The sequence below is a fragment of the Sus scrofa genome, chromosome 7, assembly GCF_000003025.6.
Source record: "Sus scrofa isolate TJ Tabasco breed Duroc chromosome 7, Sscrofa11.1, whole genome shotgun sequence".
NCBI lineage: Eukaryota > Metazoa > Chordata > Mammalia > Artiodactyla > Suidae > Sus > Sus scrofa.
In genome coordinates, this window is record NC_010449.5 from 96,818,078 (window position 1) to 96,962,256 (window position 144,179).

Sequence of the window (144,179 nt, forward strand, 5' to 3'; positions counted from 1 at the left end):
GTAAACAGCAATCAACATTTAGGAAAGAAAGCTGGGGAGTTCCCATTGTGGCTCAGTGGTAACTATGAGGACTGGTAACCATGAGGACTTAGGTTTGATCCCTGGCCTCACTCAGTGGGTTAAGGATCCAGCGTTGGCACAAATTGCGGCTCAGATCTGGCATTGCTGTGGCTGTGGCACAGGCCAGCAGCTGCAGCTCCAATTCAACCCCTAGCCTGAGAACTTCCATATCCTGCAAGTGTGGCCATACAAAGACAAAGAAAGAAAGAGAGAGAGAGAGAGAGAGAGAGGAAGGAAGGAAGGAAGGAAGGAAGGAAGGAAGGAAGGAAGGAAGAAAATCTGGATTCGCACAACAATTGATACTTAGGAAAGAAAGGTGGATTCACACTAGTTTTAATTCTGGATTTTTCCTCTTCCATGACAAGTTTTTGGGTATTGTGTGCTCTTACAGAATCTGAGCTTAGGATATGGATACAGTTCGCAACTTTTCCATGATGCCTAAATCTTGTAAGCATTAAGTACACCGAGAACTGCTAATCAGCCTTGTAAAACTGCAGCAATGCTTCCCAGGGATCTAAAAGTGTTCACGCACCATCCACGCAATTCTTACTTGCTCAAAATATAGGAAAATATTGCTCAGTTTTCTTGTAACTGTCCTGTGACATGGCTTCTTCATAGCCTTGTGAGCTGCAGTTAAAGAACCTGTTCTAGAACAAGACTAGACTTGTGGATAAAAAACTTGACTAAGATTTCCTTTCCTAGACAAACAGGATTTTAGTTTAGGTTTCAAAGGTCTTTCCATAAAGCTTGTATAAGATTCTGGGGCTTAGAATATTTTTTTCTTTTTCTTTTGTCTTTTTGCCTTTTTCTAGGGCCGCTCCCACAGCATTTGGAGGTTCCCAGGCTAGGGGTCGAATTGGAGCTGCAGCTGACAGTCTACACCAAAGCCACAGCTAAGCCAGATCCGAGCCACATCTTCGACCTACACCACAGCTCATGGCAACACTGGATCCTTAACCCACTGAGTGAAGTCAGGGATGGAACCCGCAACTTCACTGTTCATAGTCGGATTCGTTAACCACTGAGCCATGAGGGGAACTCCAGAATATTTCTATTCTAGCGGAATTTGGAGTTTTGACCTATATTTAGTATATGACTTCTCTGTTATGTAAAAACATGGACTATCTCCTAATGCGATATCAATTTTTATTAACCCTCTGTGTAAGCGGTGCACATTAAAAAGCCAGGTATACTGTTAAATAGGTTTTTCTTTACAAACATAGTGACCAAGAGATTACACAATTAAAGAGACAGAATGTGACTAGGTCCACTGCTGCCTGTGTCTTGGACCAAGAGAAAGGCTCATCCTAAAAAATAATCACCTTTCCTTCCGGGGGGGGCGGTGGGAAGGACATAACCCTGGGAAAAACTTTTCAGTTTTTACTCAGCTGAAGATCTTTGCTGTCAGATCCAAAGGGTCCCATTGCAATCCTTTTCTCCCGGGCAGTGCGTAGATCTTTGACAAGTAGTGAGCGATTTCTGCTTCTTGTGTTTAGGCCCAGGACTGGACTCTGTGACCAGGGATTTGGTGTGCAGGGCCTCACAGGCTGCAGAGAAATATTAAAATGTGAGTGCATATGCCAAACTTGACATCGTATGACTAGTAGATCCAAAGAGAAAGACCTTCCCGTCATGGTTTATCAGAATAGGTCTATGAACTACTACAATACATAAGAAAATAGAATCTATGAGTTTAAGACCTGCCTCTTTTGATTCCAGTCAAAAGCCTATTCTGGAGAACATGCCTGAACTGTCCACCTAAAGCTTGGACAGATACATGGGATCTTGGGGGTTAGCCCATGTTTTCTATGTCTTTATTATTAGTAGCAATGACTATAGAGCTTTATTCCTCATATGTGCTGAGGTGGATTCACACACGGTGAACAGCCCCTAGGGACACAGCACTGCTCTATTTTCAACTTATAAATCAATGTAGTGATGGCCAGTGTTGAGTTGTACCTCGGGTAAAGCATTCCCATGAGTCTAGGTAGTTCTAATATTAATCTAGTTTTCTGTATTACTCTCTGGAACTTGGAATTTTTACATTCTTTGAAGTTCCTTACCAGAATGTGATGGTGCAGGAAAACTGCATTACAAATAAATATACCATATATTTTTCTTTTCTGATAGGAATGAAGCAAAATAGAATACATCAGAATTGTGTATTTTCAGGGAGCAAACCTGTAGTGGTATTACAAATGGTGAACTTGTTTTTGTGTATCTATATATCTTCCTCTTTTATTAAATAGGAAAAATTTTATTATGTCTAATGAATTCAATGGGATTAATTCTGATTTTTATATATTTGACTATTCTTTGATTAATCTCAAAGGCCTAACCCCAGAGTTTGATACATGCCCACTTACATGTCTGCAGAAAGAACAGCATACTTTGCATGTTTCTTATTTCTCAAATAACTTCTAATTTCAGTTACACATTATATTGTATTATTACAATTATGTAATAATAACCAACACATTATTCATTACTTTGTTTTTCATTTCTTAAAAAAATTAGATAAATTGGTTATGATGGGATGTATCATTTTAATTTTGATTTTCAAGATGTCAATTATTTTATTATATTATTTGAATATTATGCTTGAAATAGAAAATGAAGTCATGATAAAAAAGTCTCACCTGCACATGAGTATTTGTAGCACTTTATTCATAATTACTAAAAACTAGAATCAACCGTCAATAGGTGAATGGAAAAACAAACTGTCGTACATCTGTACAATGAAATATTTATGCACAGATAAGAAACAAGCTATTAACACATCACGACACATACTAATCAAACTGAAAAAAATTATATACAAAGAAAAATATTAAAAGCCACAAGGGAAAAGCAACAAACAACATACGAAGGGACGCCCATAAGGTTAACTTGCAGCAGAGACTCTGCAAGGTAGAAGGGAGTGGCAAGATATATTTAAGGTGATAAAGGTAGGAACCTAGAACCAAGAACACTATACCCAGCAAAGCTCTCATTCAGATTCAATGGAGAGATCAAAAGCTTTTCAGACAAACAAAAGCTAAAAGAATTCAACACCTTCAAACCAGTTCTACAACTACTAAAGGAACTTCTCTAAGCAGAAAAGAAAAAGCCACAATTAGAAACAAGAAAATTGCAAATGAGAAAACTCATTGGTAAAGACAAAGATAATATACAGGTAGAAAATCACCCATTGACAAATATTATATCAAAACTAGCATGCAGGAAAAGAGAAAACAAGTGCAGAACACTGAAAATGCATTTGAAAATAAGAGAACTGCAATCCCAAACAATTCTGTACACACATAGATGGTCATATCCAAATCTAATGGGAAACACAAACCCAAAACTATAGTAAACACACACATTAAAAAGAAAAAGCAACCCATACAACACTGAAGATAATCAGCAAGTCACAAGAGAAAAACAGCAAAAGAACGGGGAGGGGAGCCCAAAGCAAAAATTCAAAACAACTAACAAAATGGCAATAAACACACACTTCCATAATTACACTGAATGTAAATGGATTAAATGCTCCAACCAAAAGACACAGACTGGCTGAGTGGATACAAAAAACAAGACCTGGGGCACATGGATGGGTTTTGAGTAGGGTGATGGTAGGTTTGGGGCCAAAGCTTGAGAAAACTAATTTCTTTTCTTTTTTGTCGACACCCATGGCATGTGGAAGTTTCCCAACCAGGGATGGAACCTGAGCTGCAGCCGTCACCTATGTCACAGCTGTGGCAATGCCAGATCTTTAATCTGCTGCTCCACACCAGGAACTTTGAAAAAACTAATTTTGTCCTTACTTGTGTTATAAATTAGCACAGGGGGCAATTAAAGTTAAAAAGAGACTTGTTGGGAGGCCACTTGTAATAGACCAGGGTTTCTCAGCCTCAGCATTATTAACATTTCAGGTTGGATAATTATTTGTTGGGGGTGGAGTGTTGTCTTTTGCATTGTGGCTGTTCAGCAGCATCTCTGGCTTTTACTCATGAGATGCTATAGCATCAACCCTCCTCCCCCAAAGTGTTTCTTGGGGAGGCAAAATCCACCCCAAGTAGCAGACCATTGTAATAGACCATAAGAGAAATAAAACGGGTAAATGTAACACCTAAGAGGAGTAAAATCTAAAAGCTTTTAGACTCCAAGTGTTTGGATTGAAATGTGAGTGAGAAAGAGGATTGAAAGATCAAATGGAACCACAGAAAAGGCCCTAGAGACCATGTAGTCTAACATGCTTATAATTGCTTGTAAGGTTGTGAACTCTTTCTGAGAGAGTTCGGTAAAACCTATAATAATGACAAAAATTATCCTGTTCGTAGCAATTCCATTCCTGGGAATTTATAATAAATGATTCAAATGAACACAAGTCATCTTTATGTATAAAGCAACAATAGTTTCATGGAGACAGTGACGATGTTCTCAGCAATTGCACTCTCATGCCTACCACAGTGCCCACATATAATAAGGCTCAGATATAATAATAAGTCGACATAAAGTTCAGAGGAGAAGAGATTCTGGGGATAGAAGTTGTAGTTAATGAAACAAAATTCCAGAGGGAGTGGGAAAGGCAGATATCAAGAACAAGAGTAGAAAAGCCCATACCTTCTTTTTTGTGGTGGGAGCACAATGACTTAAAATTTGTGATGCAGCTGGGGAACATGCTATTCAGAAACGAGGAAGACCCGGGGAACACTGCAAAGTGCAGATACTAGAACGAAAGAGGAGTGAAGCAGCCAACTTTTTTCTCCTGGAGTCCCTGGCAACTTGATTTTTAAACTGCCCACAAAACAGAGACACCAGGTTAATCACGCAAGGACTCAGGTGCTCTAGCTGGGGAAGCCAGGCATTTAATTAAGTTAACATTTTCTAACCCGGCGCGCGGGAGGCGCCAGGGGGAAGAATGGTGGGCGTGGACAACCCAGTGCGGCTGGAGGCCCGCCCCCTTCCCAGAGTACACGGCGGCCGCGGCCTGCAAGAGCCGGTTTGTCGCTGTCTGCTCCGGAGAGGGTCGGACCATGGACGGGCTCCGGGCTAGCGCAGGGCTGCTGAGGCGCGGGCGGCTGAGGCGCCGGCGCCAGCCTCAGCCACACAGCGGGTCGGTCCTGGCCCTGCCCCTGAGGCCCAGGAAGATCCGAAGGCAGCTGCGGAGAAGTGTCGCGTCCCGCATGGCCGCGCTGAGGGCCCAGACGCTGCCAAGCGAGGACTCGGAGGACTCGAGGGTGGAGTCGACGGTCGACGGTCCCGTGGACCCGCTGGCTGGCGGGGTGGTGGGCCTTCCGGATGCCGCCCGGCGGGAGCCATATGGCCACCTCGGGCCCGCGGAGCTGCTGGAGGCCTCACCCGCGTCCCGCTCCCTGCAGACTCCTCGAGCCCTGGTGGAGTCGCAGACCCCGGCAGCGCGCTTGGTGGAGGCGCAGACGCCGCCGGCGCGGCTGATGGAGGGGCCCGCCCTGCCCGCGCGCCTAGTGCCGGGTTCGGCGCCGCCCGCGCGCCTGGTGGAGGTGGCCGCTGCGCCGGCCCGCGGGGTGGAGAACTCTACCCTGTTGTGCTCTGCCCAGCACTTGGCGGGCGCCCCGCCGTCCATGGCTCCTGCGACGCTGTCGGGGCCTCAGGGGGAAAGCATGAACGGGGAGCTGCCCTGGGACTCTCCTCTGCAGCGCGTCTTGGCCGAGCTGAACCGCATCCCCAGCAGCCGGCGGCGGGCGGCGCGCCTCTTTGAATGGCTCATCTCGCCCATGCCGCCAGACCACTTCTACCGGCGCCTGTGGGAGCGTGAGGCGGTGCTGGTGCGGCGGCAGGACCACACCTACTACCAGGGTCTCTTCTCTACCGCAGACCTGGACTCCATGCTGCGGAACGAGGAGGTCCAGTTCGGGCAGCACCTGGACGCCGCGCGCTACATCAACGGGCGGCGCGAGACTCTGAACCCTCCCGGCCGCGCCCTGCCCGCCGCCGCGTGGTCCCTGTACCAGGCCGGCTGCTCCCTGCGCCTCCTCTGTCCGCAGGCTTTCTCCACCACCGTGTGGCAGTTTTTGGCTGTGCTTCAAGAGCAGTTTGGAAGCATGGCAGGCTCCAACGTTTACCTCACGCCCCCCAACTCGCAGGGCTTTGCCCCCCACTACGACGACATTGAGGCTTTCGTGCTGCAGCTGGAAGGTAGGAAACTCTGGCGGGTCTACCGACCGCGGGTCCCGACTGAGGAACTAGCCCTGACATCCAGTCCCAACTTCAGCCAGGACGACCTCGGTGAGCCGGTGCTGCAGACGGTGCTGGAACCTGGAGATTTGCTTTATTTTCCCCGAGGCTTCATTCACCAAGCCGAATGCCAGGACGGAGTGCACTCTCTGCATCTGACCTTGTCCACATACCAGCGCAATACCTGGGGCGACTTCCTGGAGGCTGTACTGCCTCTGGCAGTGCAGGCTGCAATGGAAGAAAACGTGGAGTTCCGTAGGGGACTGCCCCGAGACTTCATGGATTACATGGGGGCCCAGCATTCAGACTCTAAGGATCCGCGGAGAACTGCTTTCATGGAGAAGGTGCGGGTGTTGGTTGCCCGCTTGGGACACTTTGCGCCTGTCGATGCTGTGGCCGACCAGCGAGCCAAAGATTTCATTCACGATTCTCTGCCCCCTGTGTTGACTGACAGGGAGAGGGCACTAAGCGTTTATGGACTCCCAATTCGCTGGGAGGCTGGAGAACCTGTGAACGTGGGGGCCCAGCTGACAACAGAAACAGAAGTGCACATGCTTCAAGATGGTATAGCTCGGCTGGTAGGTGAAGGTGGCCATTTGTTTCTCTATTACACAGTGGAAAACTCCCGAGTTTATCATCTGGAAGAGCCCAAATGCTTGGAGATATACCCGCAGCAAGCTGATGCCATGGAACTCTTGCTTCGCTCCTACCCAGAGTTTGTGAGAGTAGGGGACTTGCCCTGTGACAGTGTGGAGGACCAGCTTTCTTTGGCAACCATGTTATATGATAAGGGGCTGCTACTCACCAAGATGCCTCTAACCTGAACTAGTTTCTCTGTTGATTGCTGGAAACAGGACAGTAGTGATTTTCTTACCACTACCACCTTTTTGGAAGGAAAAAAAACTCATGCTCTTACCTTGATCACCATCAGTGTGCTTACATTTACCTTTATGACTGCTTCAATGTCACAGAACTCAGATGGTCTTCTAGAAACCACCACCTCATCTAGGCACAAAAGTAAAAGCAGAAGTTGGAGGTGGAAAAAGGAGCTATTTCTGCAGCAGTAAACTCGATTCCTGATCATTTCAGAGTACCGAATTCATCATCACCCTCAGGCTTAAGCGTACTACGTAGCATTTGCTGTGTTATTCTGCTTGAGACATTATTAGTTTTTATTTGGAATTTGCATCCTTCATTTGAGTTCTCTTAGTTTGGGGGGAGGGTTGGGGTCAGCATCCTTTTCGTAACTGTAAGTTTGTGTGAATGTTAGAAAAGTTATTAAAGTGCCAAAGAATGTTTTCCTTTTCTAAAGGTAGATTATTACATGACTTGGTTTGAAGGAATGTGGGAGGAGGGAGGTAGAGAAAATGTACAGTGGCTGAGATGAAAGGTAACTTAGAGTGGTTGTAGGATTGGGACCAATTTTGCAACTTTGGGGGTAATTCATTTTAATCATGCTTCTTGAACCTCAAACAGCACAATTTGAAAAGTTCTAAGTATATTGTGTTTTTGCTCAGTGCTTGGTTGCATCAGTGGCTGGCACTGTTCATGGAAGAGGCAGAATGTCAACCTAATTATGCTAGCTTAAGTCTTAGTCAGCTACCTTGTAGCAAGCTGGCCATGAGGAAAGGCTGGTGTTCAAGTTACTTTCCACTCTCATTTTTTTCTGGCAGTTGGAAGACACTTTCCCAAATCTGGCAAGTGAATATTCTCATGGTTGGTGGAAAAGAGCCTGGTGTACCAGAAAGAGCACTGGACTTGGAACCAGAAGACCTGGGTTTGGGGTGGTGGCTGGTGGGCAGCTGGCTGAATGACCTGAGGCTGCTGCTACTCCTGGGCACACTGATTTTGTAAGTATGTTTTGGTACAGCTTGATGTCTGCACCTCCTCATTTAGGTTGGAACTTTTAAGATCCTTTTACCATAATGATAGGTTTCAGTTATGTAAGTTTGAGAACTTTATGAAGTCTTTTTTTAAAAGTTGGAAAAGCATAGATGTATATAAAGTGAAAATTATAGCTCTTCCTCTAATCTCACTTTCCAAAGGTAACACCACTATTCAAGGTTAAGCTATAAGGCTTTTTTTTTTTTTTTTTGAGTGCGTAACCAGATATAGACATAGCAGTTTTGTTTTGTTTTTTTACTCATGTTTTTCTAAGATGTTCTTTTTTTTATCTGACTTTCAAATTGGTTCATTTAGAACCATGTCCCTCATTTTTTTAAGGGACAGATAGCAAATAAAAGACTGGAGGGCAAGGAAAAGATAATGAAGTACTGAGAGGATGGTTGCCAAGAAGAAAAGGAAGTATCCTTTTCTGGCTCTCATCCTACAGGGCTCACAGCTAAGTCCCAAAACATCCAATCCTGGAAGAGGCTTGTTAAAGGAGTCAGGGTATAGGACTCACACATAGAAGACCTACCTTGAAAAGTTTCTTGGAGAAAAGTATGTAGGTCCAGTGGTTTCTGCCCTTCTTTGGGTTGCAAATAAACACGTTTTGCTTCCTCTTTCATTTTTCCTATGACTTTCTCAATCTTGAATATTTTCTGTATCAACAATTCCTTTTGGGTTAATGTTTGAATCTAGATCAGAACAAAAGATGTTGGAAAAAAAAAAAAACAACTGTACTAGGCTGCAGATCATCAAAAAGCATTAATAAAGTAACATCATGCATCATGCTTATTAACACTAGGTGGCACATAAATGCCTAAGAACACTTCTCTTGTGATATTTGGACATTATTTTTTAGACCTGATAATGAAAAATTCACTTGAGATTTTTGGGCATGATAAAAAGAACTTGCAAAGAAATGCTTGACGTGAAATTGGTTTTGTGAGTTATATGGAGAAGGAATCTTCGCATTTTTAAAGTCCCCTTCCTTCTATTCCTTCATCTCCTCTAACAGCACTGAACAATGAGAACCACCTGCTCAGCTAGAGTGCCTCTGATGAAAAAGCTCAGATTAGGAGTTCCTTTCGTGGCTCAGTGGAAACAAATCTGACTAGCATCCATGAGGATGTAGGTTCGATCTCTGGCCTTGCTCAGTGGGTTAAGGATCCAGCATTACCATGAGCTGTGGCATAGGTTGCAGACATGGCTCAGATCTGGCGTTGCGGTGGCTGTAGTGTAGGCTGGCAGCTACGGCTCCAATTAGACCTTTAGCTTGGGAACCTCATATGCCGAGGGTGTGGCCCTACAAAAAAGACCAAAAAACTCCCAAAGAAAGAAAGAAAAAGAAAAAGCTCAGATTAGGAATTAAGGGAAGTTTAGAAGGAAAAAGAAAATGTAGTAGTTGGGGGGCAACTCCAGTCCCTCATTCCTTCTTTATGCATATCTGCAAAAAAAAAAGAAAAGAAAAAGGAGCAAATTGGGTTTAGATGATGATGGGGAAAAAAAAAAAAAAAACAGGAAGGGAAGGAAGCAGTACTTCAGAAACAACAAACTCTGATTTTGAGCACTTCTTGATAGGACTAATAAGAGGTCTGGGGTTTTTTTTGTCTCTTTACTAATAGGATTTTTTTTTTTTTTTTTGTCTTTTTAGCTATTTCTTGGGCCGCTCCCGCGGCATATGGAGGTTCCCAGGCCAGGGGTCCAATCGGAGCTGCAGCCACTGGCCTACGCCAGAGCCACAGCAACGCGGGATCCGAGCCACGTCTGCAACCTACACCACAGCTCATGGCAATGCCGGATCCCTAACCCACTGAGCAAGGGCAGGGACCGAACCCGCAACCTCATGGTTCCTAGTTGGATTCTTTAACCACTGCGCCACGATGGGAACTCCCTACTAATAGGATTTTTATAATCCTGTCTCGCACAGATGTGTTTTTATGTCTTTTCTTTTTTTTTTTTTTTTTTTTTTTGTCTTCAGGGTCGCACCCACGGCATATGGAGGTTCCCAGGCTAGGGGTTGAATGGGAGCTGCAGCTGCTGGCCTATGCCACAGCCACAGCCACGCCAGATCCAAGCCTCGTATGCGGCCTACACCACAGCTCATGGCAACACCGGATCCTTAACCCACTGAGTGAAGCTAGGGATTGAACCTGCATCTTCATGGACACTACATGGATACTAGTCAGATTCGTTTCCGCTGAGCCACAACAGGAACTCCTGTTTTTGTATCTTCAAGTGATATTTTATCTGTGGGGTTGTAGAAAGTATTTCTGTGATGGAGAGAAGCATACATACATGCTTAGGGAGAAAAAGGTATGAGGAACTCTTGGGGAGCCCTGCATTTTTTCTTGAAAACATAGCTTGTACTTATCTACCCTGTTCTTGATCTCCTGAAGCATTTCTTGGTTTCCTTCATTTTCTAAGTTGAGTTTCTTCATTGCATGGTGAATTTCTCTGAAAGGAAAGAAGGACTTCTTAGATTGTTCTTCCTATCCTTAAAGCATGGAGGTGGAAAATATGGGGCTTGGACTCAGACAAGAATCCTAAGTTTCCAAAACTAAATGCAGTTCTGAGGAGTTCCCGTCGTGGCACAGTGGAAATGAATCTGACTAGGAACCATGAGGTTGTGGGTTTGATCGCTGGCCTTGCTCAGTGGGTTAAGGATCCAGCGGCACTGCCATGAGCTGTGGTGTAGGTCGCAGAGCAGCTCGGATCTTGCATGGCTGTGGCTGTGGTCAGCAGCTGCAGCTCCAATTAGACCCCTAGCCTGGGAACCTCCATATGCCATGGGTGCGGCCCTAGAAAAGACAAAAAATTTTAAAAAATGAAGTTTTGCTGGGCTTTTGTGTGTGTGTGTGTGTGTGTCTTTTTAGGGCCTTACCCACGCATAGGGAGGTTCCCAGGCTAGGGGCTGAACCAGAGCTGTAGCCTCAGGCCTACACCACAGCCACAGCAAACTGGGATCCAAGCTGTGTCTATGATCTACTTCACAGCTCATGGCAACACTGGATCCTTAACCCCCTGAGCGAGGCCAGGTATTGAACCTGCATCCTTGTGGATACTAGTTGGGTTCCTTAATCGCTAAGCCATGATAGGAACTCCTTGCTGAGCTTTATTTGCAAAATGCTATATGATCTTAGCCAACAGAGGTATTGTGTAATTTTTAAGATGATATATATGAAGGTACTAATAGATAGTATTTATTGAATACCTTTATAGCGGGTACTAACATTGTCTTTAATCATTACCACAGACCAATAAGGCAGACTATCATCTGCATTTGACATGTGAGAAAAATAGGCTCAGAAAATATAAGTAACTTACACAGACTCACATAGCCCATTTCTGAGCTGGGATTCAAACCCTGGTCTTTTTGACTTGAAAACCTGTTGTCACTAAGTAGGCACTTGGTAAGTGTTAGTTGAATGAAAAAACCCATCTAGGCTGGTGAACAAGTATATAAACTACATGAGCTTGATTTTGAGTCTAATTTAGGCTGTTACCCACTTGGGTAAGTAGATGAATGATACAGGTGAAGCTGTGCCATTAAGCAGCCTGGAAAGGCAGGAACATACTGTTAACAGGGTTGGAGGAACTAGCATTATAAAAGGTCACGGTGGGAACCAGAGGGTTCGTGCTTACTTTAGAACAGCATCATGGTTCTCTAGGAGCAGCACATCTAGGAAGGTGTCCCTGACACGGTCTCCTTGAAGTTTGAGGGCTAGGATGCTACGGCAAGCCTCTAGTCGTACACCTGGTGATTTTTCATAGTGGACAGCCCAGAGCAGGAGGTCTGTCACCTGAGGACTCACTTGGCCAATTTGTCCTAAAGCTGCAGAGGTAAGAGGGCAGCATGTTTTACTGTCACTTAAGACTGAGTTGGCTGTATCCTAGCATCTAGCAATGGCCTTATTAATAAATCATGTTAATAAAGTGTAGACATCCACTTGTTAAATATTGCAAATGCTAAACTAAGTATTTTGTCTGTACCATCTCTTTTAGATGACAATCACCATTAGACTTTTAAGAATGGGTTAGAGTAGAACATTATCTCTGAAGGACCCCTGGGATGGGGTGTTCATCCCATCCTTGTACGTTAGGATGTGAGAATACACTACCTATTTATCCATTAGGATGTAAGAATACACCGCCTTTTTATCTAGGGATGAGATGTGGGATAGATAAACTCAGAAGATCAGGCTAGTCAAGGCAGGATGGTGGGGAAAGAAGGCAGAATTACTCTGCAGGTTTACCCAAGCCTGATTCTTTTTCTTTCTTTCTTTCTTTTTTTTTGCTTCTTTTTAGGGCTGCACATGTGGCATATGGAAGTTCCCAGGCTAAGGGGTTGAATCAGAGCTGCAGCTGCCAGCCTCCACCATGGCCACAGCAGCTCAGGACTCAAGCCACATCTGCGACCTACACCACAGCTCATGGCAACACTGGATACTTAACCCACTGAGCGAGGCCAGGGATTGAACCTTCATCCTCATGGTTACTAGTCAGGTTCGTTACCACTGAGCCACAGCCGGAACTCCCCAAGGCTAATTCTTATAGAGATCTGCCAGATTGTCAGAAGCAAGGCCAGAGATCTCAAAAAATAAACTCTAGGGAGTTCCCGTCGTGGCGCAGTGGTTAACGAATCCGACTAGGAACCATGAGGTTGCGGGTTTGATCCCTGCCCTTGCTCAGTGGGTTAACGATCCGGCGTTGCCGTGAGCTGTGGTGTAGGTTGCAGACACGGCTCGGATCCCGCGTTGCTGTGGCTCTGGCGTAGGCCGGTGGCTACAGCTCCAATTCAACCCCTAGCCTGGGAACCTCCATATGCCGCGGGAGCGGCCCAAGAAATAGCAACAACAACAACAACAAAAAATAAATAAATAAATAAATAAACTCTAGGAAAATTTGAGGGCGAGATTTTAGGTTTTTAATGGTCTTAAATCTGGTCTTTGTAATTACAGAGTCCTGTGGTTGAAACCTCCAGAGAAAGCAAGTATTTCCAAGAGTGGATATCTACTTGCAGTTCATACCCAATTCTGTTGGCAGGGACTGTCTTTTTGACTGCGCCTTCGGCATATGGAAGTTCCAGATCGGAATTGCAGCTATGACATACACCCAGCTGTGGCAACACCGGATCTTTAACCCACTGCACCTGGCCGGGGTCTGAACCCATGCCTCGGCAGTGACCCGAGCTGCTGCAGAGACAGTGCTGTATCCTTAACCTGCTGTGCCACAGCAGAAACTCCTGGCAGGGGCTGTCTTGACGGTTCTTTGCCTTAACAAGTTTGACTTAGACCCAGACTCAGGATCCTTAACTAAAAATTAAAAAGTCAACTATATGCCAATAAAATTTATTTTAAAAAATTAAAAAGAAGAAAATAATCCTTAGTTTCTCAAGCAAGGAACTTCTGAGAAGCTGTGATCATCCCCTCCCCTACACCCTACCCTTTCCTCAAGAGATTCTGGGGATCTATACTAACACGTGGGGAGGTATTAGAGGTTGAGGAGCTGGTGGGGGGATACCTCGGATGGCAAAGGCCTTGATTTTCCAGAAGGGATCTCTCTGTATCAGATTCAGAAGGCATTCAAGGACCTGGGGTGGATAAAAGGCAGTGTTGAGTGGGCAGAATTAGAGCAAGAATGAAACAGACAGGGACCCCTCTTGTCTTAAAACGTGCTTTAACTGAAAAAGTGGCCTTCTATCAAATCTAGTGACAAATGAGCTGGAGCCTAAAGTACTAGCCTACACACATACTATTATTATCTTGTATCGGTAGATTGGTTTTTCTCAGTTCACAGATCTATGATCATAGAGCCTTCTTTTGAACACCTCCATCAGGTTTTCCACTAATAACTAGAAATTACAACTCCATTCACTGGAGTTGATCCAAGAGCCTCTGGGCACCCATGTAATGAGACATTAGTTAACTGAGGTGAGAACAGGATTCAGAGGTGTGCTCCAGAGTGAAGTCTAGGCTGACTTGGAGCTAAATGTGGTCCTAATTGTTGGTGTGGCCTCTTTCCCTCACCCTCCTGGTTCTGATCTGTGTTTCTTCAGAATGGTAAGTGTACTGTGTACAAGGGCAGCACAGGGCAATGCCCTCTTGGATTAATCAGATGGGTACATGTTCTGTGACTCACCATCTCATCACGAATCTGCAAGGCACCAGCTGCCAAACAAGCTGCCCGCCGAACTGCCATGAAGTCATCAGAGAAGCAGTTCAGAAAGCTTGGGAGAAGCTTGGCAGTCATGAGCTTGAGCTCACGAATCAGGATGAGGGCTTCCACACGCTCCTGGGAATTTCCTTGACCCAGTTTGACTCTGTAAGGCACAGGCACTTTTATTTTTCCCTCCTTAAAACTTTCAGTCCTGCATCCCCAACCCCTCACGGTGCTCTCAGAATAAAATTCAACTTCTGTAGGTTCCCCATTCCCATCCTTTCCTAGTCAGCCTTACGCCCATTAATTTCAGTTTCACCGGGTAAAGACCTCGACTGTTTTCTTTACTCGAATCCCTATTACCTGGAGTATGCTAAGTGCGAAACTATGTTGAAAGACTGAATAAGCCCGAAACATGGCACCTCTTGCTACAGTCAAGTTCTCTTCCCCACTGCCCTCCTATGTGCCATGCTCATTTCTGTATTTGGCTCTCAGGGTGGAATGTCTTTCCTTTCTGCCTTTGTAGTCTTAACCCATCTTTCATGAAACAACCTTACTGGGCATTTGTGTATCTTGCCTGTATAATTAGAATCATGGCATGCGACTGAATTCTCTCAAACATCTAAAGCAGTGCCTAACAGCTAGCAGGCATTCAATTAATTCCTTAGCTACATTGTTAGTGTCTGTAGAAACTGTTAACTTTTTATATAAAAAAATAATAATCTTGCTCTGGGGTGGGATCCAGTACAATGCTGAGCATAGGAGCAGCTCAGCAAATGCTGGCTGCCCAGGCCCCCTGAACACTTCAAGCATAGGAGCATGTCAATATTGACAAGGTCTTACCTGACAGTGTCATGCACCTCCTTCCCAAGGTTCATCTGCCCCAGAGCTTGGGCAACTGCTTGTCTCACTTTCTTATTCCAGTCACTCAACATCAGCTGGATCAACTTATGTCTCATATCCTATAAACAGGTGGTAGTGATTAGCCACCATTTCTTGAACATCAAATTTGTATTTGGCACCGTGCTGAGTATTTTTGCCCATCACCTAGTCCTCCCAAAGAATCCCATAAGACATATTACAATTGATATGTCACAAAATGGAGGCTTAAACTTCTTGCCCAAGGTCAACCTGTTGAATGCTGGAGTCAGGACTTGGACCTTGGCCTGTTTTTTGTTGTTTTGCTTTTTAGGGCGGCACCCACAGTACATGGAAGAGTCCAGGCTAGGAGCTGAACCGGAGCAGCAGGTGCCAGTCTGCAGCACAGCCACAGCAATGCCAGATCCAAGCCACATCTGTGACCTACACCACAGCTCACCGCAATGCCAGATCCTTAACACCGAGCTAGGCCAGGGATCAAACCTGTATCCTCATGGGTCTTAGTCGGGCTCATTAACCTGCTGAGCCACAAAGGGAACTCCCTGGCCTGTTTTTGAAGCTCATGCTTTACTACATCGAAGCCAATGTAGTCTGTACTTGAGACTTACAATTTGGAGGTGATAATAATAGTAGGTCATGGGGGTGACCACCTCATCCCGATTTGCCTGGGACATTCCTGGATTTAGTTCTCAAAGTCCTACGTACTGGACGAGGTAGGAGAGTTGACCCTCCTGTGTACTCTCAAAGGGGAAGAGATGAAGACTTCTAGTTGAGGATAATGTAATGCAACCAAAGCCATCCTCCCTGCCTGAAACATGCACCTTTTCCACCCCATCTGATCCTGATGTTTTCCTTTTGTTTTAGGATTGTGCTCTAAAAGCATCTCAGTGAATTCTCTGCTTTCTGTAAGCAATTGTAAACCCCATACTTTACAGCTAATTCTGTTATAGCTACTCCTGTGTAACATTTACCAACAGAAGACCTGTCATTGCCGCATCCCCAATGCTGGCATGCTGCCTTGCATGTAGGATGTGGTCAGAGCTGCTTGCTGAACCCCAGCAGTCTGACATGAAGTTCTCATGTTTCCCCTGCCCTCTGCTTGCTCTGCATGGCTTTTTACTCTCAATTGGCCATCCTGAGGGACACGTGCTGAGGAAGTGAAAGAGCAAATGAATCAGATGCTGTTAAAATGACATTGTTAAATGCAGGTTCTGACTGAATTGACCTGAGGTGAGATTTTGCACTTCCAGGTGACACCTTGTGCTGCTGATCCAGGACTTCAGCAGCAGGGTACTACTATAGCAGTTGAGGCAGAATTAACCCAGACTAGAGTGTCTTCAGATGACTACACCAAATGGCTGGATTTTTTTGCTTTCCATGTCAAAGTGTGAAGGTCAAAATGGAGGTCGCTCACTTCTCAGGATGACAGTGTTCTGGGCTGTTTTGGAGGAACTCAGTGTTATAAGGAAAAGGTAGTGGCACCTTGGAGGAAAGGAAAAATCCCATTTGAACAGCTGAAGTTCATTTTGAAACAATGGCAATGGCAAGGCGAAGGTCATGTGAAAGCCTAAATGATGGTCAGAGTTTTCCATGCCTGCTGGGAAGTCTTTTTTTCAGTTCTGTCCAAGCCTTGCTCAGCTGTCTCAGGTGGCTTCAGAGAACTTTAACTGATAACTTCAGCCCACACTAATTTCTCTCTCTCTGAAAGTTTTAAGGGAGTACCTTCTATGTGTCCCTTTTTCTTGAATCACTTGTATATGTTAGTCTTGTAATCCAACTCTGATGTCAAGTTTTTGAAAGTAGGGACAGTCTTGACTGATACTTATAAAAGACCTTGATGTTGAGGCAATGTCAACTTACTATAAAGGTCTCTAAGTGTTTCTCTCTCTGTTTCTTTTTGCTTATTTCATTGTGGTAGGTTACAGTTTGTGGACTGCCACCATGCTGGGAAGCAGTGGCTCAAGTAAGAACAGTATGTTGGCATTTAAAGATAATTCTGGGGTAGGAGTAAGAGGTAGCAGTGTCGGGACAGAGATCCATTTGGTAAGAATGGGATCCTAGATAGCAGCAAAAAAGTAGAAGAGCTCCCTAGCCCAGTTTTGGTTAGACTTTCTGTCCTGGAAACACAGGAAGAGAAGCTTACCAAACTGACATGTCCACCAATCTGGGAGAGAGCCCGGCAGGCCACAATCCGGTCTTTCCATTGATGGCTATTCAGCTCCACAGCAAGCATGCTGTGTACCAGGGTCTGAGGAAATGGAAGAGTTGTATTGATATTTGATGCTGGAACCTTGAAGTTACATCCTAACCTGGCATCCAGCATAACTAATGTTACAAACACAGGAGATGCCATCCCTAGCAAAGGAAAACGTGGGTTTGCAATGGGATGTGCTTCTATCCAAGCCAGCTGACCTCTACGATCGTAAATCAGGGAGCAAAATGTAGATTTAGTAATCTCAACAGAAAATTCCTGACCTCCTCTTCTTCTAGTTTTTTTTTAATGGCGACACTTGTGGCATATGGAAGTTCCCAGGCAAGGGGTCAAATAGGAACTGCAGCTGCAGGCCTACACCACAGCCACAGCAACAGTGGATCCTTAATCCACTAAGCAAGGCTGGAGATCCAACTTGCATCCTCACAGAGGCAACGCTGGGTCCTTAACCTGCTAAGCCATAATGGGAACTCCCTGACCTCTTCTTGGTGTAACTGTCTCTCCCCCTAAAATGATTTGTATATGCTTCAATCTGTGGATGCTACATTTCTGCTGAAAGAAAACACAGTGGCAGCTCTGTGTGGTTTTCGTGCTAAACAAAACCAAACAAAAGCAAATTCCATATATCACAACTCTTATACATACACAGTGAAAAACCATCTGCAGTCTACCTTTCTCAGCTAGTTGTTGTCACTTTTCCCTGTATACACTCCAGTTCATGCACTTGGTCCAGTTTTACCTGTGCTTAAGATCATCCTACCCAATCATGTGCATTTTTAATTCCTTATATGCACTGACCTCAAAGACCCAGTCATTCCCCCAAAACCTGGGTTTCTTTCTCTGACTCTATAATGGACACATACTGTCTTCCTACTGAGATGGCTCAGGAGCATACAAGACCGGTGCTCCGTGTCTTCATTCTTCTTGTCAAACAGCTGTTGGAGGATCCTCTTAATCACGGGGTAAGTGGCAGCACCTTCCAAAGCCAAGCACTGAGCTGCAGCCCAGCTGTCTGCGCTATTACCTGCCAAAGTGGGGTGAAAAAGGAGTCCAGAATGGCGATCTGTTCTCCCTACAGAGAGACCAGCCTTTGGGTTAGTACCCTAGGCTGCTATCTGCCTGGTATCTCGCTTCTCTGTTTCCCCTCAGTCTCAAAATTCAGCGTCTTATTTAAACCACATTTGAATGGACCATATCAGGGTTCTAAATAATAGACTGAAAATTTTAACCTGAAAAGTAAAATCCTAAAATGTTTTTGTTAGGTAACAGAGCAGTAAGACATCTCCGGCCTGGGTGAGAGAAATAGTTGTTTCCTCCTGTTAGAGACTAGGAAATCTGAAGTGGAGACTTTCTTAAGACAGATGAATTAAGTTGTTGCGTGTCTGCAGAAGGCCAAATCAGTCGGCCAGTTGTCCTGCACCCTTGCCACCAGGCAAGGAACAGGTACGTTTTTCAGACACAGCAGTAAAGCACCTTTTGCTTGTATTACTCTGACGATGCATGTAGACAGTGCCGGTAAGTTAATGTGCAAAATGGAAGCATGATGTGTTTAAGTAGTGATTTTTAAATTTTTAGAAAGGTATTCTTTAATATTGTTATATTATCTTTTCAATTGAAAAGCTAGTTGTGTGGGAGGGGGGCATAGTTTCGAATAGAATGAACCTATAAAACATTTAGCCCAGGTACCACTAGGTGGCAGAGTACCTATTTTGTAAAAGTACCGAAGAAGAACAAATCCTTGAATAACGTAAACCCAGAGCATGATGGTAGAGAGGAAAGGATTAGGAAAAGCTGATGGTGAGATGTCTTCTCACTACCCCATATTTCTAGGTGAGACGTAACAAGGGGTTACTCACTCTTCAAAAGGGCAGCGTGCAAGATGTCTTGGGCAAGAGGATTATGTGACTGTATAGCATACTGGCATAATGCTGCTGCCATCTGTACACTGGCATTCTTGTCACAAAGGGCAGCCTTCAGGGCAGGCTGTAGAACCTCCGGCAAGTCCTGGATAGATGGGTCTTTCCCAGTTTCCTTGTCTGTGATTAAGAGAGAGTCAGTAAGAGGGTGCTAGCTAGCTCCTTTGCTTTTTTCTGAAACACAGCTCTTCCCCGTAGCCACATGGTGACCAACCTCAGTCTCAGCTGCAAGTGCTTACTGCTACTTAATATAATTAGAGTTTAGCTGTGCCCTTGCAATGGGCAGGGGGCTATGGCTCACTTTTATGCTGGCTATGCCTGTTCCTAGGCCTTTAATGATCTGGCCTCTACAGAACTGTATTCAAGCCAGAGGGAAATATTGCCAGTTAGGCTATGGTATGACCTTCACCATTAGTTTTAGTGATGAAAATCAACCTATTTATTCTATATATTTTTGTATTTTTAATAATAGAAAATATATTTAGATAGTGCTTTGCCATTTATATAGTGTTTCATGTTTATTATCTCCTTCAGTCTTCTAACCCCCATTGAAATATGCAAGAATTACTACAGAGATCCCCTGAAATGTGTGTATTTCAGGAGTCCTTTTAGCTTTAACTAAACAGACTCACGAGACCATCATAGGCCACACAAGGCACTAGACTTTGGAAGGAAATAGGATGGGAGAGTAGCTTGCCAACGGGGCAGCATCAGGTGTTCCTTTTTATCAGAGTTTTGTTTTTCTTCTTTTTACAGCCGCACCTTCTGCATATGGAAGTTTCCAGGCTAAGGGTTGAATTGGAGCTGCCAGCCTACACCACAGCCACAGCCACAACAAATCCAAGCTGCACCTGTGACCTACGCAGCAGCTTGGGGCAACGCCAGCTCCGTAACTCACTGAGTGAGGCCAGGGATTGAACCCATATCCTAACAGACACTATTTGGGTTCTCAACCTGCTGAGCCACAACACGAGTTCTTGGCTAGAGTTCTTGAGGTGGTTTGTCTAGCGTTTCATGGAGCCTTCTGGGGACAGCTCAGGAGTATGGAATATACTCTGGGTACAAGTCTTATGTTCCACTAGAGTTATGTTATATGATAACTCTGTAGATGTAATTCCAGGGTGCTCAAAGGGCATGCCCTGGTAAGTCACACCATTCATGGGGGGGGGCAAGGATGGTGCCTCCTTCAGGCATGTGTATTTATTTAATTTATAGTTCTTCCCAGTCCAAATATGGTATCAGTCAGGGTTCATTTTTATCATAAGCAATGTTGCCTACAAAGATAGTTCTTCTCCTAGGGAAGTGATCCCGTTTACCATCACATCCAAAAGAATAAAATACCTAGGAGTAAGCCTACCTAAAGAGACAAAAGACCTGTACTCTGAAAACTATAAGACACTGATGAAAGAAATCAAAGATGACACAAACAGATGGAAAGACATACCAGGCTCTTGGATTGGAAGAGTTAATATGATCAAAATGACTATACTACCTAAGGCAACCTACAGATTCAATGCAATCCCTACCAAATTACCAAGGACATTTTACACAGAACTTGAAGAAACTATTTTAAACTTTGTTTGGAAGCACAAAAGACCCGGAATAGCCAAAGATATCCCGAAAAAGAAAAATGGAGCTGGAGGAATCAGGCTCCCTGACTTCAGACTCTACTACAAAGCAACAACCATCAAAACCATATGGTACTGGCACAAAGACAGACATATAGATCAGTGGAACAGGATAGAAAGCCCGGAATTAAACCCACACACCTACAGCCAACTAATCTATGACGAAGGAGGCAAGAATACACAATGGAGACAAGACAGTCCTTCAATAAGTGGTGCTGCAAAAACTGGACGGCCACATGGAAAAGAATGAAATTAGAACACTGCTAACACCATACACAAAAATAAACTCAAATGGATTAAAGACCTAGATATAAGACCAGACACTATAAAACTCTTAGAGGAAAACATAGGCCAAACACTCTCTGACATAAACAAAGGAACATCTTCTCAGATCCACCACTTAGAGTAACGACGGTAAAAACAAAAATAAACAAATGGGACTTAATTAAAAGTTTCTGCACAGCAAAGTATACCCTAAACAAAACAAAAAGACAACACACAGAATGGGAGAAAATCTTTGCAAGTGAATCCACTGACAAGGGATTAATCTCCAAAATTTATAAACGCCTCCTACAGCTCAATCCCAAAAAAAAAAAACCAAACAACCCCATCAAAAAATGGGCAGAAGATCCAAACAGACAATTCTCAAAGAAGACAGACAGATGGCCAAAAAAACACATGAAAAGATGTTCAACCTCACTCATCATTAGAGAAATGCAAATCAAAACCACAATGAGGGACCACCTTACACCAGCCAGAATGGCCATCATCAAAGTCTACAAACAATAAGTGCTGGAGGGGGTGTGGAGAAAAAGGAACCCTCTTAGCTTGTTGGTGGGATTTTCAATTGGTGCAACCACTGTGGAAAGCAGTATGGAGATTCCTCAGAAAACGAAACATAGAACTAACATTTGATCCAGCAATCCCACTCCTGGGCATCTATCTAGAGAAAACCATGACTTGCAAAGACATGTACTCCAAGGTTCATTGCAGCACCACTTTCAATAGCCAAGACATGGAAACAACCCAAATGTCCATCGACAGAGGAGTGGCTCAAGAAGACGTGGTACATATACACAATGGAATATTACTCAGCCATTAAAAGGAATGAAATAACAGCATTTTTAGCAACATGGATGGACCTAGAAATTGTCATGCCAAGTGAAGTCAGTCAGACAATGAGACACCAACATCAAATGCTTTCACTGACATGTGGAATCTTAAAAAAGGACACGATGAACTTCTTTGCAGAACAAATGCTGACTCACAGACTTTGAAAAACTTATGGTTTCCAAAGGAGACAGTTTGGGGGGTAGGGGGATGCACTGGGGTTGTGGGATGGAAATCGTATAAAATTGGATTGTGATGATCATTGTACAACTACAAATGTAATAAATTCATTGAGTAATAAAAAGATAATAAAGATTAAAGAAACACTTTAATCTTTAGTAGGTTATCAGGGCAACAGGTAGCTTATTTCTCACGTAGAAGGAGAATGTTTTGTTAGCCTTTTATCCACAACTGTCTTCATTTTATAGATTAAGGCGTCTGAAACTTGGAGAGGTTAACTGACTTTCCAAGACATGGCAGAGCTAGACCTGTAACTGAGATTTTGTATTTTCTTTTTTTTTTTTTTTTTGTCTTTTTGCCATTTCTTGGGCCGCTCCCGCGGCATATGGAGGTTCCCAGGCTAGGGGTCGAATCGGAGCTGTGGCTGCCAGCCTACGCCAGAGCCACAGCAACGCAGGATCCGAGCCGCGTCTGCGACCTACACCACAGCTCATGGCAACGCCGGATCGTTAACCCACTGAGCAAGGGCAGGGATCGAACCTGCAACCTCATGGTTCCTAGTGGGATTCGTTAACCACTGCGCCATGACAGGAACTCCAGATTTTGTATTTTCTAATCTGTCCTTTTTACTACTGCTGTGGGCCACTACATCATCTGTTAAGAATGGGCTAGATGGAAATATGTGCATTTCAGAGGAATAGATAGAAATCAATTGAGTTTTTCAAGAAAATGAGTAAGGTAATTTTCTTTGGGAAGGTTTGGGGAGAAACAAGACAAATCAAAATCTAGACACCCAGGAAATGGATCACATGAAAAGTACAATTCTTCTCGGGGAAGACAAAGGCATTCTTTGGATGTGTGTAGAAGATTTGGTGATAAGATAATATCTGTGGCCACCTACTGAAGGTTTTTTCTATGTGCCAGGCACTAACAGACATCATTGCATTTAATACCCAAGAAAATAAGAAGTTAAAATAAAAAATGTGACTGGGTCACTTTGCTGTACAGCAGATATTGGCACGACATTATAAATTAACTATACTTTAATTAAAAATACATAGAGAGATAAAAAATGTGTATGTGTGGAAGCATATAGCAAGGACATTGAACTACATCTGGGTGGTGGGGCCAGGAAGACTCCTTAGAGGAGCTGATACCTTAGCTGAAAATTCAAGGGCACGTATAGAAGTTAATCTGATGAAGAGAGAGGTAGAGTTTTCCAGCAGTGGGAGCAGCATATTTGAAAACCTGGAGTTAAAATGCCCATATCGGGAGTTCCCGTCATGGCACAGTGGTTAAGGAATCCGACTAGGAACCATGAGGTTGCGGGTTCGATCCCTGGCCTTGCTCAGTGGGTTAAGGATCCAGCATTGCTGTGAGCTGTGGTGTAGGTCACAGACGCGGCTTGGATCCCGAGTTGCTGTGGCTCTGGAGTAGGCAGGTGGCTACAGCTCTGATTGGACCCCTGGCCTGGGAACCTCCATATGCCACGGGAGCGGCCCAAGAAATGGCAAAAAGACAAAAAACAAAACAAATAAAATAAAATAAAATGCCCATATCTGGAACTCAGTAGACAGGATATAAGTGAAACAGAACTTTTAAAACTTGACAACTTTGGAGTTCCCGTCGTGGCGCAGTGGTTAACGAATCCGACTAGGAACCATGAGGTTGCGGGTTCGGTCCCTGCCCTTGCTCAGTGGGTTAACGATCCGGCGTTGCCGTGAGCTGTGGTGTAGGTCGCAGACGCGGCTCAGATCCCGCGTTGCTGTGGCTCTGGCTTAGGCCGGTGGCTACAGCTCTGATTCGACCCCTAGCCTGGGAACCTCCATATGCCGCAGGAGCGGCCCAAGAAATAGCAACAACAACAACAACAAAAAGACAAAAGACAAAAATATATATATATTTGAGGGAAAAACTGTAATTGTAATGTATACATGTAAGGATAACCTGACCCCCTTGCTGTACAGTGGGAAAATAAAATAAATAAAATAAAATAAAACTTGACAACTTTGGGAGCTCCCACTGTGGTGCAACGGGATCAGCAGCATCTTGGAAACCCTGGGACGAGGGTACGATCCCCAGCCCAGAATAGTGGGTGAAGGATCTGTCATTGCCTCAGCTGTGGCTTAATTCGAAGCTGTAGCTCGGAGCTGATCCCTGGCCTGGGATCTCCAAATGCCGTGGGGCGACCAAAATAATAATTATTATTATTATAAAAAAGAAATAAAAACCTGATGACTTCATAGAGATAAAATTAGCTCCCATTTCTAAGGTGTTCCTTGCCTGGTAGAGATGGCAGAAAAGTAGACAATATATCAGAATGATAAATATTAGGGCAAAATAATAATAGGATGCTACCAGCAGCTGAGAAGGAAAAAGCGTCAGCCCAGGCTTCACACAGAAGGTGGTACTGAAAGGGTACCTGAGGGAGAAGTAAGAGTCTGGTGATTTTGTGTCCTTTCAATAGCATTTTATAGTTAAACCAGTTTCTCAGCAGATTACAGTTCTGGCTCCTGCAGATGGGAAATTTTCCCTTTTTTTTTCTTTTACTGTTTATCTAGCAAAGAAAAAAAGCTATTGACATTTTTTTTCAAAAGATTACGAACCATTGGGAAGAATGGCCAAGTCTCTCTCTCTCTTTTTTTTTCTTTTTAGGAGCACACCTACATCATATGGAAGTTCCCAGGCTAGGGGTCAAAGCCAAGCTACAGCTGCTGGCCTATGCCTCAGCAATGCCAGATCCAAGCCAGGTCGGACCTACGCCGAAGCTCGAGGCAATGCCAGATCCAGATCTTTAACCCATTGAACGAGGCCAAGGATCAAACCTGCATCCTCACTGATACTAGTTGGACTTGTTTCCACTGTGCCAGAACAGGAACTCCTAAGAATGGCCAAATCTTTTAATTCATTTTACAAAGCTAATAAAAACTAAAGCTTAATAAAAATAGTATAAATATAAACTAGAGGTTTCTACTTATGAATGTAGTACATCACTCTAAAATATTAACAAATTAAACCCAGTGGAATAATGAAAGTGTCATCCATTGGGATTTATTCAAAGCATTTAACAACAGAATTCAGCATAACCACAAAAAGAGAAAAAACTAGAAAATGGCTGGTAAAAATTCAACACTCATTTTTATAATAAATAGAAAAGCACATATATGTTAGTATGTTTTATAAAAACATAGGGAAAGACATGGAAAGCCAAACTAACATATGTTACCCTGAGGAATGGCAAGGGGGTAAGATGGGGACTGGGAAGTGGGATGGGGGAAGGTAACTACTCTTTTTATACTCCTCTGTGTTGGCTGATAATGACACTTTTTTTTTTAAAAAAGAGAAATGTTTAGAAAGCAGAATCCGAGAGAGAGGACAAGATGGTGGAGGAGTAGGGAGACACGCTCACCCTCTCCCACAAACACAACAAAAAAAGCACGTCTACAGAATAAAGACTCGCACAGAACAGCAACCAATCGCTGGCAGAGGAACCTAAACTCCAATAACGGCAAGAAGTTCGTGAAATTACTGGGCAGAACGGGAGAAAAGAGGAGAGTGAGAGAAGGTGAATCCAAGCGGGACGGGCACTCCCGAAAGGGAACTGCAGAGGAGAAAGGGTTCCCGCACCCTGGAAAGTCACCTACCAGGGGAAAGATCAAACAAACCGGAGAAATCTCCAGATGCAGAGAAGAGTGTAGCAGTAAGTTGGAGTACGGAAAAGCTGATCAAGAACCCAACGGACCATCTGAACTACAGGCACAGTCACCAAAAATTGAGATGCCTGGGTGGGGGCTGGGCACCGAGACCTCGCCTCCGAAGGTTAGTCCCCGAGAAAGGGCCGGGCGACGCCTGGGTGGGGGCTGGGCACCGAGACCTCGGCCCAAGAGGTTAGTCCCTGGGCTGGGGGGGCGGGGCGGAGTGGAAACTGCTTGGGAGGTCTAGAAACCATTTGACGGGGCAGAGACTGCCTGGGAGACTAGAAAACAAAGCAGAGGAAGGGAACAATACTCTAGGGGCGGGGAAGTGGAAAGCCGCATCAGAGGGAACCTGGGAGAAGAGCCTGGTCTGCGCCCCTGCTGGGGAGGGGAGAGAAGAAGGGGTGGGTCCCCATAGAATACCCCCCACGCCACAGCAAGCTTACAGGCCCGCTAGCTAGCAGAAAGCTGTGCTTCCCAGTGCATTCCCTCCCCCCACCACCCCCTACGCTCTCGCCGAACCTGGGGCTGCCTGCCATCCAGGAGGGCTGGCCTCAACAATTGCCTGAAGCCTACCACCGCAGGGGCTGTCCCTGCACAGGTCTGCTTGCCCTTTGGAGGGGCTACACTTCCACAGAGCAGCACCAAACACCACCAGTCCCCGAGAAAAGGCCTGCAGCCCAGAAAAGCTAGAACAAGCCTAGCCAGGCCGTGAATAGATCGGCCTAATTCTCAGACGGTTTTTCTGAGTCGGGCTGCCCCGGGGAGGAGCCTCTTGGGTCTCCAACGGCCCTGCTACCCGCCCAAGCCCCCAGGGGGTGCTGAGACCTAGTGGACCAGCTGCATATGACTGCCAGCTCCAGGCAGGACCCCCTGCAGCCCAGAAAAGCTGCAACAAGCCTGGCCGAGTCGAGAAAAGATCTCAGACGGTCTTTCTGAGTCGGGCTGCCCTGGGGGAGGAGCCTCTTGGGTTTCCAGTGGCCCTGCTACCCGCCCAAGCCCCCAGGGGGTGCCCCACTCCTGCAGAATAGCTGCTCAGCACCACCAGCCCCCTGGAAGAGCCCCTGCAGCCCAGAAAAGCTGCAACAAGCTCGGCCAGATTGTGAAAAGATCTGCCTACATTCTCAGGCTGTCCTTCTGAGTTGGGCTGCCCTAGGGAAGAGCCTCTTCGGTTCTCAGTGACCCAGATAGCTGCTCCAGCCCCCAGGGGGTGCTGCACCCCTGAGGAACAGCTGCCCAACACCGCCAACCCCCTGCAAGAACCCCACAGCCTAAAAACACCAGAGCAAGCTCTGCATGACCAAGTGAAATCTGCTACCATCGTGGTGTGGACCTCCCAGTCCTGTCTGCCCTCAGGAAGCCCTCCTTTGCTTCAAAGAAACACTGTTAGCCCCATCAACACTCCAGAAAAGCCACACTGCCTCAAAAAAGATTGACCAACAACGCCAGCCCTCAGGAAATATTCCACGGCAGTGACAAGGCAAACACTGCCCGATAACGGAGAGTACAACTCTCTCAGGAGAAAGAAAACAACAAGCAAGATGAAGAAGCTGAGAAACCACCCCCAGTCAAACCAACAGGAGAACTCACCTAAAACAGTCAACAATGAAACAGATCTCGGCAGTCTGACAGATTTGGAGTTCAAAAGAGAAATAGTGAAAATACTGAAGGAATTAAGAGAAGATATGAACAGTAATGCAGATACCCTCAGAAAGGAACTAGAAAATATAAGGAGGAGCCAAGAAAAACTAGAACATTCATTTGCAGAGATGCAAACTGAACTAGGGGCAGTAAAAACCAGAATGAATAATGCAGAAGAACGAATCAGTGATATGGAAGATAGAATAATGGAAATCACTCAATCCGGTCAACAGACAGAAAACCGAATCAAAAAACTGGAAAGCAATATAAGAGACCTATGGGATAATATAAAGCGGGCCAATCTACGCATAATAGGAATTCCAGAAGGAGTAGAAAAAGATAAGGGGATGGAAAATATATTTGAAGAAATTATCGATGGAAACTTCCCAAATCTAAAGGATACTGGGTTCAAGATACAAGAAGCACAGAGGGCCCCAAACAAACTGAACCCAAACAGACCCACACCAAGACACATCATAATAAAAATGGAAAAAGTTAGTGATAAAGAGAGGATCCTAAAGGCAGCAAGAGAAAAACAGAATGTTACCTATAAGGGAACCCCCATAAGAATATCAGCTGATTTCTCTACAGAAACACTACAGGCCAGGAGGGAATGGCAAGAGATATTTAAAGTGCTCAAAGGAAAAAATATGCAACCTAGAATACTCTATCCAGCAAGAATATCATTTAAAATAGAAGGGGAAATAAAAATTTTTTCCAACAAACAAAAACTTAAAGAATACAGCAACACAAAACCCAGGTTAAAGGAAATATTGAAAGGACTTCTCTAAACCAAAAAGAAAGGAAGGAAAGGGAAGAAAAAAGAAAAGAAAAAAAAAAAGAAGAAGAAGAAGAGGAAGAACTAGGACTGAGGAAACTGCAATCAGAGAGCAGTCACTCAAATAAGCCAGCATATAGATTTAATCATGAACATGCTTCAAACAAAATAAAATTAAAAAGAAAAAAATAAAAGAGAGTCATCAAAACCATAAAATGTGGGCAAGGGATGTTAGGAAGTAAATAAACCTTTTTGTTTGTTTGTATGTTTCTCTTCTTAATTTTAATATAGTAATGAAGTGTTTGAACTTACAGGACCATCAGGCTAAAACACACAATTATGGGAAGGGGTTAGCATATTTAAAAAACAGGGCAACCACAAGCCAAAACCAAATATTGCATTTGCAAAAAATGAAAAAAAAATACACTTAAGCAGATAACAACAGGAGATCATCCAACAAAAAAAAAAAAAAAAGAAAGGAAGAATGGACAACCATAGAATCAACTGGAACATGAGGTTCAAATGGCAATAAATAATCATCTATCAATCATCACCTTAAATGTCAATGGACTGAATGCCCCAATCAAAAGACACAGAGTGGCTGAGTGGATAAAAAGGCAAAAACCTTCAATATGCTGCCTACAAGAAACTCACCTTAGGACAAAAGATACATATAGATTGAAAGTGAAAGGGTGGGGAAAAATATTTCACGCCAATAGACAAGACAGAAAAGCAGGAGTCGCAACACACATATCAGACAAAATAGACTTTAAAACAAAAGACATAAAGAAAGACAAAGAAGGACACTATTTAATGATTAAGGGATCCATCCAAGGAGAGGATGTTACTATCATCAACATATATGCCCGAAATATAGGAGCACCCAGATACATACAACAAATATTAACAGACATAAAGGGAGATATTGATGAGAATACAATCATAGTAGGAGACCTCAATACCCCCCTCACATCAATGGACAGATCCTCTAGACAGAAAACCAATAAAGCAACAGAGATCCTAAAGGAAACAATAGAAAAGTTAGACTTAATTGATATCTTCAGGACTCTACATCCAAAAAAAGCAGAATACACATTCTTCTTAAATGCTCATGGAACATTCTCAAGAATCGACCACATATTGGGACACAAAGCGAATCTCAATAAATTTAGGAGCATAGAAATTACCTCAAGTATCTTCTCTGACCACAATGCCATGAAATTAGAAATCAACCATGGGAAAAGCAAAGAGAAAAAACCTACTACATGGAGACTAAACAACATGCTACTAAAAAACCAATGGGTCAATGAGGAAATCAAAAAGGAAATTAAAAACTACCTTGAAACAAATGATAATGAAGACACAACCTCTCAAAATCTATGGGATGCTGCGAAAGCAGTGCTCAGAGGGAAATTTATAGCAATACAGGCCTTTCTCAAAAAAGAAGAAAGATCCCAAATTGACAACTTAACCCTTCACCTAAATGAATTAGAAAAAGAACAAAAAAGTCCTAAAGTCAGCAGAAGGAAGGAAATTATAAAGATCAAAGAAGAAATCAATAAAATAGAGACTCAAAAAGCAATAGAGAAAATTAATAAAACCAAGAGCTGGTTCTTTGAAAAGGTGAACAAAATTGACAAACCCCTGGCCAGACTCACTAAAAAGAGGAGAGAAAGAACCCAAATAACCAAAATTATAAATGAAAAAGGAGAAATCACAACGGATACAGCAGAAATGCAAAAAACCATAAGAGAATACTATGAACAACTATACGGCAACAAGTTTGACAATCTGGAAGAAATGGACAATTTTCTAGAAACTTACAGCCTGCCAAAACTGAATCAAGTAGAAACAGACCAACTGAACAGACCGATCACTAGAAATGAAATTGAAGAGGTCATAAAATCACTCCCTACAAATAAAAGTCCAGGACCAGATGGCTTCACAGGTGAATTCTATCAAACATATAAAGAGGAATTGGTGCCCATCCTCCTTAAACTCTTTCAAAAGGTTGAAGAAGAAGGAATACTCCCAAAGACATTCTATGCCACCATCACCCTCATTCCAAAACCAGGCAGAGATACCACCAAAAAAGAAAACTATCGGCCAATATCATTGATGAATATAGATGCAAAAATTCTCAACAAAATCTTAGCCAACCGAATCCAACAACATACCAAAAAAATTATACACCATGACCAGGTTGGGTTCATCCCAGGTTCACAAGGATGGTTCAACATACGCAAATCAATCAGCATCATACAACACATTAACAAAAAAAAGGTCAAAAATCATATGATCATCTCAATAGACGCAGAAAAAGCATTTGACAAAGTTCAACATCCATTCATGATCAAGACCTCGCCAAAGTGGGTATAGAGGGAACATTCCTGAATATAATCAAAGCCACAGCATATATAATACTTAATGGGGAAAAACTGAAAGCCTTCTTACTCAAATCTGGAACAAGACAGGGATGCCCACTCTCACCACTGCTCTTCAACATAGTTTTGGAAGTCCTGGCCACAGCAATTAGACAAACAAAAGAAATAAAAGGCATCCATATAGGAAGAGAAGAGATAAAACTGTCACTGTATGCAGATGACATGATACTATACATAGAAAACCCTAAGGACTCAACCCCAAAACTACCTGAACTGATTAATAAATTCAGCAAAGTAGCAGGATATAGATTAACATTCAGAAGTCAGTTGCATTTCTGTATACCAGCAATGAAACATTAGAAAAGGAATACAAAAAAATGATACCTTTTAAAATTGCACCTCACAAAATCAAATACCTCAGAATACACCTGACCAAGGAGGTAAAGGACCTATATGCCGAGAACTATAAAACTTTAATCAAAGAAATCAAAGAAGATGTAAAGAAATGGAAAGATATTCCATGTTCCTGGATTGGAAAAATCAATATTGTGAAAATGGCCATACTACCCAAAGCAATCTACAGATTCAATGCAATCCCTATCAAATTACCCATGACATTTTTCACAGAACTAGAACAAACAATCCAAACATTTATATGGAACCACAAAAGACCCAGAATCGCCAAAGCAATCCTGAGAAACAAAAACCAAGCAGGAGGCATAACTCTCCCAGACTTCAAGAAATACTACAAAGCCACAGTCATCAAAACAGTGTGGTACTGGTATCAAAACAGACAGACAGACCAATGGAACAGAATAGAGAATCCGGAAATAAACCCTGACACCTATGGTCAATTAATCTTTGACAAGGGAGGCAGGAACATCAAATGGGAAACAGTCTATTCAGCAAGCATTGCTGGGAAACCTGGACAGCAACATGCAAAGCAATGAAACTAGAACACACCCTCACACCATGCACAAAAATAAACTCAAAATGGCTGAAAGACTTAACTATACGACAGGACACCATCAAACTCCTAGAAGAAAACATAGGCAAAACACTCTCTGACATCAACATCATGAATATTTTCTCAGGTCAGTCTCCCAAAGCAATAGAAATTAGAGCAAAAATAAACCCATGGGACCTCATCAAACTGAAAAGCTTTTGCACAGCAAAGGAAACCCAAAAGAAAACAAAAAGACAACTTACAGAATGGGAGAAAACAGTTCCAAATGATGCAACTGACAAGGGCTTAATCTCTAGAATATACAAACAACTTATACAACCCAACAGCAAAAAAGCCAATCAATCAATGGAAAAATGGGCAAAAGACCTGAATAGACATTTCTCCAAGGAAGATATACAGATGGCCAACAAACACATGAAAAAATGCTCAACATCGCTGACTATAAGAGAAATGCAAATCAAAACTACCATGAGATACCACCTCACACCAGTCAGAATGGCCATCATTCATAAATCCACAAATAACAAGTGCTGGAGGGGCTGTGGAGAAAAGGGAACCCTCCTGCACTGCTGGTGGGAATGTAAACTGGTACAGCCACTATGGAGAACAGTTTGGAGATACCTTAGAAATCTGTACATAGAACTTCCATATGACCCCGCAATCCCACTCTTGGGCATCTATCCGGACAAAACTCTACTTAAAAGAGACACGTGCACCCGCATGTTCATTGCAGCACTATTCACAATAGCCAGGACATGGAAACAACCTAAATGTCCATCGACAGAGGATTGGATTCGGAAGAAGTGGTATATATACCCAATGGAATACTACTCAGCCATAAAAAAGAATGACATAATGCCATTTGCAGCAACATGGATGGAACTAGAGAACCTCATCCTGAGTGAAATGAGCCAGAAAGACAAAGACAAATACCATATGATACCACTTATAACTGGAATCTAATATCCAGCACAAATGAACATCTCCTCAGAAAAGAAAATCATGGACTTGGAGAAGAGACTTGTGGTTGCCTGATGGGAGGGGGAGGGAGTGGGAGGGATCGGGAGCTTGGGCTTATCAGACACAACCTAGAATAGATTTACAAGGAGATCCTGCTGAATAGCATTGAGAACTATGTCTAGATACTCATGTTGCAACAGAAGAAAGGGTGGGGGAAAAAACTGTAACTGCAATGTATACATGTAAGGATAACCTGACCCCCTTGCTGTATAGTGGGAAAATTTAAAAAAAAACAAACCCAAAAACCAAAAAACAAAACAAACAAAACAACAACAACAACAACAACAAAATAAAGTAGCCTTGGAAATATAGTCCTTTGAAAAAAAAAAGAAAGAAAGCAGAATCCATAGAATTTATTGGTTGATTGGTTGTGGGGAGAGGCAGGATTTGTCCAGGATGAACCCTGGGGTCCTGGCTTTGAAATTGAGTCCTGGCTTCAAATACTGATTGAGATCAGAATGTGTGGACGGTGGTGAGTTCAGCCTGGAACATGTTGAGTTTGAGGTGTGCTGCCAAAGAAGGGCTGAAATGGAGTCAGGAGAAAAGTGTGTGCACACATGCACACATATCCATGCACGTTTTGGTTATTATAAATGGAAGCGCTGAAGGTCGTACAATGTTAAAACTTCCTTGTGAGCTATGGAGCATCAAAGGGTGATGAAATGAGTACAAAAAGCACTAGACCATTAAGTCAGGAATTTTATACTCATCTGTATGGCTGATAAAGTGTGTATATCCAGGCCAGTCCCTGGTCTGGGTTTCCATTCTGTAAAATGATCTCAGATAAGCTCCAAGGTCCCTGTCAGTTCCAAATTTCTATGGCTCTGCGAACTGCTTGTATTCTTAAGCAGTCCAGTTCTGGTTCTCACCTGAGTCCTCCTGGCTGACGGTAATCCGGGGCCGTTCTAAAGCAGCGGTGGCACAAGTGATGATGGCTTGGATCCGAACTTCGTCATGGATGTCTGCCAAGCTCTGCAGCAGCCCCTCTATAGTTTTATGGTGCCACTCGATGACTATGCCACAATGAGGAAAATGAGAAGAGAACCACCTGGTTAGGGTTGGATGTTTGGCTGCAGGCAGGTGACAAGAAGTTCCCTTCCCCTAGGACAGCTCAAGCGAAACAGCCCAGAAGAATAAAGGGCCCCAGAGATAAAGTCCTTAGGGAAGTTATTTCTCTGATGATCCATGTACCCTCTAGGTAGTTCTCAAAACTCTTCCCAGTCTCATCTTATATTCTAGCATGGGTTTGTTTAAAACAACTCTGTGTGTGCGCCCCCCCACCTCCGCCCGCAACCTTGACGTAACAGAAGTTCCTGGGCCAGGAACTGAACCTGCACCACAGCAGTGACAGTACCAAATCCTTAACTGCTAAGCCACCATGGAACTCCTAAATAACTCATTATTGTCATCATCTGGAAAACAAGGCCAATAAAACATAGTGGTTAAGGGTACCTTGTTGGACATACATGGTTTGGAATTATAGTTATTAGCTGTGTGACCTTGGATAAGTGACTTAACCTCTCTGGGTTGAGAGTTCTCTTTTGTAAAATGGGAATAATGCTAGAACCTACAATATTGAGTTACTCTGAGTATTAAATGAGGTAACTAGACAAAATGTTTAGCAAAATGTCTGCAAGGTATAATAAGGACTCTTATTAAGGTATAATAATAACTACAGTCAGTGACTGTAGTTATTATTAGGTTTCCTTGACTTTGAGGGCTCTTCCATATGGCTTTCAAGGTTTTCTTCATTTTATTGCTAACTGCTCTCTTTGTAGGCATAAAGCTTTTATTTTTGTGCTCCCTTCACGTGTAGGTGCTCCTTACTGGTAGATTTTACTCAGAATCTTTTTCAACTCTTTTTTGCTTATCAGATCCAGTTGATATGATGGGTCACTACCGTTTTTCCTGCATTAAGTAGACTAGTTTTTCAGGTTCTGAAAGCCAGCACCTTCCTCAAATAGTGTAACTTTCAACAGCTCTTGCTGGGCCCTTCCTCTGCCCCAGGCACTCAGCCTTCTCCCAACTTTACAAATGAATTTTTGAAACAGTCAACTGCAATTTCTTTTGATCACTGCATTTCCCGTTGCTTGAGCAGCATAATTCACCCTTCCTTTCATGCACCATTTATTGAGTGTAACATTTCAGAGGTCAGTAAGACAGGGTCTGTGTCTGTGAAGAGTTCTCAGTGTAGTGAATTTCCTACAAAATACTAGTGTAAAACCACCCATGCAAAAAGCACACAGATAAACACAGCTGTCTGTCACTGTGTGAAAGACTCTTATCTACTCTAAACTTGATGAGGCAACTGGATTTTTGTTTCACAAGAGAGGAATGGATTTTATTTTCTTTTTCTTTCTTTCTTTTTTTCTTTTTCTTTTGGTCTTTTTAGGGCCAAACCTGAGGCATATGGAAGTTCCCAGGCTAGGGGTCGAATTAGAGATGGAGCTGAAGCCTACGCCACAGCCATAGCAATGCTGGGTCGGAGCTGTGTCTGCCACCTACATCACAGCTCACAACACTGGATCCTTAACCCCCTGAGCAAGGCCAGGGATGGAACCTGCATCCTCATGGATCCTAGTCGGGTTTGTTACCCACTGAGCCACGATGGGAACTCCGGATGGGTTTTCAAAGATTGAGAACCACTAGAGCAAGGTGAGAACCTCTTCCTTCACAAATACATGGCTTTATACCAGGAACCCCCCATGCCTTCCCCCTTCCTCTCTGCTTCACTCACTCAGAGCCCAGGCCAGCTTCCACTCCTGCAGCATTCTCCGCAGGACCTCCAGTTCCCAAGTCACGGTCTCCTTCAGTGACTCTGCCTGCTTCTTCAGTCTCCTGGTCTTCATGGGCATGTCCTTCTCACCCACCTGTAGCAGCAGATCCTTGGCTGGTGTGGGCAGAGCTGTCCAGCGCAGGGCTCCCTTCACAGGCCTGCAAGCTGTGCAGGGCAGCATGAGGTATACTCGCCCTCGGCCCTAGGCCTGTGTTCCCAGCCAGCATCACATCTTTTTCCTGATTAGCACCAGGGCAAAACAAAACTATCAAGAGCCCACTTTCCTGTGATTTATGTAAGAAACTGAGTACAGGTCCCACAGGGAGTTATGACAGCTCCTGACTACAGACATGCTAAAGCCATGATGATGGGCAGAGAAATCTGCAGAAGAAAAGTTGAGATGCATTCAAACCTTTTTATAAATTTAATAAATCTGTAGGAACATCAATATGTTTATATGTAAGAAGGTTTGCTCATAAAATTCAGTATTTGCTGTACTGCCACTTAAAGTGGAATGTAGGAGTTCCCATCGTGGCTCAGCAGTTAACCAACCCAATTAGGATCCAGGAGGATGTGGGTTCAATCCCTGGCCTTGTTCAGTGGGTCAAGGATCCGGCATTGCCATCAGCTGTGATATAGATCACAGACAAGGCTTGGATCCAAAGTCGCTGTGGCTGTGGTGTAGGCTGGCAGCTATATCTCTGATTCGACCCCTAGCCTGGGAACCTCCATATGCTGCAGGTGTAGCCCATTTAAAAAAAAAAAAAAAAAAGAGTAGAATGTAATTGGACATTAATTCCTTTTTTTTTCCTGTCTTTTTTTGTCCTTTTTAGGGCTGCACCCTCTGCATATGGAGGTTCCCAGGCTAGGGGTTTAATTAGAGCTGTATAGCCTCTGGCCTACACCACAGCCACAGCAACGCCAAATCTGAGCCAAGTCTTTGACCTACACCACAGCTCACGGCAACGCTGGATCCTGAACCCACTGAGCAAGGTCAGGGATCAAACCTGTAACCTCATGGTTCCCAGTCAGATTAGTTTCTGCTGCACCACAACGGGAATTCCATTAATACCTAATTTATCGTTTTCTTTTTAATGTTTTTTTTCTTTTTTTTTGTTCTTTTTAGGTCTGCACCTGTCGCATATGGAAATTCCCAGGCTAGGGGTGGAATTGGAGCTGCAGCTGCCAGCCTACACCACAGCCATGGCAACGCTAGATCCGAGCCACATCTGAGAACTACATCACAGCTCATGGCAATGCCAGATTCTTAACCCACTAAGAGAGGCCAGAGATTAAACCCACATCTTCATGGATACTAGTCAGAATCATTACTGCTGAGCCACAATGGAACTCCTTCTTTTTAATGTTTTTAATTTGGGAGGAGGAATGGTGCTATAGGATGCTAAATTTTTGCAAGTATCTTGCTGTAGGTATTGCAGTTTTAATAAGGCAGCTAAAGCCCTAGAAGGTGACTTGCTAAGACCCAACCCAAGGCTTTTCTGGCATGCTCTCTTCACTGCTGTACAATGGTAGTCCTCAACAAAGAAGGGGGGCGAGTTTGGTGGAAGCTACCTGCCTTCATTAGCACCTCCTCTACTCCAGTGGCTGTTATCTGTAGGGCCTGGCAGCACTAGAGACAGAGGTTTGGGGAAAAGAATGGGTCACTACTACTGCTAGTTTCTGCACACCAAGGGGCCCATCTGCACGGTGACATTGCAAAGAAAAGAGTCATGGGAAATGGAGACAGAGTCTTTTAGAAGATGGGCACTTTTTGTTTCATGAGTTCATTTCTTGGTTAACTCCTTTCCCTCTACCTTATGGTGTCTTACAGAACGAAGAGTAATGCACTTATGAATCAGAAATTTGAAACACAGGTTGACCCTAGGGACTGAGGCAGGTATGGGCCTGAGAATGGAGGTGGGAGGGTAAAGCCAGCCCAAGGGAAAGGGGCAGAGTGCTAGATCAAGGGTTCGATGGGAGTTCCCACTGTGGTGCAGCAGAAACAATCCAACTAGGAACCATGAGGTTGCAGGTTCGATCCCTGGCCTTGCTCAGCAGATTAAGGATCCGGTGTTGCTGTGAGCTGTGGTGTTGGTCGCAGACGCTGCTCAAATCTGGCATTGCTGTGGCTGTGGTGTAGGCCGATGGCTACAGCTCCGATTCAACCCCTAACCTGGGAACCTCCATATGCCGAGGGTGTGGCCCTAGAAAAGACAAAAGACAAAAAAATAATAATAATATTTATAGAGTCAAAAGAGAGGTGATATCAGATGACTACGTCCAGGACTTGCAAGGGTTCGACGTCCTTCCTCTGTGAGCATTAAGATGAGATCTATCTTACTGGAAATTACTGGTCCTAAAACACTTAGTGACACCTGAGTTCTATCTGATTTCAACTGTATGGGCCACAAAGGCTTTTCCTAGTTACAGTTAGTATTTTATGATTATTTTTTAAAGCAGCATATGGAAGTTCCTGGCCTAGGGACTGAATTCAAGCCACAGCTGCAGCAACACCGGATACTTTAACCCACTGCACCATGGTGGGAACTCCTATAATTTTTTCCTTTTTTTGGTCATGCCCATGGCATGAGGAATTTCCTAGGCTGGGGAATCGCACACATGCCAGAGCAGAACCCAGAGCCACTGCAGCAATAACAGTGGGTCCTTAACTTGCTGGAACGCCCAATATTTTATAATTTTATGAAATGATTTGTTTTGTTTTTGCTTTTTAGGCCCGCACCTGTGGCACATGGAAGTTCCCAGGCTAGGGGTCAAATCCGAGCTACAGCTGCCGGCCTACACCACAGCTCACGGCAACACAGGATCCCCACCCCACTGAGCAAGGCCAGGGATCGAACCTGCATGCTCATGGATACTAGTCAGATTCATTTCCACTGAGCCACTCCGAGATGATTTTTAATTGGCAGGAAGGATTCCCCTAGATGCTGGTGGTGTCCCAGCCTATGAAATAGGGGCCTTGAAGAAACAGCCACACTTCCATCTTTAACCCCATTATCAGCTTCCTGCTTACGTGGTTCAGGAACTGGCTGGGAAGTCCACCTTTCGGGGGTTTCAGGGAAGACCTTAGACAGCTGCTTGTTGTATCGATTGAGGTTCTCCAAGAAAATTTGGTCTCTCTTTGCACCAATCTTGTGGATGATCTGGACTTTATCTGTAAACAATAACAAAATGAGTCCCTAGTACCTCCCTCCTTCCTCTCTTCCTGGGTTTTTGGTCACCAGGATCAGGCTGTTCCTTTTGCCCTACTCTAAGCCCCTCGGACTCATGGCTGCCATGCTCTGGGGGAATCCCTTGAAGGTGACTGCTGCTTGGAAGTATGAGCCAGTAGCATCATAAAGGCCTGGAAGCCAAGTCAGAACCTAACTTACAGGCATTGTCCCCTATGAAAAGCTAGGTACTAATGAAGGGGTACCTAATGCATCTCTTATCATTCATTAATACCATCATCTGAGTAATTTTGTTAAACACTTTAAGAAGACTTTCAGTTGGAAGCAACTGAGGAACAAGACAAGGGTAGGGAAGAATAAACAGCTTGGAACATGCAGTCCTTGATTGTGCATCCTGGAAGCCCAGGGATCTAAAGGATAGCAGGATGGAGGGGGAGGTGGTGGAAATTGGGGCAGGGGGCTTAGGCAGAAGCACTATATTTCTTCTCTACTTGAACTGCATTTTCGTTAATACTGTTTTACAGGTAAGGTACATAAGGCTCAGAGGGATAATTTGCTCAGGGTTAGTAGGAAGGGGCTAAGCCAGGTTTAAACTCAGATCTATCTGACTCCAAAGCCTGTGATTTTTTTCCAGCATAGCACCTCAGTGGGGGAATATTTCAGTGAGAGAAGGGAGAAGGGCATATAGACAAGAGGCAGGTTGTTCTCAAAGCCAAATCTTGATTACTTTGCAATCCTACCCTCCACTGCCTCCTTAGTAAGCATAAAGGGATAGAGAAAGGGGGAAGAGGAAGAAGAGTTTCCTCTCTATCAGAAACCTGCTCCTGTCCTACCCCCCCCCCAAAAAAAACCCTCCTGTGCTAGTAACCAGGATGTTACCATGATCACCTGGGTCATCCAGGGCCTCTCATCCATACCTGTGCATGTTTCCTCCCCCAGCTACCTTACACATCCCTGCTCCATGTCCCCCGCAGCCCCCCACTGCAGGGCCCCAGCTCCATTACCGAAGTAAATCTCCTGTTCAAAGGTGTTGTCTGTGGAGTAAGCAAACTTTCCAGCTCGAGGATTCACCTGTTGGCAACGGCTCTGGTTTGGGGGCTGGTAGATGCTCCTGTTTTCATCGATAGCCTCAGCAGTCTTGTTACCAGGCAGGGTTTCAGCTGTCTGCACTTGTGGCAAGTAATGGGGCAATCTTGGCAGGAATAAGATGGGGAGAAAAAGGGGGACAGGTGGCTTTAAAGTTGGTGCCCTTAGAGGGTGCGTGGACTTGAGGAAGGGACCCCATTTCCTATAATACCTCGCTTTATCTCTTAAGTGTGTGGTTATTTAGTGGAGAGACTGTAAGCTCTTTAAAGGCTCGGTCTGTGTCTGTCTCATTTACATTGTATTCCCAGCACTTTGCAAAGTACCTGGACAGTCATGGGAATGCAACTTATATCTGTCCAATAAATGAAAACATAAATGTTTCCACTTATTTTTACTTCATGTTTAGGAATCAGGGATGTTACGGCTCCAGTCTTCCCTCTAGTCAGAAAAGAGAAGCAGTATGAGAAATGCGGTGATCCCCCCCTCTCAGGTTGTTTAGTTCTCTGTCCTGCTGCCAGTCAGTTTTTGAGTCAGTGACACAATGGCTCCTTATTCAGAGTGAGGCAGGACAAACCTCTGAGCCATGAGGTCTCTGCCTTCCTCACTCTCACCGTAGATGCCTTTCTAGGAACACTTGGGTAGTACCTGGAGCAGCAGAATGGCTCAGTCTGTTGGGAAAGGCAACCTGTTCCTTTAAAGGCAACAGTGCTCAACTGGGAGCAACTTTGTCCCTCGGGGGCATATGTGTCAATGTCTGGAAATATCTTTTGTTGTCACAACTGGAGTGTGCGATCAGCATCCAGTGGGATACTGCTAAACATCCTACAATGCACAGGGCCAGCTCCCTACCGCAAAGAAGTATCCAACCCAGGATGTCAAGAGTGTCAGAGTTGGGAAACCTTACTTTATGGAAAGCTTAGGGAGCTGATGGGGGAAAACACAAGGTATTAATGGGGAGTGTGTTCCGAAATAAGGGGTTTGAGCCAGGTCAGGAGTCCTTAAAGGGGAGCCAGGGATTCTCAAAGGAATGCCTGAGGCCCCAGCCAGTCTACCTATAATAGACAGGAAGCAGCAGCTCTGGCTTCTTCTCCACCTGAGTGGACAGGATGACCCTTCGATCCTCAAATTCTGCCACCTCTTCTTCCTCCAGCTGTTTTAAGAGCTCCAGGTCGCTGGAAGAAGTGAGCTCATCCCGGATGTGGCTCCAGTCATACTGCTGGCGCAAGAAGCTCTGCCACTTACTGGGGAACACCCCAGGCCTCAGAGGACGCTTGCTCTGGATCCATCGGGCAGTGCGCTTGTTAAGCTTTTCCAGCACGATAGCCTCCCAGGCTCTGGCCTCTTTTTCAGGAGGTGGAAGCCAGGTTTCCCTCTCCTCCAGGTTCACATCTGGAGAAAGTGACAGATCCATGTCTGGGTTCCTGCGGGGATGAAGAATGAGAGGGCCAGGTGCTTCCTGGACTGCACTTGTTGGCTTTGATTTCTTCAGCTTCTTTAGATTGGCAGAGCTTTCCGTCTTCATAGCCTGGGAGGTGACCTTTGTTGAGGGACCTGAAAAATCCAAGAACTTGAGGCTGGCAGGTTTCTCAGGTCGGGCCTTCCTGACCTTGCAAGGCTGGATGATGTTGTCTGCATTGTAGAGATGGTCAAAGCTGTACTGGCTGTAAGGAATGCTGGGCAGCGCTCGCAGCCACACCACCTCCTGAGAAAAGGTGAGGTTTGCAGCAGCTTTTTTCACATACTGGTTCTTGAGGTGTGCACAGTGCTGTGGGCTAAAGTGGAAGACTGGAGGCACACTGGAAACAGAGGTACATTCCAACTTGCTTCTTGGTTTTAAGTGGGAGAAAATCATGCCCCTTCCCAACTGTGGGGGAAGTGACTGATGGAAATGGTGGGGGAGAAAGGTCTTTCCCTTTTCCGTCCTAGTCATGGTTTCCCAGCAAATGCTTCTTTTCCACACTGCCTGGTCCAGAGGACGGCTGGAGGCAGGACCAGGCACCTATTAAGGGGATGGGAAAAACTGGTGAGAGCTCTAGGTCAGTGGAAATTGGTATCCCATAGCAGTCGGTAAGAAAATAACCTAGAGAACAGATGGGGGAGGGGAGAGGCCACGTGAATTAGAAGCACAAGAGAGGAGTTCCCGTGGTGGCGCAGTGGTTAACGAATCCGACTAGGAACCATGAGGTTGCGGGTTCGGTCCCTGCCCTTGCTCAGTGGGTTAAAGATCCGAGGTTACCGTGAGCTGTGGTGTAGGTTGCAGACGTGGCTCAGATCCCTAGTTGCTACGGCTCTGGTGTAGGCCGGTGGCTACAGCTCCGATTCGACTCCTAGCCTGGGAACTCCATATGCCGCGGGAGCGGCCCAAAGAAATAGCAGAAAGACAAAAAAAAAAAAAAAAAAAAAAAAGAAAAAAAAGAAACACAAGAGAAAGACATGCTGCAACATTCAAAATATTCCTTGTGTCAGACCTTTGCTTCCAGTTCTCACATTTGTCCCAAAGCTCTGCCCTGCATCTCCTTATGAGGGATGACTTTTCAGCAGCATCCCAGGCTTCTAATTTTCCCCCAAATGTTGCTTTCTCCCTGTTGAAAGACTTGTAAAGTTCAGACAACCCAGCCTGGCATTCAGGGTTCTCCCTGAGTATGACTCTGGTTTATGGCCTTGTCCTGACATATAATCTCTCTCTCTCTCTTTTTTTTTTTTTTTTTTTTTTTGTCATTTTGTCTTTTCTAGGGCCGCTCCTGCGGCATATGAAGGTTCCCAGCTAGGGGTCTAATCGGAGCTGTAGCTACCAGCCTACACCAGAGCCACAGCAACGCAGGATCCGAGCTGAATCTGCAACCTATACCACAGCTCATGGCAACGCTGGATCCTTAACCCACTGAGCAAGGCCAGGGATCGAACCTGCAACCTCATGGTTCCTAGTCGGATTTGTTTCCGCTGCGCCACAATGGGAACTCCCTAGATGTGTTTTTATAAAGGAATTGGGACAGGACAAAATGTTCTAAGGTTTGGTCAAAAGAGGCTTGTCCTGGAGAGACTTAGAAGACAAGTGTCAGGCCAGGCTCTGCACTCCTCAGCCATGTTACCCTGGGCAAAAGATTTAATATCCCTGGTTTGCCTTAGTTTGCCACTCTGAAAATAGAGTCTGATACCTGTTCTAATTTAGCATTGATATGAAGCGCAAAATTAGAGAACATGTATGAAAGTTCTTTGCCAGCTACAGGAATTGTGAGGAACTGTTGTTATTGACTTAAGCACGGACTATTATTCTTAGAAGGCAAGTCTCTGGGGCCCCACAGTTAGAAGCATTGGGCACTTAGGGAACAGTTTAGGAGTACTGGGGTCCTAGGCAATTAAAGGAAAAGATGCAGAGTTCCCTGGTGGTGCGGTGGGTTAAGGATCTGGTGATGTCATTGCTGTGGCACGGGTTCAATCCCTGGCCCCAGAAACTTCTGCATACCGTGGGCATGCCCTCCCCCAAAAGAAGGTGCATAGAGAGGGAAGAAAAGACCTCGGGGACCACTATTGAGGCAGGGTCCCTCCCAACACTATCCCTTAAGAACCAAAAGCAGAGTGGCAGGTCCCAGGTCCTCTTGTGTACTGTCAGCTTTAGGAAGTTGAATATAAGGCATCCTACAGTTATTCAAACCTGGTATAACTACAGACCCAGCCCTGTAATCTGGTAAGCAGCAACCAGGAGCATTATCTCTTGCATTTCCAGGAACTTGGCTGGACAGGAAGGAGCGGGGACAAAAGGTTTATGCCACATGCCTCCAGTTAAAACCTGATATTAGAATCCAGAATCAAAACGGTGGTATCTCAGAGGTTCCAAATCTGGTTCCGCGCTTCTATTCACCTTCCTGATCCACCTTCCTCAACCTGGTCTTTTGCCTTTATTCTGCAGAAATAGTTGAAGTGGGCTAAATAATGCATGCGAAAAAGAGTAATACCTTGCTTTTTTCCCCTCTGTTACTAAAGCAGTGGAAACTGCCACAGAAGAAAAGGCCATAAACCTTATTTTTGAGTACTTTACTAAGTACTAAAGTTCCTAGGTAGGCCCCAAACGGGGACAGTCAACTTCTGGGACATGTTTGTAAGATATGGTTAAAGGACCTTCTGCATGAAGATCACCTGAGGAGTTTGTTAAAAACTCGCAGATCCCTGTGTTCCGCACCCCAGCATATCGCTTCGGTAGCCTGCAAGTGAGGCCTGGGAATCTTCATTTTAGCAAGCTCGCAGAGATTTTTATATACATTAGATTTAGAGAAAACTACGATCCAAGAGCTATCTGTGGGATTTATGAAAGACGCTTGGTTAGTGGGGAGAGTGAGATCAGGGAACACAGCCTCTTAACCTGGCTTATTTCAAATTCCCACTCAGCTGCCTCCTTCTTAGCAGGAAGTTCCCTTAATTTTTTCCCCTCGACTTTCAAATTCCCATTCTTTGCCATGCACTCATGCAGATATACTGCTGTCTCCTAAGATTACTCTGAAAACTCTGCCATAAAATATGATCTAGGAGTTCACCTGTGGCAGCAGGTTAAGGATCTGGCTTGTGTCGCCGCTGCAGTGTGGGTTGGATCCCTGGCCTGGGGAACTTCCACATGCTGCGGACACAACCGGAAAGTTTAAAAAAAAAAAAAAGGATTTGTTCCAACGCTTCTATTTTATTTTATTTTTTTGCTTTTTAGGGCCACACCTGTGGCACATGGAGGTTCCCAGGCTAGGAGTCAAATCGGAACTACAGCTGCCGGCCTACGCTACAGCCACAGCAACTCGGGATCCGAGACACATCTGCGACCTACACCACAGTTCACGGCAACGCCAGATCCTTAACCCACTGAGCGAGGCCAGGGATGGAATCCACAACCTCATGGTTCCTAGTCGGATTCATTTCTGCTGCACCACGATGGGAACTCCCCAACTCTTTTATAATACAGATTTCAAACTGAGGTCCTGAGGGAAGGGATGTGACTAAGATCACAGTACTGGTTAGTACCTGAAGCAGCACTGACTTTTTGACACCTAATCCAAAATCTTCAACTACATCTATCTGCCTCTTGTCATTCAGCTGATGCCAATAAGCTTCTTTCGCATACCGATGGAGCAGCAGTGTTCTGAAATTACCTTCAAAATGGCTTCCCACGCACAATCTTCAAAGGGAAGCAAAGTTCTGTCATAAAACTTTCCTAGTTTGAAGGTCCAAAGCTGATTATACTGGTCACCAGGCAACCAACTAGTTAGAATTCCATGAGTCTACTCACAGAATCTGTGGGTTCAATCAGGGGTTCAGTATCTTCGGCTATTTATTAACTTTCCTTCTTTGTAAGCTGAGCTTTGGGAAATTGCATTGTTATTTATTGACCAGTAGCAAAATGGATGTCTTGGCCATTCTTTGAAAAATAAACCTCTAGGTTTATGAAGCTCAATATTTCCCTCCCCCACATTGGTTCATAAGTGCTCCTGAGAAAGCGACAAAGCGGACAAACACATGAACACCAAGCTCTGGCATGTTTCAGACCACCAGGCTGACAGAACACATGGTAAAGCAGAATGAGTGTCTCTGGGCCTCTCCCATTCCCCTTTTATCTCTGCCCCTGCTTATTCTCCTCCCTTCGCCCAGTTGAATTCCATCTCCCCTGCTCTCCCAATTCTGGCTAGATTATCAGCCAATAACACTATTTTTACAAGCGGACCCTTCAAGTCCTGTATTTCTTTTCTTTTCTTTTTTTTTTTTGACTGCACCCGCTGCATACAAAATATCCTTGGCCAGGGATCAAACCCTCACCAAGCCACAGCAGTGACAATGTTGGATCCTTAACTGCTAGGCCACCAGAGAACTCCAAAGCCCTGTATTTTTTTTTAAATTATTTTCCCAATACAATTTTTTTTTCTACTGTACAGCATGAGGACCCAGTTACACACGCATGTACACATTAATTAAAAATACAGGCCTATAGAATACTGGTCTTCAGGATTCCCCTTGTGAAAAGAATTAATTGTCCTGACAATAAAGATTTCTGGGCATAAAGTTCTGTCTGTCTAATTGACCTGGGGTGGTGGTTTTCAGGTAATCGCCCTCTCTTGCTGACTAACCTGAGCCCTGACTTCTAGGGTCTGGGCTAGATTTGTGCTCAGGCTCTGAGACCTTTGAAAAAGGACATGTTTTCTGGGATGAAATGACTTAAAGACTTAAAAAGTTAAATATTAAAACACTGGTTAAGGTTCCTCAAAAACAAATTACCATGTGATCCAGCAATTCTCCTTCTGGGTATATACCCAAAGAATTGAAAGCAGAGGCTTATACAGATGTTTGCTACACCCATGTTCATGCATATGCACAATAGCCAAAAGGTGGAAGCAACCCAAATGTTCATCAGTGGATGAATGGATAAACTGTCAGAGTCCCTGGTGGCTGAGGGATTAATGATCCAGTGTTGTCACTGCTGTGGTGTGGGTTTGATCCCTGGACTGGGAACTTCCATATGCCTTGGACACTACCAAAAAAAAAAGTGGTATATGTATACAAATGCCGACATGCTACATATGTGGATGAACCTGGAAGACCTTGTGCAAAGTGAAATGAGACACACAAAGACGTAGTGTATGATTCTGCTTATATCATGTACTTAGAATAGTCAAATCACAGAGACAGAAAGTGGAATAGTGATTTCCAAGAGCTATGGTGGAGAGTGAGGAATGAGTTTTTTAATAGGTACAGAATTTCAGTTTGGGTGATGAAAAAGGAGATACTGTTGAAGGCTGCATAACAATATGAATGTACTTAGTTAACTATGCACTTTAAAGGGTAAATTTTATCTTTGTATATTACCAAAGTTTACAAAAAAGACCCTGTTTAATTATAAAAAACATTTTTTTTTTTTGGTGATAGAAATTCTGGCCAAAAAAGCAAAGTAAAACTTTCCACTGGAGTTCTCATTGTGGCTCAGAGGTAACATACCCAACTAGTATCCATGAGGACGCAGGTTTGATTCTGGGCCTTGCTCAGTGGGTTAAGGATCTGGGGCTGCGGTGAGCTGCGGTGTAGGTCACAGACATGGCTCAGATCCCACATTGCTGTGGCTGTGGTGTAGGTCAGCAGTTGCAGCTCTGACTTGACCCCTAGCCTGGGAACTTCCATATGCCTCACATGCAGCCCTAAAAAGAAAAAAAACAAAACAAAAAACTATCCACAATACCCCAAAGCCTAAGAGACAACAGTTTAAGTAGTTTTCTACTAGTCTTTTTAATTAAAAAAAATTTTTTTGGTCTTTTTTCGGGGGGGGGGCGCATTAGCGGTAAATGGAGGTTCCCAGGCTAGGGGTCAAATTGGAGCTGTAGCTGCCAGCCTAGCCCACAGCTTCAGCAACACAGGATCCGAGCCGTGTCTGTGACCTACACCACAGCTCACGGCAACGCTGGATCCCTAACCCACTGAGCGAGGCCAGGGATCGAACTTTCATCCTGATGGATCTAATGGGATTCCTTACCACTGAGCCACAACAGGAACTCCTCTACCTGCTTTTAATGTCATGAAAATTTCCTCATATTCTCCTACTATATCTTTTAAATTTTTATTTTTATTTTTTGCTTTTCAGGGCCACACCTGAAAACCCACTGAACAGGGCCCAGGATCAAACCCACATCCTCATGGATACTAGTCGGGTTCGTTACAACTAAGCCACATGGAAACTCCTGCAATATCATTTTAATGGCTACATCTCTTCTGTTGTACGACTCCATCACAATTAAACTGACTAAACCAAATTCATATTGCTAGTTTATGTTTCTTTTTCCTCTATTAAGATGACCATATGGTAAGCTTTGTTACAAATATTTACACACATTTATGAATATTTACTTAAGTGAAATTTCTAAAAGTGGAACTGTGAGTCAAAGAGAACACATTTAAAAAATATCTTTAACCAGATTGCCCTGAAATGGTCATACCAGTGTATGTATCCACCAAAAGTATATTAGTGTCTGTTTCCCAAATCTTTAATTTTTCTGTTTTATTTATAAAACAGAAACAAACTCACAAACTTGGAAATCAAACTTAGAGCTACCAAAGGGGAAATTGTGGGGGGGAAGAGATAAATTGGGAGGATGGGATTAAGACATACACACTACTATATATAAAATAGGTAATAAGGACCCACCGTATAGCACAGGGAAGTCTACTCAATGTTCTGTAATAACCTATATGGAAAAAAAAGAATGGATGTATATGTATAACTGATTTACTTAGCTGTAAACCTAATACAGCATTGTCAATCAACTGCATCCCAATAACATTTTTGAGAGCTATTATTATTTACTTTCTTTAGTTTCTGAGACTCTTGTGCACAAAATACACTGGGAAGTGCCCATATAACCAGTACAAAAGTAATTACAGCTAAAGGAACTTTCATGACTAATGACCAGTAGGACAGGAGAACATTGGAAACTAGGTAAAAAGCCTTGTCTGAGAAGACTATGGCCTGTTGGAGTTCCCATCGTGGCTCAGTGGTTAACGAACCCGACTAGGAACCATGAGGTTGTGGGTTCCACCCCTGGCCTTGCTCAGTGGGTTAAGGATCTGGTGTTGTCGTGAACTGTGGTGTAAGTCGCAGACGAGGCTGGGATCCCGCATTGCTGTGGCTGTGGTGTAGGCCAGCAGCTGTAGCTCTGATTAGACCCCTAGCCTGGGAACCTCCACATGCCACGGGAGTGGCCCTAGAAAGACAAAAATAGAAAAATAAAAAAAAAGATTATGGCCTGTTAGGAGCAGAGGCAAACACAAGTTTTATGGGCTTAAAGCTTATGCAATTTGCAGGTTTCTCTAACAGAAAATATATGAATTCATGAATGTAAACTTAAGCACAAGGCCTTGGAGGAAGCCTGTTAACTTTAATGAGAAATTCACCACCGGGTGAAACCCATAGCTTATGAAAAAGTGGGAAAATTCTCCAGGATGAAAGGGAGATAATGTTTGCCTAAATGGAGCAACATGAGAGTCCAGTATAACAAAATGACAACTACTACCTCATTTAGCTATTTGTACATCCATAAGGAAAGAAGCTGAGGTCACAAAGCTAGTAAGATGCTAGGCCTCTTAGTTGTGGAACGGTGTGGAAAAATTAACATACACACAAAACACAAGAAAAACACCATTAAAAAATTTTTATTAGAGTATAGTTGATTTACAACCTTGTGGTAGTTTTAGGTGTACAGCAAGGTGAATCAGTTATACATACACATAAGCACTTCTTTTTTTTTTTTTCCTTTAGCTGCCCCAAGGCACTGCAGTTCCCGGAGCAGGGATCAGATCACAGGATCCTACATAGGATCCTTTTATTTTTGTCTTTTTAGGGCAGCACTTGCGGCATATGGAGGTTCCCAAGCTAGGGGTCAAATTGGAGCTGTAGCTGCTGGCCTATGCCACGGCCACAGCATACAGGATCTGAGCCATGACTGAGACCTACACCACAGCTCACAGTAACCCTGGATCTTAACCCACTAAGCAAGACTGGGGATCTAACCCATGTCCTTGTGGATACTAGTTGGGTTCCTTAACTACTGAGCCATGACAGGAACTCCCACATAGGATCTTTTAACACACTTAACCCACTGTGTTGGGGGGGCTGTGGATGGACCTGTCTTGGCACTGCAGAGAAGCTGCTGATTTCCTTATGCTACAGTAAGAATGCCTCTGTTCTTTTCCAGATTATTTTCCTACACAGGTATTACAGAATACTGAATAAAACCAAAAACCAACCCCTACCTTTTTACAAAAAAGAAACAGACTCACAGATTTCTAAATCAAACCTACGGTTACCAAAGGGGAAATGTAACAGTGGGTAGGAGGGTGAGATGTATAAATTAGGAGTTTGAGATTAATATATATACACTACTATATATAAAATAAGCAACCAACAAGGACCTACCGGACATTTTAAAAGGTCTATGACTATTAACCGGTGTGAATTACTCAACAAAGTGATGAAACTTAATTCCAGCCCACTCCTCCTGGCTATTAAGTTTGGCGACTTGACACATTTGCTAAGTGCCAGGTTCCTTCGGGGGCAGCCCTGGTCCAGCCTACTCCAGCTCCTGAGAGGTAAAGCCAGGAAATCCGTTCCCGAAGTAAAAGTCCTGCGTCTCGGTTTTCCCTCTTACTTTGAAAGACAGGCTGCTTACTGATTGGCAGGACTTCCCTGCTACCCCAATTTCAGCCGACTGCTCGCCACCAATGGGTGCTGAGACTGCAGTTAAGTAGCCTGCCGCTAGGGGACCTCTGACTACTTTCTAACTTTCGTAGGCTCTTCAATCGCCCATATCTGAAATAAGGCACAAAATGGTGGCCTCGTATCTGGCTCTCCTGCGAGCGACGAGACTTTACCAAGTGGGCCATACGAGCTGCGGACGGTTGGTAGGGCTTCCAAAACTAAGGACCGCTAACCCAATCTCTTGGACCCCATTCCGGATGGCGGCGACCGTGACGCTGGAGCCCGCGGGCCGTTGCTGCTGGGACGAGCCGGTGCGCATTGCTGTGCGCGGCCTGGCCCCAGAGCAGCCGGTCACGCTGCGCGCGTCCCTGCGCGACGAGAAGGGCGCGCTCTTCAGGGCCCACGCGCGCTACTGCGCCGACACCGACGGCCAGCTGGACCTGGCGCGCGCGCCCGCGCTGGGCGGCAGCTTCGTGGGGCTCGAGCCCATGGGGCTCTTCTGGGCTCTGGAGCCCGAGAAGCCTTTGCTACGGCTGGTGAAGCGGGACGTGCAGACGCCCTTCGCCGTGGAGCTGGAGGTGTTCGACGGCCACGAGCCCGAGGGCGGGCGGCTCCTGGGCCGGGCTGTGCACGAGCGCGACTTCCTGCGCCCGGGGTTCGGCGCGAGCCGGTGCGCGCGGGCCGGGTGCGCGCCACGCTTTTCCTGCCTCCAGGTGAGCCGCGGACTAACATAACTGTAAGGCAAGGGGTAGCTCCCAACATTCTGGAGGTCCACGGGGCCTGAAACTTTCTGGGAGACAGGAATGGGACAGTAAGGTTGGCTGGGGAGGTGCTCTGCCACTCCAAAATAGAGGTTAGGCCAAAGACATCATACGGAAAGAGAAGAGGTAGTTGTAATGTAAAGAAAAGGAATAGAGTAGGGCGTTTCCACTGTGGCTCAGCGGGTTAAGAGCCCGACTAAAATCCAAGAGGAGGCAGGTCTGATTCCTGGCCTCCATAAGTGGGTTAAAGGTTCTGGTGTTGCAACAGGCTGAGTCGCAAATGCCTCTGGGAACTGGCGTTGTTGCAGCTGTGGCTGCGTAGGCTGGATGCCTTCTGGCCTGGGAACCTCCATGTGCCAAGGGTGCAGCCCTAAAAAGACCAAAAGAAATAAGTATAGGTAGTTTCTAAATCTCACTGGCTGTTTCTCATTGCCTGGGTTGCTGGGGTGGTCAGTTTCTTGAAGGAGATGCAATGTACATCTTTTCTTGTTGTGGCCAGTGGCTGATGATTCTTTCCTGTTGATGACTCTTCTGCTGTGATCTGTAACGGACAGTTCTTTGCATAATTAATGTGGAGTGGTACTGCTGAGAATTCCCCTTCTGTCTTCTGAAATCCAATGTGAGGTTCCCCTTTATTAATTTTCACAGCACCAGCAATGTACGGGGACCCAGCTGTCCACATCCCCACTAGAATCTGGCATTCCCAATTTGGGGGAGGGAGCAGAGAGGACATTGATTTTTACTGTTTTCATTGTCTGTACATTATTTTTAATCACAAAAGTAGTGCATGCTTTTTGTAAAAATCTGTGGGGCTTTGAGGCTCTGGGTATAGAAGGGAACGTGGATTTAGCCTAAGCCACTGTCTGGATCTTTGAAGACCAGAGCCATTCAGCATTTCTGATTGTCAACAGAAAACTCTGACATCACCAAATAGGCAACACGTGGCTTCTGACACCACTGCAAAGAGCTTCAGGAATTGTTTAGTTTTGTCTTTTGTTTCTTCCCAAGAACCTGGCCCCTTTCCTGGGATCGTGGACCTTTTTGGAGCTGGAGGGGGCCTTCCAGAATACCGAGCCAGTCTGCTGGCTGGAAAGGGTTTTGCTGTGATGGCGCTGGCTTATCATAACTACGAAGACCTCCCCAAAGGCATAGAGAATGTCCACCTGGAGTACTTTGAAGAAGCTGTGAACTACTTGCTTAGTCACCCTCAGGTTGGAAATTCTCTACGTTTTGTGTTCTTGTACCAGCTTTCCTCCTCTTAAGTGTTCTGGGTTATCACAGACCCTGACAAGTTCCTGACAGCCCCTCCCTGCCCTCAGCACACACTACCTTCCATAGTCACTTCTCCCAGACCCGTTCTAAGCAATTAGATGTTGCTCTCACAGATTTCCTGGCTAGTAAAGATGGTCACATGGAATTTTAAATGCCAGTGGTTTGCAGTATTTCTTTACAAGCCCAAACACATTGAGAAGCCTGGGTTTGACACAGGAAGTAGAGGGAAAGGGGAAAGGGATCAGTCTCCAGGAGGCAGCCTCCAGCTTAAAGCCTTGTGTTTAACAGCCCTCTCCTCCGTGTGTCCCTCTGAGAGCAGATATCCAGTCTTAAGGAAGCACCTTTGGCGAAGAACCTAGGGGGTAGGCAATGTCTTCAGGGTTCAGGTTATTAGAGGATTAGAAGATAAGCCTTGCTTTATTTTATAATTCAATCACAGCTCAAGGTGGCTGGATTCTTTGGAGCTCTTAGCAAAGGCAATGGGGTGTAGTGCAACCAGCTTAAGATGTGCAATAGAGAAAAGTTAAGTGTGAGGTTGTTGTGGGTTTTTTTTTATTTTGATTTTTATTATGATTATTTTTATGCTTTTTTTGTCTTTTTAGTGCCACACCTGAGGCATACAGAGGTTCCCAGGGTGGGGGTCTAATCAGAACTACAGCTGCCAGCCTATGCCTCAGCCACAGCAACACCAGATCCGAGCTGCATCTGCGACCTACACCACAGCTCACGGCCAACACAGGATCCTTAACCCACTGAGACCAGGGATCGAACCCAAAACCTCATGGTTCCCAGCTGGATTTGTTTCCTCTGCACCACGACGGGAAGTCCTAAATCTGAGTTTCGATCTTGGCAATTTCTAGCTCCATGACCTTGGGGCCCTTGTTTCCTCCTCTCAAAAATCAGGATGACGATAACATCCTACTCCTAGCACCTTTATGCAGAATAAACGGTTGAAATCAGTCAAGGGTGCTGCTGTAGAAGTCACGAGAAAGAAAGGAGACTGCTGCGGAGAGGTCAGTCAGAAGGCCGTTTGTAACACAAGAGTCTGGTAATTGACAAGAACAGTCCTTGTGGAATAGGGCAAACCCAAACCACCCTGGAGAGGACCCAGCAGGGAATGAAGACAGGAAAGAACTACAGACCAAGTTTGCTTCCCTTTTGTTGTGAAAGGGAGTAGAAAACTAGGGCAGAGTGGATTTGAGGTCAAGGGACTGTTATTAAAATGCAAGAGGTATGCAAGTTCCCTGGTGGCCTAGGAGTTAAGGATGTAGAGTTGTCACTGCTGTAGCTCGGGTTTGATCCCTGGCCTGGGAACTTTTGTATGCTGCAGGTGGCGGCCAAAAAAAAAAAAAAATTTGGTGTAAGAGGTACAAGAGCATGAGGTACATGGATGGAGAGGAGCCAGCAGAGAGGAAAGTTGTGGAGGAGAGAGAGCGAGAGGGAAGAAGTGACTGCAGGAGCAAAGTCCTTGAGAATGAGAGTGTGTGGGATCCCAAGCACAAGCGGAGGAGTGGCCTTTGATAAGAACAGAGCTACTTGGGAAACAGGAAGGAAGATGGAGCTTGAGTACACGTTGAACTGAGTAGACCTGGCAGGGGAAAGGGAGGACCGGTTCCTACGTACTAGCTCCTATGTTCTCCGTGAAGTAGGAAGGGATGAGAGCGAAGGAGGACAGAGGTTAAAGGGGGCTTACAGAGGTAGAAGACAAGGTGAAACGACTTCTGGAGAAGTGGAAAGCAAACACCAGCGCAGCGTGGCAGGATCGAGGGGCGATGTGGATGCTCATTTGAAATCCATCATCATGACAGGACTTAAGATCTGTGGCACAAAGGTCATTTTTTTTTTCTCCAGTACTGTTCATTTGCTCAAATGCTGGCCTGGAGGAAGTGAATAACAGGTGGATTCAACTGAGGTTAGCTCCTTTCCAGGTCAGTATGATCAAAGAAAGAGAGGTATTAAAGGAGTTGAGAGCATTTGCAAAGGAGTGATTAGAATAAAGAAGCTTGAAATCTAAACTGTACGAGGTGGCAAGTGAGAACTTGAGAGAGGTACAGATAGAGAAGAAAGTGGTAGTCAAGGGTTCAGAGGGCTGGGCATGGGCGGTAAGAGAATGGCTAAGGTGGCGGTGAAGAAAAGGTGATTAGCGAGGAGAATGCTTGAAGGTGAGATCGATGTGCTTACTGATGACTCTGCTTAGGTTATGACAGTGGGAGTGTGTGGCTGAGAGAAGATCACTGGTGGTTTGGAGGTCAGGGAACTGAGAGGCCAAAGTATTCTGTAGTCATTCATGTGGTTGCTGGAGGCAATGCTGATGGAGAAACCGGGAAAGCAATATAGAGGGAGGATGAGTCAGTGGCCCAAGGCTGCAGACCTTGGTAAATGGAAGAGCCCAGAGTCAGGCTCAGTTCCACCTGACTCTCAAGTCCAGGCACTGCTCCCCACACGGCACTGTGAGCTCAGAAGGACTCACTCTCCTTTTGCCTTTGTCTTTTCTCAGGTGAAGGGTCCAGGAGTCGGGCTGCTTGGGATTTCCAAAGGCGGTGAACTCTGCCTCTCCATGGCCTCCTTCCTGAAGAGCATCACCGCCACCGTGGTAATCAATGCCTCTGTGGCCAACATCGGGGGAACCTTGCACTACAAGGGTGAGACCCTGCCCCCTCTGGGCACCAACCCAAGTCGAATCAAAGCGACCAAAGATGGCGTTGCAGACATTTTGCATGTCCTCAACAGCCCTTTGGAGGGACCTGACCAGAAGAGTTTCATTCCTGTGGAAAGGGCTGAGAGTGCCTTCCTGTTCCTTGTGGGTCAGGATGACCACAACTGGAAGAGTGAGTTCTATGCTAATGAGGCCTCTAAGCGCTTGCAGGCCCATGGGAAGGAGAAGCCCCAGATCATCTGCTACCCAAGGGCGGGACACTATATTGAGCCTCCTTACTTCCCCCTGTGCCGGGCTTCTCTGCACGTCTTGGTGGGCCGCCCTGTCATCTGGGGAGGGGAGCCCAGGGCTCATGCCATGGCCCAGGTGGATGCCTGGCAGCAGCTCCAGACTTTCTTCCACAAACACTTGGGCGGGGAGAAGGGGACTATCCCAACAAAACTGTGATTGGGTCACATCTGATTGGGTGGCATCCTGATGCTAATCTCTCCTGGGAACAGCTGCCAGAAGTTGTGTGTCCGTGTGTGTAGTTTTTTTTCTCTTCAATAATTACTTAAGAGTTCTTCCCCCTTCACTGTTAGAGTGAACATACCAAGAAGTTTTCAAGATTTTTATAATTATATACTTTTTCAGTTGTTTGAGGGGAGAGTGATGCTCTAGAAAACATAAGAGATGGAGAAAGCATACCTTTTAGTATCTAACAACATCCACCTGACAAAGCTATAGCCCTGAAAGGAAAAGAGCAATACCTGACTAACAGTGCCTGATACACGACTGCTGCTCAGTAGCAATTTGTTGTGTTACTTATTATTATGTTTGAATATGTATAATAACTAATAAATGTTATCTACTGTGGAAAAAAGCATATACACGGAGTTCCCTTTGTGGCTTGGTTGAAACGAATCCAACTAGGAACCATGAGATTGCAGGTTCAATCCCTGGCCTCGTTCAGTAGGTTAAGGACTGGCGTTGCTGTGAGCTGTGGTGTAGGTCTGAGACGTGGCTCCGATCCTGTGTTGCTGTAGCTGTGATTCTACCCCTAGCCTGGGAACCTCCATATGCCACGAGTTGGCCCTAACAAAAAAAAAAAAAAAAAGCATATACAATGTCAAAAATTTTATCCTTTAAAAAAAAAATCTTTTTAGGCCACATCCATGGAATATGGAAGTTGCCAGGCTAGGGGTAGAATCAGAGTTGGAGCTTCCGCCCTACACCACAGTCACAGCAACCACAGATCCTTGCCCCATCTGCGACCTACACTGCAGGTCTTGCAAGAATATACAATGGAGAAAAGATAGTCCTTTCAATAGCTGGTACTGGGAAAACTGGACAACTACTGGCAAAAGAATGAAATTAGAACACTTTCTAAGACCAAACACAAAAATAAACTAAAAATGGATTAAAGACCTAAATGTAAGAGCAGATACTATAAAACTCTTCAAGGAAGACACAGGCAGAACACTCTTTGACATGAACCACAGCAATATCTTTTGGATCCACTTCCTAGAGTAACACAAATAAAAAACCAATGGGGAGTTCCCATTGTAGCTCAGCGGGTTACGAACCTGACTAGTATCCATGAGTATGCATGTTAGATCCTTGGCCTCACTCAGTGGGTTGAGGATCCAGCCTTGCCATGAGTTATGGTATAGGTCTCAGACACAGCTCAGATCCTGCATGCTGTGATTGTGGTGCAGGCCAGTGGCTGCAGCTCTGATTTGACCCCTAGCCTGGGAACCTCCATATGCCACAGGTGCTCCCCTAAAAAAAAAAGCAATAAATAAGCAAATGGCATGTAATCAAACTTAAAAGCTTTTGCACAGAAAAAGAAATAAGCAAAATGAAAAGCCAACCCACAGAGCAGAGTAAAATACTTGTAAATGAAGCGACTGACAAGGGATTAATCTCCAAAATATAGAAACAACTCACTCAGCTCAATATCAAAGAAACAAACATCCCATCAAAAAATGGGCAGAAGATCTGAATAGACATTTCTCAGAAGAAGACATACACATGGCCAAAAGACACATAAAATGATGCTCAACATTGCTAATTATTAGAGAAATGCAAATCAAAACTACAGTGTGGTATCACCTCATACCAGTCAAAAGAGTCATCATCAGAAAGTCGACAAACAATAAATGCTGGAGTCAAGGTGGAGTAAAGGGGACCCTCCTACACCACTGACAGGAATGGAGATTGGTACAACCATTATGGAAAACAGTATGACGTTTTCTTAGAAAACTAAAACCAGAACTCCCATATGATCCAGCAATCCCACTCCTGGACATGTATCTATAGAAAGCCATGACTGCAAAAGATACATGCACCCCACTATGCAGTGAAATAGTTCACTGCAGCACTCTTTATAATAGCTATGTGGAAACAACCTAAATGTCCATGGACAGAGAAATGGATAAAGAACAAGTGGTACATATACACTGTGGAATATTACTCAGCAACCAAAAATAATATAATAATGTCATTTGCAACAACATGGATGGACATAAAGATTTTCATACTGAGTGAAGCAAGTCAGAGAAAGACAAATATCATATGATATCACTTATTGTGTAGAATCTAAAAAAAGAGGAAAATGAACTTATTTCCAAAACAGAAGCAGACTCATACTTCAAAAACAAACTTGGGATTAACAAAGGAGACAGGTCTGAGGGGGAGGGATGGATTGGGCATTTGGGACTGGCATGTGCACACTACTGCATATGAAGTGGATCATCAATGGTGACCTACTGTATATTGTAGGGAACTCTATGCAAGACTCTGTGATAACCTATATGAGGAAAAATGTGAAAAAGTTTGGATATGCGTATGTGTTAAACTGAATTACTTCATTGTACAGCAGAGATTATCACAGCATTGTAAACCAAAAATATTTCAATAAGACTTTAAAAAATGAAAAAAATAAAAAGAGCTCACATAAGTCTCCTGAAACATACAGGTAGGAAATGTATGAGAAAAAAGTTAAGGCATAGAAGACAATAACACATACTCTGTTCTACCAACAGCAATGGCTGTGGTTTTGTTGTTTGTTTTTTGCTTTTTAGGGCCACACGTGTGGCACATGGAAGTTCCCAGGCTAGGGGTTGAATCGGAGCTGCAGCTGCTGGCCTATGCCACAGCCACAGCAACATGGGATCTGAGCCACGTCTGTGACCTACACCACAGCTCATGGCAACACTGGATCCTTAACCCACTAGGCGGGGCCTGGGATGGAAACTGCATCCTTATGGATATTACTCAGGTTTGTTACCACCGAGCCACAGAGGGAATTCCAACAGTTGAGGTTTTGGATTAACACAAAATAGAATAGCCCACTCAGGACCAAGCTTACTTATTTTTAAGAATTCAAGGAGTTCCCATTGTGGCTCAGTGGTAATGAACCCAACTAGTATCCATGAGGATGAGGGTTCGATCCCTCGCCTTGCTCAGTGGGTTAAAGATCTGGCATTGCCATGAGCTGTGATGGAGGTCACTGACATGGCTTGGATCTCTGAGTTGCTGTGGCTGTGGCTGTAGTGTAGGCTGACAGCTGCAGCTCTGATTTGACTCCTAGCCTGAGAACTTCCATATGCTGCACCTGCGGCCCTAAAAAGCAAAAAAAAAAAAAAAAAAACTCAAGAGAAAACACAACCACAGTGTAAAGTTATTCTGTACTCAGGAAGCATGTGGTCCCAGAAGATGAGGCTAAGTATGTGTAGACAACTTCTGGCCCCAGATTAAAAGTCTCCCTCTGTACAGATGTGAAAAGAACATCTTAAAAAATTTTCTAATCTTGTAATGAAGAATTAACACTACTAAAAGAGATGCCTGATCTTTATCCTGGCTACTAGGAGGTAATCTCTAGGCTTTTGGAATGTAATGACTGATAGCAGTATCTTTGCTCAGGGGGCCTTGGCTTCCACTGGATGATTTAGGGTTGGGGCTGTCCACACCAGAAAACCAATAGTGTGATTCAGAGGGAGGTTTTGGGTACTGGTCCCTCTGGAGACTGAAGACTGAGATCAATCATGTGTACAATCAATCAATCATGCCTATGTAATGAAGCCAAATAAAACTCTAAACACTGGGGTTCTAGTAAGCTTCCTGCTTGTGCAAATTACTGCATATTAAGGCCAGGAGAGTAACACATCTTGCTGCATTAATATCAGTCCAAATGAATTCAAGGCAAAAATGTACTATTAATAGGTAAAGGAGAGGATTATCTAAAAGTTCAATTCACCAAGAAGATATAACAATTCTAAACTTGTTGGAATTAATAAGATTAGTTTAAAATACAAAGGAAAAAAGTATTTGAAGAAAATACAGGAGGTTTATTTTTTTAATCTGAAAGTATTTATGTTTGGGTTTTCTCAAAAGCAGACCCTAAAACTATAAAACACTATTGAATCAAAGTAAGAAAGAACTAAAAAATGGATAGAACCCATTTCGTGGATCAGAAGACTTAGTATTAAGTCTTAGTTAACTTAGTTTACATTAAGATGGCAGTACTCTCCATTACTGGCTGAATTGTGGCTCCCCAAAATTTATGTTGAAGTTCTAATCTCTAATACCACAAAATGTGACTGTATTTGAAAATAGGGCTCCTAAAGAAGTAAATAAGGTAAATGAGGTCATATGTGTAAGGCCCTAGTCCAATATGACTGGCGTCCTTATCTTAAACGAAGAGGAAATTAGAACACAACCATGCATGAGAAAAGACCCCCAGTAAAAATAAAACATGGTGACACCTTGATCTTGAATTTCTATTCTCCAAACTGCCCCCAAATACGTTTCTGTTGTTTCAGTCACCCTATCTGTGACTGGCAGCCCTGGAAAACTAATACACTCTGCAAAATGATCTTCAGATTCAAAGCAAACTCCATCAAAATTACAGCTGGCTTCTTTGCATAAACTGGTAAGTTGATCCAGTTTCCTTTCAAAACTCAAGAAACCCATAATTTTGATAAAAGAAGAATACTGCTGGAGGACTCATAATTCCCAAGTTTAAAATTTACCAGAAAGCAAAAGTAATTAAGACAACGTGGTACATGCATAAGGACTGACAAAAGATCAATGAAACAGAAGTGAGATTCGAGAAATAAATCCTCACATTTATACTCAATTGATTTTTGACAAGAAAATCCAAGGGGTGGGGGAAAGAATGGTTTTTTCAACAAACTATTGACACAACAGGATAGTCACATGCAAAGAATGCATTTCTTTTAAACAATGAGTTGCAACATTTATTTCAGGTTCCCTCTCTCTCTTTTTTCTTTTTTCCTTTTTGCCACACCAGCAGCATGTGGAAGTTCCCAGGCCAGGGACTGAAGCTGCGCCACAGCAGTGACCAGAGCCACAGTGGTGAAAACACAGGAACCAGAACCAGCTAGGCCATCAGAGAGCTCCCAAAGAATGCATTTCAATCTTACTTCATAGCAAACACAAAAATTAAAAAAGAGTTAAAGACATTAATGGAAGAACTGTAAGTGTAAAATTCTTAGGAGAAAATGCATAAGTAACTCTTAGTAGGCTTGGATTTGATAATGGTTTGACATCACAGTACAAACACCAATAGAAAAAAACAGATGAATTGAACATTAAAATGGAAAACTTTTATGCATCAGAAAATACCATGAAGAAACTGAAAAGATAATACACAGAATGGTAAGAATATTTCCACATAACATATATGTTAGGGACTTTTATCCGGAATATACAAAACACTTTTTCAATTCAATAGTAAAAAGCAGCAAAGGAAAAGCAACTAGTAACATATATGAGACTCCCAGAGGAATGTCAGCTAACTTTTCAGCAGAAATTAGGTGGACCAGAAGGAAGCAGCATGATATATTTAAAATGATGAGAGGAAAAAACCAAAACCAAGAACACTCTATCCAGCAAGGCATCACTCAGATTTGAAGGAGAGTGAAAGAGTTTTATTTTTTAAATTTTATTTATTTATTTATTTTTATTACTCAAATGAATTTATCACATCTGTAGTTGTACAATGATCGTTCACAGGATTTCCATCCCATAACCCAAGGACATCCCCCCACCCCCCAAACTGTCTCCTCTGGAGACCATAAGTTTTTCAAAGTCTGTGAGTCAGCATTTGTTCTACAAAGAAGTTCAGTCTGTCCTTTTTTCAGATTCCACATGTCAGTGAAAGCATTTGATGTTGGTGTTTCATTGTATGGCTGACTTCACTTAGCATGATAATTTCTAGGTCCATCCATGTTGCTAAAAATGCCGGTATTTCATTCCTTTTAATGGCTGAGTAATAGTCCATTGTGTATAGGTACCACGTCCCCCCCCCCTTTTTTTTTTTTTTTTTTTTTGTATTTTTGTGGTACCACATCTTCTTGATCCACTCCTCTGTCAATGGACATTTAGGTTGTTTCCATATCTTGGCTATTACAGATAGTGCTGCAATGAACATCAGAGTACATGTGTCTTTGCGAGTCCTGGTTTTCTCTGGATAGATGTCCAGGAGTGGGATTGCTGGATCAAATGGTAGTTCTATGTTTAGTTTTCTGAGGAATCGCCATACTGCTTTCCACAGTGGTTGCACCAATTGACAATCCCACCAACAAGGTAAGAGGATTCCTTTTGCTCCACACCCTCTCCAGCACTTACTGTTTGTAGACTTTTTGATGATGGCCATTCTGGCTGGTGTAAGGTGGTCCCTCATCGTGGTTTTGATTTACATTTCTCTAATGATGAGTGAGGTTGAACATGTTTTCATGGGTTTTTTTGGCCATCTGTCTGTCTTCTTTGGAGAACTGTCTGTTTGGATCTTCTGCCCATTTTTTGATGGGGTTGTTTTTTGGTATTGAGCTGTAGGAGGCGTTTATAAATTTTGGAGATTAATCCCTTGTCAGTGGGTTCATTTGCAAAGATTTTCTCCCATTCTGTGTGTTGTCTTTTTGTTTTGTTTAGGGTTTCCTTTGCTGTGCAGAAACTTTTCAGTTTGATTAGGTCCCATTTGTTTATTTTTGTTTTTATTGTCAATACTCTTAAGAGGTGGGTCTGAGAAGCTGTGAGAGTGAAAGAGTTTTAAAGACAAGCAACAACTAAAAGAGTTCAGTGCTACTAAACTACTTTAGAAGAAATGTTTAAAAAAACCTCCCGAGGTAGAAAAGAATAGGCCACAACTAGAAATATTAAAAGTATGAAATCAGAAATCTCATTGGTAAAGGCACAGTAAAGGTAACTGACCAACCACTTATAAAGCAATCAGGGGGTTAGGGGAGGGATGGACTGGGAGCCTCAAGTTAGCAGCTGCAACTATTAGATATAGAATAGATAAACAAGGTCCTACTGTACAGCACAAGGAACTACATTCAGTAATTTGTGTTAATCCACAATGGGAAAGAATATAAAATGAATATATACATATTTATGTATAACTGAATCACTTTGCTGTACTGCACAAATTAACACAATATTGTTTCTGGTTTTTGTTTTGGCCGCACAGAGGCATATGGAGTTCTCAGGTCTGGGTTAGATCCAAGATGCTGCAGTTGAGACCTGTGCCACTGATATAGCAATGCCACATCCTTTAATCCACTGTGCTGGGCTAGGGATTGAACATGTGTCCTGGCACTGCAGAGACACTGCCCATCCTGTTGTGTCACAGCAGGAACTCCAATACAACACTGTTAACCCACTATAATTCCATTAAAAGAAAAAAAAAAGACAAAGTAGTCAAATCACCTATATCCAAAATAAGTAAAAATATACAAAAAACGATGTAAAACATGATGTCACAAACTGTAAAAAGAAAGTGGGGTTGGGAGGGTAAAAATGCAGAGTGGTTAAAATACGTCTGAAATTAAGATATCAGAAACTCAAAATAATCATATATATATTTCTATGACTAAACCCCCCTGGGAGTCAGCAACAAAATTCTCAAATAGATATGTCCACACACACAAAAGAAAGAAATCTAAACATAACACTAAATATTGGGATCAAATAACAGGGAAGAGAGAAACAAAGACAAAAGAAACAAAAAAGAACTACAAAGCAACCAGAATACAATTAACAAAATGGCCTAAGTACACACCTATCAGTAACTAAATGTAAATGGACTAAATGTTCCAATCAGAAGACAGAGCGGCTGGCTGCATGGGTAAAACACCAAGACCCATCTATATGCTTCCTACAAAAAGGCTCACTTCAGGTCTAAAGAGACAAACAGAATGAAAGTGAGGAGATGGCATAGTATGCCATACAAATAGAAAATAAAGGAGAGCCATGGCAGTGATAAATATATCAGACAAAATAGACTATAAAACAAAAATTGTAACAAGAGACAATGAAGGATCTTACATATGATAAAGGGATCAAACCACTTGAACATATAATGCACCCAACATAGGGGAACCTAAATGGTATGTAGTATATAAAATTATAAAAATAAGTATGAGCAAGCAAAAAGGGAGAAATCACATTAACACAACAACAGTAGGGAACTTTAACACTCAACTCACATCAATGAACTACTCATCCAGTCAGAAAATCAGTTAGAAACACAGGTCTTGGAGTTCCCTTCGTGGCTCAGTGGTTAACAAACCCAATAGGATCCATGAGGATGCAGGTTCAATCCCTGGCCTTGCTCAGTGGGTTAAGGATCCAGCATTGTCATGAGCTGTGCTGTAGGTCACAGACGTGGCTTGGATCCCAAGCTGCTGTGGTTGTGGTGTAAGCCAGCAGCTGTAGCTCCAATTCAATCCCTAGCCTTGGAACTTCCATATGCTGCAAGTGCAGCCCTAAAAGCAAAAAGAAAAAGAAAAAACACAGGCCTTAAGTGACACATAGATTAGATGGACATAATAGATGTATCTAGAACATTCTAGCCAAAAGCATCAGAATATATAAATATATTCTTTTCAAGTGCCTATGGAACACACTGTAGGATAGATCACATGTTAGGTCACAAAACAAGTCTGGTAAATTTATTTTTATTTATTGATTTATTTTTTGTCTTTTGTCCTTTTTAGGGCCATACTCATGGGTATGGGATTCCCAGGCTAGGTGTTCAATTGGAGCTCTTCCTGACAACCTAGCCAGAGCTACAGCAATGCAGGATACAAGCCGCGTCTGCAACCTACACCACAGCTCATGGCAATGCCGGATCCTTAACCCACTGAGCAAGGCCAGGGATCGAACCTGCAACCTCATGGTTCCTAGTTGGATTTGTTTCTGCTGTGCCATGCTGGGAACTCCAAGTCTGGTAAATTTAAAAAAACTGAAATCAAACCAAGCATCCTTTTCAACTATAACTCTGTAAGAAAAGAAATCAACTACAAGGTAAAACTGCAAAAACACAAAGGTGGAGTTCAAACAATATGCTACTAAACAACTGATGGGTCACTGAACAAAATCAAAGAAAGTGTTATTAAAAAAATACTTAGAGACAAATGAAAATAAAAATGTAGTGAGCCAAAAGCTATAGGATGAGGGAAAATCGGTTCTAAGAGGGAAGTTTATAGGGTACAAGCTTAATGAGGAAATAAGAAAATATCGCAAATAAACAACCTAACCTTAACACTTCAAGGAACCAGAAGAAGACCAAAAAACCCATAGTGAGAAAAAAAGAGAAAGAAATAATAAAGAGCAGAGGAGAAATAAATAGACAAACAAAACATTAGAGAATATCAATAAAATTAAGAGCTGATTCTTATACACAGAAGTAAACTCAAAATGGATTATAGACTAAAACATAAAACACGACACCATAAAATTCCTAGACGTGATAGTAAGTAAAACATTCTTTTATATAAATCATGCCAATGTGTTCTTAAGGCTAGTCTCCCAAGGCAACAGAAATAAAAACAAAACCAAAACAAATGGGACCTAGTCAAACTTACAAGCTTTTTTGCACAGCAAAAGAAACCATTAAAAAAAAAAAAGAAAAGAGAACCTACAGAATGGGAGCAAATATCTGCAAGCTAAGCAACCAATAAGGGCTTAATCTGCAAAATATACAAACAATTCATATAACTCAACAACAACAACAAAACAATTTAATTAAAATATGGGCAAGAGACCTAAATAGACCTTTCTCCAAAGAACAGATAAAGATGGCCAGTGGGCACATGAAAAGATTCTCAACATTGCTAAATACTAGAGAAATGCAAATCAAAACTACAATGAGTTACTACCCCACACCAATCAAAATGGCCATTATTTAGTAATCTACAAATAACAAATGCTGGAGACAGTGCAGCGAAAAGGGAACCCTTCTACAATGTTGGTGGGAATGTACATTGGTACAACCACTATGGAAAACAGTATGGAAGTGCCTCAGAAAACTAAATATAGAACTACCATATGACCCAGCAATCCCACTCTTGGGCATATATCCAGACAAAACTTTCCTTGAAATAGACACATGCACCCGTGTGTTCATTGCAGCACTATTCACAATAGCCAAGACATGGAAACAACCTAAACGTCCATCCACAGTTGAATGGATTAAGAAGATATGGTATATATACACAATAGAATTCTAATCAGCCATAAAAAGAATGAAATAATGCCATTTGCAGCAACAGGAGTGCAACTAAGATTATCATACTAAGTGAAGTAAGTCAGCAAGAGAAAGACAAATACCATATGGTAGCACTTATATATGGAATTTAAAAGATGGCACAAATGAATCTATCTACAAAACAGATACAGACTCACAGACATAGAGAATAGACTTGTGCTTGTCAAGGCATGGGGAAGGGAGTGCAATGGGCTTGAGAGTATGGGGTTGGTAGATGTAAACTACTTCATGTAGAATGGATAAACAACAAGGTCCTTCTGTATAGCACAAGGAATGATATCCAATCTCTTGGGATACACCATAAGGGAAAAGAATATAAAAAAGGAATGAGTACATATGTATAACTGAGTCACTTTGCTGTACAGCAGAAATTGGCACCATATTGTAAATCAAGCATACTTTAAAAAGTCTGTTGCTTTTCTATACACTAACAACAAACTGTGAGAAAGAGCAATGAAAACCAATACCAGTTACAACTGTATCAAAAAGAATAACAGGAGTTCCTGTCATGGCACAGCAGAGATGAATCCAACTAGTGTCCATGAGGATGCAGGTTCGATCCATGGCGTCACTCAGTGGGTTAAGGATCCGGTGTTGCCGAGAGCTGTGGTGTAGGTCGCAGATGCAGCTCAGTTCTGGCGTCTCTGTGGCTGTGGTGTAGGCCAGCAGCTGTAGCTCTGATTCAACCCCTAGCCTGGGAACTTCCATATGTCACATGGCAGCCCTTAAAAAAAAGCAGCAAAATAGGAGCTCCCATCGTGGCTCAGTGTGTTAAGAACCTGACTAGTATCCATGAGGATGTGGGGTCAATCCCTGGCCTCATTCAGTGGATTAAGGATCCAGCCTTGCCACAAGCTGCAGCACAGAATAGAGATGTGGCTCAGATCTGGCATTGCTGTGCTGTGGCTGCCAGCAGCAACTCCAATTTGACCTGTAGCCTGGGAACTTCCATATGTAGCAGGTGTGGCCCTGAAAAGACAAATAAATAAATAAAACTCATCAGTGTGAAAAAGCAAAAAATCAACCAAAAAAAAAAAAAAAGCAGCAAAATACACATTTTTCTCAAGTGCACATGAAGCACTCTCCAGGATAGATCATGTGTTAGGCTCACAAACAAGCCTTAATAAATTGAAGAAAACTGAAATCACATAAAGCACCTTTTGCGACCACAATGCTATGACATTAGAAATCAACTACAAGAATAAACTTTAAAAAACACAAAACACAAGGAAGCTAAACAACATGTTACTAAACAACCAATCACTGAAGAAATTAAGAGGAAATAAAAAAATACATAGAGACAAATGACACCAAAACATGATGATATAAAACCTCGGATCCTGTGTTGCTGTGGCTGTGGTGTAGGCTGGTAGCTCCAATTTGCCCCCTAGCCTGGGAACTCCATATACCACAGGTGCAGCACTACAAAGACAAAAAAAAAAAAAAAAAAAAGGAAAAAAAAAATGGGCAGGAGCTCTAAATAGACATTTTTCCAAAGAACACATACAGATGGCCAAAAGGCACATGAAAAGGTGCTCAACATCACTAATTTTTGGAAAAATGTAAATCAAAACTACAATAAGCTATGACCTCCAACAGGTCAGAATGGCCATCATCCAAAACGGTACAAATAGGAGTTCCCGCTCTGGTGCAACAGGATCAGTGGCATCTTTGGAGTGCTGGGATGCAGGTTCGACCCCCAGCATGACACAGTGGATTAAGGATCTGGCATTGACACAGCTGCAGCTGAGGTTGCAACTGTGGCTCAGATCTGATCCCTAGCCCAGGAAGTCCATATGCTGGGGGGGGGGGGTGGCCAAAAAGTTAAAAAGAATAAAAGAAAAAATTAAAAAGTGTACAAACAATAAATGCAGAAAAGGGTGTGGAGAAAAGGGGACCCTCGTACCCAGTTGGTAGGAACATAAATTTGTGTAAGCTCTGTGGAAACAGTATGGAGGTTCCTCAAAAAACTAAAAACAGAACTAGCATATGATCCAGCAATCCCACTCCTGGGCATGTACCCAGGGAAAACCATAACTGGAAAAGATACATGTACCCCAATATTCACTGCAACACTATATATAATAGCCAAGACATGAAAGCAACCTGGACATCCATCAACAGAGGAATAGATAAAGATGTGGTACATGTATGCAATGGAAGGTTACCCAGCGATAAAAAGAATGAAATAATGCCAATTGCAGAACACAGACAGATTATCACACTAAGTGAAGTATGTCAGACAGAGAAAGACAAATATCATACGACATCACTTATACATGGAATCTAAACCAATGATGCAAACGAACTTATTTACAAGACAGAAACAGACCCACAGACTTCAAAAACAAACTTACATTACCAAAGGGGAAATGTGGGTGGGAGACAGCTAAATTAAGAGTGTGGGATTTACATATATACACTATGACACTACTATATGCAAAATAAATAATCAACAAGGACCTACTATATAGCACAGGCAATTCTACTCAATATTCTGTAATAACCTATATGGGACAAGAATCTAGAAAAGAATGGATATGTGTATCTGAGTCCCTTTGCTGTGTAGCTGAAACTAATACAACATTGTAAATAACCATCCTCCAATATGAAATAAAAATTCAATAAAAAAACAAAACAAAAAAGAGCAGATGCTTAATAGCATATATCATTACAGAATGGAAAAGTAAAATAACAATGAGATACCATACACACCTATTAGAATGACTGAACTCTAAAACAGCAACAAAACCAAATGCTGGAGAGGATATGGAGCAGGAGGAATTCTCACTCACTGCTGGTGAAAATGCAGAACATTGCAGCCACTTGGAAAAGTTACCCTCTTCTAACAAAGCTAAACACAGCCCTATCATATGACCCAGCAATCACTCTCCTAGGGCTTTATCTAAATAAATTAAAAATATGTGTCCACATAAAAAACTCCACACAGATGTTTATAACAGCTTTACTCATAACTGCCAAAACTTGGAAGCAACACTGATGTGCTTTGAATGTGAATGTGAAGGTGAATGGATAAACAAACAACCGAATATTTATCAGAAATAAAAAGAAGTGAGCTATTGGGAGTTCCCTTGTAGTGCTGGGGGTTCAGAATCTGGTGTTGTCAGTGCAGCAGCTCAGGTCACTCCTGTGATGTGGATTTGATCCCTGGCCCAGGAAATTCCATAGCTACAAATGCAGCCAAAGGTGAGGGGGGAACGAGATATCAGGTTTCAGACAAACATGGAAGAAGCACAGATGCATATTGCTAAGTGAATGAAGTCAATATGAAAATGTCATACACTGTACAGGTCTAACTAATGATATTACTGGAAAAGGTAAAACTACACCTAAAAATATCAGTGGTTGCCTGGTGATAGGAAGAGGGGACAAACAGGTGAGGTACATGATGTTTTTAGGTGATGACAATATTCTGTAGGATACTATAATGGTGAATACATGACATTGAGCATTTGCCAATTTCTATAGGACAATACAAGCCTCAGAGATAATGGCAGGTTTGGTTCAGACTATCACAATAAAGTGGGTCGCAGGAATTTTTTGGTTTCCCAGTGCATATAAAAGTTATGTTTGGAGTTCCCACTGTGGTACAATGGGATCAGTGGCATCTTGCCAGCGCTGAGATGCAGGTTCGATCTTCGGCCTGGCACAGTGTGTTAAAGATCTGGCATTGCCCCAGCTGCAGCTTAGGGCACAACTATGGCTCAGATCTGATCTCTGGCCCAGGAACTACACATGCCATGGTGTGGCCAAAAAAGGGAACAAAAAGTTATGTTTACACTATATTGTAGTTTATTAAATACACAATAGCATTATGTCTTTAAAAAACTACACACTACCTAACTTGAAAATGATGCTGCTGGAAAATGATGCCAATGGATTTGCCTGTTGCAGGGTTGCCACAAATCTTCAATTTGTAAAAAAACTTAATATCTGTCAAGAGCAATAGAAGGAATTATGCCTATATCACTGAAATTAAACTTAGACTTTAGTTAATAATAATCTATCGATATTGGTCCATATACTGTTGCAGAAACTGCAAAAACCGTGGCAGTGGAAGGAGACAAACAGCACTCGGAGATATGGAAAAGCAAGGTTTATTCAGCACCGGTGCGGCTCAGAGGAGTCCCTCCAGAGTCTGAGCACCAGGTCTTTGTTCTCAGTCACTTTTATACACTACAGGGTCTTGATTTTCCCATGTAAGCATCCCAGACCTCCCCCATCCCCAAGCAGACAGTGTTCCTCCCTAAGAAACTGAGCAAGCAAGGTTACAGAAGCAGAACTGATAAGCAATGCTGGGTACCTAATTAGCAGGGCTGCTGGCTTGGACAGAGAGCACACAGTTGTTACATTATTACAAGAAGGGTGGCATAGTGATGAGCACAGCTGGAAAGGCTTGCAGCTGCCTTCTTAGCCAAGGGGGGGTTGTTCTTTAGTTAAAACTCCATTTCATTCCCCCCTCTTGATGTTCAGGGTGCATCTGCACCCTTTACAGATCATCATGAGTCATAACCCTTTGGTAGCCTCTAATAAGTAGCAGGTGGGAGGCTGTTTTTCTTTCAACCATGGTTTTTATAAAACCTTTTATAATATTTATCAGGAGAGGTACAAGGCAGGGAACAAGTAGGCACCCTGCAAGTATAACCATGACTATTCCGACCATTGTCTTAATTCCTCCCAACCAAGAGAACCATTTACCAAAGAGACTGTCTGCATCCCATCCTTTCCAAGTTTGTACAGGTACATGGGCTAGTTTAGTCATGCAGTCAGCAATTTCTTCTACCACCTTTCTGGTGTCATCTATTTGTAGACAGCAATTACTTAAGTTAAATTTTCCACAAACCCCTCCTTCAGAAGCAAGTAAATAATCCAAGGCCAAGCGATTTTGGTAGATTGCACTGCGCATTTAGTTTGTTGTTGGGCCAATATAGTGAAGGCCCTTGCAGTGTCATTTGTTGTAAGTTCCAAAACCGCCTGTAGTCTGATGATGCGGTTCAGCATATAGATAGGGGTGCGATATCCCCAAGAGCTATCCTCTGCCCAGGTGGCAGGTCCATAATATTGAATTATCCATTCTGGGGGCCATTCATCATCTTTTTAGTCTCAATTTGGAGAGCCCTCCGGTCTCTCTGGGCACCCTGTGCCCTATATATAGGAACTCCCAGTTGCTCCCCTAGTGACAGTGGGATCAGGAAGAAGGAAGGTCTGATTGTTCCCAGTACACATGCCCCAGCCCAATTTGGGGGGGAGTATGGAATAGGCCATTTTTCCCACAAATCCAATATAATCCCTTTGGTGCCCGCCTTTGGATATTAGTACTGATGTCTTCCCATGCGTCGAAGGAGGGAAAAGTTAGACAAGGGATTAGGCTTGGGCTCTGAGCGATTGGAGGATGACCACCATTGAGTCTTTTGGGCAGTCAGATTATAATACCTTAGGCCTAAACATGTTAGGCTTCCAACTGAAACATTAAACCGTCCTCCCCGCCTCGCAAGACAATTTCTCCCTATAATAGCAGTTTTGAGGAGCCATACCCCATCGGTGACTTGGGGGTATGCAGTCTCATTATGAGGCTCTAATGGGTCCAGTTCTCTGGCTTTCCAAGGCCAGTGGTCTCCTGTGTTCGTTCCCCCGCATACATAACAAGAGGAGACCTTGAGAGTTTGTGCAATAGTTTCTGCCAGGGCTAAGAACAAGTTCTTAGTTGTGGCTGGAATGGGAAGTGGGGTGTTTCTTATCTCTTCATAAAAGGAATGAAAGACGCTGTGAGAGGCAGCTTGGAGTGCAAACGTGATTCTCTGGAAATGTAGCACAGCTCCAGGGTCAAGGCCTCTTCCATCAATGCGAATGCTTATTTTGAAACCCTCCTTCCATTTGGGCTCACTGGAATTGAAAATAGTGAAATTAACTGGGTTACAAGCTTTAGTCTGGAAGTCTGGACGGGCTGTACCCTTTTGAAGGACAGCTGTTTTGTCTCCCTTATTCCAGGTTGCCCAGGCCACACAGCTCCAGTAAGTGCATTCCAGGCAATCACTCCAGGTGGTCCCCCAGCACATACATTTATGCTGGAGCCTATATTCTCTTTCCCATGATGGGTTTCCACATGGTCTAGTAGAAGTCCATGACCCATTCATAGCTTCACAGGCATCAAAAAGTATTGATACTGGCAACTTGGGGTTGGTAATTTGGGGCCGATTAATTAGCTGCCCTGATTTATGAGAGCGCCGGACTTCTAACCATTCCTCAGTTGGTGAGTATCGTGGATCAAAGCAAGTATATTGGTCCCCCTGTTGACAGAATAAGTGGTCCTGTTGTGAGCACAACTTCCATGAATTTCTCCGGAACAGGAGAAATGAGTGGAGTAAAGAAAAGTCCATGTAACCCCTTGATCTGATCAGGTCACTCAAATGCACGGGTCACATGAGGACATGGATCGTGACAGAACCAAACGGGACCAGATTAACAGCAACAGGCAGCAAACATACATGTTGGTCATAAGATAGTATATGACAGTTAGAGTCTCTTGTGGAAGGGAGGTAAGGCAGTTTATTTTACCAGGCTGCCGATTCCTCAAGCTTCAGCCGTGCGTTGACTGACCAGCTTCCGGTGTGGTCAGAGCAGGGCTTTGAGATCGTCGTCGTCTCCTCCTCTGTATTGTCAGGTGAAGAGGTCTCTCCGGATCGAGGGCAGTCTCCCACTCTCCACGGTTGTCAGCTGGGCCAGCCAGTTTTACTCTAGAATGATGGATCCAAGCATCTATTCCTGTTACTTTAACAGCAGTGGGGGTGGTTAGAATTACACTATAGGGGCCCTTCCATACGGCCTCAAGGGCTCCTTTTTCCATTCCTTTATCCACACCTGGTCCCCGGCTTGTGGGGGTGTACTGTTATACCTAAGGACACAGGTATTCTGTCTGTGACCCATCTATGTATCTGAGAAAAGTGAGCCCCAGTCCTTGTAATTGTTTATGTAATTCCAAGTCTCCCAACTCCCTGGTGTTTTCTTTTAAACTGATTGGTGGAGGTGGCCTTCCATATAAGATTTTAAATGGTGAGAATCCTATTCCCGCTCGGGGTGAGCATCTCACTTTTAAGAGGGCCACCGGCAAAATGTCTTCCAGGGCAAGCCAGTTTCCTGACATAACTTTGCCAGGGTCTGTTTAAGGGTTTAGTTCATGCGTTTTACTTTCCCTGAACTTTGAGGGCGATAAGCAGAATGTAGTTTCCATCGGATCTGTAAAGCTTTTGTCACCTGTTGTACTGTTTTGGCCATAATGCTGGTCCATTATCTGACCCAATAGTCAGAGGCATTCCATATCTGGGAATGATGTCTCTCAGGAGTGCCTTGGTTACTTTCCTTGTCTTTTCAGTCTGGGTAGGGAAGGCCTCTACCCATCCTGAAAAAGTACAAATAAAAACTAGTAAATATTTGTACCCCTTACTAGGGGTGACCTCAGTAAAGTCCACTTCCATATCCTCAAATGGGGACAGTCCCAGTGCTATGCCCCAGCTGGTCTGTGGGCCCCTGGTGGGCATTATTCTGTAAACAGGTTATGCATCTTTGGGAGACAGAGGAGCAGAGTGCAGGAAGACGAGCAATGAGATAGTACCGGCCCAGTAGGGTCTCTAATGCAGTTTTGCCCATGTGGGTTAGCTCATGTTTTTGGTGGACTAGTTTGTAGGCCAGCTGTTCTGGAATGTAAACTCGGTGGTCCCGTGTGACCCACCACCCCGTTTTAGTTTTAGTTCCTCCTTCCTCCCTTATCCATTTTTCTTCCTCTGGAGAATATTTGGGGACAGCTGGCACTTCTGGGGCCAGCAAGACCTTAGGTTTGTCTGGCTGTTGTCCCAGGCTGCCTGTCTGGCAGCTGCATCAGCACTACGGTTTCCTTTTGTCACTGGGTCATCCCCCTTTTGGTGGCCTTTACAGTGGTAACTGCAGCTTCTTTAGGTTCCCATACTGCCTCTAGGAGCTTTAAGATTTCAGCCTGGTTTTTAATTCCTTTTCCTTCAGCAGTGAGGAGCCCTCTTTCTTTAGATAAGGCTCCATGGACATGTAAAGTTGCAAAGGCATATCGTGAGTCGGTAAGATATTAACTCGCTGGTCTTGGCTGAGTTCCAGTGCTCTGATTAAGGCCCATAATTCTGCTCTCTATGCTGACCAGCCTTGAGGAAGCACGTCTGCTTCTATCACTTTTAAGTCAGATACCACAGCATATCCTGCCATCCTTTTTCCATCCTCCATAAAGCTGCTGCCATCAGTATATAAAACCAGGTCAGGATTTTGGAGTGGTTTATCAGTCAAGTCAGGCTGCTGGAAAACACCTCATCTGGTACCTCCAGGCAGTTACGGTCTGGGGGCCCCGCTTCATCTGGCGAAAAGTAGCTGGGTTCAGAGTTTGTACAACTCCATTTTACCCGTGGATTTTCACATAGTAACCCTTGATATTGAGTCATTCGTGCATGTGTGAGCCAATGGTGGCCCCTGGTATCCATTAGGGTTACAACTGAGTGTGGGACTTTAACATTGAGTTTTGTCCCAGGGTCAACTTGTCAGCCTCTCTCACCAACAAGGTGGTAGCTGCCAGTGCTTGGAGACAGGGAGGCCATCCGGCAGCAACTGAGTCAATTTGTTTAGACAGATAGGCCACTGGCCTCTGCCATGGCCCAAATTCTTGAGTTAAGACTCCCAAAGCCATCCCATTTTTCTCATGAACAAAAAGGTTAAATTCTCTGGTTACATCAGGAAGTCCCAAGGCTGGAGCCTCAGTGAGTTTGGTTTTGATTGTCTGAAACGCTGTCTCCTGGCTTGGTCCCCATTTAAGGGGAGCCTTTTCTTCCCCTTTTAGAGCCTCATACTGAGGCCTGGCCAGGTCTGAAAACCCGGGCATCCATATCCGGCAGAATCCTGCTGCCCCTAGGAACTCAGGAACCTTCCAGCGGATGGTAGGGACAGGAATGGCACAAACTGCCTGCTTTCTTTCAGTCCCCAGCATTCGTCGGCCCTGCATGATGTTGAAGCCCAGATACTTGACTTGTTTTTTGCAGATTTGTGCCTTTTTCTTGGATACCCGATACCCTGCCTCCATCAGTAGGGAAAGGAGAGCTCTTGTTCCCTCTAGGCACTGAGCCTCCGTGGTGCCAGCTAGTAAGAGGTTGTCAATATACTGTAGCAAAACACAGCCCAGTTTTTGTCCAGGAAATTCAGCCAGGTCAGCAGCTAAGGCGCCGCTAAAAAGAGTGAGAGTTTTTGAATCCTTGTGGGAGTCTAGTCCAGGTGAGCTGTTCCTTTGTCTCTGTATGTGGATTCTCCCATTCAAAAGCAAACAAGGGCTGACTAGCAGGTGCCACCCAGAGGCAGAAAAAGGCGTCTTTTAAGTCCAGGCAAGTAAACCACTCAGCAGTGGAGGGGATCAGCCCTAGCAGGGTACACGGGTTAGGGACGGATGGGTGTAATGTGACCGTTGCTTTATGTATGGCTCTCAAGTCCTGTACTGGGCGGTAGTCCTGTGTTCCCGGTTTTTTCACGGGCAGTAAAGGGGTGTTCCAAGGGGACTGACATTTTATTAACAGTCCGTGCTGAAGCAGCCTATCCAGGTGAACCTGGATTCCCAGTCGAGCTTCTCTGGGAATTGAGTATTGCCATAGCTTTACCGGTTGAGCTCCGGGTTTTAGATCAATCAAGACAGGAGTGTGGCGTTTTGCCAGTCCTGGTGGGTTTCCTTCAGCCCAAACCAATGGGTATTTAGTCTCTAGTTCTGGGGAATGGTCCCCATTTCTGAAGGGGAAGAGTACAAGCGCCATTCCTCTTCTCTTTTTACAGCAAGAGCCATGATTAAAGGAGAGGGGGGTTCTGTCAATTTAAGTTGGGCCAATCCATCAGTAGAAAAGGAAATTGGTGCCCCCATTTTAGCCAGCAGGTCTCTTCCCATCAGGGGGACTGGGCAGTCAGTTAGGTAAAGAAATTCATGTATTACTTCATGGCCTCCTAACCGACATCGTCGAGGACCACAGAAGGGCCTGTGGGTTTAGTTACCTGTGGCCCCAACAATGGTGGTTTCTTTCCCTGAGAGGGGAGCCACAGGTTGTGTAACCACAGAAAGTTCGGCACCTGTGTCAACCATAAAGTCCATGGGGTGGCCCCCTACTTGAATTCTGACCATAGGCTCTCGGGGGCCCAGTTGGAGAGAGCCTGGTCCCCCCTAATCAGACTCAGCTAGGCCGATCAGGTTGGTGCTGAGTGGCTCAGATCGGTACCGCTAGGTGGGGCCTTGGTCTTTTTCTCAGGACGGTTGGGGCATTCATTTTTCCAATGTCCCTTTTCTTTGCAGTAAGCACATTGGTCATGTTCCAGGGGACTCCTTTTCCCTGGCCTTGTGCCTTGTCCCCTACGGGGTGGTCCCACTGGGGGCACCGGTTTTGACACGGCGGCCGCCAGAAGAGTCACTTTTTGTTTCATTCTCTTTTCTGCATCACGGCGGGCCACCTGGTCTCGGTTAATAAAACCTTGTTGGCTATTTCCAACAGTTTAGTGGCATTCTCTCCCGCAAAGGCTTCTAATTTCTGTAGCTTTTTACGGATATCTGATTGGGCTTGTCCCACAAAGGCAGCATTTATCATCCGTTGGTTCTCAGGGGCCTCGGGATCAAAAGGGGTGTAGGTTCGGAAAACCTCACATAGTCTCTCATAGAATTTGGCTGGGCTTTCTTCGGCTCTTGTAGTATCTCACTGATCTTAGCTATACTAGTGGGCTTTTTAGCCCCAGCTTTTGCCCCCTGTAAGAAGGTCTGCCGTACCTCTCTAGGTTACGTTTCCCTTCTTCAGTGTCATAGTCCCAGTGGGGGTTTTCTTCTGGGAAGGCTTCCCTCACCCAGTTTGCCAAGTCTGCTCGACCCCCGCATTGGCCTGAAGCCATTTTTGGGCTTCTGTTACAATTCGCCAGCGCTCTCCAGTGTCAAATAGAGTAAAAAGGAGTTGCCGGCAGTCTATCCAGGTGGGACAGTGTGTCTGGAAAATGAATTCTAAGAGATCAATCAGCGCCTGAGGCTTTTCAGAATATGAGGGAGTATGGTGTTTCCAGTTGAGGAGATCGGCAGTGGAAAAGGGCTGGTAATAATAAAAACGTCCCCCGTCTTGTATGGTCCCATCGGGGGCGACTTGCTGTGGTCCCCGTGTCTCCCGTAAGGGCATTTGTAGTGCTGGAGTGGCTGCTCCCTGAGCTGAACGGAGACGCCGGCTCATAGGTTCTGGAGAATCTGGCTGCGGGGGTGATATTGCCTCGGGAACTTCAGAAGCAGAAGGAGGAGGAGAAACAGAAGGCGGTGGGCTATCTGGCATCTGGGTACCTTCGGCTCCTGGAGGTGGGGCCGGCAGCACATAAGGTGGTGGCATAGGGGGTGAGTCCTCAGGTTCCCCTTGATAAATAGGTGGCACCTTTTTTTGAGACTAGGTTTTCTTCTTGGACTGGGCTACTAGCACCCTACACTGTCCCTGGTCTGTGGGGCAGAACCGAGCCCATGGGGGCCTCAAATAGGCAATTTCCAACCATTGATCAATATACGGAAATGGGTCTGGGTGTCCAGGGTCTCCTGTTATAACATTATATACTGCTGCAACTGTGAACACATCTAAGGTCCCTTCTGGAGGCCAGCCAACACCAAAGGAGGGCCACTCTAGGGTACAGAGGGTACACAGTTTTCCAGGACTCAGCTTAACACCATAATCTCTAGAAAATCCTTTCTTAAAATTCTTAACCATATACTCTAAGACAGTAGGCCTGGAAGCCGATTTACCCAGATTTACCCATTGTGTGAAGTCCCACCCTGTGCCGGCGACGCAAGACAAAGAGTGAGGGCAAGGCCTCAGGTAACATTCGCTTCGTCTGCCTGACCGCTCCCCCGGAGGAGATATTTCAGGCGCCTCTTAGCATAGGTGGGACTGTATAAACCCCAATGTCAGGATCCCCCCGAAGAGAGCCACCAGAAGCCGTATGAGGGTCGCCGTGGAACTGCAGGTTAGGACTCACTCTGGCTCCGTAGTCCAAGGACGGTGGAGCATGGGCTCTCGTTCTCTCCAGTCACTCACACACACACACACACACCAGAATTGACAAGCCTCCTGATCCCAAGGGAGCAAACCCTGACCCGAGTGACCCTTTGGTCACTGAGAGGTGATCAGTCTCTCCTTCCACCGTATGGCGGGTCCTGGCTTGGGCAGATGTCCCCGGGGCACTCACCAGTCCGACGTCCTGTCCTGGAACCTATTTCCATTCTCCTTCTGAGTCCGTTCGGGAAGCGGTGTGGGCCAAGGCCACGGCCCGAGTGAGGGTCTGGACCCGGCAAAATGGCTGGTGCGCGCTATCCACCTGTCACCGGGCCGGCGACCGTGGCCTCCCCCGGTTCCCCGACAACGATGGCACAAGAGGCCAGCTCGGTTGTTGGCTTCCCGGCCAATGCACCAAAATGTTGCGGAAACCGCAAAAACTGTGGCAACAGAAGGAGACAAACAGCACTCGGAGATATGGAAAAGCAAGGTTTATTCATCACCAGTGCAGGCTCAGAGGAGTCACCTCCAGAGTCTGAGCACCAGGTCTTTGTTCTCAGTCACTTTTATACACTACAGGGTCTTGATTTTCCCATGTAAGCATCCTGGACCTCCCCCATCCCCAAGCAGACAGTGTTCCTCCCTAAGAAACTGAGCAAGCAAGGTTACAGAAGCAGAACTGATAAGCAATGCTGGGTACATGATTAGCAGGGCTGCTGGCTTGGACAGAGAGCACACAGTTGTTACATTATTACAAGAAGGGTGGCATAGTGATGAGCACAGCTGGAAAGGCTTGCAGCTGCCTTCTTAGCCAAGGGGGGGTTGTTCTTTAGTTAAAACTCCATTTCAATAATACAACAAATATGGCACACTAATGCAAAAATAATTATAACAAGGGACATTGTGTGGAAGGGAAAGTGGGGATGTGGGAATTCTCAATCCTTTTGTTCAGCTTTACCGAAAAGGTAATCATTTTTCAAAATAATGCCTATCAATATTTTATAAATTAAAATTTAGGAGTTTCCACTGTAGCTCAGTGGGTTACACACCTGACTAGTATCCGGGTTCGATCCCTGACCTCACTCAGTGGGGTAAGGATCCCATGTTGCCATGGGCTGTGGTACAGGTCACAGACATGGCTTGAATCTGCACTGCAGTGGCTATGGTGTAGGCCGGCAGCTGCAGCTCCAATTTGACTCCTAGCCTGGGAACTTCCCTATGCTGCAGGTGAAGCCCAAAAAAGCAAAAAATAAATAAATGAATAAAAAAATTTACATTAAAAAAGTGGATGAAGTGGGGAAAATAATTTTAAAATGTAGCATGTTTTTAATTTAAAAAAGCAAGCACTCAAATCTGGAACAAGACAGGGATGCCCACTCTCACCACTGCTCCTCAACATAGTTTTGGAAGTCCTGGCCACAGCAATTAGACAAACAAAAGAAATAAAAGGCATCCATATAGGAAGAGAAGAGATAAAACTGTCACTGTATGCAGATGACATGATACTATACATAGAAAACCCTAAGGACTCAACCCCAAAACTACCTGAACTGATTAATAAATTCAGCAAAGTAGCAGGATATAAGATTAACATTCAGAAGTCAGTTGCATTTCTGTATACCAGCAATGAAACATTAGAAAAGGAATACAAAAATACGATACCTTTTAAAATTGCACCTCACAAAATCAAATACCTCGGAATACACCTGACCAAGGAGGTAAAGGACCTATATGCCGAGAACTATAAAACTTTAATCAAAGAAATCAAAGAAGATGTAAAGAAATGGAAAGATATTCCATGTTCCTGGATTGGGAAAATCAATATTGTAAAAATGGCCATACTACCCAAAGCAATCTACAGATTCAATGCAATCCCTATCAAATTACCCATGACATTGTTCACAGAACTAGAACGAACAATCCAAACATTTATATGGAACCACAAAAGACCCAGAATTGCCAAAGCAATCCTGAGAAACAAAAACCAAGCAGGAGGCATAACTCTCCCAAACTTCAAGAAATACTACAAAGCCACAGTCATCAAAACAGTGTGGTACTGGTACCAAAACAGACAGACAGACCAATGGAACAGAATAGAGAATCCGAAATAAACCCTGACACCTTTGGTCAATTAATCTTTGACAAGGGAGGCAAGAACATAAAATGGGAAACAGTCTATTCAGCAAGCATTGCTTGGAAACCTGGACAGCAACATGCAAAGCAATGAAACTAGAACACACCCTCACACCATGCACAAAAATAAACTCAAAATGGCTGAAAGGCTTAAATATATGACAGGACACCATCAAACTCCTAGAAGAAAACATAGGCAAAACACTCTCTGATGTCAACATCATGAATATTTTCTCAGGTCAGTCTCCCAAAGCAATAGAAATTAGAGCAAAAATAAACCCATGGGACCTCATCAAACTGAAAAGCTTTTGCACAGCAAAGGAAACCAAAAGAAAACAAAAAGACAACTTACAGAATGGGAGAAAACAGTTCCAAATGATGCAACGGACAAGGGCTTAATCTCTAGAATATATAAACAACTTATACAACCCAACAGCAAAAAAACCAATCAATCAATGGAAAAATGGGCAAAAGACCTGAATAGACATTTCTCCAAAGAAGATATACAGATGGCCAACAACACATGAAAAAATGCTCAACATCGCTGACTATAAGAGAAATGCAAATCAAAACTACCATGAGATACCACCTCACACCAGTCAGAATGGCCATCATTCATAAATCCAAAATAACAAGTGCTGGAGGGGCTGTGGAGAAAAGGGAACCCTCCTGCACTGCTGGTGGGAATGTAAACTGGTACAGCCACTATGGAGAACAGTTTGGAGATACCTTAGAAATCTGTACATAGAACTTCCATATGACCCCGCAATCCCACTCTTGGGCATCTATCCAGACAAAGCTCTACTTAAAAGAGACACATGCACCCGCATGTTCATTGCAGCCTTATTCACAATAGCCAGGACATGGAAACAATCCAAATGTCCATCGACAGATGATTGGATTCGGAAGATGTGGTATATATACACAATGGAATACTACTCAGCCATAAAAAAGAATGACATAATGCCATTTGCAGCAACATGGATGGAACTAGAGAACCTCATCCTGAGTGAAATGAGCCAGAAAGACAAAGACAAATACCATATGATATCACTTATAACTGGAATCTAATATCCAGCACAAATGAACATCTCCTCAAAAAAGAAAATCATGGACTTGGAGAAGAGACTTGTGGCTGCCTGATGGGAGGGGGAGAGAGTGGGAGGGATCGGGAGCTTGGGCTTATCAGACACAACTTAGAATAGATTTACAAGGAGATCCCTGCTGAATAGCATTGAGAACTTTGTCTAGATACTCATGTTGCAACAGAAGAAAGGGTGGGGGAAAAATGTAATTGTAATGTATACATGTAAGGATAACCTGACCCCCTTGCTGTACAGTGGGAAAATAAAAAAAATTATTACAAAAAAAAAGCAAGCAAACAATGATAAAAAGTATATTACCGTAGCGTGTTCACACACCCAAATATTTACCTACGTTAAACATTCAGAATCAAAATCTAGTTGGATGCACTCATCTTTGGGGCAAAGTAAGAAATGGAGAGAGAAGAGACTCTATCATTCCACACTGTAAACTTCTCAGTATTGCTTACATCTGCTTGGAAAATGTTTTTTCCTTTAAAAGGAATTTAAAAAGCAGTATGCAAACCTTCAGCAAATATCTCGAGACCATGAAAAAGAAACAAACTAACAAAACAGACACATGGGCTCACTCTCTGGACACTATGAAATCAATCATAATTTTTTGCTTTCCAGTATTCGCCCAAGCCTTTCACATACACTATCACCTTGAGCCCCACACAGGAGACTTTCTTTCATCATGTTAACACACATGAACTCTGAAACCCCCAAAGATATAAACTTGCTTAAGACTCAAAAGGAGTCGATGCAAAAGCCAGAACTAGACGCTAATTACATTTCACCACACGCTGCTGCTCACTGTTGAGCTCCACATTTGCAGTTACTCAAGGCTGTGACACTTATTAGAGTCTAGTCCTCAGCAGCTTAACATTCTCCAAGCCTCAGTTTCCTCCTCTCCCATATTTGAAAAATACTCCTGGTGTTAAATTTTGTATGTACCTATTCTTTTATTTATTTATTTATTTATTTATTTGCTTTTTAGAGCCGCATCCCGCAGCGTGCGGAGGTTCCAAGGCTAGGGGTCTAATCAGAGCTACAGCTGCTGGCCTATGCCACAGCCACAGCAACGCCAGATCCCAGCAGCATCTGCAACCTACACCACATCTCAGGGCAACGCTGGAGCCTGGACCCACTGAGTGAGGCCGGGGGTTGAACCCGCAACTTCATGGTTCCTAGTCAGATTCGTTTCTGCTGCTGTGCCACGACGGGAACTCCGGTACCTGTTCTTACACTATATATAAAATCCTGGGACCCACTATACTTATATTGCTTCCAGGGTCACATTCAAAAGGTTACATTTAGTGTCTTCTAAGATTCAATAGTCTCATTCCCTATGATACAGCAATTCCACTCCTAGGTGTTCACCCATAGAAATGCACACACATGGCCATCAAAAGATAACGTTCTTGATTGTTCAGGTTCAGAGCACTGTTACTAAGAGTCTCAAACTGGGAACTTCCAAATGCCCGCAGGCAGTAAAATCATCAAATATGTTTATGCTCACACAATGGAACACTATTGAGCAGTGATAATGAACAATCTACACAACAGTTAAGGATGAATCTCAAAAACGAAATTGGTGAGCGAAAGCAGAGAGGTACTCAAAAAGGCACATCGAAGGATTCCTCACCATAAAATACAGAATGGGGAAAAACGAGTATTTGTTAGACTCAGGATAGAGTACCTCGGGGAAGAGGAAATGCGTGGAGCATGGATGAGCATGATTTCTGGAGACCTGATAAAGATGCTTCTGGATCCTTGTGCTTAGTTACCTGGATACGTTCTGAAATGCACTGCACACTTAGGATTTACGCACGTTTTTGTATAAACATTATAATTCATTAAGAGTTGTTTTTTTAAGTTGCCCTTAGAAGGACTAACATTTTTTTTTAATTCTGCCTAAAGCCACTCAGCTCTGGGTCCACCAGGAATACATACCCAACGAGTTTCACTTCAAGGAGCGGGGGAGGGTTGAGGCGTTAGAGAGCCGGTACAAAGCCACAGCCAGACTCCTATGAGGCCTGTCCCTGGGCTTTTACCTTTGCCCAGTCGCCTGCACGGGGTCTACTCCGGAGGCGGTTCATCCCCTGAACGCTCCGAGATCAGACGGCGACTGACCGCGAACCGCCTCCCGGGCGCTCAGAGCGGCCTTGGATTGGACACCGGAAGCGCCTGCCTTTTCAGGGTCCCGACCCGACTCTGCGTGCCGGGGATGGCTGCGACGGTGACCCTGGAGCCCGCGGGCAGTTGCTGCTGGGACGAGCCGGTGCGCATCGCTGTGCGCGGCCTGGCTCCGGGGCAGCGGGTCACGCTGCGCTCGTCCCTGCGCGACGAGAAGGGCGCGCTTTTCAGGGCCCACGCGCGCTACTGCGCCGACGCCAACGGCCAGCTGGACCTGGCGCGCGCGCCCGCGCTGGGCGGCAGCTTCGTGGGGCTCGAGCCCATGGGGCTCTTCTGGGCTCTGGAGCCCGAAAAGCCTTTATGGCGGTTTGTGAAGCGGGACGTGCAGACGCCCTTCGCCGTGGAGCTGGAGGTGTTCGACGGCCACGAGCCCGAGGCAGAGCGACTCCTGGGCCGGGCTGTGCACGAGCGCGACTTCCTGCCGCCCGGGGTTCGGCGCGAGCCGGTGCGCGCGGGCCGGGTGCGCGCCACGCTTTTCCTGCCTCCAGGTGAGCTTGGGGCGCTAACATGTTCGCTGGGCCGCTTTGATTTCGTGTACCGCTTCCCAGGGAATTTGGCTGGGGACAAGGGTCAGAGAAAAGGATTTTGATTAAATCAGCTGCTTCAGAGCAATGGAGGATTTTGATATGTTCTACACTGTGCTATGCGTTTTCTTTTTTTTAATTTATTACTCAAATGAATTTATCACATCTGTAGTTGTATAATGATCATAACAATCTGATTTCACAGGATTTCCATCCCCACAGCCCAAGCACACCCCCCCACCCCCCAAACTGTCTCCTCTGGAGACCATAAGTTTTTCAATGTCTGTGAGTCAGCATCTGTTCTGCAAAGAAGTTCAGTCTGTCCTTTTTTTCAGATTCCAGCTGTCAGTGAAAGCATTTGATGTTGGTGTCTCATTGTATGGCTGACTTGCTATGTGTTTTCTTGAATTATCTCATTTAATCTCTTTATTCCAATGAAGTGGATACTGCTGTTATGCAGATTAAAAAAAAAGATTGGCTCAGTGTGATAGATTCACTTTGCTATTTATTAATAACCACCCTTCAGATCTCCAAAAGCTTCAGCCGGATAGGTCTTACACAATATGATTACAGTAAAGGAGGCTATTGCCAAGTCACCCTTTCTGGTGTCCTGATTACACTGGGCTTTTTGCCCATTTTTTCATGTTCCTGTCTACCACAGGTCACATTTCGGACTTCATTGCCCACCAATCTCTCTCTCTCTCTCTCTCACACACACACATAAACAACATTCTTAATTTGTTACTCTCCCTTGCAATTAAATATCCCTTTTCATTAAGGACTGAGTTGTTGTCTTTCCTTTGATTCACAGGATCCTACTAAATAATTTAGAAAACTCTCTAAAGGAAAGCAAATTCTTTAAGTTATATAATACCTTTCCTTTATGCTATTACCTTCTCTAGGACCCGGACCTTTCCCAGGGATCATTGACATCTTTGGTATGGGAGGAGGCCTGTTGGAATATCGGGCCAGCCTTCTAGCTGGCCATGGCTTTGCTACCTTGGCACTAGCTTATTATGACTTTGAAGATCTCCCCAAGAAATTTGACGCCATACATCTGGACTACTTTGAAGAAGCCCTGTGCTACATGCTTCAACACACCCAGGTTCTCCTAATGTCCTTTATCATATCTCTAGAAATACCTCTAGAGAGGGCATCACTTTGTGGGCTTTGATGCTGATCTCTTCTTTCTGAGATTTTTTTGGAGACTTCTTTTGCTTTAGCTCCTACTCTATTTTCACTGTGGAAAAAGGTGGATTAGTAATGCAGAATTCACTGTAAAATTCATGGATATTTTATTTCAAGGAATGATGTAGTAATGTTAAAATTCCTGGCGTTCCTGTCATGGCTCAGTGGAAATGAATCTTGATTAGTATCCATGAGAACTCAGGTTCAATCCCTGGCCTTGCTCAGTGGATTAAGGATCCCCTGTTGCCATGAGCTGTGGTGTAGGTCCCAGCTGTGGCTTGGGTCTGGCATTGCTGGGAGTGTGGGATAGGCCAGCGGCTACAGCTCTGATTCAACCCCTGGCCTGGGAACCTCCATGTGCTGTGGGTGCGGCCCTAAAAAAAAGACAAAAAAAATTTCCTTTTACAATCAAATGCAGTTTCCAATTTTTAGCTTTTGCATGCTTGTTTTTAATCTTTTTTTTTTTTCTTTTTATGGCTGCACCTGCAGCACATAGAAGGGGTTGAATCGGAGCTGTAGCCACGGCCTAGGCCACAGTCATGGTAATACAGGATCCATTCCACATCTGCAACTACACTGCAGCTTGCAGCAACACTTGATCCTTACCACACTGAGCGAGGCCAGGGATCAAACCTGAATCCTCCCAGAGACAACATCGGGTTTTTAACCCACTGAGCCACAATAGGAACTCCTTAATCTTTATTTTTCTGATACAGGGTATGTTCTCAGATTTTGATTAAAACTTGTTCACCCATTTCAGAAGCTAAGAAGTACTCAGTTGGACTGTGAAGTTTTAACTTGGTTTCTAACAAGTAAATTATTGTGATATATATATATACACATAGAGAGAGAGAGAGAGAAAGAGAGAGTCCGATGAATGATTCACTTCTTAGAACAGAATTTGGTTCCACATAGATACCCAGGATCACTGATGCTTTAATTCCACCTAAATGAGACTCTGAACTTCACAGGCTCTATGACTCAGCATTTTCTAGTGGATGACTCTCTGGACATTTGCAACCAATTCCCAAATTGTCCAGTGAGTTTAAGATTTGTGTGCCATGTGTCCAGCAAGATGGTCTTTACTTGGGAAGAAACTCCTCTGTTGGCTGAGGTTGAGTCTCTGTGGCCAATTCACAAATTAAAACTAGCAGCATCTCTAATTGCATTTAGAAAACCATTTTTCTATTGAGTCGGTTCATGACTCTTGATTCTTCTCCCTTCTTGTCTTACAGGTAAAGGGCCCAGGCATTGGGCTTCTGGGAATTTCTTTAGGGGCTGATATTTGTCTCTCCATGGCCTCATTTTTGAAGAATATCTCAGCCACAGTTTCCATCAATGGATCTGGATTCAGTGAGAACAAACCCATATACTACAAGGAGACTAGCATCCCACCATTGGGCCATGACCTGAGGAGAATGAAGGTAGCTTTCTCAGGCCTCCTGGACATTGTGGATATAAGGAATGATATTGTGGGGGGATATGAGAACCCCTGCATGATTCCAATAGAGAAGGCCCAGGGGCCCATCCTCTTCATTGTTGGTCAGGATGACCATAACTGGAGGAGTGAGTTATATGCCCAGATAGCGTCAGAACGGTTACAGGCCCATGGAAAGGGAAAAGCCCAGATCATCTCTTACCCTGGGACTGGGCATTACATTGAGCCTCCTTACTTCCCCATGTGCCCAGCTTCCCTGCACAGATTATTGGACAAACCGGTGATCTGGGGTGGGGAACCCAGAGCTCACTCTAAGGCCCAGATAGATGCCTGGAAGCAAATTCTAACCTTCTTCTCCAAACACCTTGGAGCGTTCCCCAAATTGTAATGCATTGGTCTGTTACTTGACAAGAGAGATTCAAGATCAGATTTTAGTGTTTAATATTTTTTCTGTGAATCAACTATCCCCTGGGTAACATTAAATTCTTGTCATTGGTCCATCGTTAAAATGTCTACAAATAAAAAATGCTAGAGATTGTATGAAGAAAAGAGAACTCTCTTACATCATTGGTGGGAATGTAAACTGGCACAGCCTCTATGAAAAACAGTATGGCAGTTCCTCAAAAAACTAAAAAAAGAGTTGCCATATGATCTAAGATTCCCATTCCTAGATATACGCCCAGACAAAACTATCATTCAAAAAGATACATGCACCCCTGTGTTCACAGCAGCACTATTTACAACAGCCAAGACATGGAAACAACCTAAATGTCCCTTGACATATAAATGGATATAGAAGTTGGAGTGTGTGTGTGTCTGTGTGTGTGTGTGTGTGTGTGTGTGTGTAATAGACACACAATGGACTGTTATAAAAGAGAATGAAATAAAGTCATTTGCAGGAACATGGATGGACCTAGAGATAATCATATTAAGTGAAGTAAGTCAGAAAAAGAAAGACAAATACCATATGCTATGCCTCATATATGGAATCTAAAATATGACACAAATGAACATATCCATCAAACAAACCTGACTCACAGATATAGAGAACAGACTTAGAGTTGCCAAGGGGAAGGGGGGGAGGGGAGGGGAGGGGAGAGAAGTATTCGGAGTTTGGGATTAGCAGAGGCAAAATATTATATATAGGATGGATAAAAAACAACATCCTACCAAATAGCACAGAGAACTATATTCAATATCCTGCAATAAACAATACTGAGAAAGAATATATATGTATAACTGAGTCACTTTAGGGTAGAAATAAACACAACATTGTAAATCAACTCTACTTCAATAAAGTTTAAAAAATTCGGAGTTCCCGTCGTGGCGCAGTGGTTAACGAATCCGACTAGGAACCATGAGGTTGCGGGTTCGCTCCCTGGCCTCGCTCAGTGGGTTGAGGATCCGGCGTTGCCGTGAGCTGTGGTGTAGGTTGCAGACGTGGCTCAGATCCCTCGTTGCTGTGGCTCTGGCGTAGGCCGGCGGCTACAGCTCCGATTCGACCCCTGGCCTGGGAACCTCCATATGCCGCGGGAGCGGCCCAAAGAAATAGCAAAAAGATCCCCCCCCCCAAAAAAAAAAATTCACGTCATTTGTATTAATGATGTATCTCAGGTAATTTTGTTGAGTGTTATTTTTTCACTAATTTTTCTAATGTAACACATGCCTACTCAAGAAGATTCAATTAGTGGTATCAAAGTAGTAAAAGCATCCTATTAAAATTGGTGTTTTCATCTAGATGTTTTTACTTAACACTTTGAGGCACAGATGAAATTCAATGCTGAACAAATACTGGGTTACTTTTTCTATCACTGGGAGAGAAGGGCCATCCAGTGTTTACTACTGGTTGAACTACTGGTAGCAGGGTAGAAATTTTGTTGACCAAAAGTTTACCAAAAGGTGTTGATAGAAGGAAAGACAAAATGACCTTTTTCTCATGGAGATGGAAGAAGAATATTTTGGGAGGAGGAGTTAGCATAATGGGAGCATCCAGGAGTTTCCTGGTGGCACAGCAGGTTAAGGATCTGGTGGTGTCACTGCTGTGGGATGGGATGGATCTCTGGCCCAGGAACTTCAGCATGATATGTGAAAAAGAAGGGGAGCATCTGGCTCTAGAATAATTAAATCTAAATTCTCTTCCAAAGGTGAGTGACTGTGACCTATTTTCCTTCTTCCTTCTTGGCTCTAAGGGGAGACTTTGGAAAAGCATACTGTGACATTCTTAGAGGTATCAAGTCTACAAAGCACTGTGTAAGTGTATTTGAAGAGAGTATGGCCGAGAACTTTTGAAAACTGACAAAGACATCAAGCTACATATTCCAGAAGCACTGTCTATTAGCTCAGGCTTCTATAACAAAATACCGTAATTGGAGTGGCTTAAACAACAGACATTTCTTTCTCACATTTCGGGAACCTGTAAAGTCCAAGATAAACGTTCTGGCAGATTCACTTCCAGGTGGGGGCCTCTTCTTGGCTTACAGACAGCTGCCTTCTTCCTGTGTCCTTACCTGTTGGAGAGAGAGGGTGCTCTGGTTTCTCTTCCTCTTTTCATAAGGACACTAATCTTGTCATGGGGGACTCACTCTCATGACTTCACTTAGACCTAACAACCTCCCAAAGGCCCTTATTTCAAACACCATCGCACTGGGGTTTCAGATTTTACCATATGAATAGGACGGGGGACACTTAGTTCCTAACACCTATAAACTTCAATTTAACTACATAGAAAACGATATTTAACACATCACAGAAAAATCATTTGTGACAGTTTCATGACATAGCCATAAATTCTTTTCTTTGACATTTCTGCCACCAAGAAGTGAGAGATCTATGTCCCCTCCCCTCAAATCTGCATACATTTCTGACTGCTTTGATTCGTACAGTAGAGCAGAGTTGACGACTTCAGAAGCTAGGTCATAAAGGCCATGAAGGTCCCACCCTGTCTGCTGGAAACACTTGCTCTTGGAACCCTGAACCACCCTAAGAGGTCTGACTACTGTGAGGCTGTGATGCTGTGAGGAAACCCGAACTACATGGAGAGGCAAAGTGTAAGCGCTTCCCGTCACTGTTCCACTGGAGCCCAGCCTTTGGGCATCACAGCCCAAGCACTAGAAATGTGAGTGAAAAAGAACCTCCAGAAGATGCCAGCCCTCAGCTATTTGAATCTGCCCAGTGAAGACTTAAGATTTCCTGAGGCAGAGAATACTTGTCCCAGTCAATCGCTGTCCAAACTGTGGATTTAGGAACAAAATATTGTTTACATGATTATGTTCTGGGGTGCATTTCAGTTATCTATTCTATGTTAAAAAACACCCCAAGGCAGAGTGGCTTAAAACGTTAACCATTCATTTTTCTCACTCACACGGCAGGGAAGTTGTACTGGCTGTCTGCCAGGACCTCAGGGAGGGCTTTGGGTTCACAGGGTCTCAGTCCTCTCCCTGTGGCCTTTTACAATGGCTAATTGGGCTGGGTTCCAAAAGCGAGCATCCCAACATAGCAAGGCGGAATCGCATGACATATTTTTGACCTAGTCTTGGAAGTTACGTAGCATCGCTTTTGCTGTACTCTACTGGTCAAGGCAATCACAAAAACCCACCAAGTTCAAGGAGAATATAGAGTCTACCTCTCAAAAGGAGAGCGGAAATGTTCTAGAAGAGTATGTGGAATGGAAAACATTGTAACAATCTTCAGAAAATGTGCCTTCCGGCTACAGTGGTTCATATTCCTCCTACATGTATTATATACTGACCCCTCCTTCACATTTCTCCCAAATGTCTCATTGCATTCTAACATTCTCTCAGGCTCAAAGCCCAAGACTGTATCATTTATGTCAGGATCAGGTGCAGATGAAGCTGCTCAGGTATAGTTGCTTGGGTATAGCTCCTTGAGTATCTTTCTTCTCAATCTGAAGATCTACAAACTAAAGAAACAACTGTACACACACACACACATCTAGAATACAATCAATTGCAGGCAAGTAGAAGATAATTCTTACAGACAGTTTCTATTCAAAAATGGAGAAAATGTGGAGTTCCCATCATGATGCAGCAGAAATGAATCCGACTAGGAGCCATGAGGTTGTGGGTTTGATCCCTGACCTCGCTCAGTGGGTTAAGGATCTGGCATTGCCATGAGCTGTGGTGTAGGTCACAGATGCAGCTCAGATCTGGCGTTGCTGTGGCTGTGGTGTAGGCCAGCAGCTACAGCTCTGATTGGATTTCTAGCCTGGGAACCTCCATATACTGCAGGTGAGGCCCTACCAAAGACCAAAAAAAAAAAAAAAAAAAAAAAAAAAGAGCAAATGGAAGGCACATCACAGTCTAGCCCCTGGCAATCCTGAAACCCAGCTGAGAACATGTTTCCTTCCATTGGTGCTCAGTTTACTCTGTTTTCTGTAGCTCTTGGTTCTGCCCCCTGAGTGGAAACATGCATTTCCCATAAGAAATATAAATTAGCAACTAGAAATCCTGCTGGATCTGCTTCCTAGATGACAAAGATGACGCATCCAAGGATCTCTTATTACTTTTTCTCTTTTAGTTCAAACCCATTGTGCTTTCTTCAGAATATTTCTCTTAAGAACTATGTGGGTTTTCTAAAAATATGAGTGGAGGTTCACTTCATTAGGCAATACACCACCACACATCTGTTTGAGATAAGAACTTCTCTATCTGGGGCTCCTTGCGAGGATGCTGCAGGACAACATCCTTAAGACTCTCAGAAGCTCTGTTATTTAATAAACAGGATCTGTTAAGTACACTTTATTTTATTTTATTTTATTTTTTTTTGGTCTTTTTGCTATTTCTTGGGCTGCTCCCTCGGCACATGGAGGTTCCCAGGCTAGGGTTCGAATCAGAGCTGTAGCCACTGGCCTACGCCAGAGCCACAGCAACTTGTGATCCGAGCCGGGCCTGCAACCCACACCACAGCTCACGGCAACGCGGGATCATTAATCCATTGAGCAAGGGCAGAGACCGAACCCGCAACCTCATGGTTCCTAGTCGGATTCGTTAACCACAGTGCCACGACGGGAACTCTCTGTTAAGTACACTTTAAAATCTTTAGAGGGGCATTCCTGTCCTGGCTCAGAAGAAACAAATCTGAAATAGCAACAACAACAACAACAAAAAAGACAAAAAGAGAGAAAAAAAAAAAAAAAAAAAAGAAGAAACAAATCTGACTAGCATCCAGGAGGACACAGTTTCAATCCCTGGCCTTGCTCAGTGGGTTAAGGATCTGGCCTTGCCATGAGTTGTGGTTTAGGTAACAGACGTTGCTTGGATCTGGCGTTGCTGTGGCTGTGGTGTAGGCCCGCAGCTATTGCTCCAACTGGACCCTTAGCCTGCCTGGGAACCTCCATATGCCTCAGGTTTGGCCCTAAAAAAGGAAAAAAAAAAAAAAAATCCTTAGAGGGCCTTTTGTCACTTGGAAATGTGTTGTGGAATACTACCTTGACTCTTTCTGAGGTCTTTATAAAGGCTCGCCCACAGAACCACCCTGGATTTTACTTTGGTCTGAGGGCCTGTATTTTTTTTTTTTTTTCTCACTCCTGAGCCATTCCTGGGCCAGAGATCAAACTGGCATCACAACAGTGGCCTGAGCCACAGCAGTGGTCCAAGCCATAGTAGTGACAATACCAGGTTCTTAACCCACTGCACCACCAGGAAACTTCTGAGGCCCTGTCTTAATTATAGAAAAATTTACCATCTGGAGAAGCTGGAAAGGACAAATTATTGTCAAACCTGCAAGTTCTGGATGCTTCCTTTTTAGCAGTTCATTAACTTACCTCTTACTTTTTTTTTTTTTTTTTTTGGTATTTTTCTAGGGCTGCATCCATGGCATATAGAGGTTCCCAGGCTAAGGGTATAATCGGAGCTGTAGCCACCGGCCTATGCCAGAACCATAGCAACGCCAGATCCGAGCCACATCTGTGACCTATACCACAGCTCATGGCAACGCCAGATCCTTAACTGAGCAAGGCCAGGGATCGAATCTGCAACCTCATGGTTCCTAGTCAGATTCCTTAACCACTGAGCCATGATGGGAACTCCACTCACCTCTTTCTTTTATATTCTGTCATAGGCAGCAATAAGAATCCAGGTAGCACTGTCAGTACCCTGCTGGGAAATCACTTCAGCTAGATCACTGAATTCAATAGGTACCTTTTTCTTTTTTCACATTATTGCAAGTGTCAGTGCTGCCTCTAGTTTTTAGTAAATATATCTTGCTTTCTTTTAGGCCATCAATAATAGCCTTCACGAGGCCCTTTAGGGTTTCACTAATAGTCTCTCTGGAACCCTTCTCTGGAGCCCTATCTGCCACCTAGTCCTAAAGCCACTGGTGATTCCTGTGCATATGAATTTCTCCACAGGCTGCTTAAGCTTCCTCACAGCATGATATCTGGGTTTCAAAAATGAATGTGCTGGGAGTTCCCGTTGTGGCTCAGTGGTAATGAATCTGACTAGTATCCATGAAGACTCAGGCCTGATCCCTGGCCTTGCTCAGTGGGTTAAGGATCTGGCATTGCTGTGAGCTGTGATTTAGGTCACAGATGGGGCTCAGATCCTGAATTGCTGTGGCTGTGCTGTAGGTCAGCAGCTGCAGCTGATTCAACCCCCTAGCTGGGGAACTTCCATATGCCTCAGGCATGGCTCTAAAAAAACAAAAAGCAAAAAAAAAAAAAAAAAAAAAAAAAAAAAAGAATGCACCAAGAAAAAACCGTCAGAAATACCTGGCATTTTTATGACCTACCTTTTTAAGTCACATGGCATCACTTCAGCTGTACTCCTGGTTGAGGCAGACACAAAGACCATTGGTGCCAGGAAAATGGGTATGGGCTCTATAACCTGATGAGTAATGGCAAGCTTCTAGAAGAGCATGTGAGATGGGAGTTATTTGTTGCAGACATCTTTGGAGAATTACATCTGTCCACAGAGTTTTTTATTCTGTAGCCACAGGAAATGGAACATTGCTGCAAAGACAAAGATTAAGAACTCTTACTAGCAGCCACAGAAAAAAGGCAACCTTCAAGTGAGCAATAGTAAGTCTAACAATTGATTTCTCAACAGTAATAATGGAAACCAGAAACCACTGAAAAACCTTAAAAGTGTTGAGAGAAAACATCTGACAACCTTGGAGCCTATTCTAGCAAAATACATCCTTAAATATGAAAGTATATATTCTTCATAAAGTTGAGTTAAAATTTTTAATAAAATCACAATAATCATCTTCAGAAAAATAAAAGTTGTGAGAATTAATAGAGCATATCTGCAATAAAGGAAAACTGCAGTGTTTTTCAATCAGAATGAAGGTGACTCAAGGTGGAAGCTGGGAAATGGAATGCAATGAAAAAGGTTAAATATGTAAATAAATATAAATATTTATAAGTAATATAGTGTGGGGTTTAAAATACATAGAAAAGATGTTTGGTATAGCTTCTATCCTCTTTGTCAAGTCTTGTTTTCTGGTCTAGCATGTGATCTATCCTGGAGAACATTTCATATTTATTTATTTATTTATGTCTTTTTTGCCATTTCTTGGGCCACTCGTGCGGCATATGGAGGTTCCCAGGCTAGGGGTCCAATTGGAGCTGTAGCCACCGGCCTACGCCAGAGCAACAGCAATGCGGGATCCGTGCTGCGTCTGCAACCTACACCATGGCTCATGGCAACACCAGATCCTTAACCCACTGAGCAAGGCCAGGGATCAAACCCGCAACCTCATGGTTCCTAGGCAAATTTGTTAACCCCTGAGCCACGATGGGAACTCCTTCATGTGCACTTTAAAAGGATTTCTATTCTACTGTTTGGGGATGTAATGTCCCATAGATATCTATTATTTCCAGCTGGTGTATTGTGTCATGTAAGACCACTGTTAGCTTATTTCTGGATGATAAGTTCATTAATGTAATTAAGGTGTTAAAGTCCCCTATTATTGTATTATTGCCAATTTTTCTTTTTTTGTCTATTAATAGTTTTGCCTTATAAATTTAGGTGCCCTGTAATGGGTGCATATATGTTAATGAGTATAGTATCCTCTTCTTGTATTGAACTCTTTACCATTATATAATGTCTTTTGTTTGTCTTTTGTTCATAGCCTTTCTTTTAAAGTCTATCACATCTTAAATGAATATCACTACCCCCACTTTCTGGTCATTTCTGTTTCCTTGAAATAGCTTTTTCCATTCCTTCACTTTCTGTCTGTGTGTGTCTTTAGCTCTGAAAGTAGTCTTTTGCAGGCAGCACATACATGAGTCTTGTTTTTTTTAATCCAATCCACCACTCTATTGTCTTTTGATAGGAATATTTAATCCATTGACATTTGAAGTAATTATTGACAGGTTTGTACTTATTGCTATTTTGTTTCTTTTTTTATGGTTGTTTTTGTAGTTCTCTGTTCATTTCTCTTTTCCTTTGTAGTTTGATGGTTTTCTATAGAAATATGCTCGTGTTCCTTTCTTTTTTGTTTTTGTGTACCTATTGTATGTTTTTGACTTGCGGTTACCACAGGGGTCATATATATTGACTTATACCTATATTTACTTGTTATGAACTGGTAGTCACTTAAGTTCAAACATATTCTAAAATATCTACATTTTTATGCCCCTTACATGCATTTTTGTGTTTTTGATGTCATATTTTCATTTTCATGTTATGCCTTAACTGTTTATTGTACTTTAGTTGCTTTTACAATTTCTGGTCTTTTAATGTTCATATTAGCTTATTAAATTGGTTGATCTTCAGCTCCTATTACATATTTTCTTTTCCTAGTGAGATTTTCTCTTTCCTATATATTCTTCTTCTTTTTTGTTCTTTTTACAGCCACACCTGAAGCGTATGGAAATTCCTAGCTAGGGGTCAAATTGGAGCTGCAGCTAAGGCCTATGCCACAGTCATAGCAATACCAGATCTGAGCCACACCTGTGACTTATGCCACACCTTGTGGCAATGCCAGATCCTTAACCCACTGGGCAAGGCCAGGGATCTAACCTGCATCCTCACAGAGACATCAGATCCTTAACCTGCTGAGCTGCAACGGGAACTCCTCTTTTTCCTATATAGTCTTCTTTTCCACTTAGAAAATACTAATATTTCTTTCTGTGTAAGCCTAGTATTGATGAACTCTTTTAGTTTTTCCTTATGTGAGAAGGTCTTTATTTCTCCTTTAATTGTGATTTATAATCATGCTGGTAGCCTATCCCAGGATGCAGATTTTTTCCCTTTTAGCACTTTGAATATACACCTGATGTTATCACGAAGATCTCTTTACAAAGCAGTTCTAAGAGGGAAGTTTGCAGTGATAAAGGCCTTCCTCAAGAAACAAGAAATATCTCATATAAAGAACCTAACATTAAAGAATTAGAGAAGAAGAACAAACAAAGCCCATAGTCAGCAGGAGGAAGGAAACACTACAGATTGGAGAGGGAATAAATAGAGATCAAAAAAATGATAGAAAAGATCAATGAATCCAAGAACTTTTTTTTTTAAAGATAAACTAAAATTGGAAACCTTTAGCCAAGATCATCAAGATGAAAAGAGAGAGGGAGTTCCCATCGTGGCGGGGTGGTTAATGGAGCCAACTGGGAACTGTGAGGTTGCGGGTTCGATCCCTGGCCTTGCTCGGTGGGTTGAGGGTCTGGTGTTGCTGTAAGCTATGGTGTGGGTTGCAGACTCGGCTCAGATCCCACGTTGCTGTGGCTCTGGTGTAGGCCGGTGGCTGCGGCTCCGATTGGACCCCTTGCCTAGGAAACTCCATGTGCTACAGGAGCGGCCCTAGAAAAAGGCAAAAAAAAAAAAAAAAAAAAAAAAAAAAGATGAAAATAGAGAGGACTCAAAATAAATAATGGAAGAAGAGAAACAGCAACAAATACCACAAAGATACAAAAAATAATTTAAAAAATACTATAGTTATATTCCAACAAATTGAACAACCTAGAAGTAACAGACAAGTGTTTAGGAACATATACTATGCCACGACTGAACCAGGAAGAAAAAGACAACTTGAACAGACCAATCACTACTACTAAAACTTAATTTTTTTTTTTGGTCTTTTGTCTTTTTAGGTCTGCACCTGCAGCATATGGAGGTTCCTAGGCTAGGGGTCCTATCGAAGGTGCTGCTGCTGGCCTACGCCAGAGCCACGGCAATGCCAGATCTGAGCCGTGTCTTCAACCTACACCACAGCTCATGGCAACGCCAGATCCTTAACCCACTGAGCAAGGTTAGGAATCGAACCTGCAACCTCATCGTTCCTAGTCAGATTAGTTTCTGCTGAGAATTTTACGACAGGAACTCATAAAATTGAATTTGTAATTAAAAAAAAAAAAAACCTCACAGCGAACAAAAGTCCAGGACTGGATGGCTTTGCAGAGGAATTCTACCAAACATACAAAGAACAACTAATACCTCTCCTCCAACTATCCCAAAGCACTGAAGAAGACAAAACACTCCAGTTTCATTCTACAAGGCCACCATTACCCTGATACCAAAACCAGATAAAGACAGTACGGAAGTTCCTGTTGTGGTTCAGTGGGTTATGAACTTGACTAGTATCTATGAGTATTTGGGTTCAGTCCTTGGCCTTGCTCAGTGGGTTAAGGATCTGGTGTTTCCATGAGCTGTGGTGTGGTTCACAGACTCTGCTTGGATCTAGCATTGCCATGGTTGTGGCATAGGCTGGCAGCTGCAGCTCTGATTCGACCCCTAGCCTGGGAACTTTCCTATGCCGATGGCGCAGCCATAAAAAACAAAACAAAAGATTGTACAAAAAAGAAAGTTAGGGAATTCCTGTTGTGGCACAGTGGAAATGAATCCAACTGGTATCCATGAGGATGCTGGTTTGATCCCTGGCCTTGCTCAGTGGGTTGGGGATCTGGCATTGCTGTGGCTGTGGTATAGGCTGGCAACTGTAGCTGGGTCCCTAGCCTGGAATCCATGGGCATGGCTGTGGGCATGGCCCTACAAAGAAAAAAGAAGAAAACAAAAGAAAGAAAATTACGGGCCAATAGTTTGAATAAATATACATAAAACAATCCTCAACAAATATCAGGAAATCAAATCCCCCAATATATAAAAAGTATCATACACCAAATACACCACAAGTGGGATTTATTTATGAGATGCAACGATGGTTCAATATTCAGAAATCAATCAATGTGATACACCATGATAGCAAAAGGAAGGATGAAAATCAAATGCTCATCACAAGAGATACAGGAGTTCTCATTGTGGCTCAGTGGTAACAAACCCAACTAATAACCATGAGGATGTGAGTTCAATCCCTGGCCTTGATCAGTGGGTTAAGGATCTGGTGTTGTCATGAACTGTGGTGTAGGTTGCAGACATAGCTTGGATCTCACATTGCTGTGGCTGTGGCCTAGGCCAGTAGCTGTAGCTCTGATTTGACCCCTAGTCTGGAAAATTCTATATGCTGTGGGTGCAGCCCTAAAAAATAAATAAATAAAAATAAAAATAAACAAGAGATGCAGAAAAAGCATTTGCTAAATTCACCTACATTAATTAAAAACCCTCATCAATGTTGCTATAGAAGGAATATTTCACAACATTAAAAAACTCCATTTGGAGTTCCCGCCGTGGCGCAGTGGTTAACGAATCCGACTAGGAACCATGAGGTTGCGGGTTCGGTCCCTGCCCTTGCTCAGTGGGTTAACGATCTGGCGTTGCCGCGAGCTGTGGTGTAGGTTGCAGACGCGGCTCGGATCCAGCGTTGCTGTGGCTCTGGCGTAGGCTGGTGGCTACAGCTCCGATTAGACCCCTAGCCTGGGAACCTCCATATGCCACGGGAGCAGCCCAAGAAATAGCAAAAAGGCAAAAAACAAACAAACAAACAAACAAAAACCAAAAAACTCCATTTATGACAAAATTGCAGCTGCCATTATATGAAAGCAAAGAAAATCTGAAAGCCTTTCAGGAATATGATAAGAGTGTCCAGCCTTACTACTTATTTTTTCCATCTTTGGCTGCACCTGTGGCATATGAAGTTCCCAGGCCAGAAATGGAACCTGAGCTGCATCTGTGATCCACATCACAGCTGCAACAAAGCTTGAGTCTTAATCCACTGTGTCAGGCCAGGGATTGAACTGGTAACACCACAGAGACCAAGCCATATCATTAACCCAATGCACCACAGTGGGAAATCCCACTATTGCCACTTCTATTTAACATAGTATTAGAAGTCCTAGCCATAGCAATCAAATAAGAAAGAGAAAAGCCATCCAAATGGAAGGGAAGAATTAAAACTATCACTTTTTACAGATGACATGATACCATATACAGAACATCTTAAAATCTCCACCAAAAAACCTATTAGAATTAAGGAGTTAAGTGAAGTTGCAGGATACAGGAATAATATACAGAAATCTGTTGCTTTTCTCTACATTAATAATGAACTATCAGAAAGAGAAAGCAAAAAAACCTCAATCTAATTTAAAATAACTTCAAAAATAATAATAATATTAATAAACCTAACCAACGAGGTGAAGGACCTATACTCTGAAAACTATAAAATGATAGAAATTCAAGATGATTCAAAGAAACAGAAAAATGTCTCATGTTATTGAATTGAAAGAATTGATTTTGTTAAAATGGCCATACTACCCAAGGTAATCTACACTTTTAATACAATTCCTGTCACCTTACCCATGACATTTTTTACAGAACTAGAAGAAATTTATATGGAAGTAAAAAAGACCCGAACTGCCAAAATAATCTTGAGAAAGAAAAACAAAATTGACAAGACCCATATATATGCTGTCTTCAAGAGACCCACTTCACTTATAGGAACACATACAAATTGAAAGTGAGAGGATGGAAGAAAAGGTCACTACATAATGATGAAAGGATCAATCCAAGAAGAAGATACAACAATTTTAAATGTCTACGTACCCAACATAGGTTCACCACAACATATAAGAACTGCTAACAACCTTAAAAGGACAAATTGACAATAACACGATAATAGTGGGGGACTTTAACACCCCACATATAGCAAGGGACAGATCATCCAAACAGAAAATCAATAAGAAAACACAGCCCCTGAATGAAGCATTAGACCAGATGGATTTAATAGGTATTTATAGGACATTCCATCCAAAAGAAACAGAATACATATTCCATGCACATGGAACATTCTCTAAGATTGATCACAACCTGGGCAACAAATCAAGGCTTGGTAACTTTAAGAAAATTGAAATCATATCAAGCATCTTTTCCGACCATAACACTATACAATTGGAAATCAACAACAAGAAAAAAACTGCAAAAAACACAAACACGTGGAGACTAAACAGCATGCCACTAAACAACCAATGGATCACTGAAGAAATCAAAGAGGAAATTTAAAAATACCTAGAAGCAAATGACAACAAAGATACAACACTCCAAAACCTACGGGATGCAGCAAAACCCATTCTTTTTTTTTTTTTTTTTTTTCAAAAGCCATTCTAAGAGGAAAGTTTATAGCAATACAAGCCCACCTCAGAAACAAGAAAAAGCTCAAATAAACAACCTAACTTTACATCTAAAGCAGCTCGAGAGAGAAGAACAGACAAGACCTAAAGTTAGCAGAAGGAAAGGAATCATAAAGATCAGAGCAGAAATCAATGAAATAGAAATGAAGAAAACCATAGAAAAGATCAATGAAACGAAAAGTTGGTTCTTTGAAAAGATCAACAAAATTGATAAACCCCTAGCAAGGCTTATCAAGAAGAAAAGAGAGAGGACTCAAATCAATAAAATTAGAAAAGGAAAAGGAGAAGTAACAACAGACATCACAGAAATACAAAGCGTCATAAGAGACTACTATATGCAACTATGTGCCTACAAAATGGAAAACCTAGAAGAAATGGACAAATTCTTATTAGAAAGATACAATCTTCCAAGACTAAACCAACATGAAATAGAAAAGATGAACAGGCCAGTCACAAGAACTGAAATTGAAACTGTGATTAAAAAACTTCCAACCAACAAAAGTCCAGGACCAGATGGCTTCACAGGTGAATTCCATCAAACATTTAGAGAAGGGCTAACACCTATCCTTCTGAAACTACTCCAAAAAAATCACAGAGCAAGGGATACTCCCAAACTCATCCTATGAGGCCACCATTACCCTGATACCAAAACCAGACAAAGATACCACAAAAAAAGAAAACTAGAGGCCAGTTTCACTGATGAACATAGATGCAAAAATCCTCAACAAAATACCAGCAAACCGCATCCAACAATACATTAAAAGGATTGTACATCATGCTCAAGTGGGATTTATCCCAGGGATGCAAGGATTCTTCAATATCCACAAATCAATCACATTAACAACCTGAAGAATAAAAATCATATGAAACTCTTGATAGACGCAGAAAAAGCCTTTGACAAAATCCAACACCCATTTCTGATAAAAACCCTTCAGAAAGTGGGCACAGAGGGAACCCACCTCAACATGATAAAGGCCATATATGACAAACCCACAGTGAACATCATTCTCAATGGTGAAAAGCTGAAAGAATTCCTGCTGAGATCAGGAACAAGACAAGAATGTCTGCGCTCACCACTACACTTCAACATAGTTTTGGAAGTCCTAGCCACAGCAATCAGAGAAGTAAAAGAGATAAAAGGAATCCAAGTTGGAAAGGAAGAAGTAAAACAATCACTATTTGCAGATGACATGATACTACACCTAGAGAATCCTAAAGACGCTACCAGGAAACTGTTAGAGCTCATCCACGAATTTGGCAAAGTCACAGGATACAAAATTAATGCACAGAAATCAATGGCATTTCTATATACTAACAATGAAAGAGCAGAAAGAGAAATTAGGGAAGCAATCCCATTTATCATCACATCCAAAAGAATAAAATACCTAGGAGTAAGCCTACCTAAAGAGACAAAAGACCTGTACTCTGAAAACTATAAGACACTGATGAAAGAAATCAAAGATGACACAAACAGATGGAAAGACATACCAGGCTCTTGGATTGGAAGAGTTAATATGATCAAAATGACTATACTACCTAAGGCAATCTACAGATTCAATGCAATCCCTACCAAATTACCAAGGACATTTTACACAGAACTTGAAGAAACTATTTTAAACTTTGTTTGGAAGCACAAAAGACCCGGAATAGCCAAAGATATCCCGAAAAAGAAAAATGGAGGTGGAGGAATCAGGCTCCCTGACTTCAGACTCTACTACAAAGCAACAACCATCAAAACCATATGGTACTGGCACAAAGACAGACATATAGATCAGTGGAACAGGATAGAAAGCCCGGAATTAAACCCACACACCTACAGCCAACTAATCTATGACGAAGGAGGCAAGAATACACAATGGAGACAAGACAGTCCTTCAATAAGTGGTGCTGCAAAAACTGGACAGCCACATGGAAAAGAATGAAATTAGAACACTGCTAACACCATACACAAAAATAAACTCAAAATAGATCAAATACCTAGATATAAGACCAGAGATTATAAAGCTCTTAGCGGAAAACAGGCCAAACACTCTCCGACATAAACGAAAGCAACATCTTTGCAGATCCACCACTTAGAGTAACGACGGTAAAAACAAAAATAAACAAATGGGACCTAATCAAACTGAAAAGTTTCTGCACAGCAAAGTATACCCTAAACAAAACAAAAAGACAACACACAGAATGGGAGAAAATCTTTGCAAGTGAATCCACTGACAAGGGATTAATCTCCAAAATTTATAAACGCCTCCTACAGCTCAATACCAAAAAAACAAACAACCCCATCAAAAAATGGGCAGAAGATCCAAACAGACAGTTCTCCAAAGAAGACAGACAGATGGCCAAAAAAACCCATGAAAACATGTTCAACCTCACTCATCATTAGAGAAATGTAAATCAAAACCACGATGAGGGACCACCTTACACCAGCCAGAATGGCCATCATCAAAAAGTCTACAAACAGTAAGTGCTGGAGAGGGTGTGGAGCAAAAGGAATCCTCTTACCTTGTTGGTGGGATTGTCAATTGGTGCAACCACTGTGGAAAGCAGTACGGCGATTCCTCAGAAAACTAAACATAGAACTAACATTTGATCCAGCAATCCCACTCCTGGATATCTATCCAGAGAAAACCAGGACTCGCAAAGACACATGTACTCCGATGTTCATTGCAGCACTATCTGTAATAGCCAAGACATGGAAACAACCTAAATGTCCATTGACAGAGGAGTGGCTCAAGAAGACATATATATACACAATGGAATATTACTCAGCCATTAAAAGGAATGAAATAACAGCATTTTTAGCAACATGGATGGACCTAGAAATTGTCATGCTAAGTGAAGTCAGTCAGACAATGAGACACCAACATCAAATGCTTTCACTGACATGTGGAATCTTAAAAAAGGACACGAGGAGTTCCCGTTGTGGCGCAGTGGTTAACGAATCCGATAAGGAACCATGAGGTTGCGGGTTTGGTCCCTGCCCTTGCTCAGTGGGTTAACCATCCGGCGTTGCCGTGAGCTGTGGTGTAGGTTGCAGACGCGGCTCGGATCCCACGTTGCTGTGGCTCTGGCGTAGGCTGGTGGCTACAGCTCCGATTAGACCCCTAGCCTGGGAACCTCCATATGCCGCGGGAGCGGCCCAAGAAATAGCAACAACAACAACAACAACAACAACAACAACAACAACAACAAAAAAGGACACGATGAACTTCTTTGCAGAACAGATACTGACTCACAGACTTTTAAAAACTTATGGTTTCCAAAGGAGACAGGTTGGGGGTGGTGGGATGCACTGGGGTTGTGGGATGGAAATGCTATAAAATTGGGTTGTGATGATCATTGTACAACTATAAATGTAATAAATTCATTGAGTAATAAAAAATAAAATAGAAAAATAAATTAATTAATTAAAGGAAAAAAATATATATATATACCTCTTGGGGGCATCCCTTCTCTGCACAGTAATTCAGAGAGTTCAGACAGCCTGCTGTTTGAGCTTACTGACAAGAATATTGTATCTTCCATACTTGTTGAGAGATTCATCTGGAAGAGTTTCTAGGAATTTGACACAGATTTCTTGCCTCCCTCTTCATTTTGGAAACTTCTATTTGTCCTCTATTTTAGTACCTGTTACTTTCTCAATATCAACAAAATTTCTACTAGGAATGTGTGTGGTTTTACCTTATCTCACCTGCGTAGGGCAGACAAAACTTTATCTCTACCCTTTTAGAGTTTCTGGGTGGGCTTTAGAGTAAAACTGCCATAAGAGAGATTAACAAGAGAGAAGCATACCAAGTTTATTTTTATATGTACATTGAAGTCTCAATAAGAAAAAAGACCCAAAGTGGAAAAACCTAAGCACTAGACTGAACAGAGTAGAACACTAGATTGAACAGTGTAGAAACTGTGGAAATGTAAAATATGTAGAGAGACTAAAGGAAGCAAAATTACTGTGACCAGGTCATGTACAGGATTCTCTCAGCCTTGAGTCCTATTTCTGGTGATAAGACTGAACTTTCCTGCAGATATAGGAAGGGCACTTCTTATATGGGATTTTTGTCTTCTGCTTTCAAGGAGAAAAACAGATGAATGCCCTTCTGGCACCTGCCTTTTTCCGAGTGCCTTTAGCTCAAAATAACCAACATGCCAAAGTGATATATCTTGGTGTGTCATCCCCTGAACCCTTCACCACAGTGACTTGACTTTGAGAAATGAAGATAAACTGAGGGAGAACTTTCATCTTGTGAAATACTGTTATGTGCTTAATTTCTTCTTGTTTCCTAACATGTTTTTTCTAATGTGAAGTTTTGAGTTAAAATCTAAAGCACAAGAGTCTTCTAAAAACAACTTCCATATTCCCCATTGTGGCTCAGCAGTTGACGAACCCAAGTAGTATCTATGAGGACACAGGTTCGATCCCTGGCCTCACTCAGTGGGTTAAGGATCTGGCGTTGCCATGAGCTGCCATGAGCTGTGGTGTAGGTTGCAGACATGGCTTGTATTCTGTGTTTCTGTGGCGTGGCATAGGCCAGTGGCTACAGCTCTGATTGAACTTCCACGTGAAGACAAAAGACCAAAAACAAACAAACAAAAACCAACTTTCACATTCCTAATTGGCCCTATTAATAGTTATAATGCCTGTTAATCCCGTATTTTCTTTCTCTAAATTCTAAAAATTTCCTTTCTGGTTCTAACTTCAATACCATAATGTATCTCCTCCAGTGCCCTCAGGGATATTGTAAAGTGCTTACCCAGCAACATTACCCTTTTCCTTGGTATAAGAATCCCTGGGAGTTCCCGTGGTGGCGCAGTGGTTAACAAATCCGACTAGGAACCATGAGGTTGCGGGTTGGATCCCTGGCCTTGCTCAGTGGGTTAAGGATCCGGTGTTGCCATGAGCTGTGGTGTGGGTCGCAGATGCGGCTCGGATCCCGAGTTGCTGTGGCTCTGGTGAAGGCTGGCGGCTACAGCTCCGATTCGACCCCTGGCCTGCGAACCTCCATATGCCGCGGGAGCGGCTCAAGAAAAGGCAAAAAGATCAAAAAAAAAAAAAAAAAAACAAACAAAAAAAAGAATTCCTGATTTTCATTCCTGAATTGGCCATCTCCTGCAGCTATAGGCATCAGGGAATGCTACCTCCACTGAGACCACAAGGTCAATGAGAGTGATCCCTTCTCAGTTTAGGTCCATCGCAACATTCTATCCAGGGGAAACTATGTGATTTAGGTGGCATATATGGAATTCTGGATGTTCTCTCTCCCAGAAAACATGAACAAAGATACAAGAAGCCCCAATGATTCTAGCAGCCACCATATGACATTATGAATGGCAGAGTGGAAAGTAAGAAACCATTCTTGGTGTCATCATTGAGCTACTGGATCACTCAAATATGAAGCCAGAACTTTTCCTGACTTTCTATCCAATAAATGTCCCTATTTTTTAAAAAGGACTTTATTTATTTATTTACTTATTTACTTATTGCTTTTTAGGGCTACACCTGCAGCACATGGGAATATCCAGGCTAGGAATCAAATCAGAGCTGCAGCTGCTGGCCTAAACCACAGCTCACAGCAACGCTGGATCATTAACCCACTGAGTGAGGCCAGAGATCAAACACACATCCTCATGGATACTAGTTGGGTTTGTAACCTTCTGAATCACAATAGGAACTCCTGTAAGGATTTTATTTTTTAGAGTAGTTTTAGGTTCACAGTTAATTGAGAAGATACAGCAATTTCCTATACATGCCCTTCCTTCCACCACATTCACAACCTCCCTCACTATCAACGTCCCACATCACAGTGCTACATTTAGTATAATTGATGAGACTGCACAGATCCATTATTATTACCCAAAGTCCCTGGTTTGCATTAGGATTATCTCTTGGTGGTATACATTCTATGGCTTTAGTCAAAAGTATCATAACATGGCTTTTTTGCAGAATGTCATGAAGTTGAAACTGTACAGAATGTAGCCTTTTTAGATTGGTGGCTTTCAATTAGGAATATGCATTGAAGATTCTACCACATCTTTTCATAGCTTAATAGCTCATTTTATATTTATTGCTGAATAATAGTCCACTGTCTGCAATGAAACCTACTGGATAAACAAGCTGAAGGATATCTTGGTTGCACCTAAGTTTTATCACTCTTCTCACATTTTGAAGCAAGTTGGGCACCAATCTTCAGTAGCTCTTGTATAAGCCTTGATTTATGAATTCAGGCTGTTTTTAATGACGTAGTTTTGCCAACCAGAACACCTACACTGGCTTCCAAAATTGGCATGGAAAGAATACAGGGAATCATGTTTTATGTCCAGCCTAGAGGGCATCATTTTGCCCTCACTCCACTGACAGAACTTAGTTATATAAACTTCAAAACTACAGAGGAGGCCAGGAAATATTGTTGTCGTTCTATTTTCCAGGAAAGAGAAATAAATGGTAGCATTAACTAATGTAAAAGTGCATTCAGGGTGTTCCCTGGTGGCCTAGTAGTTAAGGATTCGTCATTGTCATTGTTATGGCTCTGGTTAGATCCCTGCCCAGGAACTTCTAAAGGCCAGCAGGCACGGCCCCCCAAAAAGTGCATTCAGGATGCTTATGGCATTGGGAACCAGTCGGGCTGTCTGAAAACATCCTAACTGAGCTACGGGCCCCTGGGGCATTTTGGCCCAGGGAATACTTGAGATGACACTCGATAAAATGTGAATAATCTGCTTGGGGAAGCACACTGGTAAATATATGGACTTAATATTTCCACAATGGACAGAGGCGACAGCGGGGTGTGGCAGGGAGGAGAAAAGGCAGGAGTAGGTGTGTGTAGGGAGGACTACACGAAATACCTCCAGTTCAAGAAGAAAGGAAAAAAGCCCCCCCACCCCATTTTTAAAATGGAGACAGGAAGGTTGTCCCCAGTGAGTCTGCTTGTTCAGGGACCTGATGTTAAGCATGATAGTGACATTCACACACCCCACGCATTTACATAGAACTTACAACCACTTCTCATTCAGGAGGAGGCCTGTTGGGGGGTAAAAAAGACTTCTACAAGTTCAGAAGAAACATGCAAGCTATACCTAAACTCACTAGTTTAACCCTTCATTTATAAATATAAATGGACTATAAGGAAAACCAATAGCATGAACCATAAGAACCACATTGAACAAACAGAATCAGTGATCTAAAAGTAAACACAGATTATCCAGGGGATCACATCACTTAGAAAAAACTGTCACTGACATCCTAGGATTTGATATTGAGAATATTTTATCAGAAAAGAAGAAAAAGTTGCAAATTTTTTAAATCTGAGAAAAGAATTTATTAGAAATGACTAATATGACTACTGAGATACACAATTCAGTAGATGAGCTGAAAAAGAAAACAGACATGACTAACAGCTAAATTAGGGATAGGAAGGAAGAGATGAGAAAAGCTTTTACAAGTTTGCTGAAACAGGAGATGGGACGTGTACGATAAAAAATTAAGGCATAGAAGACAATAACATTACTCTGTTCTACTAGTAGCAATGGTTGTGGTTTGGGATTAACCCATTTACAACACAGAACAGACTTCATCCAGCACCAAGTTTACTTAGATTTAAGAATTTAAGATAAAGAATTTAAGAGAAAACACAGCCACCACATAAAATCACTCTGTACTCGGGATGCATGTGGTCACCGGAGATGAGGCTGAGTATTTGTAGACAACTTTTGGCTTCAAAGTAAAAGCCTCTCTCTATACAGAAAAGAAAGTCTTAACAATTTTCCAATTGTGTATTGAAGAATTAACACTACCAAAAGAGAGGCCTGGTTTTTACCCTAGCTACAAGGAGGTAATCTCTGGGCTTTTGGAATGTTATAGCTGACAGAAGTATCTTTCCTTGGAGGGACTTGGGTCCCACTAGATGATTTAGGGTGGGGGCTGTCCACACCAGAAAACCAATAGTGTGATTCAGAGTGGGGGCTTTGGATACCAAACCATCCTGCAGACTGAGGGCTGAGATCATCCATGTGTACAATCAATCAATCATGTCTATGTAATGAAGTCAAATAAAACTCTGAACACTGGGGTTAAAGTGAGCTTCTTCCTTGTGCAAATTACTGCACATCAAGGCCAGGAGAGTAACATGTCTTTGTTTGTTTGTTTGTCTGCTTGTTTGATAGTCAAGGAATAGATTAAGATAGGACACTTGTGAGGGATACAGGCAGGCAGGCAAGGAGGCTCTGCCCCAAGGATTAGGTAGGCTACATATTTACAATCCAAGGAAAGTGGGCAAGAGTAATGTCTTGATCCTACCAGAGAGGATAACAGAAGCTTCACCTCAGAAATATGCCTGTACTCTGCCCTATACACATCTTCCCTTGGCTGATTTTAATATGTGTCTTTTCTAGTAATAAGTCATACCAGGAATATGATAGCTTTCACTGTGTTCTGTGAGTCCTTCCAGGAAAATCATTGAAATGGTAGGTGGTTCTGGGGACCCCAGCCTCACCCAAACTTACTATTGGTGTCAAAAGTGAGAGTGATCTTTTCTAAGAACTGTTCCTTCTGACTTTGAAATTTCCCCACTCTGCACCAATCCTAATGAAGTAGATAACAGATCATTTCTTTGGCTGCCTAGCATCTGAACCTCCTTTCTGAGTTACCACAGTTTCTTTAGTCTTATGAGATGTGCTGTGATAAAGGGCCCAACTATCACAACAGAATTTAGAAAGAGCATTAGAGGTAGAGATGATTGGTAGTGAAAGAAAATCCCTCAAACGGTGGCTTAAACAAGATAATTTCTCTCTCACAAAAACTGCAGGTAAGTGGCAGGGTGCAAGGATTATTTTCTACAGTGTCAGGTGCCCTAGCTCTGCTGTCATCACTAAGTAGCTTCACCATCATGGTACAAAGAAAGCTAGCTGCTCCAGCTCCAGCTACTGGGTAGGATTCTAGCCAGCAGGAAGAAGAAAGGGGCAGGGGAGGGGCACACTATCTCCCTTGAGAATACTTTCCTGAGTTTTCACCTTCTACTTCTGACTCCATGCAATTAGTTAGAACTTTGTTATGTGTCCATGTCAAGCTGCAAGGGAGGTGGGGAAATACAGTGTTTATTTCTGGTAGCTATGTAATCTTAAAATACGCAATCTAGCAAGACAACAGAATGGTCATAGACATTTCTATATCCAAAAATACAGTTTCAAATATATAAAGAAAATATCTTAGAAACACAAAAAGAAAACTGAAGATCTACAATAATCATATCAGTATTTAAACTAATTGGAGACTGACAGATATAAGATAAACAATAAGTATATAGAAGATATGAATATATCAGTAATAAATTTGATTAGATAGAGACAGAGCCAGAGAGAAAAAGAGAGTTGGAAACATTGTTCCTAACAGATAATACATGTTCTTTACAAATAATCTTGGAATCTTTATAAAAGTTGACAATGTATATAGAACATTAAAAAATTCAACAAAGGGAGTTCCCGTCGTGGCGCAGTGGTTAACGAATCCGACTAGGAACATGAGGTTGCGGGTTGGTCCTGCCCTTGCTCAGTGGGTTAAGGATCGGTGTTGCGTGAGCTGTGGTGTAGGTTGCAGACGGGCTGATCTGCGTTGCTGTGGTCTGGCGTAGGGTGCTACAGTCCGATTCAACCCTAGCTGGAACTCATATGCGCGAAGGAAAAATAGCAACAAAAAACAACAACAAAAGACAAAAAGACAAAAAAAAAAAAAAAAAAATTCAACAAAGGCCCAAGAGTATTATGATACAAACTATGTGCTCTAAATACCATTTAAGGAAATAAGAAATAAAGATTTACAACCCTCTTGGAGTATTAACACCCTTCTGGGAGAGATGAAAAGTGGAACTTTAAACACTTTGGAAAACATAGGAGCTCCTAATAGCTCTATCTTCTAAAGTCACAGATTTAATTAAAAGTTGGTAAAACAAGAAGATTTAAATATGTTACTTAAAATTACAACCAAAAGAGGAATTCCCATCATGGTGCAGTGGAAACGAATCCAACTAGGAACCATGACGTTGCCGGTTCAATCCCTGGCCTTGCTCAGTGGGTTGAGAATCCGGCATTGCTGTGAGCTGTGGTGCAGGTCGCAGACACGGCTTGGATCTGGCATTGCTGTAGCTCTGGCATAGGCTGGCAGCTATAGCTCCGATTAGACCCCTAGCCTGGGAACTCCATATGCCGCAGGTATGGCCCTAAAATGACAAAAACAGAAGACCAAAAAAAAAAAAAATACAACCAAAAGAAGAGCCAAAAATAATAATAAATTTATCAAACACTGCGAAGAGGAAGAAAGAAGAAGCGAATTGAGACTGTGAACAATTCTAATATGCAAAAATTAAGAATTAGAAAAAGACAGAGTTCCCGTTGTGGCTCAGTGGGTTAAGAACCCAACATGTTGTCTGAGAGGATGTGGGTTTGATCCCTGGTCTCCCTTGGGTTAAGGATCCAGCATTGCTGCAAGCTGAGGCAGATAGATGTGGCTGATATCCTGCATCACTCTGGCTGTGGCACAGGCCAGCAGCTGCAGCTCAAATCGACCCCTAGCCCAGGAACTTTCTATATGCCGCAGGTGCAGCTCTTAAAAAAAAAAGAATTAGAAAAAGAGGCACACTACATAATATAATGGAGGTAACCATAAAAATTAGCGAAAACAGAAAACAGAGACACTTGAAAGAAGTTACTCAAAGAACATGAGATTTTGGGACAGAGAAGGGGTGGAAAAGAAGACTGCTGTTTTGCATTTTATGTTCTTTCCTATCCTAATACTTACTGCAATGTGGAAATTACTTGAGAAAAAATTTAAAATTTCAATTTATGTAACAGCTGCTTCTAAATAACTTGGATTAAAAAGTAGCTATAGGAAACTGAAAGCTATTTGAAAATTATGAGGAAACAATAATGAAAAAATACTGTTAACTGTTGAATAACACAAGTTTGAACTGAATAGAACAAGTTATACATGGAATTTTTTTTTCTTTTTTTTTTTGGTCTTTTTAGGGCCACACCTGTAGCATATGGAAGTTCCTGGGTTAAGGGTCTAATCAGAGCTGTAGCCACCAGCCTACACCACAGCCACAGCAATGCCAGATCCAAGCCTTGTCTGCAGCCTATACCACAGCTCACGGCAACTCCAGATCCTTAACGCACTGAGCAAGGCCAGGGATCGAACCTGCGTCCTCATGGATGCTAGTCAGATTTATTTCTGCTGAGCCACGATGGGAAATCCTATACATGGAATTTTTTCAATAAATATGTACTATACCACCCATGGCTGGTTGAATATGTGGATGCAGAACCACAGATAAAGAAGACAAACTGTAAAGTTATACTCAGGTGTTTGCACTGGGGGTTGCTGCCCCTAACCCCTCAGATGTTTAAGGGTCAACAGTACTTCATATAAAATCATATGTAACCATACTGGTATTGAGAAGTAAAGTATAGCCCTAAATCAACTTATTAGTATATAAAAAAAACCCTCATCATTCAACTCAATAAAGTTTTAACAATTTAACCATATCAAAGAAAGAAAGAAGGCACTGACAAAAAAATAAAGCAGATACTACAGACACAGAAAAGAGGAAGCAACAATAATATGAAAAATGAAAAGGTTGATCAGAATTAAAGTACAACCAGCCCCCCAAATATATGAGTTCTACATCTGTGGATTCAACTAACTGCAGTCAAAAATATTCAGGGAGAAGTTCCCATTGTGGCTCAGAGGGAGCAAACCTGACTAGTTACTACCCATAAGGATGCAAGTTCGATCCCTGGCCTTGTTCAGTGGGTTAAGGATCCGTGGTTGCCATGAACTATGTGTAAGTCAAAGACACCTCAGATCCTGTGTTGCTGTGGCTATGGCATAGGTCAGCAGATGCAGCTCCAATTTGATCCCCAGCCTGGGAACTTCCAAATGCCACATGTGTGGCCCTAAAAAAAAGAAAAAAAAATTGGGGAAAAAATGCCAAAAAGTTCCCAAAAGGTAAACTTGAATTTGCTTGTTCAGGCAAATAACAACATAGCTTTCACATTGTATTTACATTATATTAAGTATTGTAAATAATTTAGAGATGACTTAAACTACATAGGAGGATGTTAATAGATTATATGCAAATACTATGCCATTTTATATAAGTAACTTGATCATTTGTAGATTTTGGTATCTTTAGGGGATACTAATAGACAAATTTATTCTAAGATCTGTCATATTTGAGAAAAAGGTAAAGATTCTAACTGTCCACTCTGTTAACATTTCAATAGTAACCATTAGAAGTAGTTACATTTTCAAAAATTTTCACTTTGCTGTATAGTAGAAATTGACAGAACACTGTAAACCAACCATAATGGAAAAAAAAGAAAGAGTGAAAGAGAAGTGCAATTTGGGACCTTGTATATATTAAAATGTTTTTATCCTCATTCTTGAAAAAAAAAAAGAAAAAAAAGAATGGATAAGTAATGAGGTCTTATAGTACAGCACAGGGAACTATATCCAGTCTTTGAGGATAGAACATAATAGAGGATAATATAAGAAAAAGAATGTGTGTGTGTATATATATATGTGTGTGTGTGTATATATATATATATATATGCATAACTGGGTCACTTTGCTGTACAGCAGAAATTGATATAACATTGTAAATCAACTACAATAAAAAATTAAAAAAACAAAAATTTAAAAATAACTACTAAAATAAAATAACTACTAAAATAAAATAATGTTTCATTTACATATGAAGAGAAGAGAAATGCAAGAAAAAAAGAACCTTATCAAATCCAAAAAGGGGAAGAAAGAAGTACAAAAGAAGCATAGAGGGAGTTCCCGTCGTGGCACAGTGGTTAACGAATCTGACTAGGAACCATGAGGTTGAGGGTTCGATCCCTGGCCTTGCTCAGTGGGTTAAGGATCTGGCATTGCCACGAGCTGTGGTGTAGGTCACAGATGCGGCTTGGATCCCGAGTTGCTGTGGCTCTGGTGTAGGCCGGCGGCTACAGCTCTGATTCTACCTCTAGCCTGGGAACCTCCATATGCCGCGGGAGCGGCCCTAGAAAAGGCAAAAAGACAAAAGACAAAAAAAAAAAAAAAAAAAAAAAAAAAAAGAAGCATAGAGAAAGCATACAATAAAATGGTAGAAAGATCTGAATATATCAGTAGTCATTATAATTATTCATGGATCAAACTTGCCTGTTAACATAAATGAATTGTCAGACTAGTCTAGCATTGTCATGTCAATGACTTGGGTCACTGTGATGGCATGGGTTCAATTCCTGGCCTGGGAAACCACATGCCATGGGCATGGCCATGAAAATGTGTGTGTGTGTGTGTGTGTATGTGTATAACTTTAAAAAGGAAAACCGAGAAAATGATACATCAAGTACATACTAAGAAAAAGAAAACTGGGGTTACTGTATTAATATCAGTCCAAATGAGTCCAAGGCAAAAAAGTATAATTATAGGTAAAGGAGATGATGATTTTTTTAAAAGTTCAATTCGCCAAGAAAATATAACAATTCTAAACTTGTTGCAATTAATAAGATCAAAATATAAAGGATAAAGGTATTTCGAGAAAATATAGGAAGTTTATTTTTTTAATCTGAAGAGTATTTATGTTTGGGTTTGCTCAAAAGCAGACCCTAAAATTAAAAACATTGTTGAATAAAAATAATGAAGACTTACAGAGTTCCCGTTGTGGTGCACCAGAAACGAACCCTGACTAGGAACCATGAGGTTGTGGGTTCAATCCCAGGCCTCACTCAGTGGGTCAAGGATCCGGCATTGCCATGAGCTGTGGTGTAGGTCGCAGATGTGGCTCGGATCTGGCGTTGCTATGGCTCTGGTGTAGGCCGGCAGCAACAGCTCTGATTGGACCCCTAGCCTGGGAGCCTCCATATACCTCAGGTGCAGCCCTAAAAAAAGACAAAAAGACAAAAAGACAACAACAATAACAACAACAACAACAAAAGACCTAAGTAATGGAAAGACATCTCATTTCATGGATCAAAAGACTTAATATTAAGTTCTGGAGTTCCCGTTGTGGCACATCAGAAACAAATCTGACTAGGAACCATGAGGTTGCAGGTTCAATCCCTGGCCTCGTGCTCAGTGGGTTAAGGATCCAGTGCTACCATGAGCTGTGGTGTAGGCCAGCAGCTGTAGCTCGGATTCAACCCTTAGCCTGGGAACATCCATATGCCTCAGGTGCGGCCCTAAAAACAAACAAACAAAAAAGAAGACTTCATATTAAGTCTTAGTTAATTTAGCTGATCTACATTAAGATAGCAGTACTCCCTATTATGGGCTGAATTGTGGCTCCCTGAAATTTATATGTTTAAGTTCTAATCCCCAGTATGACAGAATGTGACTGTATTGAAAATAGGGCCTTTAAGGAGGCAAAGTATATGAGGTCATATGTGTAGGCCCTAGTCCAATATCATTGGTGTCCTTATAAGAAGAGGAGATTAGGAAACAAACATGCATGAGAAAAGAGCATGTGAAGATACAAGGAGAAGATGGTCATCCATGAGCCAAGGAGAGAGGCCTGAAAAAGATGCTTCCCTCATGGCACAGGAAAAATGAAACATGCTGACACCTTGATCTTGAATTTCTACTCTCCAAAACCGCCCCCAAATAAATTTCTGTTGTTTCAGCCACCCTATCTGTAGCTGCAAGACCTGGCAACCTAATAGACTCTGAAAATTGATCTGCAGACTCAAGGTAAACGCCATCAAAATTCCAGCTGGCTTCTTTGCATAAACTGGCAAGTTGATCCTAGAATTCCTATGGAAACTCAAGAAACCCATAATCTTGACAAAGAAAAATAATGCTGGATGACTCACAATTCCCAATTTTAAAATTTACTAGAAAGCAACAGTAATTAAGACAACATGGTATATGCTTAAGAACAGACAAAAAGATCAATGGAACAGAAATGAGATTCAAGAAATAAATTCTCACATTTACACTCAATGATTTTTGACAAGAAAATTCAAGGGGGAAAGAATGATCTTTTCAATGAATTGTATTGACACAATAGGACAGCTACATGCAAAGAATGCATTTCAATCTCACCTCACAACAAACAAAAAAATCAACTAAAAACTGGGCCAAAGGCATCAATGTAAGAGCTACTCATACAGAATTCTTAGAAGAAAATATAGAAGTAAATCTTTATAACCTTGGATTAGGTAATGGTTTGACATCAAAGTATAAGCAACAAAAGAAAAAAATAAATGGTTGGGTTTTGTTTTTTTTTTTTTTTTTTTGGTTTTTTTTTTAAGGGCTGCACTTGTGGCATATGGACGCTCCCTGGTTAGGGGTTGAATCGGAGCTATAGGTGCCAGCCTACACCACAGCCACAGAAACAAGGGATCCAAGCTGTGTCTGTGAACTACACCACTGCTCACAGCAACACTGGATCCTTAACCCACTGAGTGAGGCCAGGGATTGAATCCACATCCTCATGAAAACTACTTGGGCTCATTATCACTGAACCACGATGGGAACTCCCAGGAAAAAAATAAATGAATTGGACATCAAAATTGAAAACTTTTATGCATCAAAGGATACTACTAAAAATTAAAGACAACTCACAAAATGATAAAAAATATTTCCAAATCACATATATATTAGGGACTTGTATCTAGAATGTATAAAGAACTTTCAGCTCAATAGTAAAAAGCAGCAAGGGAAAAGCAACTGATAACATACAAGAGAACCCCCATAAGAATGTCAGCAGACTTTTCAGCAGAAACTATGCAGTCCAGAAGGGAGCAGCATAATATATTTAAAATGATGAAAGAAAAAAACCTACAACCAAGAACAGTCTAACCCAGCAAGGCTATCACTCAGATTTGAAGGAGAGATAGAGTTTTAAAGACAAACAAAAACCAAAAGAGTTTGGCATTACTAAACTACTTTAAAAGAAACATTAAAAAAAAAAAACTTTCCTTAGCAGAAAAGAATAGGCCACGACTAGAAATATTAAAAGTATGAAAGAAGAAATCTTGTTGGTAAAGGTGCAGTAAAGGTGGGTAGATCAACCTCTTATAAAGCAAAGTTAAAAGACAAAGTAGTCAGGGGGTACGGGAAGGATGGATTGGAAATTGGGGGTTAGCAGATGCAAACAATCATATATCGAATGGATAAACAACAAGGTCCTACTGAGTAGCACAGTGAACTACATTCATTATACTTTGATAAACCATAATGTAAAAGAATATGAAAAGAATGTTCCTGCTGTGGTGCAATGGGATTGTCAGCTACTCTTCAGTGCCAGGACACAGGTTCCACCCCTATCAGGCACAGTGGGTTAAAGGCACTGCCACAACTGTGGCTTTGGCCATAATCACAGCTCAGATCTGTTCCTGGCCTGGGAACTCCATATGCTGCAGGGCGGCAAAAAAAAAAAAAAAAAAAAAAAAAAAAAGTTAAGATATACACAAAATCGGAGTTCCCTTCATGTTACAGTGTAAACAAATCTGACTAGAACCCATGAGGATGCGGGTTTGATCCCTGGCCTCACTCAGTGGGTCAGAGATCCAGCACTGCAGTGTGTGGTGGTATATGTCGCAGATGTGGCTCAGATACCGCATTGCTGTGGCTGTGGTGTAGGCCAGCAGCTGTAGCTCTGATTCAACCCCTACCCTGGGAACTTCCATATACTGCAGGTGAAGCCCTTAAAAAGCAAAAAAAAAAAAAGATATACACAAAATAAAAGGATGTAAAATATGACATCACAAACAAGAAACAGTGGGGGTGGGGTACAGAGAGTAAAAATGGACAGTGGTTAAAATGAATCTGAAATTAAGATATGAGAAACTCAAAATAATCACATATACATGTGGATTTCTATGATAAAAACCTCCTGGCCACCACAAACAAAATTCTATAATTGATACATAAACAAACACACACAAAAGAGAGGAATGTAAATAAATATAACACTATAGTCATCAAATCACAAGGGAAGAAACAAAAAAGAACTACAAAACCAACCAGAATACAATTAATAAAATGGCAATAAGTACATATTTATCAATAATTACTTTATGAGTTCCCTGGTAGCTCAGCAGCTTAAAGATCCAATATTGTCACTGCTGTGGCTTAGGTCCTTTTTCACAGAACTAGCGCAAATAATCCTAAAATTTTTATGGAAACACAAAAGACCCAGAATAGCCAAAATCAATGTTGAGCAAGTAGAACAAAGTTGGGGTGATCATCCTCCATGATTTCAAACTACACTACAAAGCTATAGTCATCAAAACATTATAGCACTGGTGTAAAAACAGACACATATATCAATAGAACAGAACAGAAAGCCCAGGAATAAATCCATGCTTATGTGGACAAGTTACCTAGGACAGAGGGCACAAGAATACATAATGGTGAAAAGATAGATTGGTCAATAAATAGTGCTGGGAAAACTGATCAGCTAGTGCAAAATAAATCAAACTGGACTATTATCTCACACCATACACAAAAATAAACCCAAAATGGATTAAAGACTTAAATGTAAAACCTGAAACTCCTAGAAGAAAACATAGACAGTATGCTCCTTGTCAATGGTCCTAGCAATATTTTTAAAAATTTTATTGGAGTATAGTTGACTTAAAAAGTTATGTAGTTTCAGATGTACAGCAAGGTAAATCAGTTATACATATACATATATCCATTCCTTTTAATATTTATTTGGATATGTCTCTTCATTAAAGGGAAACAGTAAAAATAAACAAGTGGAACCACATCAAATTAAAGAGCTTTTGCAGAGCAAAGGAAACTATCAACAAAATGAAAAGACAGCCTATTGAATGAGAGAAGATACTTGCACACAATATATCTGATAAAGGGTTAATTGTTAAAATATTCATAGAACTCATCATGACAAAAACAAACAACTTGTTAAAAAAAAATGGGCAGACGACTTGCATAAACATTTTTCCAAAGAAGACATGCAGATCATCAGGGGAATGAAAATCAAACCCACAGTGAGATATCACCTCACATTTGTCAAATGGCTATTATCAGAAAGACCACAAACAAGTACCAGCCTCAAATGAACCTATCTACAAAACAGAAATGAACTCACAGACATAAAGAATAGACTTGTGGTTCCCAAGAAGGTGGGGGGAAGGAGTGGGATGGATAGGGAGTTTGAGATTAGTAGATGCAAACTATTATGTTTAAAATGGATAAACAATGAAGTCCTACTATACAGCATAGGAAACTATATCCAATCTCTTGGGATAGAAGATAATATAAGAAAAGGAATGTATACATATGTATGAATGGATCACTTTGCTGAACAGTAGAAACTGGCACAACATTGTAAATCAACTATAATTTTAAAAATTTTAAAAATAAAGAGTAATCACCAAAACATTAAAAAAAAAAAAGTGCCAGCTTGAAAGTAGAGAAAAATGAATCCTCCTCTACTGTTGGTGGGAATGTAAATTGGTGCAGTCACTCTGGGAAACAGTACGGAGGTTCCTCAAAAAATTAAAAATAGCATACTGATAAGATCCAGCAAGTCCATTTCTGAGTTTTTTTCCCTAAAGAAAACAAAAAACAAAAATACTAATTCAAACATGTACGCCATGTTCACTGCAGCATTATTTACGATAGCCAAGATACAGACGCCACCTAAATATCCATCAACAGATTAAAGAAGATGACACATACACACACACACACACACTCTCTCTCTCTCTCTCTCTCTCTCTCTCTCTCTCTCTCTCTCCCTCTCTCTGAAATATTACTGAGCTATAAAAAAGGATGAAAACCAGCAACTTACAGCAACATGGATGAACCTTGAGGGTATTATGCTAAGTAAAATATATCAGACAGAGAAAGAGAAATACTGTATAATTTCACTTATATAAGGAATCTAAAAAACAAAGAAATAAAACAAGACAGAAATAGACTCAGAGATACAGGGAAGCTATGAGTGATTGTCAGAGGGGAAGGATAAGTGGTTCAGTGAAATAGGTAAAGGACATTAAGAAGCACACACTTAAATCACAAAGTAATTCAGTCACAGGAATGAAATGTACAACATGGGGAATATGGTCAATAATATTGCAATAACATTGTATGGTGACAGATGGTAATTAGATTATGGAGGTGATTATTTTTTAATGTATAGAAATATTGAATGACTATGTTATGCACTTGGAACTAACATAAGGGCGTAGATCAATTATACAATTTGTAAAAAACCAGCAAAAGATATGGATACCTCAGCAAAGTAGATGACAAGCATATGAAGAAATGTTCAACATCATATATCATTACAGAACTGCAAATTAAAATAACAATGATGTATACTATACACCTATTAAAATGACTGAACTCTAAAATACTGACAAAAGCAAATGCTAGAGAAGATATGGAGCAAGAGGACTTCTCATTTATTGCTGGTAAAAATGCAAAATGGTACAGCCACTTTGGAAGACAGTTAACCTATTTCTAAAAAAGCTAATCGTTGGAGTTCCCATCGTGGTACAGTGGTTAACGAATCTGACTAGGAACCAAGAGACTTCGGGTTCGATCCCTGGCCTTGCTCAGTGGGTTAGGGATCCAGCGTTGCTGTGAGCTGTGGTGTAAGTTGCAGATGCGGCTTGGATCCCGCATTGCTATGGCCCTGGTGTAGGCCAGTGGCTGCATCTCTGGTTAGACCCCTAGCTTGGGAACCTCCACCTGCCTCAGGAGCGGCCCTAGAAAAGGCAAAAAGACAAATAAATAAATAAATAAATAAATAAATAAATAAATAAGCTAATCGTAGCCTTATTATATGATCCAGCAATCAATCTCCTAGGTATTCATCTAAATAAACTGAAAACCTATGTCCACATAAAAAAATACACATGGATGTTTACAACAGCTTTACTCAGATTTGCCATAACTTGGAAGCAGCAAAGATGTGTTTCAACATGTGAATGGATAAACAAATCATATACACTGATGTACTGTACATCCATACAAGAGACTATTACTCAGCAATAAAAAGCAGTAAGCTATAAATTTTCAGAATAACATGGAAGAAGCTTAGATGCATATTGCTAAATGAAAGACGACAATATGAAAATGCTACATACTGTACAACTCCAACTATATGACATGCTGGAAATGGAAAAACTATACAGTAAAAAGATCAGTGGTTGCCTGAGATGGAAAGAGGGTACAAGTGGGTGAAGCACACGGGATTTTCAGGTCAATGAAACTATTCCGTAGGAAGCTGTTAATGGTGGAAACATGACATTGTGCATTTGCCAATTTCTACAGAAGGGTACAAGCATACCTTGGAGATACCGCAGGTTTGGCTTCAGACTATCACAAAACCAGTCACATCAACTTTTTGGTTTCCCAGTGCATATAAAAATTATGTTTATACTATATCGTAATCTATTGGTTGTGCAATAGCATTATGTCTTTAAAAATAGTGTACATGCCTTAATTTAAAAATAATGGTGTTGGGAAATGATGCTGATAGACTTGTTTGATGCAGGGTTGCCAAAAACCTTCAATTTGTAAAAAACTCCATATCCGCAAAGAGCAATAAAAGGAGGTATACCTATATAACTGAATTTAAACTTAAGTTAATAAAGCATCAAATTGGTCCATCCAATGTAACAAACATTCCACAGTAATGCAAAATATTAATAATAGAGGAAATTGTGTGGGAAGGGAAAGTGGGGATCTGGAAATTCTCTATACTTTCTGTTAACTATAAAGTTAAAATTTCTTAATAAATAATGTCCGTAGTATTTTAAAAATTAAAATTTATATTAAAGTGGATGAAGTGAGAAAATAATTTTAAAATGTAATGTGCTTTTTTTTTTTTTTTTTTTTGTCTTTTTGCCTTTTCTAGGGCTGCTCCCACGGCATATGGAGGTTCCTGGGTTAGGGGTCGAATCGGAGCTATAGCCACCAGCCTACGCCAGAGCCACAGCAACATGGATCTGAGCCGCATCTGCGATCTACACCACAGCTCACAGCAACGCCAGATCCTTAACCCACTGACCAAGGCCAGGGATCCAACCCACAACCTCATGGTTTCTAGTCGGATTCGTTAACCACTGTGCCATGACAGGAACTCCAAAATGTAACTTGTTTTTAATTTTAAAAAGCAAGCAAACAATGACAAAAAGTATAATACTATAGTGTATTCACACACCGATATATTACCTACTTCAAACATTCAGAATCAAAATCTAGTTGGATGCACTCATCTTTGAGGGAAAGTAACATGGATAGAGAAAAGACATCATTCTACATTGCAAACTTTTCAGTGTTGCTTACATCTGCTTTGGAAAACATGTGTTTTCTTTTCTTTCTTTTTCTTTTCTTTTTCTTTCTTTCTTTCTTTCTTTCTCTTTCTTTTCTCTCTCTCTCTCTCTCTCTCTCTCTCTCTTTCTTTCTTTCTTTTTTTTTTAGGGCTGCAGAGTGGCATATGGAAGTTCCCAGGCCAGGGGTGGAATCGGAGCTGCCAGCCTATATCACAGCCACAGCAACAGAGAATCCAAGCAGTTTCTGTGACGTACACCACAGCTCACGGCAACACTGGATCCTTAACCCACTGAGCAAGACCAGGGAGTGAACCTCAATCCTCATGGATACTAGTAGGGTTTGTTTCTGCTGAGCCACAATGGGAACTCCCTGTTTTTTCCTTTAAAAGGAATTTAAAAGCAGTATGTAAACCTTTGGCAAATATATCGAGACCATGAGAAAGAAAACACATGTGGGCTCACTCTCTGACTACTATGAAATCAAACATTACATTTTCCTTCTCAGTATTCTTCCAAGACTTTCACATACATTATCACTTTGAGCCCCATATAGGAAACTTTCATCATGTTAACACACAAGAACTTTGAAACCCCCAAAGACAAGCTTGCTTAAGACTACAGAACTAGTCAATGCTGAAGCCAGAGCTGGACTCTACGTTTCACCACAATGCTGCTGCTCATTGTTGAATTTCACATTTGCAGTTAGTCAAGATCTGACAGTTGTTAGAGGCTAGTCCCCAGCAGCTTAACATTCTCAAAGCCTCAGGTTCCTCTTCCCCAATATTTGATAAATATTCCCAGTGTTTTATGAACTTGTTAAATTTTGTATGTAAACAGGTGGGACATTGCTAAAATGTACCTATTTCTATACTGTATAAAAATGCTGGGCATCCCTGAAATATTATACCTATATTGCTTCCAGCGTCACATTCAAAAGGTTGACTTTTAGCATCTTCTAAGGCCTAACATTCTCATTCCCTATGATACAGCGATTCCACTCCTAGGGGTTTTTTGGGGTTTTTTTGCTTTTTTTAGAGCCACACCCAGTGCATATGGAGGTTCCCAGGCTAGGGGTCCATCGGAGCTACAGCTGCAGGGCTACGCCACAGCCACAGCAATGCTGGATCCAAGGCACATCTTCGAACTACACCACAGCTCACTGCAACGCCGGATGCTTAACACTGAGCAAGGCCAGGGATCAAACCCGCAACCCCATGGTTACTAGTTGGATTCATTTCCACTGCACCATAAAGGGAACTCCCCGCTCCTAGGTATTAACCCCATGGAAATGCACACGTGGCTATCAAAAGATACCTTCTTGATGGGAGTTCCCACTGTGGTGAAGTGGTTAATGAATCCGACTAGGAACCATGAGGTTGCGGGTTGGATCCCTGGCCTTGCTCAGTGGGTTAAGGATCCGGTGTTACCGTGAGCTGTGGTGTAGGTTGCAGACGTAGCTCGGATCCTGCATTGCTGTGGCTCTGGCGTAGGCTGGTGGCTACAGCTCTGATTAGACCCCTAGCCTGGGAACCTCCATGTGCCACAAGAGCGGCCCAAGAAATGACAAAAAAAAAAAAAAAAAAAAAAAAAGATACCTTCTTAAATACTCAGAGCACTACTCTTAAGAGTCCCAAACTAGGTCCTACCAAATGTTCACAGGCAGTAAAATTTGACAAATTTGACAAACACTCTTTTTTTTTTTTCTTTTTTGCCCCCCCCCCCCGCCCCCGCAGCATATGGAGTTCCCAGGCCAGGGATCAGATCTGAGCCACAGTTGCAACCAAGGTGCAGCTGCAACCTAAGCTGCACCTGTGGTAACGCAGAATTCTTAACCACTGTACCTGGCTGGAGATCAAACCTGTGAACGCCAATTAATACTTTTTTTTATGATCACAAAATGGAACACTATTTAGCAGTGTTCATGAGCAATCTGCATGCACACGACAATAACAATATATAATAGCAAGCAGACGTTTAAAAAAGGCACACTGTAGGATTCATCATAAAATGCAGAGTTGGGAAAAATTAGCTTGTTTTGTTGTAATGAAGAGTTCCTTGGGAAAGGGAAAGTACCTGGCAAAGGAATTAGGTGACTTCTAGAGTGCTGATGATTAAAAGAAATTTTCAGGGAGTTCCCGTCGTGGCTCAGTGGTTAATGAACCCAACTAGTAACCATGAGGTTGGGGTTCAATCCCTGGCCTTGCTCAGAAGGTTAAGGATCTGGTGTTGCTGTGGCTGTGGTGTGGGACAGCAGCTGTAGCTCTGATTTGACCCCTAGCCTGGGAACCTCCATATGTCCTGGATGTGGCCCTAAAAAGACAAAAGACAAAAGACAAAAAAAAAAAAAAAAGGAAATTTTCACATAATTGAGATACAAAAAGTCATTCTGGTTTATATATGAGTTAACTTGAATTTTATGCTAAAATAGCCTGTCTGTGGTCTTTTAAACGCACATTGTACACCTGCTTTAATTATTAGAGAAAAGGACATACTGACCAGAAGTAAAACAATGGCCATGTTAAAAATAAAGATTAATTTTTCCTGGGATGCCAATGCTGGTACTCCTTTGATGACAAGATGACAAGACTCCATCCTTGGGTGCCAAGACCAATACTGACTCACATGTACTGGTGTGTATTTTTTTTCTTTTTGAATTGTTTAAGAAATGTAAACAATCTGTTAAAAGTTCTTTGTTCCCACAAGATATAAAACAATGCTAAAAATCCTGCTTCTCTGGAGCAGTTTCTCAGAGTGATTTGGGAAGTTGGCTTCCGGGCTAAGTCCTCAGTTTGGCTCGAAGAAAACTTTTCTATTCTTATTTTAGACTGCTTACGGATTCTTTTCCTTGACGCTGGTAGTGATGCGTCTGGAACGCTATGCTTCGTTACCCGAGTATGTTCGAGCTGTGAAATTCATTTAACTGTACACTTAAGATTTATGCATTTTTATATGTATAACTCATATATATAAAGGTTTTTTCGTTTTTTGTTTTTTTGTTTTTTTAGGTTGTTCTTTTCCAAGGGAGGCTGGAATTCTTGGAATTTTGCCTAAAGCCATTCAGCTCTGGTTCCACCATGAATCAATACCCAACAAGTTTCACTTCAACAAATGAGAGAGGACTGAGGTAGAGAAGAGGCGTTGGCGGGTGGGTTCTGAGCCAAACCCGGGCTGCAGGTCGCCCCAGTGCGCCCCGCCCCGCCCCTGGAGAACGACCTGGTGCTTTTACCTCAGATCAGTCGCGAGCGCCGGGTCCCGAACCTGAAGGCCGAGGACGTTGCTGAGGCGGCTCATCCTCCGACAGCTCCCGGACCAGGAGACGCCTGACCCCGAACGGTCTCCCAGGACGCGCCACGCAGCCCGGTACAAAATTCAGCCGCCTGCACGTCCCCTCTCAAGGTCCAGACCGCTGCTGTAGGTGGTTGGGATGGCAGCGACTGTGGTGCTGGAGCCTGCGGGTCGCTGTCGCTGGGACGAGCCGGTGCGCATCGCTGTGCGCGGCCTGGCTCCGGGGCAGCGGGTCACGCTGCGCGCGTCCCTGCGCGACGAGAAGGGCGCGCTCTTCAGGGCCCACGCGCGCTACTGCGCCGACGCCGACGGCCAGCTGGACCTGGCGCGCGCACCCGCGCTGGGCGGCAGCTTCGTGGGGCTTGAGCCCATGGGGCTCCTCTGGGCTCTGGAGCCCGAAAAGCCTTTTTGGCGGTTTGTGAAGCGGGACGTGCAGACGCCCTTCGCCGTGAAGCTGGAGGTGTTCGACGGCCACGAGCCCGAGCCTCAGGCGGAGCAGCTCCTGAGCGTGGCAGTGCACGAGCGCGACTTCCTGCCGCCCGGGGTTCGGCGGGAGCCGGTGCGCGCGGGCCGGGTGCGCGCCACGCTCTTCCTACCTCCAGGTGAGCCTGGGGTGCTTGGGGCGCGCTCATGTGTTCCCTAGGCCCCGCGTGGTTTTGGATACTGCTTCCCGGGGTGTTAGGCTCTGGAGCATGATCACGGAAGCAGGTCCTAACTAAATCAGTTGCCTCACAGCAGCAATAGAGGCTTTTGATACGTTAGCCTCTGTGCTATGCGTTTTGTTTGCATTACCTCATTTACTTTTTATAATATCCCAAAGAAGTGGGCACTGTTATGAAGATAAGAAAAGACTGGATTTGGGGCGGTAGATTCACTTTGTTATCAATAACTACCCTACAGATCTCTGCAGGTATCAGCCAGTCGCTGCTGCACTAAATGATGATGGCTAAGGAATCTATTGCTATTATCTCCCTATGTAGTGTCCTGATTAGATTGGGCCCCTTATTCACTTATGTTCCTGTCTACCACAGATCACTTTTCAGACTTCACTGCCTTCCTCACTTAAAGCCTTGTCTGGTATTTCCTTTGCTTTAAGTAGTCACCTGAACCAAAAATAACACCAAGAGTTGGTGCAACATAATATAAAACTTTGTTTCAGGATTGTAATTTCTGTGTCCAACACTGAGAATCAACACTGTCTAAAACGTGAAATTCCTCCTTTTATGAGGTAGTCAGTCCTTAGACTTAGATGCTCTCACTTACAGATTCATAGGGAGTTACCCCTGTGGAGCAGCAGGTTAAAGATCTGATGGTGTCTCTGCAGTGCTTGGGTTGCAGCTGAGGCTTGAGCTCGATAGCTAGCCTGGGAACTTACAAATGCTGCAGGTGCAGCCCCCCCCCCAAAAAAAAGATTCTTAGGACCTTGGAGATAATTTCTTATAAATTCATGTAGAGGATAAACTCACTGAAGAGAAGGTATCTTGTAGACATCTGCCGCTCACCATCACCCCCACACACATAAGGAATTTGTATCCCTTTTCGGGAATGACTTGGAGTTGTCTTTCCTTTGATTCACAGGATCCTACCAAATAATTTAGAAAGCTCTCTAAAAGGAAAGTGAATTTTTTTTTTTTTTTGTCTTTTGTCTTTTGTCCTTTTAGGGCTGCACCCATGGCATATGGAGGTTCCCAGGCTAGGGGTCTCAAAGAGCTGTTGCTGCTGGCCTATACCAGAGCCACAGCAACGCCAGATCCGCGTCGCACCTGTGACCTACACCACAGCTTATGGCAACACTGGATCCTTAATTCACTGAGTGAGGCCAGGGATCGAACCGGCAACCTCATGGTTCCTAGTTGGATCGTTTCAGCTGTGCCACGATGGGAACTCCAGAAAGCGAATTCGTTAAATTATGTAATACCTCTCCTTTATACTATTACTTTCTCTAGGACTTGGACCTTTCCCAGGGATCATTGACATCTTTGGTATGGGAGGAGGCCTGTTGGAATATCGGGCCAGTCTTCTAGCTGGCCATGGCTTTGCTACCTTGGCGCTAGCTTACTGCGACTTTGAAGATCTCCCCAAGAAATTCGACACCATACATCTGGACTACTTTGAAGAAGCCCTGTGCTACATGCTTCAACACACCCAGGTTCTCCTAATGTCCTTTATCATATCTCTAGAAATACCTCTAGAGAGGGCATCACTTTGTGGGCTTTGATGCTGATCTCTTCTTTCTGAGATTTCTTTTGGAGACTTCTTTTGCTTTAGCTCCTACTCTATTTTCACTGTGGAAAAAGGTGGATTAGTAATGCAGAATTCACTGTAAAATTCATGGATATTTTATTTCAAGGAATGATGTAGTAATGTTAAAATTCCTCTTGTGAGCAAGTAGAGTTTCTAGCTCGGCCTGCTTGTTTTTTAATCTTCTATTTTTCTGATACAGGGTATGTTCTCAGATTTTGATTAAAACTTGTCCACCCATTTCAGAAGCTAAGAAGTACTCAATTGGACTATGAAGGCTTACTTGGTTTCTATCAAGTCAATCATTGGGCAATGTATATGTAGATGGAGTCTGATGAATGATTCACTTCTTAGACAGAATTTGGTTCCACATAGATACCCAGGATCACTGATGCTTTAATTCCACCTAAATGAGACTCTGAACTTCACAGGCTCTATGACTCAGCATTTTCTAGTGGATGACTCTCTGGACGTTTGCAACCAATTCCCAAATTGTCCAGTGAGTTTAAGATTTGTGTGCCATGTGTCCAGCAAGATGGTCTTTACTTGGGAAGAAACTCCTCTGTTGGCTGAGGTTGAGTCTCTGTGGCCAATTCACAAATTAAAACTAGCAGCATCTCTAATTGCATTTAGAAAACCATTTTTCTATTGAGTCGGTTCATGACTCTTGATTCTTCTCCCTTCTTGTCTTACAGGTAAAGGGCCCAGGCATTGGGCTTCTGGGAATTTCTTTAGGGGCTGATATTTGTCTCTCCATGGCCTCATTTTTGAAGAACATCTCAGCCACAGTTTCCATCAATGGATCTGGATTCAATGGAAACAAACCCATATACTACAAGGAGACTAGCATCCCACCATTGGGCCATGACCTGAGGAGAATGAAGGTAGCTTTCTCAGGCCTCCTGGACATTGTGGATATAAGGAATGATATTGTGGGGGGATATGAGAACCCCTGCATGATTCCAATAGAGAAGGCCCAGGGGCCCATCCTCTTCATTGTTGGTCAGGATGACCATAACTGGAGGAGTGAGTTATATGCCCAGATAGCGTCAGAACGGTTACAGGCCCATGGAAAGGGAAAAGCCCAGATCATCTCTTACCCTGGGACTGGGCATTACATTGAGCCTCCTTACTTCCCCATGTGCCCAGCTTCCCTGCACAGATTATTGGACAAACCGGTGATCTGGGGTGGGGAACCCAGAGCTCACTCTAAGGCCCAGATAGATGCCTGGAAGCAAATTCTAACCTTCTTCTCCAAACACCTTGGAGCGTCCCCCAAATTGTAATGCATTGGTCTGTTATTTGACAAGAGAGATTCAAGATCAGATTTTAGTGTTTAATATTTTTTCTGTGAATCAACTATCCCCTGGGTAACATTAAATTCTTGTCATTGGTCCATCGTTAAAAAGTCTACAAATAAAAAATGCTAGAGAGTGTATGAAGAAAAGAGAACTCTCTTACATCATTGGTGGGAATGTAAACTGGCACAGCCTCTACGAAAAACAGTATGGCAGTTCCTCAAAAAACTAAAAAAAGAGTTGCCATATGATCCAATATTCCCATTCCTAGATATACACCCAGACGAAACTATCATTCAAAAAGATACATGCACCCCTGTGTTCACAGCAGCACTATTTACAACAGCCAAGACATGGAAACAACCTAAATGTCCCTTGACATATAAATGGATATAGAAGTTGGTGTGTGTGTGTGTGTGTGTGTGTGTGTGTAATAGACACACAATGGACTGTTATAAAAGAGAATGAAATAAAGTCATTTGCAGGAACATGGATGGACCTAGAGATTATCATATTAAGTGAAGTAAGTCAGAAAAAGAAAGACAAATACCATATGATATCCCTCATATATGGAATCTAAAATATGACACAAATGAACATATCCATCAAACAAACCTGACTCACAGATATAGAGAACAGACTTAGAGTTGCCAAGGGGGAAGGGGGGGGAGAGGAGGGGAGGGGAGAGAAGTATTGGGAGTTTGGGATTAGCAGAGGCAAAATATTATATATAGGATGGATAAAAAACAACATCCTACCAAATAGCACAGAGAACTATATTCAATATCCTGCAATAAACAATACTGAGAAAGAATATATATGTATAACTGAGTCACTTTAGGGTAGAAATAAACACAACATTGTAAATCAACTCTACTTCAATAAAGTTTAAAAAATTCGGAATTCCCGTCGTGGCGCAGTGGTTAACAAATCCGACTAGGAGGTTGCAGGTTCGCTCCCTAGCCTCGCTCAGTGGGTTGAGGATCCGGCGTTGCCGTGAGCTGTGGTGTAGGTTGCAGACGTGGCTCAGATCCCTCGTTGCTGTGGCTCTGGCGTAGGCCAGCAGCTACAGCTCCGATTCGACCCCTGGCCTGGGAACCTCCATATGCCGCGGGAGTGGCCCAAAGAAATAGCAAAAAGACCCCCCCCCAAAAAAAAAAAATTCATGTCATTTGTATTAATGATGTATCTCAGGTAATTTTGTTGAGTGTTATTTTTTCACTAATTTTTCTAATGTAACACATGCCTACTCAAGAAGATTCAATTAGTGGTATCAAAGTAGTAAAAGCATCCTATTAAAATTGGTGTTTTCATCTAGATGTTTTTACTTAACACTTTGAGGCACAGATGAAATTCAAGGCTGAACAAATACTGGGTTACTTTTTCTATCACTGGGAGAGAAGGGCCATCCAGTGTTTACTACTGGTTGAACTACTGGTAGCAGGGTAGAAATTTTGTTGACCAAAAGTTTACCAAAAGGTATTGATAGAAGGAAAGACAAAATGACCTTTTTCTCATGGAGATGGAAGAAGAATATTTTGGGAGGAGGAGTTAGCATAATGGGAGCATCCAGGAGTTTCCTGGTGGCACAGCAGGTTAAGGATCTGGTGGTGTCACTGCTGTGGGATGGGATGGATCTCTGGCCCAGGAACTTCAGCATGATATGTGAAGCCCCCCCCCAAAAAGAAGGGGAGCATCTGGCTCTAGAATAATTAAATCTAAATTCTCTTCCAAAGGTGAGTGACTGTGACCTATTTTCCTTCTTCCTTCTTGGCTCTAAGGGGAGACTTTGGAAAAGCATACTGTGACATTCTTAGAGGTATCAAGTCTACAAAGCACTGTGTAAGTGTATTTGAAGAGAGTATGGCCGAGAACTTTTGAAAACTGACAAAGACATCAAGCTACATATTCCAGAAGCACTGTCTATTAGCTCAGGCTTCTATAACAAAATACCGTAATTGGAGTGGCTTAAACAACAGACATTTCTTTCTCACATTTCGGGAACCTGTAAAGTCCAAGATAAACCTTCTGGCAGATTCACTTCCAGGTGGGGGCCTCTTCTTGGCTTACAGACAGCTGCCTTCTTCCTGTGTCCTTACCTGTTGGAGAGAGAGGGTGCTCTGGTTTCTCTTCCTCTTTTCATAAGGACACTAATCTTGTCATGGGGGACTCACTCTCATGACTTCACTTAGACCTAACAACCTCCCAAAGGCCCTTATTTCAAACACCATCGCACTGGGGTTTCAGATTTTACCATATGAATAGGACGGGGGACACTTAGTTCCTAACACCTATAAACTTCAATTTAACTACATAGAAAATGATATTTAACACAGCACAGAAAAATCATTTGTGACAGTTTCATGACATAGCCATAAATTCTTTTCTTTGACATTTCTGCCACCAAGAAGTGAGAGATCTATGTCCCCTCCCCTCAAATCTGCATACATTTCTGACTGCTTCGATTCGTACAGTAGAGCAGAGTTGACGACTTCAGAAGCTAGGTCATAAAGGCCATGAAGGTCCCACCCTGTCTGCTGGAAACACTTGCTCTTGGAACCCTGAACCACCCTAAGAGGTCTGACTACTGTGAGGCTGTGATGCTGTGAGGAAACCCGAACTACATGGAGAGGCAAAGTGTAAGCGCTTCCCGTCACTGTTCCACTGGAGCCCAGCCTTTGGGCATCACAGCCCAAGCACTAGAAATGTGAGTGAAAAAGAACCTCCAGAAGATGCCAGCCCTCAGCTATTTGAACCTGCCCAGTGAAGACTTAAGATTTCCTGAGGCAGAGAATACTTGTCCCAGTCAATCGCTGTCCAAACTGTGGATTTAGGAACAAAATATTGTTTACATGATTATGTTCTGGGGTGCATTTCAGTTATCTATTCTATGTTAAAAAACACCCCAAGGCAGAGTGGCTTAAAACGTTAACCATTCATTTTTCTCACTCACACGGCAGGGAAGTTGTACTGGCTGTCTGCCAGGACCTCAGGGAGGGCTTTGGGTTCACAGGGTCTCAGTCCTCTCCCTGTGGCCTTTTACAATGGCTAATTGGGCTGGGTTCCAAAAGCGAGCATCCCAACATAGCAAGGCGGAATCGCATGACATATTTTTGACCTAGTCTTGGAAGTTACGTAGCATCGCTTTTGCTGTACTCTACTGGTCAAGGCAATCACAAAAACCCACCAAGTTCAAGGAGAATATAGAGTCTACCTCTCAAAAGGAGAGCGGAAATGTTCTAGAAGAGTATGTGGAATGGAAAACATTGTAACAATCTTCAGAAAATGTGCCTTCGGCTACAGTGGTTCATATTCCTCCTACATGTATTATATACTGACCCCTCCTTCACATTTCTCCCAAATGTCTCATTGCATTCTAACATTCTGCTCAGGCTCAAAGCCCAAGACTGTATCATTTATGTCAGATCAGGTGCAGATGAAGCTGCTCAGGTATAGTTGCTTGGGTATAGCTCCTTGAGTATCTTTCTTCTCAATCTGAAGATCTACAAACTAAAGAAACAACTGTACACACACACACACATCTAGAATACAATCAATTGCAGGCAAGTAGAAGATAATTCTTACAGACAGTTTCTATTCAAAAATGGAGAAAATGTGGAGTTCCCATCATGATGCAGCAGAAATGAATCCGACTAGGAGCCATGAGGTTGTGGGTTTGATCCCTGACCTCGCTCAGTGGGCTCAGATCTGGCGTTGCTGTGGCTGTGGTGTAGGCCAGCAGCTACAGCTCTGATTGGATTTCTAGCCTGGGAACCTCCATATGCTGCAGGTGAGGCCCTACCAAAGACCAAAAAAAAAAAAAGGAGCAAATGGAAGGCACATAACAGTCTAGCCCCTGGCAATCCTGAAACCCAGCTGAGAACATGTTTCCTTCCACTGGTGCTCAGTTTACTCTGTTTTCTGTAGCTCTTGGTTCTGCCCCCTGAGTGGAAACATGCATTCCCCATAAGAAATATAAATTAGCAACTAGAAATCCTGCTGGATCTGCTTCCTAGATGACAAAGATGACGCATCCAAGGGTCTCTTATTACTTTTTCTCTTTTAGTTCAAACTCATTGTGCTTTCTTCAGAATATTTCTCTTAAGAACTATGTGGGTTTTCTAAAAATATGAGTGGAGGTTCACTTCATTAGGCAATACACCACCACACATCTGTTTGAGATAAGAACTTCTCTATCTGGGGCTCCTTGCGAGGATGCTGCAGGACAACATCCTTAAGACTCTCAGAAGCTCTGTTACCTAATAGACAGGATCTGTTAAGTACACTTTAAAATCTTTGAGGGTCTTTTGTCATCCTGAAATGTGCTGTGAAGCACTACCTTGAATCTTTCTGAGGTCTTTAAAAGGCTCTGCCACAGAACCACCCTGGATTACACTTTGCTCTGAGGCCCTGTCTTTTTTTTTTTTTTTTTTTTTTTTTGATTTTTTATTTTCAGGGCTGTACTTGTGGCATATAGATGTTCCCAGGTCAGGGGTCGAATTGGAGCTGTAGCTGTTGGCCTATGCCACAGCTAGAGCAACTTGGGATCTGAGCCTCAACTTTGACCACAGTTGACAGCAATGCCAGATCCTTAACGCACTGAATGAGGCCAGGGGTCAAACCTGAATCCTCATGGATACTAGTCAGGTTCATAACCTGCTGGGCCAAAACTGGAACTCCCAAAGCCCTGTCTTAATTACAGAATAATTTACCAAAGGGAGAAACTGGAAAGGAGAAACAGTATTGTCAAACTTGTCAGGTCCTGGTTGCCTCCGATTTAGCAATCTGTTCTTTTTTTTTTGGTCATGCCCGTGGCACGCGGAAGTGTCCAGACCAGGGATTGAACTCTCGCCACAACACTGACAACACTGGATTCTTAACCGGCTGTGTCACCAGGAAACTCCCTGCTGCAGTTCATTCTTTAAGTCACCTCTTGCTCTTGTATTTTGTCACATGCAACAAGAGAATCCAGGTAAACTGTCAGTACCCTGCTGGGAAATCACTTCAGCTAGATCACTTAATTGATTAGGTATATCTTCCCTTTTTTATATCACCTCCAGTTTTCAAATAATTTATCTTGCTTTCCTGTAGGCCATCAGTAATGGCCTTCATGAGACCCTTCAGGTTTTGACTAATAGTTTCCTTGGAGCCCTTCCAAGTTTCACCTGCCACTTAGTCCTAGAGCCACCAGTGATTCCTATGCATGTGAATTTTTCCATAGACTGCTTGAGCTTTCTCACAGCATGATATCTGGGTTTCAAAAATAAATGTTCCAGAGTTCCCATTGTGGCTCAGTGGGTTAAGAGCCTGACATAGTGTCCTTTAGGATACAGGTTTGATCCCTGGCCTCGCTCAGTGGGTTAAGGATCTGGCATTGTTGCAAGCTGTGATATAGGTCACATATGTGGCTCAGATCCCAGTGTTGCTGTGGCTCTTGTCTAGGCCAGCAGCTGCAGCTCTGATTCAATCCCTAGCCCGGGAACTTCCATATGCTGCAGGTGTGGCCATTAAAAAAAAAAAAATTCCAAGATAAAAAGACAAAAATACATGGCATTTTTATTACCTAGCTTTGGAAGTCACATAGCATTGCTTCAGCTGTACTACCGGTTGAGGTAGAGACAAAGGCCTCAGGTGCAAGGGAAATAGGTACAGATTCTATCAAGTGATAGGAGAATGGCACATTTCTAGAAGGGCAAGTGAGATGGGAGTTATTTGTTGCAGTCATCTTTGGAAAATGCATTCTGCCCACAGAATTGTTTATTATGTAACAACAAGCAATGAAACACTGCTGAAAAAAAAGGCAAAGATTAAAAACTCTTACCAGCAACCACAGGAAAAAAGGCAACATGCAAAGGAGTAACAATAAGTCTAATACTTGACTACTCAAAAGCAATAATGGAAACCATAAACCATTGGAAAATTCTCAAAGTGTTGAGAGAAAACATCTGACAACCAGGAAGCATATTCTAGCAAAATAGGTCCTTAAATATGGAAGTATTTATTCTTCATAAAATTGACTAAAAAAATTTAATAAAATAAAAAGTTATTTTCAGAAAAACAATAATTGAGAGAATTGTTATAGTGTACCCACAATGAAGAAAAACAAAAAAGTGTTCTTCAATTAGAAAGAAGACAATTCAGGAGTTCCCCTTGTGGCGCAGTGGTTAACGAATCCGACTAGGAACCATGAGGTTGCGGGTTCGGTCCCTGGCCTCTCTCAGTGGGTTAAGGATCCGGCGTTGCCATGAGCTGTGGTGTAGGTTGCAGACGCGGCTCAGATCCTGCGTTGCTGTGGCTCTGGCGTAGGCCGGCGGCTACAGCTCCGATTAGACCCCTAGCCTGGGAACCTCCATATGCCGCAGGAGCAGCCCAAGAAATAGCAAAAAGACAAAAAAATAAAATTAAAATTAAAATTAAAAAAAAAAAAGAAAGAAGACAATTCAGGTAGAAGCATAGAAATAAAAGAGGAAACGGAATATAGTGAAAAAAGGTTAATAGTAGATAACAAGTATAACATTCTCTTCTTATACTGATCTCTTTATCATTATATAATGCCGTTCTTTGTCTTTGGTTAGAGCCTTTGTATTAAAGTTTATTTTGTCTGATATGATTATCGCTACCCCTCATTTTCTGGTTGTTTTCATTTGCATGAAATATCTTTTTCCATTCCCTCAACCTCAGTCTGTGTGTGTGTGTTTAGCTGGAACTGAGTTTCTGGTAGATAGCACACAGATAGGTCTTGGGTTTGTTTGTTTTGTTATCCATTCAGCTATGTCTCATGATAGGAGCATTTAGTCCATTGATATTTAAAGTAATTATTGATTGGTATGTATTTATTGTCATTTTATTTGTTTTCCAGTTGTTTTTGTAGTTCTCTATTTCTTTTTCTTTCTTTCCTTGTGCTTTGATGATTTTCTTCAATAGTGTGCTTGTGTTCCTTTTCTATTCAGTTTTTGCATATCTAGTGTAGGTTTTTGTGGTTATCATGGGTGTCATATATGATGACCTATATCTATATCTACTTGTTTTATTAAACTGGTAGTCATTTAAGTTCAAACACATTTGAAAAGATCTATATTTTTACTCTTCTCACACACAATTTGTGGTTTTGATGTCACATTTTACATGTTTATGGTTATCCTTTAACTGTTTACTGTAGTTATAGTTGCTTTTACAATATTTTTGCCTTTGAATCTTCATTGTATTTCCTTAAAGTGATTAACCTTCAGCCCTCACTACATATTTTCCTTTCCTAGTGGGATTTTCCAGTATGTTTTCTTCTAAGTTATGAAATTTGTTGGCATAGAATTGTTCATAGTATTCTCTTATGGTTTTTTGTGTTTTTTTTTTCTCTTCTTTTGGATTAAAAAATGTCCCATTTTCCTCCTCTATTACCTCATTGTAGTGGGTCTCTGTTGGTTTATCAACTATCTAATATAAATCAATATCTTTACCACTTTTTGAAAAATGCAGTGTACCAAAATTTGCATTATAGGGGTTCTAGAAGGAGAAGAGAGAGAAGGGGCTCTTAAATGTATTTGATGAATTACTGCTGAAAAATTCCCAAACCTGAAGAAGGAAACAGATATCCAGGTACAGGAAGCATAGAAGGTTCCAAAAAGGATAAACTTAAACAGACCCACATCAAGACATATCATAAATAAGGTGGCAAAACTTAAAGAGAGAATTCTAAATGCAGCAAGAGAAAAGCAGAGTCACATATAAGGGAATCTCAATAAGCTATCTGCTGAGTTTTCTGCAGAAACTTTGCAGGCCAGAAGAAAGTGGAATGATATATTCACAATACTAAAAGGGAAAGAACTTCATCCTAGGATACTCTACCTAGAAAGATTATCATGTAGATTTGGAGAAATGAAGAACTTCTCAGAAAAGAAAACAAAAAACAAAAAAAAAAAAATTATCAATAGTAAACCTACCCTAAAAGAAATGTTAAAGGGTGGAACATAGTATCGAAGTTCCTCAGAAAACTCAACATAGAACTACGACATGATCCAGCAATCTCACTCCTGGGCAGATATCCAGACAAGTTTCATTCAAAAAGATACATGGGAGTTCCCGTCGTGGTGCAGTGGTTAACGAATCCGACTAGGAACCATGAGGTTGCAGGTTTGATCCCTGCCCTTGCTCAGTGGGTTAAGGATCTGGCGTGGCCGTGAGCTGTGATGTAGGTTGCAGACACGGCTCGGATCCAGTGTTGCTGTGGCTCTGGTGTAGGCTGGCAGCTACAGCTCCCGATTCGACCCCTAGCCTGGGAACCTCCATATGCCACGGGAGTGGCCCAAGAAATAGCAAAAAAAAGATACATGTAGCATTCCTGTTGTGGCTCAGTGGTAATGAACATGACTAGCATCCATGAGGACACAAGTTCGATCCCTGACCTCACTCAGTCCTCACTCAGTGGGTCAAAGGATCCCAGCATTGCCATGAGCTGTGGTATAGGTTGCAGATACGGTGCAGATCTGGTGTTGCTGAGGCTGTGGTGCAGGCCAGCAGCTGTAGCTCCAGTTCAACCCCTAGCCTGGGAACCTCTATATGCCACAGGAGTGGCCTTAAAAGAAAAAAAAACAAAAACAAAAAAAACACAGTAGTGATTACATACTGCTGATCTCATTTACTTAAAAAGCCAAAGGAGTACCCACTGTGGGGCAGTAGCTTAAGGATTCAGTATTGCCACAGCTGTGGCATAGGTCACAGCTGCAGCTCGGATTTTGTCCTTGTCCTGGGAACTTCTATATGTCAGAGGTGCAGCCAAAAAATAAATAAATTAATTAAAAGTCTAAATATCAGGAAATTATCAGACTCAACAGTGATAGGCAGCTTTTCCTAAATGCTAATTTTCTCTTTAAAGGTCAAATTTCATCATTGATAACAAAGTTGTTTTCTTTGAAGCAGCAAGCTAAATTCAGTTTTAGAAAAATGTCCTGGTATTAGTTTAAGTGTGAGTTTAAGTGTACACTAGTTTGGGGGAGAGGGGATTAAGATGGTGGAATAGAAGGACTGGAACTCAACTTCTCTCCTAAAAACAACAAAATTCACAACTAAAGGCTGAGCACTCTTCACCCACATGGACTGGAAACCTTAAAAAAGATACCCTACTCCAGAAGAAAAAGAGGAGGACGCATCAAGAGGTAGGAGGGGCGATTTTGTGATATAAACAACCCCATACCTCCTGGGTAGGAAGCTCCACAGACTGAAAACTAACTGGTTCACAGAGACTCACCTACAGGAGTGAGAGTTCTGAGCCCCACATCAAACCCTCACGTTCAGGGATCTGGCACTGGGAGAAAGAGCTCTGGAGCATCTGGCATTGAAGGCCAGTGGGACTTGCGCGCAGGAGCTCCACAGGACTGGGGGAAACGGAGACCCCATTCTTAAAAGGTGCACACAGACTTTCACGTGCACTGGGTCCCAGGGCAAAGCAAAATCTCCATGGGAATCTGGGTCAAACCTGACTGCAGTTCTTGGAGGACATCCTGGGAAAACAGGGGTGAACATGGCTTGTTGTAGGGGATGGACATTGAAAGCAAAGCTCTTGGGAATATTCTCTGGAGGTGGCCATTTAGGGAAAATCTGGCCCCACCCCTCAGTCAGCTGCTGAGAAGCCCCAGGGCAAACAACCCAGGTGGGATCACAGCCCCGCCCCTCAGCAAACTGGCTACCTAAAGACCCCTCAGGCACACAGCTGCCTCTAATCCCATCCAGAGACTAAGCCCCACTCACCAGAGGGGTTAGAATCGGCTCCACCTACCAGTGGGCAGGCATCAGGCCCTCCCACCAGGAAGCCTACAGCAAGCCCCCCATACCGACTTCAGCCACAGGGGGGCAGACATCAGAAGGAAGAGAGGCTACAACTCTATTATCTGTAAAAAGGTCACCACACCAAAAACCTATAAAAACAAAAAGACAGAGAATGATAACTCAGATGAGGGAGAAAGGAAAAACCCCAGAAAATCAGCTAAGAGATGAGGAGATTCTCAGCTTTCAGAAAAAAGACTTTAGACTGTTGATGCTGAAGATGATGCAAGACATTGGAAATAAATTGGAGGTAAAGATGGATAACTTACAGGAAACACTGACCAAAGACATACAAGATATAAAACTTCAACAAGAAGAGATGCAAAATACAGTAACTGAAATAAAAAATTCCCTAGAAGAAGCTAACAGCAGAATACAGGAGGCAGAAGTGAAATGGAGTTTTAACTAAAGAACAACCCCCCCTTGGCTAAGAAGGCAGCTGCAAGCCTTTCCAGCTGTGCTCATCACTATGCCACCCTTCTTGTAATAATGTAACAACTGTGTGCTCTCTGTCCAAGCCAGCAGCCCTGCTAATCATGTACCCAGCATTGCTTATCAGTTCTGCTTCTGTAACCTTGCTTGCTCAGTTTCTTAGGGAGGAACACTGTCTGCTTGGGGATGGGGGAGGTCCAGGATGCTTACATGGGAAAATCAAGACCCTGTAGTGTATAAAAGTGACTGAGAACAAAGACCTGGTGCTCAGACTCTGGAGGGGACTCCTCTGAGCCTGCACTGGTGCTGAATAAACCTTGCTTTTCCATATCTCCGAGTGCTGTTTGTCTCCTTCTGTTGCCACAGTTTTTGCGGTTTCCGCAACATTTTGGTGCATTGGCCGGGAAGCCGACAACCGAGCTGGCCTCTTGTGCCATCGTTGTCGGGGAACCGGGGGAGGCCACGGTCGCCGGCCCGGTGACAGGTGGATAGCGCGCACCGGCCATTTTGCCGGATCCAGACCCTCACTCGGGCCGTGGCCTTGGCCCACACCGCTTCCCGAACGGACTCAGAAGGAGAATGGAAATAGGTTCCAGGACAGGACGTCGGACTGGTGAGTGCCCCGGGGACATCTGCCCAAGTCAGGACCCGCCATACGGCAGAAGGAGAGACTGATTACCTCTCAGTGACCAAAGGGTCACTTGGGTCAGGGTTTGCTCCCTTGGGATCAGGAGGCTTGTCAATTCTGGTGTGCGTGTGTGTGTGTGAGTGACTGGAGAGAACGAGAGCCCGTGCTCCACCGTCTTTGGACTATGGAGCCAGAGTGAGTCCTAACCTGCAGTTCCACGGCGACCCTCATACGGCTTCTGGTGGCCCTCTTCGGGGGGATCCTGACGTTGGGGTTTATACAGTCCCACCTATGCTAAGAGGCGCCTGAAATATCTCCTCCGGGGGAGCGGTCAGGCAGACGAAGCGATTGTTACCTGAGGCCTTGCCCTCACTCTTTGTCATGTGTCGCAGGCACAGGGTGGGACTTCACACAATGAGTAAATCGGCTTCCAGGCCTACTGTCTTAGAGTATATGGTTAAGAATTTTAAGAAAGGATTTTCTAGAGATTATGGTGTTAAGCTGAGTCCTGGAAAACTGTGTACCCTCTGTACCCTAGACTGGCCCTCCTTTGGTGCTGGCTGGCCTCCAGAAGGGACCTTAGATGTGTTCACAGTTGCAGCAGTATAACAGGAGACCCTGGACACCCAGACCCATTTCCGTATATTGATCAATGGTTGGAAATTGTCTATTTGAGGCCCCCAAGGTTCGGTTCTGCACCACTGACCAGGACCGTAGGGTGCTAGTAGCCCAGTCCAAGAAGAAAACCTTGCCTCAAAAGAAAGTGCCACCTATTTATCAAGGGGAACCTGAGGACTCGCCCCCTATGCCACCACCTTATGTGCTGCCGGCCCCACCTCCAGGAGCCGAAGGTACCCAGATGCCAGATAGCCTACCGCCTTCTGTTTCTCCTCCTTCTTCTGCTTCTGAAGTTCCCGAGGCAATATCACCCCCGCAGCCAGATTCTCCAGAACCTATGAGCAGGCGTCTCTGTTCAGCTCAGGGAGCAGCCACTCCAGCATTACAAATGCCCTTACGGGAGACACGGGGACCACAGCAAGTCGCCCCCGATGGGACCATACAAGAGGGGGGACGTTTTTATTATTACCAGCCCTTTTCCACTGCCGATCTCCTCAACTGGAAACACCATACTCCCTCATATTCTGAAAAGCCTCAGGCGCTGATTGACCTCTTAGAATTCATTTTCCAGACACACTGTCCCACCTGGATAGACTGCCGGCAACTCCTTTTTACTCTATTTGACACTGAAGAGCGCTGGCGAATTGTAACAGAAGCCCAAAAATGGCTTCAGGCCAATGCAGGGGGTCGAGCAGACTTGGCAAACTGGGTGAGGGAAGCCTTCCCAGAAGAAAACCCCCACTGGGACTATGACACTGAAGAAGGGAAACGTAACCTAGAGAGGTACTGGCAGGCCTTCCTACAGGGGGCAAAAGCTGGGGCTAAAAGGCCTACTAACATAGCTAAGATCAGTGAGATACTACAAGAGCCGAATGAAAGCCCAGCCAAATTCTATGAGACACTATGTGAGGCTTTCCGAACCTACACCCCTTTTGATCCCTAGGCTCCTGAGAACCAACGGATGATAAATGCTGCCTTTGTGGGACAAGCCCAATCAGATATCCGTAAAAAGCTACAGAAATTAGAAGGCTTTGCAGGAGAGAATGCCACTAAACTGTTGGAAATAGCCAACAAGGTTTTATTAACCGAGACCAGGTGGCCCGCCATGATGCAGAAAAGAGAATGAAACAAAAAGTGACTCTTCTGGCGGCCGCCCTGTCAAAACCGGTGCCCCCAGTGGGGCCACCCCGTAGGGGACAAGGCACAAGGCCAGGGAAAAGGAGTCCCCTGGAACATGACCAATGTGCTTACTGCAAAGAAAAGGGACATTGGAAAAATGAATGCCCCAACCATCCTGAGAAAAAGACCAAGGCACCACCTAGCCGGTACCGATCTGAGCCACTCAGCACCAACATGATCGGCCTAGCTGAGTCTGATTGGGGGGACCAGGCTCTCTCCAACTGGGCCCCCGAGAGCCTATGGTCAGAATTCAAGTAGGGGGCCACCCCATGGACTTTATGGTTGACACAGGTGCCGAACTTTCTGTGGTTACACAACCTGTGGCTCCCCTCTCAGGGAAAGAAACCACCATTGTTGGGGCCACAGGTAACCAAACCCACAGGCCCCTCTGCGGTCCTCGACGATGTCGGTTAGGAGGCCATGAAGTAATACATGAATTTCTTTACCTAACTGACTGCCCAGTCCCCTGATGGAAGAGACCTGCTGGCTAAAATGGGGGCACCAATTTCCTTTTCTACTGATGGATTGGCCCAACTTAAATTGACAGAACCCCCCTCTCCTTTAATCATGGCTCTTGCTGTAAAAAGAGAAGAGGAATGGCGCTTGCACTCTTCCCCTTCAGAAATGGGGACCATTCCTCCAGAACTAGAGATTAAATACCCATTGGTTTGGGCTGAAGGAAACCCACCAGGACTGGCAAAACGCCACACTCCTGTCTTGATTGATCTAAAACCCGGAGCTCAACCGGTAAAGCTATGGCAATACTCAATTCCCAGAGAAGCTCGACTGGGAATCCAGGTTCACCTGGATAGGCTGCTTCAGCACGGACTGTTAATAAAATGTCAGTCCCCTTGGAACACCCCTTTACTGCCCGTGAAAAAACCGGGAACACAGGACTACCGCCCAGTACAGGACTTGAGAGCCATAAATAAAGCAACGGTCACATTACACCATCCGTCCCTAACCCGTGTACCCTGCTAGGGCTGATCCCCTCCACTGCTGAGTGGTTTACTTGCCTGGACTTAAAAGACGCCTTTTTCTGCCTCTGGGTGGCACCTGCTAGTCAGCCCTTGTTTGCTTTTGAATGGGAGAATCCACATACAGGGACAAAGGAACAGCTCACCTGGACTAGACTCCCACTCTCCCACTCTTTTTAGCGGCGCCTTAGCTGCTGACCTGGCTGAATTTCCTGGACAAAAACTGGGCTGTGTTTTGCTACAGTATGTTGACGACCTCTTACTAGCTGGCACCACGGAGGCTCAGTGCCTAGAGGGAACAAGAGCTCTCCTTTCCCTACTGATGGAGGCAGGGTATCGGGTATCCAAGAAAAAGGCACAAATCTGCAAAAAACAAGTCAAGTATCTGGGCTTCAACATCACGCAGGGCCGACGAATGCTGGGGACTGAAAGAAAGCAGGCAGTTTGTGCCATTCCTGTCCCTACCATCCGCTGGAAGGTTCCTGAGTTCCTAGGGGCAGCAGGATTCTGCCGGATATGGATGCCCGGGTTTTCAGACCTGGCCAGGCCTCAGTATGAGGCTCTAAAAGGGGAAGAAAAGGCTCCCCTTAAATGGGGACCAAGCCAGGAGACAGCGTTTCAGACAATCAAAACCAAACTCACTGAGGCTCCAGCCTTGGGACTTCCTGATGTAACCAGAGAATTTAACCTTTTTGTTCATGAGAAAAATGGGATGGCTTTGGGAGTCTTAACTCAAGAATTTGGGCCATGGCAGAGGCCAGTGGCCTATCTGTCTAAACAAATTGACTCAGTTGCTGCCAGATGGCCTCCTTGCCTCCAAGCACTGGCAGCTACCACCTTGTTGGTGAGAGAGGCTGACAAGTTGACCCTGGGACAAAACCTCAATGTTAAAGTCCCACACTCAGTTGTAACCCTAATGGATACCAGGGGCCACCATTGGCTCACACATGCACGAATGACTCAATATCAAGGGTTACTATGTGAAAATCCACGGGTAAAAGTGGAGGTTGTACAAACTCTGAACCCAGCTACTTTTCCGCCAGATGAAGCGGGGCCCCCAGACCGTAACTGCCTGGAGGTACCAGATGAGGTGTTTTCCAGCAGCACTGACTTGACTGATAAACCACTCCAAAATCCTGACCTGGTTTTATATACTGATGGCAGCAGCTTTATGGAGGATGGAAAAAGGATGGCAGGATATGCTGTGGTATCTGACTTAAAAGTGATAGAAGCAGACGTGCTTCCTCAAGGCTGGTCAGCATAGAGAGCAGAATTATGGGCCTTAATCAGAGCACTGGAACTCAGCCAAGACCAGCGAGTTAATATCTTACCGACTCACGATATGCCTTTGCAACTTTACATGTCCATGGAGCCTTATCTAAAGAAAGAGGGCTCCTCACTGCTGAAGGAAAAGGAATTAAAAACCAGGCTGAAATCTTAAAGCTCCTAGAGGCAGTATGGGAACCTAAAGAAGCTGCAGTTACCCACTGTAAAGGCCACCAAAAGGGGGATGACCCAGTGACAAAAGGAAACCGTAGTGCTGATGCAGCTGCCAGACAGGCAGCCTGGGGACAACAGCCAGACAAACCTAAGGTCTTGCTGGCCCCAGAAGTGCCAGCTGTCCCCAAATATTCTCCAGAGGAAGAAAAATGGATAAGGGAGGAAGGAGGAACTAAAACTAAAACGGGGTGGTGGGTCACACGGGACCACGAGTTTACATTCCAGAACAGCTGGCCTATAAACTAGTCCGCCAAGAACATGAGCTAACCCACATAGGCAAAACTGCATTAGAGACCCTACTGGGCCGGTACTATCTCATTGCTCGTCTTCCTGCACTCTGCTCCTCTGTCTCCCAAAGATGCATAACCTGTTTACAGAATAATGCCCACCAGGGGCCCCACAGACCAGCTGGGGCATAGCACTGTGGACTGTCCCCATTTGAGGATATGGAAGTGGACTTTACTGAGGTCACCCCTAGTAAGGGGTACAAATATTTACTAGTTTTTATCTGTACTTTTTCAGGATGGGTAGAGGCCTTCCCTACCCAGACTGAAAAGACAAGGAAAGTAACCAAGGCACTCCTGAGAGATATCATTCCCAGATATGGAATGCCTCTGACTATTGGGTCAGATAATGGACCAGCATTTCTGGCCAAAACAGTACAACAGGTGACAAAAGCTTTACAGATCCGATGGAAACTACATTCTGCTTATCACCCTCAAAGTTCAGGGAAAGTAAAACGCATGAACTGAACGCTTAAACAGACCCTGGCAAAGTTATGTCAGGAAACTGGCTTGCCCTGGAAGACATTTTGCCGGTGGCCCTCTTAAAAGTGAGATGCTCACCCCAAGTGGGAATAGGATTCTCGCCATTTGAAGTCTTATATGGAAGGCCACCTTCACCAATCAGTTTAAAAGGAAACACCAGGGAGTTGGGAGACTTGGAATTACATAAACAATTACAAGGACTGGGGCTATTTCTCAGATACATAAATGGGTCACAGACAGAATACCTGTGTCCTTAGGTATAACAGTACACCCCCACAAGCCGGGGGACCAGGTGTGGATAAAGGACTGGAAAAAGGAGCCCTTGAGGCCAGTATGGAAGGGCCCCTATACTGTAATTCTAACCACCCCCACCACTCTTAAAGTAACAGGAATAGATGCTTGGATCCATCATTCCAGAGTAAAACCAGCTGGCCCAGCTGACAACCGTGGAGAGTGGGAGACTGCCCTCGATCCGGAGAGACCTCTTCGCCTGACAATACAGAGGAGGAGACGACGACGATCTCAAAGCCCTGCTCTGACCACACCGGAAGCTGGTCAGTCAACGCACGGCTGAAGCTTGAGGAATTGGCTGCCTGTGAGCCCAAATGGAAGGAGGGTTTCAAAATAAGCATTCGCATTGATGGAGGAGGCCTGTACTACATTTCCAGAGAATCATGTTTGCACTCCAAGCTGCCTCTCACAGCGTCTTTCATTCCTTTTATAAAGAGATAAACACCCCACTTCCCATTCCGGCCATAACTAAGAACTTGTTCTTAGCCCTGGCAGAAACTATTGCACAAACTCTCAAGGTCTCCTCTTG

General features: G+C 43.2%; 5 protein-coding genes and 1 long non-coding RNA gene across 11 annotated transcripts in view; 4 read left to right on the forward strand and 2 right to left on the reverse strand.

Annotated features, from left to right (window-relative positions):
* Positions 1,187-41,754, reverse strand: HEATR4 (HEAT repeat containing 4). 2 transcript variants are annotated; one of them, XM_021099493.1, is made up of 16 exons: positions 40,814-41,754; positions 39,680-39,867; positions 38,519-38,659; positions 35,449-35,652; positions 33,581-33,724; positions 19,249-19,428; positions 18,256-18,416; positions 17,324-17,428; positions 15,145-15,263; positions 14,284-14,464; positions 13,666-13,735; positions 11,788-11,977; positions 10,521-10,599; positions 8,678-8,837; positions 7,205-7,263; positions 1,187-1,607 (listed from the first exon to the last, which is right to left on the reverse strand). In XM_021099493.1, exons 1-16 carry the CDS (start codon positions 41,689-41,691, stop codon positions 1,434-1,436), a joined length of 3,033 nt encoding a protein of 1,010 aa, XP_020955152.1. In that variant the 5' UTR covers positions 41,692-41,754; the 3' UTR covers positions 1,187-1,433. The 2 variants fall into 2 exon arrangements, 1 of the variants encoding a protein (XP_020955152.1); XR_002346009.1 differs by lacking the exons at positions 7,205-7,263; positions 8,678-8,837; positions 10,521-10,599; ... (10 more) ...; positions 39,680-39,867; positions 40,814-41,754 and adding an exon at positions 4,666-4,903 and having other exon boundaries at positions 1,450-1,607.
* Positions 4,996-13,505, forward strand: RIOX1 (ribosomal oxygenase 1). 2 transcript variants are annotated; one of them, XM_021099492.1, is made up of 3 exons: positions 4,996-6,836; positions 7,932-8,108; positions 13,104-13,505. In XM_021099492.1, exons 1-2 carry the CDS (start codon positions 5,079-5,081, stop codon positions 8,070-8,072), a joined length of 1,899 nt encoding a protein of 632 aa, XP_020955151.1. In that variant the 5' UTR covers positions 4,996-5,078; the 3' UTR covers positions 8,073-8,108; positions 13,104-13,505. The 2 variants fall into 2 exon arrangements, with proteins under 2 accessions (XP_020955151.1, XP_005666404.1); XM_005666347.3 differs by lacking the exon at positions 13,104-13,505 and having other exon boundaries at positions 4,996-9,617.
* Positions 50,032-55,527, forward strand: LOC110255331 (acyl-coenzyme A thioesterase 1-like). Its single transcript, XM_021099494.1, is given in 4 exon segments — positions 50,032-50,616; positions 50,619-50,684; positions 51,741-51,943; positions 54,502-55,527. Coding segments are annotated over 4 exon segments (1,392 nt in total). The 5' UTR covers positions 50,032-50,099; the 3' UTR covers positions 55,108-55,527.
* Positions 82,528-86,680, forward strand: LOC110255332 (acyl-coenzyme A thioesterase 4-like). Its single transcript, XM_021099495.1, has 3 exons — positions 82,528-83,182; positions 84,121-84,323; positions 85,642-86,680. Exons 1-3 carry the CDS (start codon positions 82,528-82,530, stop codon positions 86,230-86,232), a joined length of 1,449 nt encoding a protein of 482 aa, XP_020955154.1. The 3' UTR covers positions 86,233-86,680.
* The window catches only part of LOC106507740, a 78,563-nt gene continuing 22,544 nt past the window's right edge, over positions 88,161-144,179 (reverse strand). Inside the window, exons 1-4 of one of the 4 annotated variants that reach the window (XR_002346010.1) lie at positions 123,845-124,220; positions 101,830-102,003; positions 92,592-92,811; positions 88,161-88,351 (exon numbers count right to left, since the gene is read on the reverse strand). This is a non-coding gene — a long non-coding RNA (uncharacterized LOC106507740). Of the gene's footprint in view, positions 88,352-92,591; positions 92,812-101,829; positions 102,004-123,844; positions 124,492-129,436; positions 131,140-144,179 lie in introns of those variants that run through there. The other 3 variants (XR_002346013.1, XR_002346012.1, XR_002346011.1) reach the window with 3 other exon arrangements.
* On the forward strand, positions 122,988-127,757 carry LOC100158115 (acyl-coenzyme A thioesterase 4). The gene is made up of 4 exons (XM_001929040.5): positions 122,988-123,510; positions 123,624-124,505; positions 125,850-126,052; positions 126,840-127,757. The coding sequence occupies exons 2-4, from the start codon at positions 124,043-124,045 to the stop codon at positions 127,428-127,430; spliced, it is 1,257 nt and encodes a 418-aa protein (XP_001929075.2). The 5' UTR covers positions 122,988-123,510; positions 123,624-124,042; the 3' UTR covers positions 127,431-127,757.

Coding starts and splice junctions, on each gene's coding strand:
- HEATR4 (XM_021099493.1), bottom strand. CDS start 41,691: ATGACTAGGACGGAAAAGGGAAAGACCTTTCTCCCCCACCATTTCCAT. Junction 18,417..19,248: donor GCACGCTGCCCTTTTGAAGA/GTGAGTAACCCC, acceptor CCACTTTGGCAG/GTAATAGCGCAGACAGCTGG. Junction 7,264..8,677: donor TCTCCAAGAAACTTTTCAAG/GTAGGTCTTCTA, acceptor TTTTGTGCCTAG/ATGAGGTGGTGGTTTCTAGA.
- LOC110255332 (XM_021099495.1), top strand. CDS start 82,528: ATGAGGCCTGTCCCTGGGCTTTTACCTTTGCCCAGTCGCCTGCACGGG. Junction 83,183..84,120: donor CACGCTTTTCCTGCCTCCAG/GTGAGCTTGGGG, acceptor TACCTTCTCTAG/GACCCGGACCTTTCCCAGGG. Junction 84,324..85,641: donor ACATGCTTCAACACACCCAG/GTTCTCCTAATG, acceptor CTTGTCTTACAG/GTAAAGGGCCCAGGCATTGG.
- LOC100158115 (XM_001929040.5), top strand. CDS start 124,043: ATGGCAGCGACTGTGGTGCTGGAGCCTGCGGGTCGCTGTCGCTGGGAC. Junction 124,506..125,849: donor CACGCTCTTCCTACCTCCAG/GTGAGCCTGGGG, acceptor TACTTTCTCTAG/GACTTGGACCTTTCCCAGGG. Junction 126,053..126,839: donor ACATGCTTCAACACACCCAG/GTTCTCCTAATG, acceptor CTTGTCTTACAG/GTAAAGGGCCCAGGCATTGG.
- RIOX1 (XM_005666347.3), top strand. CDS start 5,079: ATGGACGGGCTCCGGGCTAGCGCAGGGCTGCTGAGGCGCGGGCGGCTG.